The 108,049-nt window shown below is 42.5% G+C and overlaps 5 protein-coding genes across 12 annotated transcripts in view; 3 read left to right on the top strand and 2 right to left on the bottom strand.

Moving 5' to 3' along the window:
• The window catches only part of rxfp1 (relaxin family peptide receptor 1), a 45,460-nt gene extending 31,183 nt beyond the window's left edge, over window positions 1-14,277 (top strand). The window contains exons 5-18 of the mRNA XM_087799341.1: window positions 969-1,040; window positions 2,270-2,341; window positions 2,418-2,489; window positions 4,207-4,278; window positions 4,359-4,427; window positions 4,494-4,565; window positions 5,609-5,680; window positions 6,613-6,684; window positions 6,757-6,828; window positions 7,128-7,199; window positions 9,888-10,117; window positions 11,796-12,206; window positions 12,274-12,492; window positions 13,201-14,277. Of these exons, the coding sequence (XP_087655467.1) occupies window positions 969-1,040; window positions 2,270-2,341; window positions 2,418-2,489; window positions 4,207-4,278; window positions 4,359-4,427; window positions 4,494-4,565; window positions 5,609-5,680; window positions 6,613-6,684; window positions 6,757-6,828; window positions 7,128-7,199; window positions 9,888-10,117; window positions 11,796-12,206; window positions 12,274-12,492; window positions 13,201-13,574 (1,951 nt within the window). The 3' untranslated portion in view covers window positions 13,575-14,277. The remainder of the gene's footprint in view (window positions 1-968; window positions 1,041-2,269; window positions 2,342-2,417; window positions 2,490-4,206; window positions 4,279-4,358; window positions 4,428-4,493; window positions 4,566-5,608; window positions 5,681-6,612; window positions 6,685-6,756; window positions 6,829-7,127; window positions 7,200-9,887; window positions 10,118-11,795; window positions 12,207-12,273; window positions 12,493-13,200) is intronic.
• A 636-nt stretch (window positions 14,278-14,913) lies between these two features.
• etfdh (electron transfer flavoprotein dehydrogenase) lies at window positions 14,914-27,337 on the top strand. The gene is made up of 13 exons (XM_087798474.1): window positions 14,914-15,086; window positions 16,856-17,011; window positions 19,773-20,002; window positions 21,682-21,763; window positions 22,585-22,703; window positions 22,798-22,875; window positions 23,551-23,697; window positions 23,796-23,936; window positions 24,544-24,687; window positions 24,755-24,923; window positions 25,676-25,858; window positions 25,922-26,143; window positions 26,926-27,337. Exons 1-13 carry the CDS (start codon window positions 15,056-15,058, stop codon window positions 27,087-27,089), a joined length of 1,866 nt encoding a protein of 621 aa, XP_087654600.1. The 5' UTR covers window positions 14,914-15,055; the 3' UTR covers window positions 27,090-27,337.
• ppid (peptidylprolyl isomerase D) lies at window positions 27,272-31,591 on the bottom strand. The gene is made up of 10 exons (XM_087798475.1): window positions 31,426-31,591; window positions 30,748-30,888; window positions 30,579-30,685; window positions 30,319-30,507; window positions 30,130-30,252; window positions 29,948-30,054; window positions 29,312-29,453; window positions 29,134-29,220; window positions 29,008-29,050; window positions 27,272-27,910 (listed from the first exon to the last, which is right to left on the bottom strand). Exons 1-10 carry the CDS (start codon window positions 31,508-31,510, stop codon window positions 27,822-27,824), a joined length of 1,113 nt encoding a protein of 370 aa, XP_087654601.1. The 5' UTR covers window positions 31,511-31,591; the 3' UTR covers window positions 27,272-27,821.
• A 538-nt stretch (window positions 31,592-32,129) lies between these two features.
• Window positions 32,130-33,041, bottom strand: spmip2 (sperm microtubule inner protein 2). Its single transcript, XM_087798649.1, has 4 exons — window positions 33,005-33,041; window positions 32,611-32,840; window positions 32,321-32,379; window positions 32,130-32,220 (listed from the first exon to the last, which is right to left on the bottom strand). Exons 1-4 carry the CDS (start codon window positions 33,039-33,041, stop codon window positions 32,130-32,132), a joined length of 417 nt encoding a protein of 138 aa, XP_087654775.1.
• Window positions 33,042-34,901: 1,860 nt separating this feature from the next.
• rapgef2b (Rap guanine nucleotide exchange factor 2b) lies at window positions 34,902-107,054 on the top strand. Of its 8 annotated transcripts, none has more exons than XM_087799331.1 (29): window positions 34,903-35,463; window positions 63,093-63,163; window positions 64,935-64,991; window positions 67,582-67,665; window positions 72,925-73,000; window positions 74,432-74,599; window positions 87,945-88,076; window positions 90,431-90,608; window positions 92,382-92,518; window positions 93,154-93,312; window positions 94,333-94,485; window positions 94,560-94,724; window positions 95,267-95,374; window positions 95,442-95,645; window positions 95,716-95,824; window positions 95,905-96,181; window positions 96,708-96,865; window positions 97,163-97,403; window positions 97,495-97,878; window positions 98,572-98,783; window positions 98,846-98,969; window positions 99,149-99,172; window positions 100,249-100,478; window positions 100,558-100,725; window positions 101,463-101,600; window positions 101,712-101,904; window positions 101,966-102,456; window positions 103,272-103,631; window positions 105,563-107,054. In XM_087799331.1, the coding sequence occupies exons 1-28, from the start codon at window positions 35,395-35,397 to the stop codon at window positions 103,613-103,615; spliced, it is 4,854 nt and encodes a 1,617-aa protein (XP_087655457.1). In that variant the 5' UTR covers window positions 34,903-35,394; the 3' UTR covers window positions 103,616-103,631; window positions 105,563-107,054. The 8 variants fall into 8 exon arrangements, with proteins under 8 accessions (XP_087655460.1, XP_087655457.1, XP_087655461.1 ...); XM_087799335.1 differs by having other exon boundaries at window positions 103,272-103,556; XM_087799333.1 differs by having other exon boundaries at window positions 100,252-100,478.
• The last annotated feature ends 995 nt before the right edge of the window (window positions 107,055-108,049 follow it).

Genomic DNA, 108,049 nt, shown 5'->3' on the forward strand with positions numbered 1-108,049 from the left:
ACACAGACTCTTTCTCAATCTCACACATACAAACATACACACACACGCACTCACTCACAGATAACGCACAAACACACAAACTCTCTCTCACTCACACACACACACTCTCTCACTCACTCACACACACACACCTACACACACTCTCTCTCACTCACACATCACGCACAAACACATTGAATCTCTCTCAATCTCACACACACACACACACACACACACACCTACACACACACGCACTCACTCACAGATAACGCACAAACACACAAACTCTCTCTCACTCACACACACACACTCTCTCACTCACTCACACACACACACCTACACACACTCTCTCTCACTCACACATCACGCACAAACACATTGAATCTCTCTCAATCTCACACACACACACACACCTACACACACACGCACTCACAGATAACGCACAAACACACAAACTCTCTCTCACTCACACACACACGCTCTCTCACTCACTCACACACACACACCTACACACACTCTCTCTCACTCACACATCACGCACAAACACATTGAATCTCTCTCAATCTCACACACACACCTACACACACACTTTCTCACTTACAGATAACGCACAAACACACAAACTCTCTCTCTCTCACTCACACACACACACCCTCTCACTCACTCACACATCACGCACAAACACATTGAATCTCTCTCAATCTCACACACACACACACACCTACACACACTCTCTCTCACTCACACATCACGCACAAACACATTGAATCTCTCTCAATCTCACACACACACACACACCTACACACACACTCTCTCACTCACAGATAACGCAAAAACACACAAACTCTCTCTCACTCACAGATAACGCACAAACACACAAACTCTCTCTCACTCACACACGCACACCTACACACACACTCTCTCACTCACACACACACACACTCACTCTTGCTGTCTCCGGGGTCAGAGTGATGTGTGTTGTCCTGTAGGTCTCTGCAGAGGAACCTTCTGAGGCGGCTGAAGGCCAACATGTTCATCAGGTACCAGAGTCTGCAGAAGCTGTGAGTCCACCGAGAGTTCTTGTTTGTTGGAGCCGAGTCAACATGTCTCTGCAGCTCAGTTTATCAATATTGTTTTTGATCCTCACACACACTTCTGTGACACACAACTCATCATCCTTAAAGGTCAGAGGTTTGATCAGACCATGAGAACAACATCTTCAATGAGTCTCAACAAAGTTTTCTTTGACAGAATCAGTGAGATCAGTGGATCATGCTGTTGACAAGATGATGAAGATGATGATGAGGATGATGATGATGATGATGATGATGAAGATGGTGATAAAGAGGATGAAGATGATGATGATGATGATGATGATGTTGATGATAATGATGAAGATGGTGATAAAGAGGATGAAGATGATGATGATGATGATGATGTAGATGATAATGATGATGATGAAGATGGTGATAAAGAGGATGAAGATGATGATGATGATGGTGATGATGATCATGATGATCATGATGATGAAGATGATGATGATGATGGTGATGATGATAATGATCATGATGATGATGAGGATAAAGATGATAATGAGAAAGGTGATGGTGATGAAGATGATGATGGTGATGAAGATGGTGATGATAATGATAAAGATGATGAAGAGGGTAAAGAAGAAGAAAATAATGAGGAGTGATGATGATAATAAAGAAGAAGATTATGATGAAGATGATAATGATTATGATGATAATATTAAAGATGATGATGAAGATGATGATAATTATGAAGACGGTGATAAAGATGATGAAGAAGATGATGATGAAGACGATGATGATGATTATGATGAAGATGATGATGATGATGATGATAATGAAGATGTTGATAATGAAGAAGATGATGAAGATGAAGAAGATGATGATGAAGATCATGATAATGAAGATGAAGAAGATGATGATGATGATGATAATGAAGATGTTGATAATGAAGAAGATGATGAAGATGAAGAAGATGATGAAGACGATGATGAAGACGATGAAGATGATAATGAAGATGGTGAAGATAATGATGATGATGAAGATGATGAAGACGATGATGAAGACGATGAAGATGACGATGAAGATGAAGAAGACGATGAAGATGATGATCAGTGAGCACAGTAGAGGCAGCAGGACCTTCAAAAAGCTCTGCATGTATCAGCAGCTGCTCCGCTGGTTCTTGAGAGGCTGAAGTGGATCAAAGGAGCGACAGAGCAACATGAGGAGAGTCCGACTGTGATTCTGCTCCTCTGCAGGTACCTGCAGCACAACAGCATCACCGACGTCAGTCCGGACGCCTTCCGAGGACTCTACAACCTGACCCGGCTGTGAGTCCCGGCACGAGCTCACCTTTTGTGTTCAATCGATGCAGGGGTCAAAGGTCACCTTTGCTTGTCCTCTCAGGTATTTGAGCTACAACAAGATCTACGTGCTGAAGCCCCGGGTGTTCCAGGACCTGCACAAGCTGGAGTGGCTGTGAGTTGAAAGACCAACAACCCTAGAGTCGGTAACTGTGTCTGGTGTGTCCCCTCTAGTGGCCAGTCGTGGGCAGTTCAGGGAAAAGTCATGTAATGGATCTGTAGCAAGTGAGCTGAAGCAAAGGATTGTGGGAGCTCATATTTTGTGTTTGGCCCTACTAAAGCAACTTTTGTTTCCCTTGTCATTTTCTTTTTAATAACCTTTATTTCCTGTGATAAATTGTCACCTGAAATTGCTGTGTTGCCCTCTGGTGGCCGAAGGTCACATAAGCGCAACATTATTTTGATAAATAACCAGTTTCTTTTCCTATTATTATCGTTTAATTGTGTTTTGAAAAATGCATTAGCATTAGAGTTACGACCAATCATTGTGCGACATTTAATTAAAGCGATAGTTTCACCTAATATGTAAACTTCACTCATTTTCTACTCTCCCTCATGTCGACTGAGGGTCTGGATTATTTTCAGTGTAATGGGTTCCTTCTTAGAGTTATAGACGAAAATATTTATTCATGCTAATGTAGCGACTAACTTTTCTTCCTCCATTTTTAAAACAAACCAAAGACCTCCGGACTGCTTGTCTGTAACGTCCATCTTGTATTGAAGCCTCGACAAGAGAAATTGTTCCGTAAAAACATAAACAGGTCAATATTTTAAGCTTATTTGAAGCAGAAGCTAAAATGCTAACATGCTACACCGACAGGAAACACTCTTTGTTTGCCTATAATTATAAATAATCGCAACCTTTAGTTGACAAAAAAAAAAGGGAGAAGAAAATTAGTGATTTGAGTGAATTTTAGGTGAACTATTCCTTTAGCAGAAAGTATCCCGGTGTAGTTGAATTAAGTGTGTTTTAAATAGATGTTTGACTCTATTGTATCATCAGTATGTTTGTACAAAACTCTCTTTTCATTGAAATATTGACATCAGAAAATGTTCTTAAGCCCCGCCCACTTAAAACATGTTTTTCTGGTGATTAAATCTTGTTGACCATAACCACGCCCACTCTGCTGTGATCGGTCAATCACCGAGGTTTGTCCAAGGGACTCGTTGTATAAACAAAGCGGGCGTGATTACAACTGGCTGGAGGAGGAGTGAAGCCGTAATTGACTCAGCTCTCGTAACCTCTTGTTCGCACAGATTCCAGACGGGGGAGTAGATTATAAAGTAATACGTTTAAAACATTGTCATGATGAGGGACTTACTGTAGCTTAGAGAAGAAGTTGGAGTTTTATATTAGTTGCCCTTCAAATAAAAGAAACAAAACAAAAGTGTAGAAGATCAACAAGGACAGGGTAAAAAAAAAAAGAAGAGGGTGAAAAAAGGGATGGAAAATAACATTGAAAAGACATGTGGAGATCAAAGGCGCAGCAGCCGGTGTAACTCACCAAACGGGGGCAAGTACCAGGGGAGAGAAGAGACAATCCGGCGCCCGCTGGAAGGATTCCACCTCCTTCACAGTAGTTTTAAGAAAATGAATCAAGCATAAACAACTACACGTAAAAAAAAAACAACCTTCTACGAGGGACTCGTTTTGGGAAACATAAGCGAACACATCGATGAAAGGGTTTATAAATCTTTTCTTCCTTGAATTAATTCAGTGAAGTCAGTGTTTGTTCTGTGAGGAGATGGTTTGTTGGCAGGATGTTTCTCCGCTCGTGAGGAGGCAGCAGCTCATGAATCCTGATCAGAATGGATTTCTCTGAATTTTGCAGGATTCTTGAAAACAACAACCTGCACCACATCTCCTCGCTCACCTTCTCCGGCCTCGACTCGCTCGTGCTGCTGTGAGTGCGATCGTTTTTTTTATTTCACTCGGCGTCCCTTCACGCTTGGCGTGTTAATGAACCCCGTGTCAACCCCGCAGGGTTCTGCTCAACAACTCCCTCACCCGGCTGGACGACGTGTGCCGCGAGATGCCGATCCTGAACTGGCTGTGAGCGTCAAGAGGTGCCGGAACCCGGAGCCGACGTCTCTTCTAACGGCTGTGTTCTCCCGGCAGAGACCTGGAGGGGAACCTGGTGGAAAGCATCGGGAACGCCTCCTTCTGCTCCTGCACCATGTTGACCGTGCTGTAGGTGTCGGGTCGGCCGTAACATTATGACCACAGCGTCCATCAAAAACAACCCCTACTGATTACCAACCGTTGCTTTTGCTTTTAATGAATCTAGTTTTCTTGCAGCAACTTTTTTCCTTTTTTTTGTTTGAACCCCTGGCTCTATGTTGCTTTAACATTTCATCAGAATGCCAGCGTGTTGGTCCAGGTGTCAGCAATGCAGTCTCACAAAATATTAATTTAACCTTTGTGTGAGCGTGTTTGGTTGCTGGTCTGTATGTGTTAAGTATAAAAACGCCAATATTGAACAATTGAATGTAACATTTTAAACTTTCAATTTTTTAATAGCAAAGTTTTATATGTAAGTGTTGAATTTAAATAGTTTAATTGAACGATTCAATTTGTTTTTATTTAATAATTAAATTCAATAATGTGCAAATTGAATGGTTACATTTTATACATACTTTAATTATAAAAATCCAATATTAAAAAAAAATACACATAGGGTTTGATATTCTAATTCCAACAATAAAAAAAATTATGTTATAAATTAAATATTTTTTCATTTGTAGCCTTTTCAATTGAATATAAAACTTGATATATATAGTTCCACCAGACAATACCAAACGAGTACAGAGTTCCACGACTGAACTTTTAGCCAATCATGCGACGCCGGCGATGATGTGACGACGTAGAAGCAACTGTAAGATTTAATCTATTAGCAATTAATGGTAGTTTTATATGATGGTGTGATGCTATAACACCAACATTTTTAAATTTAATTTTAAAGGCTATGAATCAAAACATATTGAATGTAAAAAAAAATACACATGAATTATTAAAATTACAATATCAATCTCTGTGTAAAGAAAAAGTTAATTTTTATTTTAAAAACAAATTCAACCCTGGAATACAGAATTTTTAAATTTCAATTATTAATGATGACACTTCCATAAATGCATCTCCTCCCTCTACCCCCGTATAGCTGGGATAAATTCCAGTTCATGAGGACCCCCAATCAAAATTGAAGCATTTAAAAAAAAAACTTTGTTTCTCTATAGAGTTCTGCAGAGGAACCGGATCAGTCAAATCCACGAGCAGGCCTTCTCCGTCCTGCAGAAGCTCGGAGAACTGTGAGTACGATTCCCTCCCAGAATCATGATACAAAAAGTGGTTTATCATTATTTTAGAAGACATATAAAAAAAACAGACATCTGGAATTCTTAATCTTATCTGAACTAATTATTCTATTTTAATAGCTTCTATTCTAGGACTTGAACTGAAACTAAACTGATATTTTTTCAAGATGGTTTTGACTCAAACATGTGAAACAACTATGCTGTGTCTCAAATCGCATACTTGCAAATCAAAATCAAATCAAAGTTAGTATTTTGAGTGTGCAAGTGCGTCTAAATTCTTAGTATGTGAAATTGTGTGAAATCTAAATTGTCACTAAAACGCCCACAAAACTGAGGATGGATCGATGGACTCTATCTACCCTAAACGGCTCCATCTTAGTGATGTTTTAAACGGAAGTTACGTCATATATATATAAATATATATTCATATACTTACAGGTGCATTTTCCGCAGCAGTAGGAGGATAAACACGTCTTCGGTGCTGATACCAACTTAAATATCTTGTGAATATTTTGATTCTCATATTTTTTCTTTATTTCTTTTCCAAACTTGCAAAACGTGCTGCCAGCAGGTGGCGATAGTGTTCAAACAGCAGGTTGAAACATCGTTAAATAGTAGTAGAAGAAGAAGCTGTCGCGTAATTTCCTGTTAGGGCGTAGCAGCAGTGTTTGATTTGAGACATACTATCTGTTGAGAATTTGCGTACTAGTTAGTATGTACACTATCCTGATGCGTACTTACTTCTAGTATACTAAGAGAAGTATGCGATTTGAGACATAGCACTAGTCTTCTAAGTCAAATAAAATCACTTTCTACCTCAATAGACACCTAATTAAATAATAATAGGAGCTGTTTTACAGCGTCTCACTCCCTCCCAGTGAACTGTGTCCAAGCTTGTGCGTGTGTGATGGTCTTGTGTGTCACAGAGATCTATCCAGCAACAGGCTGATGAAGATTCCCCCCAATCTCTTCGTCCTCTTGGGAGATCTGCTGCAACTGTGAGTCTCTTCACACGATGTATGGATTATATGATGGATAGTGACCTTGTCGTGTCTCGCTTCTATACGCAGGAACATCTCCTACAACCCCATCGTGGAGCTCCAGGTCAATCACTTCGACAGCCTACACAAACTCAAGTCGCTGTGAGTAGAGACGTGTTCTATCCATCCCTCATCTCCTGACCTCTTCATCACATCCTTGTTAGCTTCATTGTGTTAGCATCGTGTCCTTGCTCCGTCCCTATAGGATCACAGGCGCACTTTCTTCTTCCTACGTAGAAAAAAAACGAAAAAATGACATGTTTCTTGGACAGACTACCATCATCTCCATGGCGACCGGGAGGCATTCATCTCGGTGCCTGATCCCTCCATCAACACTGAAGAGATGTTTTCCCTCTGAACGGCGTCATTAATCTTGGATTTGTTGTTGTGTCGATTGCCAGGAGCATCGAGGGGATCGAGATCGGAAACATCCAGCGGCGGATGTTTGAGCCTCTCAAGTATTTGACTCACATGTAAGTGGTCGCCGTCGTCCCTTCTTCACGTGGCTTCTGCCTCGCTCGCTCGCACAGCACACGACTGATGTCCTGAAGTCTCTCTGCAGCTGCCCGGGAGCGAGCAGAGTCGCTGAGACTCCCGACCGTTTGTGGTTGAAATAAAACGAAAGTGAAAGACTCTCAAAGAACATCTGGAGTAGATGTCATTGAACGCATCTCGGTGACCTTCAGAAGAGCTCGTCTATGTGTGAGCGAGTCATTTCCAGAGCCGCTGACATGTGCAGTTGACTCAGTTCTGTTCTGAACACGAGTCACGACTGAAGAACTCGGTTCAATTGAATAGAAGAATCAGAGTTAGTGGAGTCTAAATGAGTCTTTCGATATGAGTCAGTCAAGGAAGTGAACTTTCAGTCTGAGTCAATCGCAGGAGGAAACAGAAAGGACTCGTTCGGTTTAGCTGGGATTGACTCGTTCAGTTGAACTGAGAGTCAAAATCAAAATCAATCAATTGCTGGAGAATCTTAATGAGTCTTTGACTGGGAAAAAAACAGGAAATGACTCGAACAGTTTTACTGAGTCGAAAAATCAAGCGGACCGGTATTGAGTCCTTCAGCTGAAGACAAGTCCTGAGTCTATTTGAGTCTTTCATGTGAGTCAGTCAAGTAATTAAACCCCCAGTCTGAGTCAGTCGCAGGAGGAAACAGAAATGACTCATTCAGTTCATTTCACAGTCAAAGATTCGAGACAGTTGTTGAGTCCTTCAGCTGAAGACAGAAATGACTCGTTCAGTGTAACTGAGAGTGAAAGATTCATGCCATTGTTAGTGAGTCCTTCAGCTGATTTTGAGTCTTGGATTTCACATAAATCGCTGTAGAGCCTGAGTCGCAGGAGGAAACAGAAATGACTCATTCAGTTCCTTTACAGTCAAAGATTCGAGACAGTTGTTGAGTCTTTCATCTGATGTCGAGTCTGTGATGTTGAATCTTAATGAGTCTTTGTCAGGATAAAAACAGAAATGACTCGTTCAATGAGAGTAAAAAAGATTCATCAACCTGTAAGTGAGTCCTTCAGAAAAATCATCTTAATTTGTTGTTTGAGTCAGTTAAGGAACACAATTATCAGCCTGAGTCAGTCGCAGGAGGAAACGGAAATGACTCATTCAGTTCATTTGACAGTCAAAGATTCAACACAGTTAGCGAGTCCTTCAGATGTTCTCGAGTATATGATGTTATCTTGAATTTATGAATAGTCTTTATAAGTTTTTTAATTGACTCGGTCAAGAAACTCAACATCGAGTCTCAGTCAGTTGCAAAAAGGGAAACAGAAATGACTCATTAAGTTCACAAGAGAGTCAGAGATTTGTGACACTGTTGGTGATTCCTTTGGAAGAGTTTGCGACGTCATCTGAAATTGTTGTAGCCAAATCATTTGAGTGACTCAACTTCCAGTCCGAGTCAGTCGCAGGAGGAAACAGAAATGACTCATTCAGTTCACTTGAGAGTCAAATATTTATTACTGTTAATGTGTTTTTTTAGTTGAAGTCGAGTCTGACATGTCACGTTGAATTGTTCTGGAGTCTTAATGACTCTTTGATGTGAGTCAGTCAAGGAAGTGAACTTCCAGTCTGAGTCAGTCACAGGAGGAAACAGAAATGACTCATTCGGTTCACTTGAGAGTCAAATATTTATTACTGTTAATGTTGTTTTTTTCAGCTAATGTCTAGTCTGTTGTTTCAAGTTGAATTGTTCTGGAGTCTTAATGACTCTTTGATGTGAGTCAGTCAAAGAAGTGAACTTCCAGTCTGAGTCAGTCGCAGGAGGAAACAGAAATGACTCATTCAGTTCACTTGAAAGTCAAATATTTATAACTGTTAATGTGTTTTTTTAGTTGAAGTCGAGTCTGTCATGTCACGTTAAATTGTTCCGGAGTCTTAATGACTCTTTGATGTGAGTCAGTCAAGGAAGTGAACTTCCGCTCTGAGTCAGTTGCAGGAGGAAACAGAAAGGACTCGTTCAGTTCACTTGAGAGTCAAAGATTTATTACTGTTAATGTGTTTGTTTTTTTTAGTTGAAGTCGAGTCTGTCATGTCACACTGTATTGTTCTGGAGTCTTAATGACTCTTTGATGTGAGTCAGTCAAGGAAGTGAACTTCCAGTCTGAGTCAGTCGCAGGAGGAAACAGAAAGGACTCGTTCGGCTCACTTGAGAGTCAAAGATTTATTACTGTTAATGTGTTTGTTTTTTTTAGTTGAAGTCGAGTCTGAAATGTCACACTGTATTGTTCTGGAGTCTTAATGACTCTTTGATGTGAGTCAGTCAAAGAAGTGAAGTTCCAGTCTGAGTCAGTCGCAGGAGGAAACAGAAATGACTCATTCAGATCACTTGAAAGTCAAATATTTATTACTGTTAATGTTGTTTTTTTCAGCTAATGTCTAGTCTGTCGTTTCAAGTTGAATTGTTTTGGAGTCTTAATGACTCTTTGATGTGAGTCAGTCAAGGAAGTGAACTTCCAGTCTGAGTCAGTCGCAGGAGGAAACAGAAAGGACTCGTACGGCTCAGCTGCGGTTGATGAAGATTTGAGCAAATGATGTTCATTCACTTTGATTGACAGGCTGAAGATCCCGCCCCCAACCTCTAATGTCCGCCAACGACTCCGACTCTCAGAAGCGTAACTCTGTCGGTTCTGACCCGTGTTCTGTGTCCGCAGCTACTTCAAGAAGTTCCAGTACTGCGGCTACGCTCCGCACGTGCGCAGCTGCAAACCCAACACGGACGGCATCTCGTCCTTCGAGGACCTCCTGGCCAACATCGTGCTGCGGGTCTTCGTCTGGGTGGTCTCGGCCACCACCTGCTTCGGCAACGTCTTCGTCATCTGCATGCGCTCCTACATCCGCTCGGAGAACAAGCTGCACGCCATGTGCATCATCTCGCTCTGCTGTGAGTCCCGAACAATACGCCGTGAAATGACCTTCCTCGGGGATGATGGCCGCTCCCACGCGTGACCTCCGTCTCCACTGGACTCCTTTCACGCGTCGAGACCCCCGTTTATTTTGTCCGAAAAATATGTCATGATCAGAACTATTCCGTCCAAATGATCCGACACACTCGTCCCCCGGTGGAGCGTCATTACCTCTGAAAAATATTTCCCGCAAAGCTACCAGAACATGATGGTGATGACAGAAGAAGTTCCTGTTCTTACCGACTCATCCTGCGTGTGTTGAGCCGGCGAGTTCCGGAACAATACCTGGCCACCTGTTGACCCATTGAAAGTACTGCTATCAACCATATTCCAAAGTAATACACAAAACAAAACTAAATATACAGGTGAACTAATGAAGGACAATATGAATATTGAGTTCTAAAAATATATCATGGTTGGAGATGTGAGCTGCTTGGCGGAGGTCTGCGCTCTCACTGAGTGATTTTCTAGTTTTATTTTTCACCCACTTTTCTGCCGCTCATCGTCTTGTTAGTCAGAAGAGATCGATCATAAGAGGAGATGTCAGGTTTTCGGGACAAAGGGGGGCACGTGTCACACACAGACACACACTCACACACACACACACACACACACACACTCACACACAATGACACCTCTGGATTTAGTTGAGTAAACAATGTTGTGACTCTCCATTTATTGTGTGACTCCAGGCCCAGGATAGTCCCGCTTTATTTGCTGTGGGTCACTTTTAGTGGGAGCATTTTTTCATTCTGAGAGTATTATGGGATGTCCAAAATGATAAGTTATCTCAGTTGTCCTGTCCACGTTGTCCACATATATATAACATTTTTTATTATAGGTCTTTTATAACTTATCTATGAAAATAAAACCATTTTAAAAATATTGAATTGATATTAAAACCATTTTTAATTTACAATTTACATATATTTATTCAGGGCATAAGTTCATTTTTGTGTTGCAATAAAATCGCTGACACTAGATGGCAGTAGTAATTACGTCCTCCAATGCTAAATGCAACAATAAAATCCTGCAGGGTCTTGGCAATGACTGAGAACGAGAGGATACAGTCGACTCCTGCAGCTGATGTTTGTACATATTTTGGTTTTAAAACAAGTGAAAGCAGTTACGACTTCGTCAAGGGTCATGTGGTCTGAATATTAAAAAAATATATTTTTAACGATACTGTATAGATATTCAAAACTTGCACCGAAACAATTAATTTTTTTGGCTTTTTCCATTATCAATTATAATTGTTTTTATGGTTTATATTTAATGTAAGTGTGTGTTAAATAAAATAATTTGATTTAAATTATATTTAACATTAAAAAATATTCACTGCATTTATTCATTTTGGTGTTGCAATTAGACCTAAGGACACTAGATGCACAGCAGTACAATCCGATGAGGACTGAGGACGAGAGGATACAGTGGACTCCAGCAGCTTTTAAAGCTGATGTTTTGGACATATTTTGGTTTCAAAACAAATGTAATTACGACTTCATCAAGAGTCATGTGATCTGTAAATTCTGCAACACCAGAGTCAAGTACTGGACAATACTACACATATATCCTTGTTACTACAGTATCACAATATATTGTATCGTTGCCCCTTTATAATTTTAACCTGCAGTTCCGTCTCTCCTCCTCCGGCAGGCGCCGACGGGCTGATGGGCATCTACCTCTTCATGATCGGGGCGTACGACCTGAAGTTCCGAGGCGAGTACAACCGCCACGCTCAGGCCTGGATGGACAGCGGTCAGTGTCAGGTGATCGGCTCTCTGGCCATGCTGTCCACCGAGGTGTCGGTCCTGCTGCTCACCTACCTGACGCTGGAGAAGTACATCTGCATCGTCTACCCCTTCCAGTACCTGACGCCGGGCTGGAGGAGGACCGTCACCATCCTGCTGGGCATCTGGGTCTTTGGCTTCGTGGTGGCGTTCCTGCCGCTGGTCTTAAAGGGTCTGTTCAGGAACTTCTACGGGACCAACGGCGTTTGCTTCCCGCTGCACTCGGAGCAGCCGGAGACGCCGTGCGCTCACGTCTACTCCATCGTCATCTTCCTGGGTGAGTCATCTCGCGACTCATCTGGCCCCATGAGTCTTGGATCTGAAGATTCAATCATTCCCTGCAGGTCTGAACCTGGTGGCCTTCCTCATCATCGTGCTCTCCTACGCCAGCATGTTCTACAACATCCAGAGGACCGGGACACAGACCACTAAGTACAGCAACCACATCAAGAAGGAGGTCACCATCGCCAAGAGGTTCTTCTCTATTGTCATCACTGACTCGCTCTGCTGGATCCCCATCTTCATCCTGAAGATCCTGTCCCTGCTGCAGGTGGAGATACCAGGTACAGTGGACCAGCTCCTCCAACACACACACATAATAATGAGGATTATGAGAAGTTGATGATGGTGATGATGATGATGATCATGATGATGATAATGATGATGATGATGATGATTATTAGGAAGAGGATGATGATGGTGATGATGATAATGAAGATGATGATGATGATGATGATGATGGAGTGATGATGATGATGATGATGATGATGATGGAGTGATGATTAGGAAGAGGATGATGATGATGATGATGATGGAGTGATGATTAGGAAGAGGATGATAATGGTGATGCTGATGATGATGATGATGATGATGATGATGATGATGATTAGGAAAAGGATGATGATGGTGATGATGATGATGATGATGATGATAATGATGATGATGATTAGGAAAAGGATGATGATGGTGATGATGATGATGATGATGATGATGATGGAGTGATGATTAGGAAGAGGATGATAATGTGATGATGATGATGATGATGATGATGATGATGATGATGATGATGATGATGATGGAGTGATGATTAGGAAGAGGATGATAATGATGATGATGATGAAGTGATGATGGAGTGATGATGATGATGATGATGATGGAGTGATGATTAGGAAGAGGATGATGATGATGATGATGGAGTGATGATTAGGAAGAGGATGATGATGATGATGATGATGGTGGTGAAGATGATTATGATGATGATATGTCTGCAGGCACCATCAGCTCGTGGGTGGTCATCTTCATCCTGCCCATCAACAGCGCCCTCAACCCCATCCTGTACACACTGACCACGAGGCCCTTCAAGGAGACCATCCTGCAGGTCTGGGCCAACTACCGTCAGCGACGCCCGCTGCTGGCCAGGCCCCAGGGACCCCACCCTTCGCTCACCTGGCAGGAGATGTGGCCTCTGCAGGAGAGCGGGCCTGGACCTGTCCAACAGCCGGAGATCAAGACCCCGCCTCCCACGCTGACCCCGGTGGAGAACGCCTGCGATGGACTGGAGGCTCTCACCCCTCGACCCCAGCAGAGGAGACAACCCACCATCCTGTCAGTGTGTCCACAGAAGACTTCAGAGACACACACCTGACCCCTCAGGTCACCGCCCACCTCAAGTCCTTCGCTTCCAGACTTCCAATGAACATCATCATCATCCTCACACGAGAACAAGTGTGATGGTCTCGGATCGAGAGGAGGTTCTGACCCGATCAGTCATGAAGAACTTCTGAAAAAACTCTTACCCCACCGGCGTCCTGTTCGCGACAAAAAAATATGCAAAATCAGCAGCTTGTGGCATGTTCATGTCCCACTTTTCTGACAGCCTTTGAACACATCGTCCATCGTGATTGGCTGGCGTGTAGGAGTGATTGACAGCTAAACAGATCAGAGCTGCTCAGACGGCGAGATTGACGAGCGGTCGCGTAGAAGAGGGAGAGGAAGTAACTTCAGAGAGAGAAGAAACAGATTCAGTTTCTCTCTCACGAACGTCACACTTTTACAAGTTTACTAAGCAACTGATGGTTTACACTTTCATAAACATGTTTACGATCCACAGCATGAAATAAACACTTTATAGTGTCAAGATTTCATCCTTTTTCTAACACTAATGAGAGTAAAAAAAAAACACAGAATGTTGGAGAAACATAATTAAAAAAAAAAAAAGAATGTGGATACACATTTAAAAAAATATATAAATGTATTTCCGTTTACAATATGTTTTTATTTTAATTTCCTCATTTAATTCGTTTGTTTCTTATTTATTTCTGCATTATGGCACATTACACATCACACGTTTTATTTAAAATAAAATGTATTTATTTTCTCAAACCGGTTTTGAAATCAAATCTGTGTAAATACGACTAAAAAAAATATATATATAAAAAAAAGGCGCACTTCAGCCTGATGAATAAGAGTCAGTCAAAGGAAATAAGTTAAAAAATAAAATCATGTATGTTTCGTGAATGTCATCATGAAGGTTCATTAAAAGAGATTTTACTGACTTAAGTCTGTTCCCAGCTGGTCTGGGTCCTTGAACTCATCACGCTGGTGTTTGTGCTTTATAAACTGTATATAAAAAAAATAAAAAAGTTAAAGTTAAAGTTAAAAAAAAGAAGTTATTTGAGTTGTTTTTGCTCATGATGTCCTGCAGTCAGTGTTCCAGACAACTTTTTTGCTATTTAACGTGTTTCAATAAAAAATGAAGAGACACAAACTCGTTTGATTTATTTGCTCATTTGCAAGATAACAATTCAATTGAACATTTTAGATCTTCCCCTTAATCATGTCGTCTCAGTCCGACGTTGCCTTGTTATCTGTTAATGACTTGGAAATTCAAATTTATCGCTTCATTATTTGTATTTATTGACACATTACTCTGAGTCTGCGGACGACGCATGCGCAGTGACCTTATCATCGGTCAGCGTGTGTGTCTATGTGTGTGTGTTATGAGACGTGTTTTTTGGGAGTTACACAAGCTGCGGAGCGAGTCGGCTCTCACTGGACTCCCTTTTCACATCTTTTTTTAAGTAAATCTCTCGGTATTCCGCAGCAAAGTACGCGGAAAAACTCGCCATGTTTCCCGCCTGCAGGTACTCGGTGAAAGGTGAGTTTGGAGTTAGCATGTAAGCTAACTGGCTAGCTGTCTGAAGGGCGAGGGTGCAAACGGATACACACAACATCACAGCGGTGACAAGACACTTGTTTCGTGGTAGTTTAACTTTTTACTTCCACTAAACTATCCAAAAAGAGCATACTTTTCCACCTGCTAGCATCAAGCTAACATGTAGGGCAAAGTTCACTCGACATATAGGTCACTTGGACGACGTCCCGAAGCTCATGTGTCAATCAAACCCCACTTTTATTATAAGACACGAAACACAAACTATCATTTAAACTTAAAAAATATCATATTTTTGTTCTAAATAACCTGACTCTGCCTCTGGAGCTCAGCTAGCATGATGCACGTCTGAGAACGAGCCAGCTGCTGTGAGACAAATGTAACTTCTATTTTAAGATTTCACAGCTAAATACTAGTAAATAAATGTATATTAAAGTTAAGAAAAGACAACATGCGTGATGTTAGTTGATTTAAGTATTATTTTAACTGAGTAATTCTGTTTGCTTTCTTATAACACTTAAGTAACAGTTTTTAAAGTTGATTTTATAATGTGTATATATATAACAATAAACGTATTTATTTAGCAGTTTTTGGGGACACAAAAATACTCTTTTAGAATCTTATTTCTGATTTTACAAGACCTTTACGGATCATAGTTAAACTTAAGTCGAGTTGTGTCATAACTTTTTCTAGGTATGTGTGTGCAATTTTAAAGATTCATTGAATTATTTGACCAGTTTTTACCAGACAAGTCTTGTAAAGAATATTTCTGTAATATAAGTATATTTTTTTCTGTGATTAAATAAGTTATGGATCAATAAAACTGGTGAAAACGAACTAATTTCTTGTCATTCTTATGACTAAGTCAATGGAGTTCAATGTTTTAGGTGTGACTTATTTTGTTAAACACGAAAATGTCAAAACTTGCTTATTATTTACCTCTTATTAAAAAGGTTGGTGTCATTGGAAAGCTGAAGAATGTTTGATGTCATAATGATGTTAATAATTTCTTAACAAATATCATTGAATTAGAAAATTTGGCACTAAAATATGCATAGAAAAAACAAACCAATAGTCGAGATTCAACAAACAAGCCATAAGTTGTTTAAATATTCAGTAATGGAAACATACAGCACAGTTACCGTGTATTTTATATCGATTAAATTCATGGTAATCGCCGAAAAGGAAATTTCAGTAAAAAAAAAGACTTATCTTAAGACGTTTCTATTTGTTCAGGCTTTTCCTTGATTTTCTGGAACTCCTGTTGTGTTATCAGTATTATCTTGACCTTTAAAGTATATACTTTATTGAATATTGTTTTGATTGTTTAAGCGCTTTGTGACCCTGGTCTAGGGTCATAAAGCGCTATATAAATAAAAATTACTTACTTACTTACTTACATTTGACAGACTCACAAAAATATGTATATTATTATCGGGAATTCCGATGAATATTTCCCTTGCCTTCGATGTTTTGCGAGGGAGTTTTGTCGAGTAAAAACTTAAGTGTTGAGTAAAATATTGTCAGACATTTGTGGCGCGTGTACTCGATCAATCCAAGACAGTTGATAAACCGGGACGTGTGTCCTACTCCATCAGTATTGGTGTATAGTGGTGAAGAAAATTATACAAACGCAGTTGAACTGGAGGAAATACACCGTGGCAAAACGCATACATACATTTTTCTGAAATCCTTGTGATGTTTAAAGATGTTTTTGTCAACTTCGTGGTCCGACTTCTTGTTTCCCTCACCAGCACACAGGTGTATCCAGGCGTTGAGGTCGGTGGATCACGCCGGCCCGCAGCTCTACACGCTACACAGACGATCGTGTTCTTCTTCTTCTTCTTCGACGCCTCGCATCACCACCCACTACACCATCCACCCCCGGGACAAGGATCCACGATGGGAAGGTGAGAATCCTGCGTCATCTGGAGAAACTCTGGCTCCCGAGGCTATTAAAGTGGATAAAACTTTTCAAATGTTAGGCTAAGGGTCGTCAACGAGCCGACGTTTTAATAGTCGATGCCAAAAAGACGAATTTTATTTTGGGTAAACAACTTTATTAAATGATAAAACCTTCAATAAATTATTCAACATTCAAAGAGCGGTGATGGAAACATTTTCTTTATTTATTTTCCTTATTCGTTTATGAATAAACAAAATGAGCAGCTATGATTTTCAAGTCTAATTGAAAAACCGAAACAAATGTGCAAATAAATAACAACGATTAGGTTTCCAATATGCATTTAGAAAGTGGTGATGAGCAGAGAAATAAATGTGTACGAAATTTCAATTATATTTCATTCAAACGGTGCTGATGAGCAGCCTTGGAGTATAAAAAGTATAAAAAGAACAAATGTTTGTTTTGCCTTTCATGGATTTCTGTGACTCTTTGCCACAGTCTTTCTTGCAAAAACTTGTGTATTCTGTATTAACAGTACAGAAAAAAAGCTTGTATTGTTGAATTTTAGCGTGCTATTCTTCATTAAATGTAAATTATTAATGGCGTACATGTATTATTTAAAACGAAACGACAATAAATCAGGTAATTTGACTAGAAACAAAATTGATTTACGAACTGATTAAATGTTTGAATGAAATACAAACTGCAAAAACTTAAAATAATTAGGTATTTTCCTTGGTTTGCAGCTTGAATCTTAATAAAAAAGAACATGTTTCTGAATTTTTTTTTCTTCTTTTAATTACTTTTAAGGATAAATGTTAATGCTAAAGAATAAAATAAAAAGTTCCATTTGAACCAGAATCAACAGTTCTCACATCTATGTTGATCTTTTGTCATGTTTTTTTTTTTTTAAGTTAAGTTACTGAAGTAAATGTGAATTGTTAAAATGTGAAGAAAATGAATCCGCAGGAGTTATTTGAGTTCAGCCTGAAGAAGTGACCAACCTAAGAATATTGAATCAAAAATACATTTCTAATAAAAAATAGAAACTTTCCTTCTACACGTCGGTGCAAGTCTTTTATTTGTGTCCACTGCTGCAACATGCAGTAATCTTGTATACGTGTGAATCCTCTTCTCTGCTGACCCTCCTACTTGGCAACTTCCTGTTTCCAAATCCTCCTGAGATCCCAAAAGTAAACAACTCACAGTTGAAAAAGTTTGAACTTCTGTCAATCGGAAGATGCATTTCATTTCTCTTCAGTTCCAAACCACCCGAGCATTCTTCCAAGCATGTAATTGAAATTCGACTCATAGAGATGTGGGGGGTGGAAAAAAGCCCTTTGATTAAAGCTATGAATTTTCTCAGAAGGAATTGGAGCGTTTGGAAAGAAAGATGGTAAAAATAACAGACTCTGACTTGGAGGTTGAAGCGTATGGAAGTGTTTCAGTGCCATCAGAATATTGTATGATTGAAATTCAACTGTTGAAAGTTGTTTTTATTCATTGGGTTCTATTTTAAATTCACAAATCTGAAAGTTTCTGTATTCTAAAGTTATCCTTTTTTTTTTAAATTGGAATTTAAAATGATAAAAAAAAAAAAACTATAATGTTTGTATAAAGGTGCCAACATTAAGTTGTAAAGGCAAAGTTAAAAAAATAAAATATATATATATATCATTTGAGTTTTAAACTAATAAAAATAAATTAATAAATGGAAGTCCCATCAGAATATCACCTGATTTAATTTTAAATGTTTTTTTTTTATGCTGTTTTTTAAGCATTAAGCATTATTGAAAATTGATAGTTTCTATATTTAATATTTAATATTTTATAATTTAAAATGAAAAGAAGAACAACAACAACATATCAGACATTAATGTTGCCACATTTTATATTAGTTTGTTAAGGCTAAGGATTGATTTTTAAATACATATTATAGTTAAAAATAAATAAATGGATATAATAATATATCCATTATATATATAATAAAAAAATATATATATGGAAGTATTTCAGTTCATCAGAATATGGAATGATAAAAAAGTAAAACTTTTAAAATTAAAAATGCAGTTTTTTCAAGCGTTGTATTTTTTTAATTAAATGTTATAGTGTCTGTTTTCTATATGTATCATTATTTTGTTTACTATTGGAATATCAACTTAAAATGATTAAACATTTATATTGGCACATTTATACAAACATTTTATAGTAAGTTCTAAAGACTAAGCATTTTTATAAATATTTTTTTATAGTTATAAATCAATTATAAAAATAAATAAATACATGAAAGTACATAGAAGTATATCATTGCTATCAGAATACTAAATGGTTGGATTTTAAATGCTGTTTTTTAGGCGTTGAATTATTTATTTAATGCATTTGATAGTTTTACATATTTTTTGTTTGTTATTAGAATATAAAACAACATTTGCCTTTTTATATAAATATTTTTAATTTAAATCGTAAGGCTACAATTTTCTTAAACAATAGTTTTATAATTAAAAATCAATTAAAAAATGAACCAAAGTATTGTATTTGACTATTCAATAATGAGAAATGCAACCTTACAAAATAGAACGTAGTGTATTGAATTATTTAAATAAAATGTAATGCCTAAAAAAAAAAAAACATTTTTCTAAAGCAATTTCTCCCAAAAACATTTTGAAATATTAAATTCCACCCGCTCAATACTTCCAATGGCGTCTCAGGTCCTTCTTCAGTTGTCGTTTAATTATTAAGTGCGAGCAAAACTTGGGCCTGTCCTGCAGGTGTGGAGATGGAGCGATTCGCCGACGAGGCCGACGTGGTCATCGTGGGCGGGGGTCCGGCGGGTCTGTCGGCAGCCATCCGCCTGAAGCAGCTGGCCAACCAGCAGGAGAAGGAGCTGCGGGTGTGTGTGGTGGAGAAGGCCTCGCAGCTCGGAGCGCACACTCTCTCGGGAGCTTGTCTGGAGCCCAGCGCCCTTCAGGAGCTCTTCCCCGACTGGAAGGAGCGAGGGGTAAGACCCCCGTCAATCATCACGCGGTGGCGGCAAGATGGAGGGAGGGTCTCCGAGGTTGAGACGTCATGATTGCTAGTAGCGGCTCATAAAAAAAAAAAGATAAAATATGGTCAAATCAAACTTTTCACAATCATTTCCACTCAAGTGAAAGAGCTTGGGTAGATTTGCGGACGTCCTTGTCTCGTGCGAACACACTTGATCAGAGATTCATACTTGAAGAGCAAGAAGTTTTCCCTCCTCCCTGGATCCTTCGTTCAAGTCCCGGCTCATTATAAGAGGATGATTCATGTCTTTAAACGTGATTTGGGCTTTGAGAACTTAAGTGGCGCTTGATTTGATTGCAGTCCTTGGTCTGCTCAGCCTTGGGACCTTCACGGAGAATCTTCAGTTGGTCTTCTGCAGATACTCAAATCCACTCATGGCTGGCCATTTATTCAGCGTCGATGCGACATTGGAACACTTTTGTTTCTTCAGTTCTCCCACAAAATTAAATGATTTTAATTATAACTCCATTATTATAATTTTAGGCTTCAAAGCTTTTCCTTGATTCTCTGAGACTCCTGTGTTTGTCTCGGTGTTTTCTTGACCTTTTTTATGCATATATTTGATCGGGTATTGTTTTGATTGTTTAAGCGCTTTGTGGCCCTGGTCTGGAAAAGCTCTACAAATAAAACTAACTTACTTACATAGCTATAGAGCCAAGTTTCTTGTCTGATTCTCCATCAATTCCTGTGACTACATACAATATGTATCACGATACAGGGGCAACGTTGTATTGCGATCTCTTGTGATACTGCAGGAACAAGGATATATTTGTAGTATTGTCGAGTACTTGACTCTTGTGTTGCGGAATTTACAGACCACATGACTCTTGATGAAGTCGTAATTACATTTGTTTTGAAACCAAAATATGTCCAAAACATCAGCTTTAAAAGCTGCTGGAGTCGACTGTATCCTCTCGTCCTCAGTCCTCATCGGATTGAACTGCTGTCATCTAGTGTCCGTAGGTATCATTTCAACACCAAAATGAATAAACGCAGTGAATATTTTTTAATGTTTTTTTTAAAAACTTAAATTAAATACAAACCATAAAAAGAACTATAGTTGACGATGAGAAAATCCTTAAAATTAAAAATGGTTTCGGTGCAAGTTTTGAATATCTATACAGTACAAAAATATATATTTTTAATATTCAATTTTGCGAGATTCAATTATCAATATTTTCTTACTCCTCTGATTCTTACGGTTGTCATTGATACGATAAAACATTTCGCTTTGAAAGTTTTCTTGACATTTCCAAATCCACGACTCCTTTTAAGTTGTGTGGTCATGACTCACGGATCTCTGGAGTCCTTTAGGAGCCGCGAGCGTTTATCCAGTCTGGCTGATTCATGAGTCGCAGAGTTGTCTTCATTAGCGACTCTACACCAGACTTAATCCATTCTGAGTCTCTGGCTTTAGAAAAGTTAATTAGAAGGTTTCGACTGCAGCGCCGCCACAAAACACCTCAGTGAGAACCTGACCTGAATAAACGTGCAGTTAATTCACAACCAGCTGCTGGTCTCCGTATTCATGAGCTTCTCTCTCATCTGTGTTTGAATCTCTGCCTCCTTCCATTGTTCTCGGGTGGAGGTCTCGACCACCGGTGTTTTAAATCCTCCTCCTTCTCTCCTCAGGCTCCGCTCAACACGCCGGTGACCGAAGACGTTTTCAGCATCTTAACGGAGAAACGCAGGATTCCAGTTCCCATGTTGCCAGGTACCTGTTTTTAATTGCGCCCTTTAACTATCGACGGATCGTCCGAGCGCTGCTTATTTATTTTTGTGTAAATCTCCCGAGACCCGGAGTTCTTTATAAAAAGACTAATGCTGTGTCCCAAATCGCATACTACTCTTGGTATGCTAGAAGTTAGTATGCATCAGTTTAGTGTACATACTAACTAGTACGCTAATTCTCCACAGATAGTATGTCTCAAATCAAACACTGCTGCTACACACTAACCGGAAATCACATGACAGCTTCTTCTTCTACTTCTATTTAACGATGTTTCAATCAGCTGTTTGAACGCTATCGCCGACACCTGCTGGCAGCACGTTTTGCAAGTTTGGAAAAAGAAATAAAGAAAAAATATGAGAATCTAAATAATCGCGAGATATTTAAGCTGGTATCAGCAGCAAAGACGTGTTTATCCTTCTACTGCTGCGGAAAATACACCTGTAAGTATATGAATATATATGCATTTATATATGACGTAACCTCCGTTTAAAACGTCACTAAGATGGCGGCTGTTTAGTGTGGTTAGTGTCCATCGAACCATACTCGTGTTAGTACGCCAATTTAGTGTGCATGGTGCACTAAATTTCGCATACTAAGAATTGAGACGCACCAACGCACTAAAAATACTAACTTTTAGTACGCTAGTATGCGATTTGAGACACGGCATAAGAAACAAGCTGGCGTGACGAGGGGTAACAGGGCTCCACACCAGAGACATGAAGAGACTCTAGTCAACCGCGAGACGTTGGACCAGATCTGATCCTTCATCTTATCCTGTACTGATCCACCCGTGTTTCCGGCAGGTCTGCCCATGAATAACCACGGAAACTACATCGTGAGACTGGGGAACCTGGTGCGCTGGCTCGGGGAGCAGGCGGAGGAGCTCGGAGTGGAACTCTACCCCGGGTACGCCGCCTCAGAGGTAACCCCCCCGAATCACAAAGATACCCCCCCCCGGCCCCCCCCGCGGTGCTTTTTTCAAAAGGTTTCTGACCCGCTTTTCCTTCCATCAAAAGGTTCTTTTCCACGAGGACGGGAGCGTGAAGGGAATCGCCACCAACGACGTCGGCATCGCCAAGGACGGTTCACCGAAGGTGCGGCCAAACTTTTCGTGTTTCAGACTTAAAAAAGTCGAGCGTTGATATTTGATCGTTGAGTTTTCCTTTCAAATGTTGACACTTTGATGTTCTTTTCATTAATTAAAAGGTGTTTTTGTTTGTTTAAATTCATACGTTTGAAAAATATTTGAAGGCTTTTTATTTAATTACAACAATAACAAAAACAAATCGACTTTCAATAGTTTAATATTCTAATTCCAATGTTTAAAAATTAAATGTATTTAATCTTATAAGTTCAATTCATGGTATTTTAGATTCAGGTCAACAGAGATACTTGGTGATGAGCTTCTACTTCCTGAAGTGATCTTGCATCACATGATTGATCGAGTAGCTGTAATGGAATCTAAAAGGCAAGGAATTAAAAAATATATAAATAAAAATAAATAAATAAATTAAATTATTGGAATTAGAATCTAGAAATCTGTGTTCAAAGTAAAATTATAATAATTACTACAGAAAATTGTACTATTAAATAATAAAAATATATAACAATTTGCCAATATATAAATTATTGAATTAAATTCCCCCCAAAAAGATAAATAATTAAATGCTCGAATAAAACAAAAATGGCATTTTATAATTTTTATTAAAAGGTTAAAACTATTAAATGTTAAATTCAGTCACTTAATATTCTGTTACCTCCTCCTCCAGGACGTCTTCGAGCGAGGGATGGAGCTGCACGCCAAGGTCACCTTGTTCGGAGAAGGATGTCACGGACATCTGGCCAAACAGCTTTACAAGCAGTTCAACCTGCGCGAGAACTGCGAGCCTCAGACCTACGCCATCGGGCTGAAGGAGGTGAGATCCTGGCGACCCTGGAGATCCTGGAGATCGAAGCTAGAGAGTGAATGAAAGATCTCCGAGAGAGCGAGGAGTGACTCCAGTGTCTGTCTCAGGTGTGGACCATCGACGAGAAGAAGTGGCGTCCTGGTCGGGTGGAGCACTCGGTGGGTTGGCCGCTCAACAGGAACACGTACGGAGGCTCGTTCCTGTACCACCTGAACGAGGGGGAACCTCTGGTGGCTCTGGGCTTCGTGGTGAGTCCCCTGACCTTCCATCTGTCAAGGTGATGATGATCAGGTCTCGGTTGACTCTCTCGCCGAGACCTCCATTCACTCGTTTTTTTCTCCATGGGACAAAACTTTGTATATCGATCTGATTTGATTGAAAGTTGTACCCAAATGACCTTTCAATCAATCGTCTCTGGCTGAGAGTTGAAACCAGCCTGAGGAGGTTTATAATCCTGAGCTGAAAGGATCGTGTCGGACGTGACGCGGCGAGACTCAGGGTTGCAGACGTACCTGGTCTCGGACCCTCCAGGGGTCTCGCAGCTCATCTGTCGTTTCCCTCTCAAGTATTTCTCTCTCAGGAGATTTTTCTCTTTGAAACCCTGAAACCGGCACATCGTCCCGGTTCTGTCACATCATGGACTCGATAAAGCCGGTGCTGGTTCTCTTTGTCAGCGGGTTTTCAGAACCCACATGTAGGTCTTTTTCTCTAGAAGATGTCCTGACACTTCTGGGTCTGCGTTGAAAACGTTCAGCCTCTTCAATTAAAAACTAGTTTAAACGACTGAGATGGTTTCATCCCCGTCTGGTACTCTGCTGCTTTCGTCCCCCCTGATCGCCTGCTCTCCTCCCACAGGTGGGTCTGGACTACTCCAATCCTTACTTGAGTCCCTTCAGAGAGTTCCAGCGCTGGAAGCATCACCCCTTCATCTCCACCACCCTGGAGGGAGGAACCAGGATCGCCTACGGAGCCCGGGCGCTGAACGAGGGGGGGATGCAGGTGCGAGACCCTCCGCTTCGACCCCTGACGAGTATTTTTATTTTTACTCCTTTCCTTGTCCTTCCAGTCCATCCCCAAGCTGACCTTCCCCGGCGGCCTCCTGATCGGCTGCAGTCCCGGGTTCATGAACGTGCCTAAGATCAAAGGGACCCACACGGCCATGAAGAGCGGGATGCTGGCGGCCGAAGCCATCTTCCCCAGAGTCTCCGCCGAGAGCCCGGAGTCTGAGACGGCAGGTAAACATCTCGAGCCGCCAGCATGAGTCCGACTTGAAAATGAAACGCGTTCGAAAGATCTGACGCAGGACTTTGAGGCGTTGATTGGGTTTGAAGTGGATGATTTGTCGTCATGACGACGTGAGACATGTGGCACTTTAACTTCTGTTGATGGAGGTGTTAGAAAACATCAGAACGCTTCCTTTTCGCATTTTATTTTCATCACAATTCTTCTATAGTTTACGTATCAATATTGTAAAGAGTAATTCAAATCATTTTGATTTCTTTTTTTTACAATTAACATGGTATTTTTCATGGACATTTGTTCACTATTTGTGTTGCAATTAAACTTCCGGCCACTAGAGGGCAGCAGGCATTATAAGTAAGTAATTTGTATTTATATAGCGCTTTTCCAGACCAGGGTCACAAAGCGCTTAAACAATCAAAACAAATGTATACTTTAAAGGAGGACACAGGAGTTCCATTATGTCCTCTGCAGTGAAAGGAAAGATTAAATCCGACACGGTCTCGACCAGACTGAGGACGAGAGGATACAGTCGACTCAAGCAGCTTTTAAAGCTGACGTTTGGGACATATTTTGGTTTGAAAAAATGAATGAAAGCAGTTAAGACTTCGTCAAGAGTCATGTGGTCTGTAAATTAACACCAGAGTCAAGTACTCGACAATACTACAAATATATACTTGTTACTACAGTATCGTGATGCGTATCGTCCAACATGCGTAACTTTCTCGACGTGATCATGGTTCCTCAGGGCTCCACGTTCCAGAATATTCCGAGGCCTTGAAGTCGTCGTGGGTGTGGAAGGAGCTTCACGCCGTCAGGAACATCAGACCCTCCTTCCACAACTACTTTGGACTCTACGGCGGGATGGTCTACACCGGGGTGTTCTACTGGATCCTCCGAGGGATGGAACCCTGGACCCTCAAACACGCCGGTGAGTCTCGCCGACTCCGGATCAGCTCGGGGGGCCCAGTCGTTGACTCTTGGGTCGTCTCAGGTCTCGACGCGCACCAGCTGAAACCCGCCAAAGAGTGCACCCCCATCGAGTACCCCAAACCCGACGGGAAGATCAGCTTCGACCTGCTCTCCTCGGTGGCCCTGAGCGGCACCAACCACGAGGGCGACCAGCCGGCCCACCTCACCCTGAGGGACGACAGCGTCCCCGTGGACAAGAACCTGGCCATCTACGACGGCCCCGAGCAGCGCTTCTGTCCCGCAGGTGGGTCTCTGAGGTCCGGTCTCTGAGGTCTGGTCTCTGAGGTCCGGCCCTGACGTCAGCCGTGACGTCAGCCGTGACGTCAGCCGTGACGTCAGCCGTGACCTCGCAGCCAGCTTGACCTTTAAGAACCTTTACCGGTGAATGAACATTCCAGTGTGTGTCTCAGGACCAGATCTGAGATAACGATGTTTACCGTTCCTGAACGCACCGCGACGCCTTCGCTGACCTGCTTATCTGTCCATTCACTGTCTGCAAATCTGATGCTGCTCTTTAGCAAGGCACTGACCTTCTCCCAGCATCGTTAAGGACTGGGCAGCCGTAACATTATGACCTCTTCGGTCACTTCTCTCCGCAGCGCGAGTGTAGAGTTCCTGGTTGGCAGTGGTCAGTATTAGGCGTGCAACTAAAATAACTATTGCAATTTATCTTCACGATATCCATTAAAACATTTTAAACTATTAATACATAGATTTTTTTTTTGGCTTTCATATAATTTTAATTTAAGATTCATGTTTAGTAGTTTTAGACTAAAGTATAACTTTTTTTTTTAACGATTAACACGCAAATTATCAGGGCGTTTTGTTCATTTTTGTGTTGCAATTTAACTTCCAGCCGCTAGATGGCAGCAGTTTTTATGTCCTCCGCAGCTTAAGGAGAAATTTATGAGTCATGCGATTTGTAAACGCCAGAGAACTTGGGCAATCCTACAACTATATCGTTGCAATATATTGTATCGCCATATTCTTAACCTGTACTTGTATTAACGTGTATCTCTCTCTCAGGCGTGTACGAATACGTTCCCGTGGAGAACAGCGACGCCATGCGTCTTCAGATCAACGCTCAGAACTGCGTCCACTGCAAGACCTGCGACATCAAGGACCCGAGTCAGAACATCAACTGGGTGGTACCGGAGGGCGGAGGAGGCCCCGCCTACAACGGGATGTGAACTTTGACCCGACTGCTGGTCGAGATTCTGGGCGCCCAGAACTTTCTCATGTGCCTGAAACGAGAGCCCGGCGTCCGGCTCGATCATGAGTGCAGTGACGGGAGTTAATTTAAGATGATCTGATGTGTCGTGACACGTGAACACGGACCGTCGAAGGCTGCGACGTGAACATAATCTCAAGGTTTGTAATTAAATTAGTTTATTGCAGTTTTGTACAGTAGAACATCAATAAACACGCTGACAGACTCGGTGCTGCGTCGTAAACTAAACATGTCGTGGGAACAGTCGCGACCTTCACACACCAGCGAGGTCAGGCGTCGTAACATGGAGGTCGGCTCCGAACAAGACGCGACCAGAGTGAGTGAATGACATCGGAGATTTTTTACACTTTTTCCCTTTTAGAAAGAAATGAGCAAGGGGTCAAAGGTCGCTGCTGTAATCACTCACTGGTGTGTGAAGTCAAGCTAACGGGAGAGACTTTTCGAATTAAAAGCACAGTTTCACAACCTGAATTGAATCGTCTTAAGTTGAAGAATTTAATTTCGTTCTAGATTAATCGTGTTCGACCCGACGCGGTGAAAGACAAAACACAGCAGGACTTCCGAGCGACTCCGGCCGGTCGTCGTAGTTACGGCTGAATTTGCGACTCGAGCTCGTAGTTCTGCTTCTCGGCGCCGGCGTGGTCCGCCCTGGTCTTCTTTAGGACGGCGACCACGAACGTCTGGAGGCTTTTCAGGCGAACATTTTGGCGTAGATCTTCTTCTCTTTCTCCTTCTCCTCCTGGACCTTCAGCTGCACACGCTTCATCTCGTTGCTGATGGCTACGGAGAGAAGGATTCTGGATGTTATCACTCGCTCCGCCGACACACGACCGCCGGCGCTCTTATCTGTCGCCAAGCAGCTGCCGAGTTTAAACACCAGAACCTAAATTAAAACCGGGGCCACTTGGATGTGACCAGTGAGGATGCGGCGGCTTTGTCCGTCCAGCGGCTCTGATAAGAACGCTCGCCGACAAACACGGTCGCCATGGTGACCGGCTTTACAATTCTACTGTGGAAAACTCAGACCCTCTTGATTTGATGTGCTCGACAAACAAACGATTATTGTGACCCAACTTACAGTCACAGGAGGGGTTTGTGGTTTGATGTTTCTGCAGGTGGGAGCGAGTATTTGAAGTTAAACACTTTAATTGGCCGTCAATCACTCGATCAAAGGCAGGTGTCAGCGCAGTTACGTGTTCAAATCAGCTTACAAAAATGTTGGTAAACAACAAAGCTCTGTGTGGCTCCAAATTATTACTTCTTTAGACCCCGCAGTATAACTCCTCTAGGCTCCGTAGTATAACTCCTCTAGGCTCCGTAGTATTACTCCTCTAGGCTCCGTAGTATTACTCCTCTAGGCTTTGCAGTATTACTCCTCTAGGCTCCGTAGTATAACTCCTCTAGGCTCCGTAGTATAACTCCTCTAGGCTCCGTAGTATTACTCCTCTAGGCTCCGTAGTATTACTCCTCTAGGCTTTGCAGTATTACTCCTCTAGGCTCCGTAGTATAACTCTAAGCTTTGCAGTATAACTCCTCTAGGCTCCGTAGTATTATCCCTCTAGGCTCCGTAATATAACTTCTCTAAGCTCCGTAGTATAACTCCTCGGGGCTCCATAATATTGCTGTAATAAGCAGTTTCAGTTTTGCTTCCCGAGGATCAGTTGTATAACTCTGAGGCTGAATACGTAGCAGTAATAATAAGTACTCTACTTCAACATAGTACTATGGTATAAGGAACCCAAAATAGTTCCTGTTAAGCAACACAAATGCGTAAAAGATTTCAAACTCAATGCTATCAGTCACACAGTAAAATAAAATACACATTATAATCCAGTGCACTAAATGGTCAGAATAATAAGGTTCTGGTCCACACTCACCTTTGTCTTCAGGTGCGATTCCATGAGCAAGCTTCAGGTCCGTCTGCACAACAAAAGGAATTAGAGTCAATTGTCTTCCAACTACAACTGAGTTAAATACGTCCACCAGGAGGCGCTGTGGGTTACCATGGCGGTGGGGAACTCCTTCAATCCCTGCCAGGCCTGAGCTCTCCGGAAAAGAGCCTTTGTGTTCTTCTGGTCCAGTTCCAGTGCCTGGAAACAAACAAGTTCTCGTGTTTCGATGATACTAAAAACAATAAAATCAACAACTCGTTTCCATGTTCTGCATTTTCGGGCGCCTCACCTCGTTGCAGCTCTCTTGCGCCTCCTGCCACAGTTGCAGCTTCAGCCTGCAGGCGGCGGTGTTGAGGTGGCAGCTGAGGGCGGTGGGCTCCAGCGTCTTCTGCTTCGTCTCCTCCAGAACCTCCCGGCCCACCTCCAGGTACCTGGTGGCAGAACCAGACATGGGTCAGGAGACCTTACATTCCAATACATCGCGATACAGGGGCAACAATACAATATACTGTAATACTGTAGTAACGAGGCTATATTTGTAGTATTGTCGAATACTCAACTCTGGTGTTGCATAAATTACAGACCACATGACTCTTAACGAAGTCGTATCCGATTTTTAAACCAAAAATATGTCGACTGTATCCTCTCATCCTCAGTCATCTTGCGAGTTTTAAATCGTTCCTTTAGCTGGGCAGGACTTATTTGCTGCCATCCTGTGGACGTTAGTTTAATTGCAACCCAAAAATGAATAATGCAGTGAATTTTAAATGTAATTTATAGAAAATGAATCCATAAAATAACTATGATAAACAATAAAATGATTTGAAAGCCAAAAAAAAAATGGATACAGTGCGGTTTGATGCTGTATTGTGAAAAAAAACCTTAATATTCAAGCGCAGTCTTTTCCTAAACCCATGGTGGTTACCTCAGGGCTTTGCTGTACTTGCTGACGGCGCCGTTCCAGTCCTGGCCCTTGAAGAGTTTGTTCCCGATGTTCTTCAAGTCCTCAGCCACTGACAGAACCTTGTCGACCTGCCAGACCACAGAAGCACCAGGATTAAGTCACGGGACGTCCAGACCCCGGCAGGAAGGGGGCGAGTCCCTCACGTCTTTGAAGTCCACCACAGAGTCCTCCGGGAAGTCCGGGTAAGCGTCGCCGGACCCGTCGTCGGCCGCGGACCCCCAGCTGTCGCCGTCGTGATGCTCGCCACAGTCGCCGATGGCACACGGCTGCGCGGAGGAGAAAAAAATGATCACAAAAGAAGTTCGGATCAGACATTTTTTTTGGGGTCAGACCTTGACTGGAACGTCCTCGTTGGTGTCCACGGCCTCCAGCACCTTGACCACGCCCATCCCCTTCAGCACCTGCCCGAAGATCACGTGTTTCCCGTCTAAATGTGGCGTGGGGACGGTGGTGATGAAGAACTGCGAGCCGTTGGTGTCGGGCCCGGCGTTGGCCATGCTCAGGAGTCCGGTCCGGTCGTGCTGCGGAACCACACGGCGTCAGAAACGGACCACAAATGGACCATAAATTAAAAAAGCTGACTCCAGTTCACCTTGTAGTGGAAGTTCTCGTCCTCGAACTTCTCTCCGTAGATGCTCTCGCCTCCGGTGCCGTTGTGGTTGGAGAAGTCTCCGCCCTGGATCATGAACTTCTTGATGACTGACGACAGCGGGTCAGTCGGGAGTCGAAACGAGTCAAAACGAACGCTGGCGTTCACTTACTTCTGTGGAAGGGGCAGCCCTTGAAGTGCAGAGGCTTCCCGGTGGCGGCGCCGACGCCCTTCTCGCCCGTGCAGAGCGCCCGGAAGTTCTCCGCCGTCCTGGGAGCGACGTCGGCAAACAGCTCCATGACGATCCGGCCGGCTGCGGACAGAAAAAAGGTCACATGATCAAACCATTCATACGGTTATTTAAAAAAAAAAAAAATCATTAATTTTATTAAAACATGCAAACTCACTCACGCCCTTCGGTTGCTATAGCAACATAGAAGTGTGCTTTTATTTTGAAACAATGACTGTGCAGAAATGAGCGTTTAACAGTTAAAAAAACAACGTATTGTAATCGTTTCATATTAATCGACTCTCTTGCACTCGTCGACTGACACCGAGCGGCGACGATAAAAACCGATGAAATCCGAAGTTAATATCGATGCATAGAGAACACGTGGTTGAGCTGCAGAACAGAAATATTGCAGCTCGGGGGTCCAGACGTGAGTTCGGGGGTCGACACGGATGCGAAGACGATTGTTTTGTCAACAAACTTCATTCACGTGCAGCAGGTTTTTTTTTGTCCGGTCGCTCTCTTGACGATGACTCTTGAAAAAACGCCTTGAATGAAGCTAAGCGGCTAAAGCTAACTGGACGTTTGACGTACGAACGTTTAAAAGAGTTTTTTTCTGACCTTTCGCTCCGCCGACGTCCACGTCGAAGAACACCCGCGGGTTTTCGGGGTTTGACGGTTTGTCAGAAGGCGCCGAGTGAGACATGTTTGAAGGAGGGGGACGGAGGAGAAATGTAGAGAGACTAGTTTAATGCTAACTGAGGTAGCCGCCGGTAATTTAAGCTAGTGCCGCTCACCGGAAGTTGGAATGCGGAGGTTCCGGGTAGACGTTTCAGAATAAAGCAGTGACGCTGCAGGAGCGTAAATATTAACAAATACTATTTTATTAGTCGACATTACAGAGGCTTAGAATCGTGTGTTTTTTTATTATTATTATTAAAAATGAGATTATGATTAAAATGCGAGCGATGCAAAGGCATTAGTAAGTAAGTAAGTAATTTTTATTTATATAGCGCTTTTCCAGACCAGGGTCACAAAGCGCTTAAACAATCAAAACAATATTCAATAAAGTATATACTTTAAAGATCAAGATAAAACTGATAACACAACAGGAGTTCCAGAAAATCAAGGAAAAGCCTGAACAAATAAAAACGTCTTAAGATGTTTCTTAAAAGAGTCAGTAGATCCATCAAACGCAAACGCATTAGTCATGTTAGTAACTAAATCATTTTAATATTGAAATAGTCACGTGTTTTTATATCAACACACAAACACTCCAGATGATGTTTCTCTTGGCATTTTTAACCCAAAAATCAGTTTTTTATTTAAGAATCAAACTCTTCAGAATCTTCACTCTCAGCCACAGCGCCCCCTTCCGGCTTCCGCGCGTCCGCTTTCGCGAGCGACTTGACGCTCCTGGAGAGAAAAACACACAAAGACAAGTGAGAAAGTGTGTAGTTTTTTTTTAGTGTCGTGTTGTGTACATATTATTAACAAGTGAATGAGTGTCACTCACGGAAGGCTCTGGAACCTGTGCGTCACACTGTCCTCCACAGCGACGCGCACGTCCGTCTTCTGTCACGACAAAAAACACACAAACTCAAAATGTGTGTGTGTGTTGACAAAAACACAATTTTTATCTTTTTTAATTTTGTAAAAAAAAGTTGCAGCTTCAAACTTCCTGTTGAGAAAGTTTAGAACAGGGTTGGTAGTTCAAATCCAGACTCGCCAGTCTGTTGTTGACTCTGGTGTGTAGCTGTTGTGTAGCAGTTGTGTGTCATTTGTTCATGGCTCTCAGAACCGGACCTTGATCTGCATGTTGCTCCGGAGCGTCTGCCCGTTGAGTTGCCGGTTCAACTCCCAGCACCAGCCCACCTCGCCCGCGCAGCGGCCCCTGGGTGTCGGGGGAGGGGCCCCGGGAGCGGCCCTGGTCAGGTACGCCAGGTCCCCGGTGCTCTCGGGTGACGCGGATCCCTCTCCGATGTACCGCTGGAAGTAACCCGACCTGGGCCTGTAGTCTCCCACTCCGTCCGGACCTGCTCGGAACCAGAAATTCATCATCGAAGTATATATTTTAAAAATGTAAATAAACTTCAAGACAGTTCAAATAAATAATAACAAACATTTAAAGACGTGTTTTGAGGGAAAAAAGCATTAAAAACTCAACATATTATGTCAAGTTACAGAACATTTACTGCACCTGTGAAGAAAACTCTTCCTCCTCCTGTTCTCTTCATCATCCTCGCTCACGTCTGCTGGAGGACACACACTGGACACACACTGGAAACACACTGGACACACACTTGAAACACACTGGACACACACTGGACGACACACTGCGGGCGAACATGACTCGGGGTCAGGAGGTCGTCATGGTGACCAGGTATGTCCTGGTTAGACAAAAAACTCACTGTTCACACAAACAGCAGATGAGATTAACAAAGTAAAAACTCTGCTTTGGTCCCTTGTTTGTTTCCTTAGTGTCCAGCAGAGTTCGAAGAGTTTCCGTTTTTATGATTCAACTAAACTTTATCTTTTATATTTTTAAGTTGTTACAAAATATAATAAATATAAAAGTTGTCTTTTTATTTAAAAAAAATGTATAAAAGAAAAATTAGGTGCAATGAAAATACAGCACAGGCTTATTTTATACTCTTTTTTATTATTGAACTTAATTTTTAATGTTTTCCCATATTAAAGCAAATTGTATACCTCCCTTATTTATTTATTTTTAATTATTTGGGGTAATATTTTAAGTACGTGTTTTAACAGCATAGTTACAGCTAAGTTGTTTAAAATGAACTTATTAAACAATAAAATAACTTATGCTTATACATATATGAAATACAAGAAGGTTTCCCTTTTTTCTTTAAATGAAAACAAAAATATATATTATGTCAAATCAAAGTTCAGCTCAAGTTTTAAATGATTTAATTTCAAGTTTTCCAATCCTTTTCAAGCTCCTTGTTTATTTTCTTGAATGTCTTAATTAATGACTTAACTTGACTTTTATACATCCCTTATTTTTGGGGTTTTTCTCGAGGTAATATTTTACAATATAATAATTACATGCAAAGTGTTTTTACAACATATTTCTAAACAGAATGTATTTCAAATGAAATTAATACACAATTAAACATGTTTAGATTTTTTGTAACTACACTCAATGTTTCGAATTCGATTTATTGTTGTTGCAAAATATATCGAAATAGAAAGTTTCTCTTAAGAAACGTTAAATGAAATTGATGTGAAATGATATAACCTCAAATAAAAACTACGGCTTAATCTTATTGTACAATGACATTTTTTTTTTTACAATTTACAATGTTAAAATATGTATATAAATAAAATATTCACAATGTAAAAAAAAGCTTTATTAAATTATTATTATATTAAATACAGAGTAAGTTTTTTTTACAATTTTATTTCAAGTTTTCCCATCATATTAAAACTCTTTTTATATATTTTCTTTACTTTCTTAAAGTAAAAACATAATTGTAAGGCGACTGTCTCGTGACGTCACATCACCGGGTCCCGTTAACTGGATCCAGACGTCGGTTGCATGCAGTTCTCTCTTACGACGCTAGATGTCAGTCACACACCGCTCTGCCCCCCTCGGGCTCTTTTTTTTTTCTTCTGTTAAATGGACTCGCCCACGAGCTCGTGAGACTAGTCAAGCTGCATCACGACAGCAGCGACAACACCGGAAGCAGCAGCTGCGTCTTCAGGAGATCATCACGCGGACAAAAGATCGTTGATTTGAAGATGTAATATTTTAACGAGTTTTCCTCAAAAGAAGATAAACTTATAAATATAAGTCACTCGTTTATTAGTTTATTGTACTGTGATGACAACTTGTATTTAAATCAAAACAATATATATATTTTTTAATTAATTTTAAAAGTCTGAGCTTTTCACAATGTATCGACACACAACACACTCGCAATTGTAGTCACACAAAGAACACACACACACACACAATTTCATTCGGGCTCGAACCGTGTTCCTGCGTGACTTGGATCCGCTTTATTGTGAAACTCCCGAGCGGAAGTGGCGCGGTGACGCTGCACACTCGACAGCGGCGTCAGTCACCATGGTGGCGGACAACAGCGCTGAGCAGCGGAACATTCTGGACTGAACAGAACCAGACGCACAATGAGTCGTTTTCCGTCGAGTCGCCGTAAAGTTCGACAGACATGGACGGAGACTCTCGAGGCCTCGACGACTTGAGTTTCCGCCGCGGACGTTTCTTCTTCTTCTTCTTCTTCGCCTGCGGGTCGTGGACGCGCTAGCTCGGTTCTTGGCAGACGGTTCGGAAATAATTCCTGGAAAACACAACAGCAACAAAAAAAAAGGTTCCGAGTCCTTCGTCTTTTTTGGACCTTTACGCCCAAGGGAGCCGGTTCTCGTGGAGCCCAAGCCGGCCCCCGGACAGAGGGCTCGCTGACGGGGCTGTGGTCGTGGCCTGGCCCGGGCGGCACCTCCCATCGGTCCCGCTAGTCTGGACCCCCTGAAGCCCGCGGAGCCCTCGACGGAACATCCGTGTTTTGGATCTTAAAAACAACCCGAGAGGGATTATTGTGACGGAACATGGCGTCTTATGTGGACAACAGCTTCCGACAGGCGGTGATGAAGAACCCGGCGGAGAGGACGCAACAGGTTGGTAGTTCAAATCCCTGCTTTTTTATTTATTCTGTTTAATATAAACAGTGTGTTAGCTCGAGACAGAACCCGGGACAGAACCCATGCTGCTGAGAGCCTGACACGAAAGTGTGACGTCACAGAGCTGAGCTAGAAGGCAGGTCTCATGGCTGCGGTGAGTCATGTTGTTCAAATAAACATGAAGAAACACCTGGAGCTCCAGGAACACACACTATTTGTCACACAAGCGTCCGATAACCAATCGCTATTACTCGGGTTCAAAGGTCACCGGGTCTCTCATAAGTTCATGATTTAATATTAATCTACACATCTTAGCGACACATGTGGAGAAAATGCAATATTTGACTTCATTTTGAGAGATTTTGACCCACGCCACTCTGACGTGGGAACGTCTCGTGCGGCCTCGCTGTCTTGTCTGGAGGTTGGTGTGAGTCTGCAGAGGTTGGTGTGCGTCTGGAGGTTGGTGTGAGTCTGCAGAGGTTGGTGTGCGTCTGGAGGTTGGTGTGAGTCTGCAGAGGTTGGTGTGAGTCTGCAGAGGTTGGTGTGCGTCTGGAGGTTGGTGTGAGTCTGCAGAGGTTTGTGTGCGTCTGGAGGTTGGTGTGAGTCTGCAGAGGTTGGTGTGCGTCTGGAGGTTGGTGTGAGTCTGCAGAGTTTGGTGTGCGTCTGCAGAGTTTGATGTGCGTCTTGAGGTTGGTGTGAGTCTGCAGAGGTTGGTGTGAGTCTGCAGAGGTTGGTGTGAGTCTGCAGAGGTTGGTGTGAGTCTGCAGAGGTTGGTGTGAGTCTGTAGAGGTTGGTGTGCGTCTGCAGAGGTTGGTGTGCGTCTGCAGAGGTTGGTGTGCGTCTGCAGAGGTTGGTGTGCGTCTGCAGAGGTTGGTGTGCGTCTGCAGAGGTTGGTCTGCGTCTGCAGAGGTTGGTGTGCGTCTGCAGAGGTTGGTGTGCGTCTGCAGAGGTTGGTGTGCGTCTGCAGAGGTTGGTGTGCGTCTGCAGAGGTTGGTGTGCGTCTGCAGAGGTTGGTGTGCGTCTGCAGAGGTTGGTGTGCGTCTGGAGGTTGGTGTGAGTCTGCAGAGTTTGGTGTGCGTCTGCAGAGTTTGGTGTGCGTCTGCAGAGTTTGGTGTGCGTCTGCAGAGTTTGGTGTGCGTCTGGAGGTTGGTGTGCGTCTGGAGGTTGGTGTGTGTCTGGAGGTTGGTGTGCGTCTGCAGAGGTTGGTGTGCGTCTGCAGAGGTTGGTGTGCGTCTGCAGAGGTTGTGTGCGTCTGCAGAGTTTGGTGTGCGTCTGCAGAGGTTGGTGTGCGTCTGCAGAGGTTGTGTGCGTCTGCAGAGTTTGGTGTGCGTCTGCAGAGGTTGTGTGCGTCTGCAGAGTTTGGTGTGCGTCTGCAGAGGTTGGTGTGCGCCTGCAGAGGTTGGTGTGCGCCTGCAGAGGTTGGTGTGCGTCTGCAGAGGTTGGTGTGCGTCTGCAGAGGTTGGTGTGCGTCTGCAGAGGTTGGTGTGAGTCTGTAGAGGTTGGTGTGCGTCTGCAGAGGTTGGTGTGCGTCTGCAGAGTTTGGTGTGCGTCTGCAGAGTTTGGTGTGCGTCTGCAGAGTTTGGTGTGCGTCTGCAGAGTTTGGTGTGCGTCTGCAGAGTTTGGTGTGCGTCTGCAGAGTTTGGTGTGCGTCTGCAGAGTTTGGTGTGCGTCTGCAGAGTTTGGTGTGCGTCTGCAGAGTTTGGTGTGCGTCTGCAGAGTTTGGTGTGCGTCTGCAGAGGTTGGTGTGCGTCTGCAGAGGTTGGTGTGCGTCTGCAGAGGTTGGTGTGCGTCTGCAGGGGTTGGTGTGCGTCTGCAGAGGTTGGTGTGCGTCTGCAGAGGTTGGTGTGCGTCTGCAGAGGTTGGTGTGCGTCTGCAGAGGTTGGTGTGCGTCTGCAGAGGTTGGCGTGCGTCTGCAGAGGTTGGCGTGCGTCTGCAGAGGTTGGCGTGCGTCTGCAGAGGTTGGCGTGCGTCTGCAGAGGTTGGTGTGCGTCTGCAGAGGTTGGCGTGCGTCTGCAGAGGTTGGCGTGCGTCTGCAGAGGTTGGCGTGCGTCTGCAGAGGTTGGCGTGCGTCTGCAGAGGTTGGCGTGCGTCTGCAGAGGTTGGCGTGCGTCTGCAGAGGTTGGCGTGCGTCTGCAGAGGTTGGTGTGCGTCTGCAGAGGTTGGTGTGCGTCCGCAGAGGTTGGTGTGCGTCCGCAGAGGTTGGTGTGCGTCCGCAGAGGTTGGTGTGCGTCTGCAGAGGTTGGTGTGCGTCTGCAGAGGTTGGTGTGCGTCTGCAGAGGTTGGTGTGCGTCTGCAGAGGTTGGTGTGCGTCTGCTGAGGTTGGTGTGAGTCTGCGGGCGCCGAAGGTTGTCGCTTCGCCGCGGCGGTGAAAAGTGCAGCTCAGCGAAGAGGCGCAGACAAAAGACGATCGATGACACAAGTGAGCTGCTGTCTCTGGAGGTCACACTGGTGTGTGTGTGTGTGTGTGTGAGACTGTGTGTGTCGAGAAGTTGCACAAATTAACGCTCTACAGACATAAATTCTGACGCTTAAAATCGGCTAAATCTTTGTATTTGGTTTTATATAATCTGACGGTATAATATAAATATTGGCATTTTCCTTGTGTTCAAGTTTCAAGGCGACAACATAATTGGTCGTTGTATTGATCGTGATTTATTTTTAAATTTGGTGTCACTCATTGAGATTCATTATCGTTGACAAGAACATCTTTACTGGACACTCGAGATGTAAAAGAACAACTTTAAAGTTTGACAACACAAAGGTAACAATGGCTCAATACCAGCAACAAACTGATTCACAGACACCAGTAGAAACTACATAAAAATGCGTATCCATGGCGACGGTTTTTGCGTTCCACTTCCAAAAACACGATTGTCGTTTTCGTGAAGTCTGTGTTTCGGTTTCAGCTGCCGAGATTGTTACATCCTGAAGTGTAAAAAGGAAGTGAGACATAAAAAAAATAATAAAAAAAAGCGTAAATAAAAATGTTAATATTAACTTGACAACAGTGACTGAAGGAAAACATCAACAATCTGTTGCAGGTAAAAGTATATCAGGTTAAGAAGGACAGAGATTTGAGCAGGACAGTCAACAATGCAGTCAAATATACACAAGGCTCGTCCATAAACATTACACAAAACAAAATAAATCAAGTATTTTTTCCCCCTTTTTTATTGTCCGATCTTAATTATCAACACATTTTATTTGGTTTTGATTTGAAGCTGCCAGTCGTTCAGCAGCTTAAATAAAAGCAAATGGTTTACAATTCATTAAATACATTTGGAAAATAAATGAGTAATCTCGCTCAAAAAAGGTTCACGAAAAGATGCATAAATTAAGCGAAAAGAGTCCGAAATGTTGAAATGACTACATGTGGAAACTGGTTAGCTCCGCGGCTAATGCTACAAACAGAAAAGGTACAGAGACACAATCAGAGTAACAACCAGTTGAATTGATGGGAGAAATTCTATTAATTTTTAATTGACCTCATGTTTTCTTCTGATGTTCTGTAGACCAGTGGTTCTGAACCGGTGAGTCGGAACCAAAAAAGTGGGTTAAGGATCTGCTTTTAGTGTGTAGTCGGTTAAAAGTGACATTTAGTTATATTGTGTTTAATTTGTTCAATGTTTATTAAATATTTAAGTCGTAAGTTGAGTTGAAGTCTTGATTTAGGGGGCACAGTGTGTGTGGGACCCCCCGGGTCACGCTGGTGTAAAACCACGGCTCTAGATGACGCAACATGGTACAATAAAGCCGGTGGTCTCCAGGAGTCGAGGGTGAGACTTGTTAGATCTTCCAGGTTCTGTTCCCAGCGGACCTTATGCACCGACGCTCCTCGTCCTGATGGCAGCGGCTCCTCAGTCGGATTAACCCGACCGTTGGAGGATCTATCTTTATCACCCGGCCCTGACCGCGGTGGGATTTGCACCCCCCACCCTCCTCTAACCTGGTCACATGACCAGTTAAATAAGTCACCGCTCTGCACTCGCTCTGGTCCGAAGGTGTGTTGACGGTTCTGTGGAGCGACGGTTCTGATGTCGAGGAGGTTCACGTCACGGTTCTGACTTCATCCTCCAGCAGCTCTGCTAATGATGCATGAAATCTGAGTTCTTTCTGGACAAGTCCTGGTTCTGTTCTCTGGTTCCAAGGGTCTCAAAATAATGAATAATTGAATTTAAGATTTTAAATGAAAAATTTTAAATAAAAAGATTTAAAAAATATTTAAAACAAACATTTTTTTCTTTTTTTAAATAATTTAATTTAATCTTTTCTATTGGAACAGTTGCATATATACTTTTTTTTTTTACTAAATCAAATATTTGAAAAAATTAATTTACCTATTGTTATTTTTTTATTTTTTTACGCAATTAGATATATAATTCCAATAATTAAAAAAAATTGAATTTTCTAAATGTTTTATTTTACAATCTCAGCCGTTTCAATTCAATATATTGACGTTTTTTGTAATGGTGTCACCATACAGTATTGGATTTAAACTGCTCAAATTATGTGTAAATATTTGTATAGTTTTTGAAAATATTGAATTATTAAATATTTAATTCAATTATTAGAAGAAAAATCCACCTTTCAATATTTCAATATACACATTTTTTAATTGAATTAAAACAAATTCAATGTTCAAACCCCAACCACTTTTCAACTGTATATTGTATTAAGTATGGTATTTGAAATGGTAAATTCAACCATTCAATGTTCTGATAGTACTGATATACTTCCAAAGATTCACTACCTAAGTCAGGGAATTAACTGAAAACCTACTTAATAGAGAAGAGGACGACATTTGTGGTATTTTATTCGTCCTTAACGCTGAAGATATTTATATAATTTAGTCACATTTAAATGTTACGATCATCACAAAAAAAAATAAAGACACTTCTTTAAAAAGTTGACCAGATTAAACTCGAGTACAAAGTCAGAACTCTGGAGACACTTCAGTGTTTGTTTAGTCTAAACGTTGACAGCGAAGGACGACGGCGTTGGTTGCAGGTGGTGAAGCTGAAGGTCACGTGACCTGCGACTGGACGTCACGACTCTTGTCTTCTCTTTACATTGTTTCCACATATTCGCCACTGCAAATAAAACCCTGTCGGACTCTGAGCAGCCGGCGCTGACCCGCGGAGGACGTCTGAACCTGCTGTTGTCCATAAACACTCAAAATAACCACCGGTTAAAGAAAGTCTTGCTCAAGGGCAGAATGTTGTCTTTTTGAAATAAACATTTTTGAAGAAGCTTCAGCTCTTGACTACGTATGTGTATTGACAAGAATCTGTTGATACGATACTTATTATACACGGGCAACAATACTGCATATTTTGATACTGAAGTAACAAGTATATATTTGTAGTATTGTCGAGTACTTGACTCTTGTGTTGCAGAATTTACAGACCACATGACTCTTGACGAAGTCGTAGCTGATTTTATTTGTTTTGAAACCAAAAATACATCCAAACGTCAGCTTTAAAATCTGCTGGAGTCATTGTATCCTCTCGTCCTCAGTTATCCCCGTGATCTCGCAGGGTTCCATTGGGTCTTAAGCTGCGAATGATGTCATGGCTGCTGACATCTAGTGCCTAGAAGTTTAACTGCAACATGAAAATTAAAGAAAATATTTGTATGTTAATTGTAAATCAAAATAATTGTATTTTATACTCACTTTATTGAAATAGAAACTATAAAATAACTATGATCACATCAAAAGGTTATTAGTATTAATTAACAAATATATAAAGATATTTATTTAACATCGATATTGTACTGTTGAAAATCGATGGGAAAACCTACGATATTTTACTCTCAACTTCCAGAACAAATGTGTCTTTTTCAACTGATTAATAGTTGTTTAAAAGATGATAATTAGCTAACTTGCTAACCAGCTACCAATGAAAACATAACTTCAAATTGTTGTGGGAATATTTTGTGTATTTAATCATTTTTGTTGTCATTTAATCACGACGACCGATTGTGTTCCTGATGCTGTGTCGACCAAGTGTCAAGTCAGCAGCGATTCCTTCCAACTGAGCCGGAGAGCTTTCCAGCAGCTTCAGTTTCACGTAGCGGGAAAAAAGAGGATGTCGGTTCAACTCTCAACTCAGTTTCTATTTTCTGCCGCTTTTGTTCTGCCACTTCCTTCCTGCTGGGTCTGGATCTGTCGGCGTCTGTTCGGAGGAAACGTTTGGCATCAGAGGCGTTAGAAAGTGGCACAGATTCTACATCTGTTTCTGCCGCCGCGGTCGCAACTTTCCTCCTCGCCACAGTTTCCCTTTAGATTTCCTCATCATTTGTTCCTCGCTAGCTTACCCGCCGCGATGATCACACACCTGTGAGGGCGCTACACAACGGTGTGTCTCAACTGCACGACATAACAAGACAGGAAGTCGTCCTCTGACAGTTTCCTGGACGTTTTTTTTCGTCGTCCTGGAATCGTGGAGGCGTAATAGTTCTGGACGCTGACCTCTGAGGGTCGGTTTCATCCGTCCGTCCAGTGGGCGTAGTTCGACAGGATGAGCCGTCGAGCAGATCGTAAACTCCAGTCGGCGAAAAGAGACGTTGTCGTCGACTCCTGCCGCTCGAGGTCACGGGCGGAACAAAATGTTTATTTACACAAACTGTGTGTAACGGAGAGTACAGGTCTGATTGTGATGTTGACTTAATCTGTCGCTATTATCTCCGTGTTTGTCTTCCTTCGCCAAAAACATTCCCATCAAATTCCTTCAATTTCACGTTGACTCTCACGGGAAGTCTCTATTTAGTTGTTGACTAAGTGCACTGCTTCACAGTACACTGTGAGACTGACTTGTGCAGTGTGTCAAATTCCAACAGATAGTTCTGTCTCAAATCAAACACTGTTGCTACACACTTACTGGACAGCTTCTTCTTCTACTACTTTTTAACAATAATTGCAACCGGCCGTTGGAACACTATCGCCGACATTTGACGGCGCTTTTCACCAATTGAAACGAGTTATTAAGTTGTGTTTTATTGTGTTGTTGTTGTGTTGTTTTCTGGTAAAATGTATTTTTATCGAGACATTTACGTTCTTCGTCGCCATTTAAAAGTAGTGACGTTTCTTTCGTTTAGCGACGTAGCTCTAAGCCTATGCTTTGCCACAAACCGCGGACTTCTCCGAGTGCACTGCTTTATAGTACACATTAAGATAGTGCACACACTTGGCCAGTGCGTACATTTTTGACGGATAGTACTGTCTCAAATCAAACACTGTCGCTACACACTCGACAGCTTCTTCTTCTTCTACTTTTTAACGCTTTTCGCAACCGGAAGTTGGAACACTGTCACCGACACTGTTATTATTGTTGTTGTGTTGTTTTGTGGTAAAATAAGTGTTTTCTCGCGACATTTACTTCAGTATCTGCTCCGAAGTCGCGTCGTCAGTGACGTAGCTTCAGTTTTGCGTCATCTACGTCACTAAGATTTTGGTTTTGTACTTTTAATTTAAGTAGTAGAATTTACAGTCTCATTCACTTTTTTTTACTTTACTAATATAATCTCTTTAGTATTATAATCTGATGTTGGAAGTATTTCTTCCTAGGGCTGAGTATCGATTGAGCAAGTACCTTCACTTTGACACATGTTCCTGAACGATACGTTTTTTCAATCCTGATTTTATTAAGATAAATTCTAACCAAAAGAAAATGACACATATTACAAATCTTGAGTACATTTTTTTAAAGCTTCGGGCTTTTTTCTTTCAGACAAAAATGAAGGGAAAATCATTTCCTGTTGCTACTGAAACTTGGCACCAAATGAGGAAATATGTTCGATACTCGCATCAACTTGAGACTTTCAGTCTGTGCAACTAAAGAATCTAAGTTTGATCCTCAGCCCTGTTACTTCCTCACTCATCTGTGTTGTGTGGGATGTTTGAATTCCCCATGTTGCTGCTATTTTTGTGTTCTTTTTTGCGTTATTTATTCAGTTTTCTTACTTTTATTTTCAAACTGAAGATTGAAACTTGTGCTTCGATCTTATGTAACACTTAATTTCTTTCTTCTTTACCTGTTTTTCCCAAGTTTATCTTAAAATATAACATGTTCACTATCAAATTATTTGAAAACTAATTTACTCTTTAACTTATCTTGGTTTTTGATGTTGAATTTTCAATTGTCAAGATTTTTTAATGTCTCTTATTAGGGGAAAAATGATTTATAAGTTATACATTGTATATAATTTCCTTTTTATTATTCAAAATATTCATGTGACATCATCACTAGGACTTTTCATGCCAGTTGCATAAACAAGACTTTTTGTATGTTTTCCATGCACTCGACTGTCAGTCAAGAGTTCAGTAGTCGTGAGTCATGATCAGAGCCACAGAAGAGTTCAGGGTTTCATTCAGTCGATGATGTTTCACTCTCGTACATTCCTGAATGGCTTTTGTGTGTCTGTGTGTTTGGTGTGTGTGTATATGTGTGTGTGTCCGCTCCCACGGTGTATCTCTTGTGTTTATCTGAGGAAACGACAACACACTGCTCTCTGCTCCACTTTCTCACCGCAGAGAAAACTTTCACAAGAAATGTTTTTTTCTAAAATGTTTTTCCCGTTTTGCTGAGTCTTCACTTGTTTCTCAGCCACTTTCTCTTCGCTTCCTCTTGTATTATGAGAGTTTCAGCCTCGGTACACGAGCATCTTGAGGACGAGTCGAACCGCAGTCGTGCCGCTGCAGATATTTTTGTAAAACACTGTTGTGCATCTGGTTCACTTCTTGATGTCTGATTATTTTTCGGCCGAGTCAAAAGTTGCATTTTGTAATGATTGGAATTCCAAACACGGTTATATCCGACACATGTATCAAACTTAAAATCCAGCTCGCCAACTAATCTTATGTATAGTTTTAAATGTATTTAACTGGTGGAATGTAATTTATTCTTCATTTAAAGTCACCACAAAACTAAGTATTTAATGAATGTTGGTGTGGATGAAAATAAACCCCAAAAAAGCTCAGGAATTTGAGCTCCGTGGCTCGTCTCTAAAACGACACAATCTTATTATATTCCAGTATATGTTCTAGGGGTGTGTATTGGAAAGAATCGATACAATATGTATCATGACACAGGGTTGAACGATATCAATTGTGATACTGTAGTAACCAGTATATATTTGTAGTATAGTCGAGTACTTGACTCTGGTGTTGCAGAATTTACAGACCACACGACTCTTGACAAAGTTGTAACTGCTTTAATTAGTTTTGAAACAAAAATGTATGTTCAAACCTCACAGAAGACTGTTGGAGTCGACTGTATCCTCTCGTCCCCAGTCAATGGCTCTATGGTGATTTCAAAATATCCAGATGGTCTCTGGCGTTGGTAAAAGAGGGCGATGATAAATGCTTGTGTATGATTATAGATAAAATCAGCTAAACATATGTGATGAGTTCTTTGAGAGGGAGTGAGACAAAGGGTTCAGTAAAACAAGTGCGGAGTGAGTTGTAGTGAGTTTGTTGAATTAGAAGGCGAGTCTAAAAGTGATTTTATTTGAGTTGTAAGACTAGTTGTTCAGGGTTGTTTTAACTTGACTTGGTTTCAGTTCAGGAATGAAGCGAGTCCTGCCACGGCGGCGAAAACACCTGGACATGTCTCGTCAACAACAACAATAATAAAAGTCCAAGAGTGTCTGACTCCGAGTGAGAAACATGCTCTTGACATTCAAGCTTCAAGTGTTTTTTATCCACCAGTTGACGAAGTTGTAACTGATATTAGTTGATTTAAAACCAAACTATGTCCAGACATCAGCTTTAAAAGATGATGGGAGTCGACTACTGTATCCTCTCGTCCCCAGTCCTCGTCATGACTTCCAGGATTTAATTTTTTCTTTATCTGCGGAGGGCGTAATGACTGCTGCCTTCTGGCTGTTTAATTGTAACATTAAAGTGAACAAATGTTGTGAATATTGTCATGTTATTGCAGGTAAAATGTAAACGCATCTTAGCATTAACCACTAAAGAACTTTGTAAAAAATCAAATATGATTTGATAATAAAAATAATGTACAGTGCTGTTAAATATCAATACAGTATTGTCAAAAAAAACATTGTGATATCCAAGTGTATCAATGTTTACTTACACAACTCTATTCTAATAAAAACTGATGGTAGATGGTCACATAGTTCCAGTAGCTCACAGTTGCAAATACATGTTAGAGACTCCTGTTCTGATATGTCCTCATAACTTATCTAGGTCAAGGTTATCCAGAGAGTTCCAAAGCCCCCAAGAAAGATACCTGTTCAGACCAGTTATTTAGAGCTGAAGAAATGCTCGAATGTCTTTCCTAATCTCTACTCAGTCCAGTTACATTGCTTTGGAATTTTAAACAACATATATTTTCATTTTCTTCTAAACGCCAGCACTGGAAACACACAGGTGTGTTCATGGAACCTTCAGAGGACACTAAACTCTTCAGTCTCCTGATGGTTCACTCGAAGTGCAGCGAGTGCTTGGAGTGTGATGTCATTTAGTGAGATCTTGAGAACATGTTGTTGAATATTCACGAGTGGAAGATGTGATGGTGTCGAGAGAACGATCGTGTCCTGAGGTGACGTTTGTACAGTTGTGTCGTTCCTGAACCCATCAGGGGGACGTTTAACTCTCGTATCGTCAAGATAATCATCTTAATCTGGTTCCGCCGAGTGGGTCGCAATGTTTCCACGACCGCAGATAAAAACTCAACCCGAAAGTGTTTTAAATCTTCAACCTTCCGAGTCGGTTCTTCTTTCGGAATCTTGATCTGGAAACGCGCCGGAGATAAGAAAGTGGCTCCGACACGCTTCTGTTTCCTCTCCGTCACGAGTGTGTGATCAGGCGAACGCTTCCACTTCCTCCGCTCGCCGGAGCGCGACTGTATCTGCCGAGGTGCTATCTTTAACTGGCCCCCACAGGTTTGAGGGGTACCCCCGAGTCGGTCACGCCTGCCAGGCTTCAGAGTGCACCTTGTTGTTGGGAGTTTTTTTTTATATGAAATGATTTAAATTGTTGATGTTTCAGAGGAAGTTATTTTGCAGAAAATTGAAGTTCATTTATCTTTAGATAAACATTTCTGAAGGTTCTTATCGTCAGATCAGTTCCCGGCTGCTCTTGAATGTGACCCACATTTTTGACCAAATGTTTTCAACAGAAGTTCACCTCTGGTGTTCAGATGACGGTGCAAAACCTCAGACGCATTACAAACATCTCGGTATCTTGCATGTCGCTGTGTTGTCACAGGAAGTCACGACCATTTAAATATTTTGTCATATATTTAAACGCACATTTTTGGGAGCATGTGCAAACATTTATCTTTACTCTGTCAATAAAAGGTTTTTGACGAAGCATGTTTTTTAATGTAGCCTTTAGCACTACATTGGTTTTCAGTTTAATGTTGTTGTTAAAAGTCACAACTGGTTAAAAGATCATCTGCAGTGTTTTAAGGAAAGGTTGCAACAACAAGGACTATAATCTGTTTCACAATACAGGGAAAAATTATACAAAATATCGTGATACTGTAGTAACCGGTATATATTTGTAGTATTGTCGAGTACTTGACTCTGGTGTTGCAGAATTTACGGACCACACGACTCTTGACGAACTTTAACTGCTTTAATTAGTTTTGAAACAAAAATGTATGTTCAAAGAACACAAAAGACTGCTGGAGTCGACTGTATCCTCTCGTCCTCAGTCAACGGCTCTATGATCGGAGTGACTTTAAAATATCCAAATGGTCTCTGACATTGGTAAAAAAGAGGGCGATGATAAAATGCTTGTGTATGATTATAGATAAAATCAGCTGAACTGTGTGTTCACTCAAATGTGATGAGTTCTTTGAGAGGGAGTGAGACAAAGCTTGCTCTAAAACAAGTACAGAGCGAGTTGTCGTGAGTTTGTTGAATTAGAAGGCGAGTCTAAAAGTGATTTTATTTGAGTTGTAAGACTAGTTATTCAGTGTGGTTTTTACTTTACTTGGTTTCAGTTCAGGAATGTTGACGGCGGCGAAAACACCTGGACATAGTCTCGTCAACAACAACAATAAATAAAAGTTCAAGAGCGTCTGACTCCGAGTGAGAAACACACTCTTGACATTCAAGCTTTCAAGTGTTTTATCCGCCAGTGTTGACCTCCATCTCTCGGGTAACATACGTCCGCTGTCCTCACGAGCCGTCGGGCAGTTCCTCCTCCACCGCTAAACGCTTTAATGTGGTTTTACAGCTCGTCGTTATTTATGGACCGACGTTGGCTCAGATCTGGGCCGAGCTAATTGACATTTGCCTCCGTGTGACCTCGCGCTCCTCGTCGTCTGCCAGACACTTTCCCCCCCACCCCCCAGATGGCTGATCTTTTCCCCGCCGGGACCCTCTTGACTCGCCGCTCCCTGGTTAGTATGCAGATCTTGCAGCCGCCGCCGGGGCCAGGCATCAAAAACAGTGTTGCGTAATGCTGAGCTGGCACTTTTACAGAATGCAAAGCCGTTCAATCTTCTTTGGGAAGTGCAGAGCTCTGGTCGGTAATTGAATAATGTGCTTGTTTCCCTTGTTTGGCCCCGCAAACATCCGAAGGATGGAAAGTAAGCCGACGACAATGGGGGGAAGGAATTTGGGTTGTGACGTCGGTCGGGGTTGTGACGAAAACACAGATGCCGGCGCGAGCTCGTCGACCTCCGTCGAGGCCAAGGTCAGAACGTCGCCGAAACGCAAGCGAAGAGACGGAAAGTGTAGTAACGCGTCTGATGTTGGATGGTGTCGCACAAAAAAAGTGGGTCAGTGTGCGAAAGAACACTGGACACATTTATTCATCACAATCACTGTGTCATTCACAAGTTCACTGAGTTCTTGTGGGTTTTATATTCAATTATACCAGAATATTAAATGGTTTAATTTAACATTTGAAATACTTTTTTACATTCTTTCGAGAAATGTTTTTTTTAAAGCATCAGAATTATCCTTTGATTAATATAATTCAATATTATTGAATAAGGTTGAATTTGTTTTTTATTAAGTACTTAAATTCAATAGCTTGTCGTTTGAAAGATTTAATTGGTTTAAACAGTTGGTTTAAACAATTTTAAAATGAAAACAAGTTTAAAATGATGAAATCAAACGATTGCATTATTGGAATTGTATTATATAACTATGTGTTATTTTGGAAACATTCAAACATAATCATGTGTGGCATTTTAAACGGAATGTAAAAATGTTGCCAATATTAAATCAACTATTTACATTCAATTCAAAATATATGAATTTAAAATATTACATTCCTTTAAATGCATTTTTTAAATCATTAGCATTCAAAATCAATGTAAATATTATATTTTAATTATTTTATTATGGAAAATTATACAAAATATTATGATACTGTAGTAACCAGTATATATTTGTAGTATTGTCGAGTACTTGACTCTAGTGTTGCAGAATTTACAGACCACACGACTCTTGACGAAGTTGTAACTGCTATAATTCGTTTTGAAACAAAAATGTTTGTTCAAAGAACACAAAAGACTGCTGGAGTCGACTGTATCCTCTCGTCCTCAGTCAACGGCTCTATGATGGGAGTGATTTTAAAATATCCAAATGGTCTCTGACGTTGGCAAAAGAGGGCGTTGATAAATGCTTGTGTATGATTATAGATAAAATCAGCTGAATATGTGATGAGTTCTTTGAGAGGGAGTGACAGAAAGGGTCTCACATTTTACATTCAATTAAAAGATATTGATTTAAAATATTACATTCCTTTAAATGCATTTTTGAAATCAATAGTATTCAAACTCTATGTAAAAATTATATTATAATTATTTTATTCAATTGTTTTTTTGTTTTTTTTTAATCAACCTCTCACTATAGAATATAAATATTTAATGCTTAAATAAACCATTTTAATTCAACCTTTTCCTTTTTGTGATTCCACTGATACACTTCCATGGACAAACACCAGCTTCGCGGTTCAACACCTTCTACAGTATCGACCCCTCATTTGGATTCTGATGTTTATAGTTCAGTTCTTGTCTCAATGACGGAAAGTTTTGCCAGTGAAAGTCTCACTTTCACATCTTATCGGTTCCTAAAACTCATCTGTCACGGCGTTTGACCGACAGCTTCTGCCGAGAAATGTGGAAGTGAGTCTTTAATATCCAGCTGGAGAGCTTTTCACTGTCGGTCCGAGGGTGACCTGTTTTTTCACAGCTTCCTGAGCGTCACATTTCTGAGGACGAAAGTCTGGACACAGAGACACATTTTGACAACTAAGATGATGAATGTGCCCTTTTTTTTTCCTTTGTTTTCTCACGACGACAATATTTTCTGTCTTGATTGTTTAACTTTTTTTTTATTCACACTGCTGTGACCGACCACGAACTGCAGTCGTCCATCATTGTCCTGGAATTTGTGGCTCGGAAAGCCCAGTTTTTATTTAGCTGGACGGTCAGTCACGTGACCCCGTCATGTGACGTGTCATCGCTGAGCTAAACGCAGCTTCTGTCTGATTGTAATTGGAGGGAAGGCTCCGGTCGTTTTCACCCGGAGTTCTAAGGGTTCCAACGAGCCGACACAATGGCCGCCCGCAACAGCCGGCGTCCGCCTGTCAGAAGCACTCGACATCAAATGAAACCGTAGCCGTAGAAGACGTGTTTCCGGTCAGAAGAACTTCCACAGCAGAAGGTTAAATCAGGACTAGAACTTCTAGAATCCTGAAACTCATTCCCGGTTATCACCAAACTCCTCCATGTGATGTCACACTAATAAAACAACTGCTGTCAAGATAAAGATGTTAAGATTTGTCTAATAAACAGTCAGTGAATTGCACTTAAATCTGCATTTCAGTGAAGTCACCGTTTGTATTAATTATCGTTTAATTACAATATGATTATGATAAACATTGTATTTATTTTGGTGCTTTTTCGGAAACACAAAGATGCTTTACAACAAGGATTATAACGCACAAGAAAAAGGATTGAACAACTTTTTCTCTTTTCGTTTTGTTGATGCAAAATGTGAATAATAATGATTATGGAGGTATATCGGTGCCGTCAAAATATTTTATTAATGTTATATTTATTATTTCAACTATTTGGATTTTTCTTTTCTATTGAAATGTTTATTTTCTGAACCATTTATTCTTTTATAAATAATTTCATTCCATTATTATTGTATTGAAAGGTTGAATTTAGTTTACCTGAATTAAATTAAAAGATTAATTAATTTAAATTTATGATTTTTTACATGGACTCCGATATCCTAATTCCAATAAAGCAAAATACATTTTCTAAAATCTTTTCTTTTTTTTTTTATTAGTAAGTATTTTGAATTTCAATCTAAAAATGTTGGTGTAATGGATCCACCGTACGATTCTAATAGCGTCGCATGATTGGCTGAATAGTTTGGTAAAATATTGAATAAAACAAATTGAATTATTGTAATAACAATATCAAACTATGTGTAAAAAATGTCATTAACTTTGAAAATAAAAAAATGTTCCAATTGAATTATTAAATGATAAAAGTCAATGATTTAATCACATTTTACCAAAAAATAATTCAACGCTTAAAAAACGACCACATTTCAGTTTCAAATGAAACATTGGAAAACTCCGATGGCACCGATAAAACTTCCATAAGGACGACAATGAACCCGACTGTGTCGTCCTTCTCCACTTTGAAGTCCAACAATGGTGAAGAACCGTCGATGGGATCCGGAGACTCGGGGCATGACGTCTCAAAGTCCAACTCATCACAATAGTCCGGTTCCTTTCGGGCGAGACTTCCTCAGGATGTTCCTCTGGTCCTGGGCGAGAGACTTTCGCGTCTCTAAACAGGAAACTTCCCCGTGAGAGGCTGTTCGCGAGGAAATAACAAGGAAGTGGCGCTGCTGGGCGAGAACGACACACTGGCCCAGATTCAGCGAACGCGTCGACACTCGTGTTTTTTTCCCAAACATGAAATAATTACACAAGAATTACATGCTTAAGGATCGCGATGGGAGCAACAAAAACAAGGTTGTTTTTTTTTTTCTTGAAGGGTTTTTGGTCTTGAGTTTCACTCAGCCTTGTTGCCTAGCAACCGCCGCCACCTTCGAATTGTAATGATGGAATTAGTTGGTACTTGAGGACGAGGCATTGACTCGTCAGATTGATCGTCGCATGAATATTTCAAGTGTTGGACGAGACTTTTTGTGGGCGAGTCGCGACCCGAGTTTCTATTTTCCTTCCCGTCGTGTCGCTCGTCTCCGGCCTCCGGCGTCTGTTTTTGTCTGTCTAATTGGATGGAAGTAAGGGAGGCGAGGGGGGGGAGGATGCGCTGGGAGGGACGTTTTTGGATCACTGAGGCCACCAAGTGAGCCATTTCCCCCGCTAGATGAAAGCCCCTCCCCCCGTCGGGTCTTCGCCCGCCTCGGCTTTTGGCTTTGAACTCCCGATGAATTGATCTTTTTTTATGATGTTGTGTAACTTTGCGATGATTTTGCACGTCTTTGAGCCTTTTGTTCCAGCGAGCTGGAGCGAGTCTCATTCCGCCGGACAGTTGGCCTCGTTCCCGTGTAGCGCGGCAACGACCCAGGTTCCGAAGCACAGATCTGAGGGATCCCTTTGTGTCCTGTGGTGGTTCCCCCGCCGAACCCACAACCAGCCATTGTTGCGCTCTTGAATCCGCTTGTGTACAGTTGAAAAGTCGGCGTGAAACTAAACAAGATTGCGGTTTGAAAGACGAGCCCATCATCTTAGTTTTTTGATCATTGTCTAAAGACATTTTACAAGGAAAGATTAGGGAGTCTACAGTTATTTTTGTCTAGGTCAAATTTGAGTTTCTGGAGCGTTTTTTTGGCGTAGTGAAGTGCTAATAGTTTGATCTAATGCTAACGGCTAAACAAAGCTGCTCGCTAGCTTAATGTTCGTACATGCATTTGAAGAGTCCTCAAGCAAGTCGACGACAAATACAAGATGGCGTACGTCTCCGACAGTTCCTAATCTAAGTGGTGGTCCAATAGAAAAATAAACGTTAATCAATTTAATAATCTGTTAATCTCTCAGATTACATAGTTCAGACCTCGGCGCTGTTGCTTTTGAAAGGATTATCAACGACGGTATGTACTAAAATATTGATACAATTAAATGTCACCATATATTTATTCCCAATACCGTCAATATTCAATTGTTTTTATACAAGATTAACATGCAAATAGTCAAGGCTGCATTTTAAATGTATTTATACATTTTATAATCCATGAAAATCCTGCATATGCTTGTATTTCTTCTTCAAATATAGACCTTTTGTCGTCGTGGTTGACCTCTTGTGTGTTGACTATGCAATGAAAATGTTCCTTCTTTACCAAATATTCGATATATCGTTATTGCTACAGTATCACTATATTGCAATATATTGTACCCGTACTCCTGTATCGTGATACATCAGATTCTTGCCCTTACACAGCCCGATCTCCTCAAAGTGGTTTGTACGGAGCTCAGTTCCTGTGAGGTTATCAGCAGTGAGTACTGCTGCATCCAGAGATGCGTCAAATAAGCCGCAGTTATTGGATTGTCTCGCAGCTCAGGGTGACTTTGTGTCCAAGAAAATTGCTGTAATTGTTTGACTCAAGCGTCCTCGTCCACTTCTTGTAAATAAAACCCCTTCACTGGTGATGACTGCGACACCGACAGACCCGCGACAACTGTCGGCCAAGTGTCTAATTTGCCTCGGGAGACTCGCTGCAGGGTTTTTTATCTCCCCCCCACCCCCGGCTCAAGTGGCCGCGGATAAGCCGGTTCACATGCCTCTCTGATTCTGGTCCAGTGGGTCTCAGAGTCCACCAGCTGCCCGGCCCGCGCTGGGAAACAAACGCCACCGACAGGGTTCCCCTCGCGGACCTCTTCACTCGAATGAGGATATTCTGAGGGAACAAGTGGGCCGTTGTTCTGGACGTGAACAGGTGGAAGTGTAATGATTAGTCCGGCGTCAGAGCCCGAGCAGAAGAGCGAGAGCGACATGTTCCGCCTCTAGATTAGTCCCTAACACCCGCCGCTTAATGCTAATAAGATAGCTAATTAGCTTTGTGCACCCGGTGCCAACTTGATGCAGGTGGCGTGTTTTCAATGTGGCGGCAACACTTAAGCTGCTGTTGCTAACTATAAATACATAAATATAATGGCTCAGTGGGGGGCACTCCTTGTTAAAAATGAGGTTTTATAAAAAAAATTGAGTCAATTGTAGAAGAATTGGAGTCAAAGATTATAGAACATATAGCCACCTAGTGGCCATTGAATATGTGACACTGTATCTTCATGATTTTATGAATAGAGGTTTGTATTTGGCAAAAACTTGACGATGTGTATCACAATATGGGGTTAACGACTAGACATATGGTGATCTATTGTGATGCTTTAGGAACAAGGATATATTTGTAGTATTATCTTGTACTTGACTCTAGCGTCGCCGAATTTACAGACCACATGACTCTTGACTAAGTCGTTACTGATTACATTTTGTTTCCAAACCAAAATATGTCCAAACATCAGCTTTGAAAGCTGCTGGAGTCGACTGTATCCTCTCGTCCTCAGTCATCGCTGGGATCTCGGTTCCTTTAGCTGTGGGGAATTTAATGAAATATAAACCATAAAATAACTATTATCAAAAATAAAATGTGATTTCAAATGCATTTTAAAATATACATATTTTCGAATCCAGACGTTGCTGTTGAATATCGATACGTTATCGTGAAACCGAAATATGTAAAGTAAGTAAGTCATTTTTATTTGTATAGCGCTTTTCCAGACCAGGGTCACAAAGCACTTAAACAATCAAAACAATATTCAATAAAATCCTTAACATTGGAGTCGACTGTATCCTCACATCCTCAGTCATCGTCAGGATCTCGTGACATTTGGCTCCGAAATATGTTATGACTGCTGCCAGCTAGTGGCCGAAGGTTTAATTGCAACAGATAAATGAACAAACGCCGCAAATATGTGCATATTATTGATTTTCTGGAACTCCTCGATGTTATCTTGACCTTTTAAGTACATATTGTTTTGATTGTTTAAGAGCTTTGTAACCTTGGTCTGGAAAAGCGATATATAAATATAAATTACTTACTTGCTAATTAATTGTAAATATGGTTATCATTTTTCTTTGTTGCACACACTTAAATAAAATATAATGCCCTAAAAGAACTACGATAAGGTAAAAAAAAAAGAATTTAAAATAAGATTTAATTTGATCAATTTGAGTCAAATATCATAGTGCAGAGAGCGCCATCTAGTGGCCTTTAAACATGCAACCCTGTTTCACTACGTTTTATCGGCAAACATCGACATGGAAACAATCGGACGAGCACGGACATCGCAGGTCAATGAGGCGACATTAAGAATCTCCGTCGACAAAAGGGACGATTTGTCTTTGCTGAGTAACCGTTTGGCCCCCAGCGTCTCGCCCAGTAGCAGCGAGGGGGTGACCTTGCTGTCGCCCACAAAATCTCCACCTGCTCCGTCACGTTGGCTAATGGATAAAAATACACAGCAGATCCACCACACTCTGTCAATACAGCCAAGGACAGCTGCCATCTCACCGCCGACTCCAGGAATGTACAAACAAAGGCTGCGGAATGCACACACACACACTCACACACACACACACACACACACAATTGCAGACAGTAGCACCCGGCGGACCACCACATGGACCCCCGAGGCATTTGATGGTGAATAAACTGCCGTCGCTGCCGTTTCCTCGTCCCCACCTCCTGGCACGCCGACGTGCTGAGTGGACGGAATAAACCTCAATATTGCCGCGACCTCTCGACCTCCAGCGCCTGTGACCCCCCCACCCCCCGGCGGTTGTGTTTACCTCGTTACACAGCTACAGGCAGTTCATCTGGCCTCCCCCCGGCTCAGTACACGCAACACATGCTTGGTGTTCCGCCGTGTCATCTCTGACAGATGCTCTTATCTGACGGCCCGAGAGGAGTTTAGCCTCCGACACTGGCGGCGGCGTGGAGAAGCCATTACAGACCCGTGGAGGACGTGTCTGTGAAAGTAATTTAGCTGCTTCGCTGGAGATGGAGAACATTGTTCCGCTGACCACCGCAGTCCAGGGCGCGGACCGCAGAGTACTCGCTGTCGACTCAACATTTCACGGGGATCGTTGGGATGTTATTCAACCGTTTCTCTGACTACTTACATGCTTTGTCGTCGTGTACTTTCATGCCGGAGTCTCCTACAAATAGCCATGTATCTATTAGTAAGTAGTAGTAAAGTAAAGTAATGGTTTTTTGTAAAGCGCCTTTCTAGACCAGGGTCACAAAGAGTTTTAACAATCAAAATCAATATACAGTTAAAATACATGTTTTAAAAGACACATAAGACAGGCACTTGAGTCCCAGAAAATCAGGGAAAAGCACAAATAAGAATGTCTCAAGATGTTTCTTGAAGGAGTCAGTAGATCATCAAACACAGAGATCGTTCCAAAGCTTAGGAGCAACAGTCTGGAAGGATTTCAGAATCAGAATCCTTTTATTGTCCCGCGAGGGGAAATTCGGTTTAACAACAGCAATATACCAAAAAATAAAACACCCAGAAATAAAATATTAAAAAGAAAAGAAAAAATCTAAATAGAATAGAAAATAAATCTGCACTATATTATATACACAATCATATTTACAAAAATAACAAGAAAGGTGCAGTTAAATAATTATCTTGGTGTGAATATGTCTCCTCTGGTCCTCAACCATCAATAAATTGTGATCCATAAACCTCAGAGCCCGAGCTGGGGTGTAAGGCTGGATCAGATCACTGATGGAAGGTCTGACCATGAATAGATCTGAAAGTAAGAACCAGAATTTTAAAATTGATCCTGAAAGAAACTGGCAGCCAGTGAAGAGTTTTAAGGATCGGAGAAATGTGAGTTCTTCTACTAGAGCAGGTCAGAATTCTCGCTGAAGAGTTTTGTATCAACTGCAGGTGAGACAGATCCTTCTTGTTTAGACATGAAAACAAACTGTTACAATAGTTTAAACGAGAGACACAAACACATGGATTAAAAGCTCCAGATCGTGTTGTGACATGATTTTCATAAATTTAGAGATTTTTCTCAGTTGAAGGAAACAGTTTCTGGTCAGTTTTTATTAACGTGTTGTAACAAAAAATGTATATCTGTGTGTGAAAACTCTGTTTACGTTTGGATTAACCCAGGTTTGGATAGTTAAAATTACACCCAAAGTTATAATAAATTATAAATATCAAGCGTAATTATCTTGGGACGCAATAAAATGTACCCAAATATCCTCAAACTGAATATATTTGAAAGAATGACCTCAGTATTCACTCAAATTATTTTGAGTATAAATCCTAAAAATAGGAGAAAAGTCTTTAAAAAAAAAATACTATAGCAAATTATATTTAGAGTTTAACAAGCAGCATAAAAGTAAAAATGTCTACATGATCCTTTGGCTTCTGAACCTCAAACACACTTTTTTTGATTTTTAATTCAAACTTCATCTTGTCCTTTACTTAAGTTTGCAGTATATCTGTGATTTATTAACATTTGTACGCATCAAATTATACACATTTCCTTCTTTTTTTTGCATCAATCTTAAACACACAATTAGCAATTTTCGAATGATCGCACCAGATCGTTTACCTCAGTCGAGTTGAGAAAGTACCTGAGGACACGGTATAAGTCGGCTCACAAACTCGGTGGAAAACTATAGAAGATTATGATGTCAGAGTTGAGCCGCGGAATCTGTAACCAGGAAATGATTAATGTCTTCATGTGACTGATCCTGATCCTGAATAATTAACTAACCTGCCCTAGTCTATTGACTCAACAATTTGGACCAGAGAGCTAAATTGAAACTAGTTTCTATGTCAATGTAACGCAAAATAAAAAGGTGTATTGCTGTGATCCGTCTTTTTCGAGAACCCAGAAACGAGGCTCGTGCTTCCGTTATCGGGAGAATGAAAGTGAACAGGCAGATCGACCTCCTGCTGGGAGGCGTATGGTCTTCGGCAAGCGCCAGACGTTTCCTCTTAACGGGTTCACGGCGAGTCAAATCCCCCGTCAGTTGTGACTCGTTCCTTCTGTGCAGGTCTTGGCCGTCACTGCTGCTGTCGCTCGTGAAAATCCTTGGGCTCCCGATCGAAAAACAAACCAGCCCCGGATTAAAGGGAACGTCTACGTTCTCACCTTCTTAAGTTCGCTCGCTAAACCCGGCACATTCGGGAGGATTTATCGCGGCGCAAATAAGTCGAGGTGTCTGAACTACCGATCAGTCGTGGGCTGCGATTAAACAGGTTAATCGCTAACCTTGTGCATGTTTGATTAACTAGTTGTCGACTTTTATGTTTGGCGTCCTGAAGGAAAATAAAAGGAATTTGAAATGGTAGCTTAAGACGGTTAATCAATTGAAATGGAAGCAGACGACCTTGGCGTCATCGAGGGCTGTGTATTGACGATATATATCACACGATACAATGTATTGTAATTCTGTATGAACAAGTATATATTTGTGGTATTGTCCAGTACTTGACTGTACTGTGGCAGAATTTACAGACAACATGATTCTTGAACTATTTGTTTTCAAAACCAAAATATCTCCAAAAATCAGCTTTAAAAGCTGTATAAGTCCAATGCATCCTCTCGTCCTCAGTCAACACCAGGTCATGATTTTCTTGTGTCTCCAAGCTGGGACATATTAACTGAGGTTTAATTAAACCAGAAAAATGAACAAAGCCCGTAAATACATGCATGAAAGCCAAGATGCGATATTGTACGAAGAAATATAGCGATGTTTAGAGTTTCCGATATTTTCTTAGACCGCTAATGACGTCTAACCCGACTTTCACAAAATAATTGAGAGCCACCATCTTTGCAGGAACTCATTTGACATCAAACGTAAAGAAGGAACCCTCAATTTCTTTTCATAACTCACATGTATTCCGACCCCACCGAGGACCCCATCTCCCGCTGGTCCAGTATGGCGTCCTGACCCCCCTAGCCCCCCGATCCTCGTGTCAGTCTAAGGTATTTCCAGCTCTGGTTACCGTGGCAGCACTGGCTCCGGCTTGTGTGTCAGTCCGGGGTGAGGCTCGGATTCCTCAGCAGGCACGGGTCAGATTAAGTCCCAACCAGCGTGGCAGAACTTTGGGGGTCCCCTCACACGCCCCCTGCTGGCTGGCTGAAACTGACGAGTCAGAATGGATCGCCTTGAAGAATCACTTTGCAACCACTTGTCCCTGCACAGCCAACTTCTTTTTTAGAGATCTGTTGCTATGCTAGCAGTGGAGTCGACAATCTCGACATCTTGATCAGTCATGAAGCAGCCGAGCGTGCAAACCTGTCGCTAGTAGAAGTCACGGACACATGAAACCAGAAACTGGCGTCACACGTCTGGTTTTACAAGTTTACTGGACTCGTATGAACCAAACCAAACATCAACACCTTGTGAACACACGTCCGACTGTCACGAGCCTGATGGGTCTGAAGAAACTCCTTTTAGAAAAAGTTTCTGCTGTGTCACGTCCGTCACCCTGTGATGCAAGTACAGAAGTCAAAGAACTGATGATGTTCAGTTAGTTTGTGTTGTTGTGATGAAAAATGAGTGTTTGTGACATCCTGACATGATTCAGAATTTCTCCCTCGGCCAATCAAACCTGATGCTGGTTCCGGACCGTGTCTGGGTCAGCTGGTGTTTGTTGATCCTCATGGTGACACGCCCGCAGGAACTCTGGTGCTGGTATTACGTAGTTCTGGCCCGGTAAACCGGTCCAGTTCGATGACGGTTCAGCGGGGACCGTGCAAGCCCTGCATTGTTTTCTTTGGCTGCAGGTGTTGTTTTAATTTAGGGGGCGTGGCCTATAGTAACGCGTTCAGTATCTGACTGGGGACGCCGGCATCTATCGCACATGTTTGTCTTCACACACACTCACGGACACACACACACACACACCCTCTCCCTCTGGAGCCTTACGTAACGTGTGTGTCAATATGTGGGAATTCAAGAGTGTGTGTGTTTGAGGGTGTGTGTAAGACATATTTTATAAGCGAGTGCATTTTCAACCTCGGATGTGAAAACGACAAGACTTGTTGTAATCGGTTGTTGTTGTCTTTGGGACCCAAACACAATAACATCAGCGGCTCGTCAGGACTTCCGTTGGTTAAGTCGCTGGAATGTAAGAAAGTTGGGAGGAATTCCTGAGCTTCTATCAAAACAGCTCCTTGGAATGTTTCTCCGGGACGCTGCTGTTCCTGGCAGGATTAGTTCTGGGCGGACGGGGGGGTGGACGGGGGGGGGGGGGGTGTTGTTTTGCTGGTGGAGCCCCAGAATTTAATCTGACCCCTGAAACCCCTAGGTGGTCTTAAATAATGAGCCTATGTGTCAGTCCTTTGCTGCGAGTTGCGCCTGGTGACCTGCCGAGTTGATCCAGTGTCTTTTCGGTCGAGAAGCTCAGTTGACCATGAGAGACTCTGCGAAGATCTCTCTCAAAATGTGGATTTGACTGTAAATGTGTGGCCCTTATAAGATCAGTGTAGATGGAAAATGTTTGACGGCTACCTATTTTGTTTTTATTATTGTATTTACTCTCAATATATCTTTCTTGACCCTTGTGTTATTTGAGGGTCAATGTGACTCGAAGGCCTGAAAACAAATGTGTTTGTGGTATCCCTTTTGTTGTCTGTGGGTCAAGGTGAACGACCTTCATCACTGCATATGTATTTCTTGAAGCCAGGGAGATTTGATCCAGAGACAACACAAGGTTTACGACAAACATACTGGTTTTCGGGTCACCTTGACCCTGACACAACACAAGTGACGACACCGTTTTTTTCGTTGTCCTTTTTGTGAACTTTTTTTGCCACTCAAAATAAGAGTGAATATGGAGATCGTATTTAGATAAATAACGTTATTATATATAATTTCTAAATTAATAGTTTATATTTATTTGGCTTCAATTTATGTTTATCTTATTTATTCCTTTTTTCCATGTTGTTTAATTTTTTTTTTTCCTATTTTGGCTTGAAGGCCCCTCGAAAAATGTATTTCCCAGCCCCTGGTTTCGGTAGATCATAATTATATAGTAAATTCTACTAAATATCTTTATCCGCTGCCATTGAAAACGTACAGTACATCTGTGCATCATTGTTTTAGGTAGAAAAAGGTTCGTTTGGGGAACAAACCTGAGTAAATAGTCTTATTGGCGCCAACTCTGGGTCACCATGCGGTTTTTTTCCCCCAGCTACTCAGGATTGTGATGTCAGAGCTGCGGTTTGTGTTCCATCCACAGAAGAATCCGTCAGAAACTAGAACGTGTGTTCCATGTACGAGCAGCTCAGCAACTTCTCGCTTCATCGCCTCGACGTCACTGCAAACGCGCTGCAACACCTCCACCAAGCGGCGTGTACTCGGTACTGCAGCCACAAAACAAAGGAGCCGTTTTTTTTTGTCTCTTCTTTTGTCTTCGAGGAGCTTCCGGTGCTGCAGCCTCTCCCGGTTCTTCAAAACGTGTGATGATGGATACTATGTCCGGACCGGTCCGGATCAGAACAAGAATCGGAAAACTTTTATTTCCAGCCTTTTAAAAAGATCTCTGTTGTGGTGTCATTACAGAATATAAAAATGAATTGATAAGAATAAAATAAAAAGAGATTAATAAAATACAATACAGTGAATTAAAAAACAATAAGAGACATTATGTTGTGATGCATATGATGTTATGATGATTTATATTAAACGTGAACTCTAGAGCTGATGCATCTTTTTTAAAAACATGATCATTTTGTTTCTTTCGTCCAGAAATGTATCTTCTCAAGTCCTTTACTCGGTCATTGATTCCATCGGATACATTACTTTCACTGGAAGCGCGACTTGACTTAGAAGATTGTCAGCAAGTGCATCATGTAGTCATATACAGTACATGAGTGACGAACACTTGATCCTCGCCCGGTAGATTCCAGTATTAGTGTATTTCCTGGTGAATTTTTAGGGTTAAAACTGACACGGCAACACTTCCCCCGGGACAACAAAGACACACTGTCTTCCTGTGAATTCTTTCTCACCTGCTCAGGTGTCGCTTCCTCATAGTTCATCTGCAAACAGAGCGATGGATGTGTCATGAAGCTGTGCTGACTTACTGCTGTGATCTGAGTGTTGCAGTTGTTATATGAACATGCTGAAGTGGAAACACATTTTCTCACCTATGTTTTTAAAATTTTAATTGAATTTTTAAAGATATTTGTCCAAAGCTGGACTTGCCTTGTTACTGGGACAGTTTTATATTTTATATAAGTGCATTTGTATTATATTAATGCTATTATTTCACATTTTTTTTTTTTTATATTTAAACGTGTGTGTGTATATATATATATATATATATATAATGTAAGGTTACTTCCCTTGTCTCATCATCATTTTCTTAGTTTGTCTGTGACTTCCCAGTTGTCTCTGCATCAACTTTCCTTGCATACAGACCTGTGTATTGAAGCTACTCTTATATGATACCATCGTCCCAGTGAGCCGGGGTTGACTGCAGCGTTGTCTCGTCTGAGTTCAGAACTTCCGCTTGAGCTGTTACCAAAGTTCGCCAGCAGGAGGCAGTGTTGGCCCATTTATGTCCGTTTATTGTGGCTCGTGATTTGTGGACATTTATTCATTTATTATCTTCAATGTTTTTTTTATTTGTTTATAATATTTAATTCATCATTGGCAATTTTTCATTTTATGAAAAACGATACCTTTTCAGATCAAACTGTTTTAATTTTCTTTTTTTGTTTTAATGCATATATTGATTGATTATAGATTTATACAATTATGAATGGTAACAAAATACAACACAAATTACTTCCTCTTTTCTAACCCCACCTAATTACAGTAACTTACTTTACTTATGTCTGTGTGAATCTTAAATAAAAATAACAAATTACAAAAACAAAAACTTCTTCTCAACCTAACCTAACAGGTGTGTCTAATAAACTGAATGAAAAGTAATTTATTTTCATTCATTCTTCAACTTTAAAGGACCAGATTACTTGCGTATGTCGTCTCTTTTACCCATTACCCAGTTGAACTCTGGACATGTCTAAACTTCAATGTAATAACACGTTTGGCCTGCAATAACCAGAAAACAATACTTTTTTTCTTACCTTTATTGCAAGATTGAAAGAAAACCAGAGCAAAATACGTGAGGATGGACCTCCAAATAAATCTTTTTTATTTTCACTTTCATAGTTTCATTGTCTCTCACGTTTAATCAACTTTTGAATATCTTAAATCAACCTGATTTTTGCAGAACTTAAACCCTAAACATTGCTTGACTGTAGACTTTTGTGTAAAACTTCTCGTCAGCTGCAGTCATGAACTCCTCAGTGTCCTCCAACAGTCGTGTTAATGTTTATGTTGCGACTCACAGAAGCGTCTGTTGAGCCTCGTCTCGGCTCACTGGTCCTGTGTTGCTGCGACGGACAGTAGAGACTCTGTGTGGAGCCTCGGGTTCCTCGGCTGCTTTGTCTGCATGATCTCGTCTGAGGAAAAAAGTGGATTGTTGATTTTTTTTTTTTCAGTTTAGTTCTCGGAGCAGTCGTGCGACATCGTTCCAGCGTCTGAATCTGTATCTGAAAGATGTGGAACTGACCGTTCCTTTGTTCTTTCTTCAGGACCTGGAGATCGTTTACTCGTACCTGCACGGGATGGAGGCCTTGTCTAACCTCCGGGAGCACCAGCTCAGGTCAGTCCTCTGAAACGTCCTCTGATGACACTCAGACCTGCTACTTTTCTGTCATGGAGATGATACTTTGTTTGCTTTGTTGTTGTCCTTAAAAAAGACACGTTTGTGACAAAAAAACCCAACTTGGATCTGAACTACTTGGTTCTGCAATGACTCAAAATTCAACACGTAAGAAAGTTGTGTGATAAAAGTAGAGCTAAGTATTTAACTGATGAAAATATACTTTATAGGAGGTACGAGTTGTGGAATAGTTCAATTAATTATTATGACTTCAAATAAAACATATTTTGCACGGAAGTTAATATTGATTAGTTGAATTTAAAATTTAAAATGTTGAAACTTCAATTTTTCTTTTATGAAATGTTTTTTTATTTTTTTTATTTTTATATATAAAGTGTTTTAAAAATGTTTTTTTTATAATTTAATACTTTCAAAATTAATATTTTTTAGTAATTGTTGGATTATGCAACATGTATTTAACATGTAACCTTTTAAATACAATATAAAAATATTGGTATAATATTGCCACAGTTTTTACAATATTAATTTTACGATATTAATTTTAAATATTAAAACAAATATTAAACTTTTAGAGTTTTAGTTTTTGCCGAGTTTTATTCAATAGAAACAAATTCTACCTTTTCATTTAATTCAGTTATTAAAATAAATAATTAAATGCTTAAGAAAATGTCAATGAAGTAATTCAAAGTTTCAATATTTGAAATTATTTAATCATTCAATTTTCTGCAGTCACTGATATGAATATAATAAACTGAGCTGCAGTCTCTGCTCTGAACACAAGAGGGTGCAATTGTTCGAATACGATCGGGGGTCCGGATGACTGAAAAAGTTCTCCAGACATGGAGCGGTCATGGAAATGTAACCTTCTGATGATCATGTTATTGTCGCTCCGGTCAAAAGTCTCGGATGTCCAGTTCCCACACTCCGGGTCCCTCCTCCCTCCCGGGTTCTGGGCCCGCCCCCGGCTCTCCGGACAAACAGTCAGAAGTCTGTTCCCAGTGAGCCTCGTGTGCGTACATGTGGATTATTCCGGGCCGGGAACAATGTGGCGCTCCTCGACCCGCGAGCTGGAACATTCCAGCGTGTGACCCCCCCTCCACCACCCCTCCTCACCCGTGTGCCGCCTCCCGAGGAATGTCCCTGCGGTCTGAGCGAGACCCGAACCCTGCGACTTCCCAGTCGGCCAGACAAACCCCGCTCACGCCGGGATTATAGGGATGCTCTTTTTTCCCTGCAGGCGGCAGGAATGTTGTTTCCCTCTCGTTGTGGTGGTTGTGTAACAGGAGCCCGGGTGCTTGAGACCTCGCGTGGACCAGGACCAGGTCCGGTCCTGTCGTGATGATCATCATGGAGTGAAATATCAGACAGTGGTGGCACGAGTTTGAAAGATGAATCATCATCAGAGTTACTCACTCACACCGGAGTTTGACCAGTGACACATTTATGAATCTGTATTCAGGTGTTGGTCAACATTGGTCTTTATAAGTAACTGATAATCATCTTGCTCATGAGGATCTCATATGTTCCTCGGTCAGAATAGAGATCTACTATCTTCTCCAAACGATAACCTCCTTAGCTGATCCACATTTTTGTGGGGAAACAGAGGCTCTACCCTGAGTCTCAAGCTGCTGTAATTGAGTCAGATATTAAGGTTTTCTTCAAGAGCTTAGTTCTTGTCCACATGTGACGTGGAGACCTGCTTTTATTTTGAAGGTTTCTGACCAACTAACGCGACTCTTTTCTCTTGCAGGATGATGTGCGAGACGGTTCGTTACGAGCGACACGAAGCAAACGAAGTCCTCTACTAGTAAGTGTGTGTGTGTGTGTGTGAGTGATCTACATGATGAAGATGATGATGATGATGATGATGAAAAGGCTAAAGATCATGTTATGGTGAAGGTCATGAAGATAAAGAAGAATAAGAAGGTGGTGATGAAGATGATAATGAGGATGAAGAGGAGGAAGATAATGTTGTTTTTGATGGTAATGATAGTGAAGATAAAGAACAATAAGATGATGGTGATGAAGATGATGATGATACATTTGATGGTAAAGATGTAGACGATAAGGAACCATGTTGTGTTTGCAACACTGACAATAAAAGCTTCTGATTTTGACGACAAGATGTTGATGAAAAGATGTGATGATGATGACGATGAAGATGGAAGGAATAAGATGGTGGTGATGATGAAGATGATAATGATGATGAAGAGGGGGAAGATAATGCTGGATTTGATGGTAAAGATGACCATGATGAAGATAAAGAAAAATAAGATGGTGGTGATAATGATTAAGAAAATGGTAATGATAGATAAATGATGATGAAGAAAAAGATGGAATGAAAATGATAGTGAGGATGAAGAAGATAAATGACAATAAGATGGTGGTGATGATGAAGATGTAATGACCAAGATGAAGATAGAGAAGAATGAAATAATAATGATGAAGATATAATGACCAAGATGAAGATGAATGAAATAATGATGATGAAGATATAATGACCAAGATGAAGATGAAGAAGAATGAGATGAAGATGAAGAAGAATGAAATGATGACGAAGAGGAGGAAGATAATAATGAATTTGGTGGTGAAGATGAAGAAGACAAAGATGGAATGAAAATAACAGAAGAGGATGAGGAAAATGAAGAACAGTAAGATGGTGATGACCAAGATGAAGATAAAGAAGAATGAAGTGATGAAGAGGAGGAAGATAATGATGATTTGGTGGTGAAGATGAAGAAGACAACGATGGAATGAAAATAATAGAAGATAAAGAAGAAAAATATGGTGGTGGTTGATGATGATCATTAAGATAAAGAAGAGTAAGTTGATGGTTATGAAGATGATGGTGATGAAGATGGTTTTAATAAAGAGGATGTTAATGATGATTAAGAAGAAGATGATGATGATGATGATGAACTCACCTGACCACCTCTGACCATCTCTCTGAGGTTGATGTAAGGAGAAAAAATGTGAGGTGTTGCGTTTCCTCTCTTCCGCTCTCTCTCTCCCTCCCTTCCTCTCTCCCTCCTGCATGATTCAATCACTGGGGAGTAAAATTGACTCTTAAAAGCTTCTTCTTCAGTCGGGAGGGAAGCGTCGACACGTCCGGTAACGTTTACAAGAATCTGCTCTTTGTAGACCTTCGTCTGCCTCCAGCATCTCGACTGTAAACACACCAGAAAGAAAGACGGATACGAGAAGAAAATGTCAGGACAGAACAAATTTCAATTAAAAGAAATTGTGAAATCTTTTTAAAAATACATTTTTATTTGAGTAAAGTATAAAGAATCCAGAATTGAAAGAAAAACTGTCAAAATATTAAAAAAAACCTCTGATGTTGGGAACATAACGGAGCAGACAGTCACACGAAAAAGGTGATCGACTCCTTAACTGAGCCGCTCGTCTCACTCTCTTAAACACTCACTTAATGATCCACACGACTCATGAGTCACGACAAACGGATCCCACACTGGATAACAGACCTGGAACTACATTGATCCCTTGAGTCGGAAGTGAAGGTCAAACATTAGACGAGAACAACGCGACCGACCTCCGACATCACTTCCTCCGAACTTCCCTTGTTTAGAGGAGCAGCCGATTCCACCTGTGGCGGCACCTGGACCGGCAGATCCGGCTCGACCCGGATCAGTCCAATCTGTTCTTGAGTTAATCCTTAGAACCTACGAGACGTAAATAATTGAGGAGTGGAGACGAGGAACGACAAGACGGCATCGCAGAATCAAGAATAACAGAAATAAAAAACAAAAAGCAAAAAAAAAAGTTTCAGTGAGTTACTCACTTCTTTAATCTAATCTAATCTAATCTCTATTTATATAGCGCCTTTCTAGACCAGGAAGTTTATTACCGACACATTTTACTTGCAGTTAGCAAAAAATTTGTAAATGACACTGATGTCTCTTCCTGTGTACAATAAGTGATTATGGTGAGTCAGAACCTGGTCAACTGACTAACTAATGAGTCATGACCTGTTGAGTAATTGTTGTATTTCTTGACGATCAGCTGTTCTCTGTGTAAGAGAGCCCTCTAGTGGAAACCAGTGTCATAACATGTGTAAAATCTAGCAACACACCCAAGTGTTCAGTGAGTCCTGCAACTATAGGACTCGAACTCGGCATCACAGTTCATGAAACGTGGGTTGAAACTGCAATACTTCGAGTGTAAAGTTAAAGTGGAAATAAGTAGGGTTGAAAACATTGATTCTGGCGCCCCCCAGTGTCCAAACTAGGTCGTTCAGTTGACCCATTAAAACGTGCATATTTCTATTTTGACTGTTTCAGAAGCTCTTTGTTTCAATTAACATCATTTCTAGCTTCAACCACATTTCTTTTCCTCTCCGTGTTCATATGCGGTGACGGTTGCTTTTCTCTCCACAGTCCGGACGACGTCGGCAGCTGCTGGTACATCCTGCTGTCCGGTTCCGTCTTCATCAAGGAGTCCATGTTCCTGCCCAGAAGCAGGTGGGTCACGAGGTCAAAGACCGGAGAAGGGCATGTGGTCTGGTTGTCACAGAAGTGTCTCGATAAGATCTAGCTCGGATCTCACCTTGTGGAGCCGGTCCGGTTGTGGTTCATTGATAGTCACAGATGCAGCTTCCTCAAACGCAGAGGAAGTGGAGAAGCTTTAGAAGAAGCGATGCTCACGCGATGATCAGTCGAACAAAAAAAAACGTCCAGAGTGCACTCACTTCTGTCGGAGCCAGGGACCGATAACCATTTTAATCTCCAAATCATCGGCCCTTTTTAAAACGGCCCAGGTGCTTGAAGATCGGATCACGCAAACTAAGTCAAAGTTAGTAGGATTTTTCTTTTTCAAAATAAAAGCAATATTCATGACCAAGTACTTTGGATGTATTTCCATGGTAACAAATGTTATCAGCAGGGATAAAACTGTGTGTTTAAGGTAGGTCCGCTATGGAGAGAATCTTTGACTCTGATGTGACTATAATCTCATATATTTTTGGACTATAATACACACTTAAAATACTACTAAAATTTTATAATTGTGTGTGCTTTATTTGAATGTTTAATTATGGTTGTGCATACCGACCTTCAACCAATATTATCTGGTACAGGCTACTTAAAAATACACTGTCAAAAAATGTTTTCGTGCATCTTTTGTAGTTGCATCGTGAGGCGCCGTAGTATTGACCGACTACGGAGCCTTGCAGAGTAATACGAAGTAATGCATTATAAGTACTTCAACATAATATTAGGGTGTGTGTATAAGGATGGCACTTGTTTAGAGACGTGCCTTCGAACTGATTTCAAACTCGAGGCTATTAGTAAACAAGTAGAACAACACATGGACCTTTTGTATAAAACAAACACATCTGGTGCTTATTATAGTCCCACAAATATGGTGATACATGTTTCATGTGTTTGGTTCTGGTGTCGTGATGGTGTCATGATGTGACTTCCCGGTTCTGAGAACTGCGGTTACTAACTGTGATTTTTGGGGGTAGATGATTTAGAAGGTCTCTGTTGAGCGTCTTGCCAGTGGGTGGTGAGACGAGTTAGTTGAACACAGTTGGACTTGAGTCGTGAGCTAAAATGGCTGATGTCTTAGGTCTTCCCAGACCCCAGGTGGGGGGGGGGGTGATTGACAGGTGCAGGATTAGAGTCTCTAGCAGATGCCAGGGTTGACCAGCAAAGTCCAAAAGTGATGAATTTTGACAAAATGAGCCTCTGTGAGGACCTGCTGTGTCCCTGGGTCACACCTAGAAAATGTGAGTCTTTGTGGGTCAAAGTTGTTGTTGTTCTCTCTTACAATGCAGGAGTTGTCGTGTTTAAGTCGAGTCATCTGACGGGTCTTCACGTCTGTCCCCTCTGGTCATTTAAGTGTCTCCGAGTGTGACCCACATGTTATGTAGTAGCTACTGAGTCCAGGAGGTTAATGAGTGATCGGTTCCGGTCGCAATCTTAAAGTGTGTCAGTGACTCGGCTGCGGGGTCACATGACCCACCTCTGTCTTTTGAGGATGAAAGTTCGTGAAAGTGTAGAAGCGGTTGAGCTGCAGGAAGTGAGTCGTCCTCCCGAGTGAACTCACCACGTCGGCTCAGCAAGGGGGGAGTGCAAGGGGCGGGGCCAGAGCACAGAAGCTTGTCCACACAAACACACACTGTCAGAGTCGCTCCAGCAGCAGGACCGTGTCGCAGTCAAAAGTCCAGTCTCTACCGAGACTCTGATGAAGGACTGGACGGCCACAGGACCGCCAGGTAAAAGGCGTTAGATCTGTAGTGTGTGTGTGTGTCGGGTGAAACGTCCCGTGTGGACTTTGATTCTGGTGTCATGACAGGGTGTGTGTGTGTGTGTCTGGGGGGGTGTTGCCGCTTTTCATGTGTTTGAAGAAAATGTTCCCTGCTGCGGTCGAGAAGGAGTGAAAAAAGTTCTGTCAAAGTCAGAGCCGTGGTGTGTCACGAGCTGCAGTCGTAAATTCTATTTCTGAGTTTGTGCGGCGCTCCGGAGGAATTCTTGCCGCGGTGGGTTCGGGGGTTTTAGCGGGGGTGGGAATTCCTCCGACAGTGTTTTCATTGAGCGGTCAGTCACCCGCTGACCTGCCCTCTCTGATGAGTCCTCTTGCATAACTCGAATGTTTCTGCTCTGACGCTGCCTCGTCCCAGCTCTCCAGGGGCGAAGGGCTCGTGGGAGGAAGGGGAAGGTTAGGCAGCACGTTTAGAGGGTACTGGATTTTTAGGGTTTTTGCTTTTGGGATCTCTGTGTGTGTGTGTGTGTGTGTGTGTGGACCACATTCCACACTGTTGTGTAAGCAGGAAGAGTGACATAATGTTTGTCCTTGTTTGCACAACTCCTTGATAGTATTTCAAAAGATTATGACCACCTGCCAAAATATCCCAATATTATCTGGCACCTGCCTGGTCGGGGTGTGTATTGACTAGAATCTGTTGATACAATATTTATCAAAATACATGGAAACAATTATATTGCAATACTGTAGTAACACATATATATTTGTAGTATTGTCGAGTACTTGACTCTGGTGTTGCAGAATTTACAGACCACGTGACTTTTTGACAAAGTCGTAACTGCTTTCATTTGCTGTTGATATCGATAAATTGTCGTAAGGAAAAAAAGGGATATTTAAGGATATCAATCGTCTGTGTTACACTCCTTACACCTGCAATACTGTAAAAGCACAGATATATTTGTAGTGTTGTCCAGTACTTGACTCTGGTGTTGCAGAATTTACAGACCACGTGACTTTTTGACAAAGTCGTAACTGATTTCATTTGTTTTTAAAAACCAAAATATCACCAAACATCGGCTTTAAAAGCTGCTGGAGTCGACTGTATCCTCTCGTCCTCAGTCATCGCCGCTGGTTTGTATAAACTTAAGCTAAGGACAATTAGAAAAAATAAATACCATAAAAGAAGAATGATAAAAAAAAGATTATATGATAATTAAATGCATTTTAAATGTATATATATTTTTTTTATTAATACAGTGCTGTTGATATCGATAATTGATGTAAAGAAAAAAAGGGATATTTAAGGATATCAATCGTCTGTGTTACACTCCTTACACCTGCCTGGTTTGTTATCTGGAATAGATCAGACTCTGGTCCTTCCATTTTGGGGGAATTGGAATTTTAGGAATGTCATGGTCTTGAGCAGGAAGCTAGCGGAGCTTCAAAGGGGACGTCATGGAGAGACGTTCTCTGCTTTGATACTGACGCCAAAAAAAGGGACGAAAATCTAGAATCTAATGACGAGACAACAGAGCGTCCTTGTTATGATGAAGGTTTACATAGTTAAGTTAACTTGATGATGTACTTTGTCATGATCCAACAATATTTTGATTCCTTTAATAATGTTCGCGTCAGATTCCCATGAGTCCATTTCAGCACCATCTGAAGCGGGTCCATCTCCACGTTTGTGGTCAGAACCGGCGGCTGCTGAAGCGCCCTCTACAGACTCCGAGTGGAACTTAAGAGAACCTCTCACCGCCCCTGATCGCGCCCCCATCCCTCGCATCCAAACTTCCACTCTCGCGCGTCAGCTTCTTCCGTCCGAGTTAAACCTTCATCCCCGTTCCTCGTCGCTGGTTTGATCCCGAACTCGCCGGACGTTTAGAGTCGGCCCACTCGGTTTCATGTCGGCAGCTCTAATCTCCCAACAAGACACTTTTGTTGCACTCAGCCTCCACTTCCATAATCCCTCGCTCAATATCTCACTTCACCGGCTGCGGGCTCGGATTACCGCTGTCGGGAATGTAAATGGACTTGAAGTAACGTGTCGCCTGTGAGTTCTGACGCATGACTCATGACTGGACCAGGGAGCTTTCACAGAAGAAGAAAAAAAAAACCCCTGAGTCAGCACTTTCCAAACGCAAGAGAAAATCCAGTTGATGATGCAACATATTATTTTTCCTGATGGACATTAGGTTTGTGATTGTGGACATGAAGGACATGAAGGACAGTACCTTCTCTTAGGTCCTCTTCATGAAGGTTGAGCAAAGCTCCACACTAATGATGGACAATCTTCTTCACCTCAAGACGTGACCACAGATGTTTTGACAAGTAAAATAAAACTCTTTAATTTACGTAGGCGTTGAACCGACAGTCAGTCTGTGGATCTAGTGGAACCATCTGAACACAAAAACAACAGCAGCTTTTCGGAGAAACACAAAAGGCACCAGAGTCTAGTGTACTGTATGTACTGTATATACACAGTCTACTACTGTGAGTGCTATTAAATTACAGTGTTATTACTACAGTGTTATTACTTATGCAGTATTTCTGCTGTATTATTACATTAATTAATACTGTACTTTTATTGTTGTCCTGCCATTTATGTTTCACTACTTTACTATTACTCTGTTCTTACTAGTGTTTTGTTACTGTAGTATTACCCCATTGTTAACTACTGTATTATTAATGTACCATTTCGACTACAGTATTGCTGTATTTATTTATACTGTAGTATTACTTACTTCTGTACCATATTGTGTATAGTATTGTATAGTATTTGTAGTCCATTACTACTGTGTTATTACTTAACTATTTCTATAGAATTACTGTTTTAGCAATACTACACTACTAATCTATTACAGTATTGTTGCGAATGTAGTATTTATTTAGCAATACTACTGTAGACTTAAGCTGTCTTAAGTATTACTACTGTAGGATTACTTCTGCAATATTGCTAAAATGGTATTTATACTATGACCAACACGTCTGCTTCTACTATTAGTAGTTATTCTACTGTCAAGCAATACTTGGCAGGTGAATAAGTACAACTACTACCACAGCTACAACTACAATAAGTACTTCAACCGCTACAATAACAGTTTAGAGTAAAACAAAAGTATGAAATACTTGTAGGTGAATATTTCAGTGTTCAAAAGTCAAAGTTTCAAGTGAGACTTGGTTCCGGATCTTTCCAAATCCCTGCACGAATGTGGGTCACTGTCCTCAGCCGCACAAGTGTGAAGCACAACAAGGAGGTTGTTGTGTCGGCGCCGCACAAAGACATCTTTCTTACGCAAACCTTCGCGTCGGATCTCCTCGGGCCTCGAATGTCCACGTCGGACCATCTGAGACTTCTGCTTTTAATAAACCTTGAACGTCATGGACGTGTTCCTTACGTGGTTCCACCACATGGGTGGGCGGAGTCGGGGTTCCATAACTGACCTGAATAAACACAAACTGGCGAGTTCTGGTGTGACCCGACTCATAAACTCTTGTCTTTCCTCCTCCAGCTTCGGGAAGCGGTCAGCCGGGAGTCTGAGAAGAGGGTGCGAGTGCATCGTCCTGGAACCTTCCGAGATGATTGTGGTGAGTTACATGTACCAGAACCAAACCAAGTTCTGAAAGGTCCAATATGATATGACGTCTATCATGACTGCCATCGTTTTCATTTTTGCTGTTATAACTTTTCTTCATGTGAGTCGCTCACGCTGCTCCTCCTTTGACTCGTAACAAGTTCTAACTTGAGCTCATGGTTCTGAGCCTCCAGCGAACCAACAGAACAAGCTGATCCGGAACCAGTTCTCCTTCAGGAGATATGTAAATGTCGTGGCGTCATTGAGGACACTGGCATGTCTCTGTGACCGTTTAAACAGAACTTAACTGACCCAAGGCCTTCCTAGAACAGAACAGCTGTTCCAACATCTGACCCGGTTCTCATTGTGGAGACGGGACAGAACAGACGCTCTACAGTAGTTCTGTAATATCTTGCTGGTGCCGGTCCAGATGTCAACAGCTGCCTAAGAATTATGTCAGAACTGCCACATGAGTTTGAAAACTTCTGCTGGTTAGAAAAGGTTCTGGGCAGCAGGTGGAGTCAACCAAGGCTCTGGTCTGGTACCAAGAGGATCTGGGTTCGATTGCTTTGAGAGTTCAGAGGTCAAAGTTTGTTTGTAATCCCTGAGAAGACAGCGTGACTTTTTCAGACCTTTGTTACCTTCGTAACTGTATACTTCTTAAAAGTAGCCTTGAGATTAACCTCTTAAAGTACTTCTATGTCTTCTACTACTACTACTGCAGCCGGTACTACAACCGCTGATATTGGTGCTTTCACAGGGTTGATATACAGTATGTGTATATCATGTAATGGGTTAGGTTAGGTAGAACATTATTGACCTAACCTATTACATGATATACACATGTATCAATACTGTGAAAGCACTAATATCAGTACTTGGTACTACCATAATGTAAGTACTTCTTCTCACTAGTATTGGAACTTATGTTCAGCATATACTACTCTGCAGCTGCGTCATTTACAGTAATACTGTTACGACATGAGTAGCTTCTATTACTACTATTTCTACTCCTGCTTTTTCACTTTTAATTAAAAAATAAATCTTGCATAACATCCTACACCTGAAATAATCTTCAGATACACTCGTCTGCTCTCGGCAGTTCACGGCTCTCCACGGTTGCCATGGCAGCAGCTGGTGCGGCACAGAGAGACTTGTTGTCGTGTGGTTTAATCCCACCGGCGCTGTGAGATGGAGACGCGAGACTCCGACGAACACTTTCACATTCGAGGTGTTGCGACACACACTGCTGCTCGAGCGGAGGTGGGAGAGTATAATCCAGAGAGTCTTGTCAATCACCGTCTTTGCTGACCGGCATCCACACACACACTCACACACACACACACTCAGACACTTCTATTTAAGCAGGGGAAGGCGGGGCCAGCAGCGAGGAACCACGTGACTGGACCGCCACACTCACTCGTCTTCCTCTCCCTTCTCTCAGGTGGACTATATGGATGAAAATGAGGAGTACTTCCAGAGACAAGCCTCCCACCGACAGTCCCGCAGGCGCTTTCGGAAGATCAACCAGAAGGGCGAGCGGCAGACGATCATCGACACGGTGGACCCGTACCCAGCAGGGAAGCCGCCCGTCGCCCGGGGCTACCACACGGTGAGTTCTGCTCTCGGGAACCCGGACTGTCCGGACTCGCTGTGCTGCTGCTGCTGGGTTGATGCGGGACCAGCGTCGAGCTGCTGGTTCTGCTCTTTTCCTTCTTCCCGATGAACCTCAGCTGGTTCTGCTGTTGTTGACGTTTGCTGCGCTGTTTTTGTGTTCTTGAAGCTCGAAGTGGTCGAGCCAACAGAACATCCGTTGACGTGTTGTGAGCAGGAATATAAAGATTTTTCACTGTGTCAGCTGGAACACAGTCCTTCGGCTGAAGTGCTCATGTAGCCGAGGTGCAGAGCTGTGTCAGCAGTGAATTGTGGATCTGTGTTTGCTGTACTTACTTGGGAAGCTAAGATGCTAACCTGGCGTAGCTGTGTTGTTGAATTCTGAAGTTTGACGAATGCTGTGTTGGATTGGAAGAACAAACTGGTTTAGATGTGCAGAGGAAGCTTTGACATCTGTAAGAGACTCGCGGGAGAGCAGATAGAGATCACTCTGGCTCAGGAACACCCAGGTTTCTTCACAGGCAGATTAAGTCATTAAATGGTTAAGGTTGTTAGTAATTATTGATAAACTTAAATATCTTATTTATAAGATATATTTTTACTTCCCCCCCAAATTGATGTATTATATAATTATTTATTTATTTTTTGGCCTCCAAAGTTATTTTTTATTTTATTGTAGTTTTTTTGTTTACATTCCAGTAAGGTCGGTTTCAAATAGAATAATACATTTTTTTTAAATTGTATTTTATTTAAAGTTAACATGCAAATATAAGTGGTGTTTTTTTTTCATTTTGTGTTGCAATCAAAGTTCGATAGATGGCGCTGCTTGCAACGTCCGCAAAGGAATAATGAAATCCTGCAAAATCCTGGCGATGACTGAGGACAAGAGGATACAGTCGAACCCAGCAGATTTTCCCGCGACGCCAGAGTCGGAACTACTCTGTTGCTCCTACAGTATCAAAATATATTGCGATATATCTATTTGTTGCCGCTGAATATCGTGATACGTATCGTATCGACGTTCTTGCCAAACACCAGATGACGATCAGTCGCACTGATTTCATCATATTCCCAACATTCTTCGAGGTTACTGTCACACCAGGGAGCGAGTGGAGGAGAATAATGCGTCCCTCCTCCTCCTCCTTCTCCTCCTCCTCCTCCATCTCCTCCATCCAGCCGCACCCCACTTTCTAAATTTAGCCCTGCTGTGTCTTGGCTGGACTGCGCTGAACTTTCTCATGGTCGACTCTCGGAAACGACTCCTGTGGGAAGGATGGAGCAGTCGCCATGGCAACCGGCGCTCCCAGCTGGGCCGGCGCCGTGGAGCGGCACCACGACAGCGGCTGACACGACCAAGCTGCTGCCGCCGTGCAAAAGCTGACAAGCTGATCTGGGATATTCTCTACGAAACCGACACTTTTTTTTTTTTCTGTCGGCGTGGCGGATTCAGGAAGTGAGAAAAAAAAACTCTCCGGAGGAAAATCGTCGGGATTGAGCGAAGTAAATCTTTCCCTCGGCTTAAGTCACTCAAAGTCCAGTTACATAAACATCTGTGAGCGGCAGAAGCCAGGAGATGAATTTGAATTCGGATTCTCTCTCCGTTACGCAACGAGCAGCTGCTGCCGACATGTCGTGATGGAGTCGAAAAGTTTGTTCCGCAGGAAAGTTGTTGTCGGTCTTTGCTCATGTAGTCGAGGTGCGGCACTGGGTGACGTTGTTGCTCCTCAGAGAGATGGAGATCTGGTTGTCTGACAAAGCGATCTCACAGAATACGATGAATCGTTCCGTTGTTGTTGTTATTGTTCCCTGTGAGTTATGGCGAGTGAGAATTCTCACCTCCTCGTCTCACTTCAGCCTCGCAGTCGTCTGCTTTGTTCTCCTCAGGCTGCTCGTCACTGATAACGTTTCTCTTCTTCTCTGCTCTCAGGACTGCTGTAAACCTCAGGTACATGTGTGTAGCACCTGTGTAGTTATTGTGTGCTCCTCTAGTTCCTCCTCTCTAGCTCCTCCTGCTGCTGGAGAACCAGCTGACGCCAGATCATAGTGATCGTCTGACGCCCCCTCACTAGCAGCTGCTCCTAGTTCCTATTGTGTTGTGCTCGTCCTACTGAAGCTCTCCACGCTCCACAGAGAGTTCCTCACATGTGTAGACCTTCACGCTGTTTCTCACACTCATGACAGATCTTTTTTTCTGAGCAGTCGCATAGATCCACCCTCTGCCTTCTTAGTGACATCAAACTTGAGAACAAACACAAACAAATACAAAATACAAAAACACAAATGAGAAGTTTGAAGCGATGTGAGAGTGCTACGTTAAGTATCATGCGATGAAGAGTATTTAAGGTCAGGTGGAGGTATAATGGGAAGGTAGAGTAAGAAAAGTGAGGTTCAATAGTAGGGTAGTAGTAATAGTGATGTATAGAGTAAAAATAGTGAGGTAGAGTAGAGTAAGAATAGTGAGGTAGAGTAGAGTAAGAATAGTGAGGTAGAGTAAGAATAGTGAGGTAGAGTAAGAATAGTGAGGTAGAGTAAGAATAGTGAGGTAGAGTAAGAATAGTGAGGTAGAGTAAGAATAGTGATGTATAGAGTAAGAATAGTGAGGTAGAGTAGAGTAAGAATAGTGAGGTAGAGTAAGAATAGTGAGGTAGAGTAAGAATAGTGAGGTAGAGTAAGAATAGTGAGGTAGAGTAAGAATAGTGAGGTAGAGTAAGAATAGTGAGGTAGAGTAAGAATAGTGAGGTAGAGTAAGAATAGTGATGTATAGAGTAAGAATAGTGATGTATAGAGTAAGAATAGTGAGGTAGAGTAAGAATAGTGAGGTGAAATATGAAATTGTCATGGTTAGTAAGAGTGATGTATCGAGTAAAAATAGTGATGTAGAGTAAAAATAGTGAGGTGGAGTAGAATAGTGATGTATAGAGTAAGAATAGTGAGGTAGAGTAGAGTAAGAATAGTGAGGTAGAGTAAGAATAGTGAGGTAGAGTAAGAATAGTGAGGTAGAGTAAGAATAGTGAGGTAGAGTAAGAATAGTGATGTATAGAGTAAGAATAGTGAGGTAGAGTAAGAATAGTGAGGTGAAATATGAAATTGTCATGGTTAGTAAGAGTGATGTATCGAGTAAAAATAGTGATGTAGAGTAAAAATAGTGAGGTGGAGTAGAATAGTGAGGTAGAGTTAGAATAGTGAGAATGAAAAATGGTTATGAATATTAATAGTGATTAAGAGTAAAAATAGTGAGGTGGAGTAGAATAGTGAGGTAGAGTTAGAATAGTGAGAATGAAAAATGGTTATGAATATTAATAGTGATTAAGAGTAAAAATAGTGAGGTGGAGTAAGAATAGTGAGATGGAATATGAAATTTTGATGGATAGTAATAGTGATGTAGAGTAAGAATAGTGAGGTAGAGTATAAATAGTGAGATAGTAAAAAAAAATAGTGATGAATAGTAATAGTGAGGTACAGTATAAATAGTGAGGTAGAGTAAAAAATAGTGATGAATAGTAATGGTGAGGTAGAGTATAAATAGTGAGAGAGTAAAAAATAGTGATGAATAGTAATAGTGATGTAGAGTAAGAATAGTGATGTAGAGTAAGAATAGTGATGTAGAGTAAGAATAGTGAGGTAGAGTATAAATAGTGAGGTAGAGTATAAATGGTGAGGTAGAGTATAAATAGTGAGGTAGAGTATAAATAGTGAGGTAGAGTTGAATAGTAGTGTAAAGAAAAATGGTGAGGTAGAGTCAAATAGTGATGTAAATTATAAAATGGTGAGATGAGAGTGAGGTAAAGTTAAAAAAAGGCACAGTAAGGTACAGTAAGAACAGTGAGGAGGAGTAAAAGAGTCAGTGTCTGAAAGAGTGAAAGAGCAAGGGAACAAGGGAAGAGAAGAGTGAATCTCCAGCTGACTCGGATCCAAATATTGTGGTGACACCTCAGTGTCGGCCCGACCCCGGACCGGACCACCCCGTCCGCGGGGTCGTGGGGGGACAACGAGCGCCGGCGGAGCAACGGGCGCTGCCACACTCGTCTGCAGCAAACCTGAGCTGCTATTTTTAGATCCTTTGTGACAAACCTGCAGCGCTTCCACGACTGTATGATGAATTCTGCAGCTCCATCCTCACTCTGACACCACGCGTCGCTGCTCCGTTTGACATTTTTGACGCTCTTTCATGTCGCCGGTGACATTCAGCCGCCGCATGTTTCCTCGAACTCCTCGTCCGATGACATTTTTACTCCCAATAATGAGTCGTGTGAGCGCATTGTTGCCGATGAATCCGCTTTTCTTTTATTCTTTATATACGTGTTCATTAGAACCAAACACGGGATTAAACGTGACGAAACTACGATTAGGCTTCTCTGGGCCGGACCCTTCTGGACCCTCCTGATGTCCCACAAATCCTCCTGATGTCCCACAATTCCACCAATGTTTGATGGAGATTGTTTGTGTGATAGCAAGGGAAAGATAAGGTTTTTCATGGAGGTGAACACGTCACATGACCTCAGCTGTATCATCATTGGGTTAACGGCGTACACACACACACACACACACACACACACATACACACATACACACATACACACACACACACACAGAGAGAGTGCATTAGCGTCGCTACAATTGAGTTTGATCCGTTAGCATTACTCTACAGCCCCCCCTCATGGTTGGTGGAAAGTGATTAATTGGCTCGTTTCTCTTGGAGAGCATTAACCCCCGGTGGGGGGGGGTGGTGTTCCCCAGACAGGAGCCAGTCGCTGTGGTGATGCAATGATGCTAGTGATGACCCCCCCCCACTCCCCTCCACACACACACACACACACACACACTCTCCAGGGACGTTCTTGACTCAGTAATGATGGCGCTGCAGACGCACCTGAGCTTTTGTTATTGTTGTGTTGCATTACATCATGGGTTGGAGGGTACGAGCGATGATGTCATGCCTCACCCTGAACCCCCCCCCTCTCACACACACACCTCCCACTCACCTCCCCCGCTGGTTCTACTGGAGCTGCTCCACTGATGCTTTGTTAAGATGACATTTGAATATAAGTTTACACGTTAGCTTTTAAAACACTCGTAATCGTTCCATTTATTTAAATTTAAAATGACTCATTAATCGTCATGAATCATTTTTTTTATAAATATGTTTTTTGATTATGATCAGGCTGTGTTGTTCGACCCTGGTTTTAAAAGCGCTCTATAAATATAAATGACTTACTTATTTTATTTTTATTATTTTACTATATTTCTATCATCGGTTGGTTTATAAAAAGTCAAATTGTTTTTTTCCAATAGACAGAAATACAGCAATTTTTCATAACACATTAATCAAAATAAAATAAGAACAAGAACAAAGAGAAAGAACAAGATGATACAATCTAAGTCTAAAGATAAAGAACATAGATCAAAGAAAAATAACAAAGACAAAGAATACAAAGACTAACATAGAACAGAACATCCAGATACTTTCACTCCACTCCTGCCCCCGAACTCAGAATTGTACAATTTAATAGCCCGAGGAATGAATGAGTCCTTGAGTCTATTTGTTTTGCACCTGAGAAGGAGCATTCGTGCCGAATTAAATAAGATGACGTTGATAATTTTCTTGAATTAAAACGCGTATACATTTATCTTTTCATTTATAAATTGCGAATTTTCTTTCAAAAATTAACTTACAAATGCTTCTTTATAAAACTGTTTTAAAAACATTATTATTATTTTCAGCTCTGGTGTGTTATCTTCACACAATGTGGATCAGAACATCACATGCGAGTGTTTGTAGTCGACACAGGCGTGAGTGCAGACGTGGATCGAGCAGCAGACGTCGTCCGCGGCTTCATTGTCTCGCTCGCTCTTTCAACCTCTTTGTTTTTCATGTGCGGCTGCTCCGTCGCTTCACATGCTGTCATGTTAATATCACGCACACACTCCAGCTGAGCGAAGGTGAAGTGCTTCTCTCTGCTTATTTTAAGCGCCCCCCCCCTCCGCTCCGCCGTGTCTCGCTGTCTGGGTTGCCACGGCAACTGAACCCCCTGGAGCTTGCTGTGTGTAAAGAGAGGAGGGAGGGTGTGGGGGGGGAATGTGTCGTTGCCATGGTCACCAGCTGAGTGATAGAGTGACATCATGGTCTATTATCTCCCTCTTTGATGAACCTGTCTTCTACCTCATCGCTGAAGAAGAAGAAGAAACGCTTCTGTCTCCCCCCGTCGTCATGGCGACCGCCTCCAGCCTGCTCTGACCGTAACCTCAACCTTGATCAGCTGTGATTGACAGCTCGACGATTTTGACCTAATTCACGAAAACTTAGATGTTGGTGGTCTTGAAATATCTTGTCGTCAATCTGAAGGTTGTCCAAGTGTGTGATTGTAGAATCGACGACTGCATCCACACGACTGTGATGTTGAAGTGATTCTGATTTGTGTTTGACACCTGGAGGCTAGAGAACCGAAAGAAGGAATTAATAGATGAATAAATTAAATTAAAGCGAAAGTAAACAACATTTTAATGAGGAAAAAGGTCAAAAGCAGTACATAAAAATAATAACTTTTTAATCATCATTTAATATAATTGATACAAACGAATAATAGAAGTGACAGTTCTGCTTAATTGCTGAAAACATTAAGAGAAATGTTTTTTTATCACAAATTTTCTATTCATTTTCACTTCACTTAAAGCAAAGAAAAACGATTAAAAAAAAGTTAAGTGACGATGACATGTATTAATAATAAGCAGAGTTAGGTTTATATTGTATATTTATATTTTTGAAATGGGGAAATTGGAAGTTTCACATCAGTCTAACATGTATTTAGTATCGACATCCATGAACAAAATCATCGGCTCTTTCCGTCTCGAATCGAAACCGAACCGGACCGTGACGTCATCAAAAGCAAAATACGACTCCCGATCTCGCCCGTCCTCGTCTCTGCTGGGGGGCGATAAGGCTCGTCACTCCCCCCCCTCCTCCTCACCCGCAGCATCAGCATCAGCCTCCTCCCCCTCCTCCCCCTCCTCCCTCTCCTCCCTCCTGACACACATCCTCTCATCCTCCGCTCCAAACAAACCTCGGTCGCCGTCGCGGATCCGCGTCTAATGGTGCATGAAGGCGTTTTCACTCCGGCGGAGACGTCGTCAGCCATTTTTACTCTCCTGACTCCCGACATGTCCGAGGGCGGCTCGGTGGGGGGAACCGAACCCGGCAGCCGGGATCGTGTCTGCTCGTGAAGCTCTTGTTTTTTTTTTCTCTCTCTCTCGCGGATTTTTTTTTTGGGGGGGGGGTCTCTGAGAAGCCGGGAGGGGAGGAGAGAGAGAGGGGCCGGGGTCGAGGATGGGGGTCTTTTCTGCCGCGTAGATCCGGGATGCTAACCCGGCGGACCCTCCGTCATCATGAAGCCGTTAGCGTCCGCGTCAGACAGCAATGGAGTCCAGAACCAGCAGGATAAACCCCCGGTGAGTATCCACGTCCGAACCGGTTTTTTTTTTTGCGCGTCGGTCCAGATGTGTGTCAGTGTGTTAAACTGCCGCCATGTGCGCGTCTTCTGTCAACGTCAGGAATCGAACCCCCCCCACCCTCACCCCCCCTCCCACACCCAACGACACCCAATCGATCAGACGCCATCACGGTCAGTTTTAACGAGCTCGTTAAGCGGACAGTGAACGCAACACGGATCCGCGGTGTCGTCCATAAATAACGTCCAGATGTTCGGTAGTGACGCTGTCCGCGGTGCTGAACACGTCTGCGCTTTGAACCCCTCGACACACGCGTGCACGCGCGCACACATTAAAGCACGGCTAGGATCTTCGATAGTAAAAGAATCCACCCACGTGATCGGTCAACATTTTAAAAATATTTTAATACAAGTCTCGATTAATAGATGCAGAAGTGACACACCCAGAACCTTAAAATACATCTGCCTTTGATACAGCTGTGTGTGTCTGTGAGCGTGCGTGTGTGTGTGTGTGTGTGTGTCACACGTGTGTCAGGATAAACATAAAAAGACGTTATTTGTTCAGGCTTTTCCTTGATTTTCTGGAACTCCTGTGTTGTTCTCATTATTATATTGACCTTTAAAGTATATATTTTATTGTAAGTAAGTAAGTAATTTTTATTTATATAGCGCTTTTCCAGACCAGGGTCACAAAGCGCTTAAACAATCAAAACAATATTCAATAAAGTATATATTTTAAAGGTCAAGATAAAACTGATAACACAACAGGAGTTCCAGTATTGTAAAGCGCTATAAAAATACAAATTACTTATTAACAAGTCATGAAGCAAGTGATGCAACATCCTTTTTTAAAAAAAATGTATCTTTGACTTTTATCTTCGCCTTCGATCAGGTCACATGTTCGCTTTGAAACTTTGATGTTCTTTATTCTCTTGCCCTTAAATATATAGATGTGTGTGACACGTAAGACGATCACTTCTTCTCTAATGTCAATAGATCCAACAATTGTTGCTCATAGTTTGAAAGAGTTTTAGTTCATAGTCTTTAGCTAAAGTTAGTGGAGCCGCTAATGTAGCTGAAGTGTCCATCTGCCGGTCACTTCTGTAGCTTTTGCCAACGAAGCGGTGAACGCCGTCTTCCACGCTTGTGTCGTGAAGTCGTCGCTGTGGTCGATCTTCTGGCCCCCCTCAACCCCCCCAGCTCCTGGGATTAAGGTGGTGTAATTGAGTTTGGTTTGTTCAGCAATGATTCTGTTTGCTCTCACTTTATCTCCTCATCTTCGCCCTCGCTCTCTCGTTAGCATAGTAATGGCGTCGTGTGCAAATATTCGTCGTCCCAGCTGGAAAAAGTCTTCATGAGGGAAAGCAAACAGCCGTCCTTATTACAGTAACAGCGTCTCCATGGCAACCGCCGGGCGTCACCATCTCTTTCCCTTCCTCCGTCGCCGCGACTCTCGCTTTTGGAGACGAAACGTTGTCGACGCTCAATGTTGTTAACCGCTTGATTTTTTTTTTATCATGGATCTTTGCAGTTTAACCTTTTCAAGATTAGACGTCACGGTCAATATTTGAATGAAATCTGATCCTTACGAGGCGTTTAATTATTAATCTCTTGGTCATTAAATTAAGAAGCTGTGAGAGGAAATGTTTAAATCCAGATCACGTGGTTGAAGCTCAAACTAACTCAGACGTTAACTCATTTAACTTAAAAATGAAATGGGTGATTATATTGTGATACTGTAGTAACAAGGATATATTTGTAGTATTGTCGAGTACTTGACTCTCTTGTTGAAGAATTTACAGATCGCACGACTCTTGACGAAGTCGTAACTAAATTCCCTTGTTTTTAAACCAAAATATGTCCAAACATCAGCTTTAAAAGCTGCTGGAGTCGACTGTATCCTCTCGTCCTCAGTTGTCGCCAGGATCAATGGGGATTTCATTGTTCATTTAGCTGTGGGGGGATCTAATGACTATGGTGATAATCTAGAGGCCGGATGTTTAATTGCAATGCTCTTAATATTTGTATGTTAATCGTCAATAAAGAAATCAAATTAGTTTATTTTAAACACACTTTATGGAAATATAAACCATAAAATAACTATGATTATAATTGTGTTGTCGTTTCCGTCGACGTGTTTGTAAATATGTAAAACTAGGAAAGAACGTTGAACAGACAGATGCACACAAGTGTGATTTGAATGACTTGTTGGAATGAAAACAATAAAGGTCATAGGTCAGCTAATATAAGTTAAAGGGTTGAGAGTGATTTCACTTTTATTTGAGGTGTTACGTCGAAGGTCTTTGACGGTCAGAACTCATCATCTGATGTCATCTGTGGAGGGATGATCTTTGCCGGGCTTATTTAATCAGACGCCCCGCCGACAGATTTTAAATCTACAAATCGGATCTCTTGCCCTCGCCGCGGCCCGGCGCCCGTCGCCTTCGGGCACACTTCGCCCGCCGCCACTCGCCCGGTCACGTGACGCTTCATTAGATGCCGCATCGCGAGAGGAGTGAAAGCGAACCCCTCACATGCCTCCACACTCTCTTCCTCTGCGTCCCTCCAGCAGCAGAATTCCACATGAGGAGACGAAGCACCAGCAGGCGCTCGCGGCGCTTCTAATCTAGGTCATTAGGTCTGCAGTGTAATTTAAGGAGCGGCACATCTGCTCGCGTGGCTCCGGCTCTCCGGGGCGAAGCTTGGTCCGGCTCCGAGTCCGGCAGCAGGTACCACCTCCGGCACCGGGCGAGCTAATGCTACAAACACAGCAGATCGATGAGTCCATTAGAGTCACGGAGCTGATGTGACCCCGACAGGTCGCTGACCAACATTACTGACCTACATGAGGGGAGGGACGGATTAAGTGTTTATTATCCTCCCACCCTCCCCCCCAGCATCCCTTTATCTCACCCTCTCTGTGGGAGGAGCCACCGTGTGTGTCGGCTTAGCTTGTTTTAAGAGTCCTCTTGTTGGTGGTTTTGGGCGTGATTGAGGTTTGATCTGTTCTCGGTAGACTTAGAGTCACAGTATGAGTCATGACGACTTGCTATCACCGTGACGATCTGCTGTCACCATGAAAACCTACTACTTCAATGGCTACCTGCTGTCACTATGACAACAAAATGTCACCATTGAAACCTACAGTTGCCATGACAACCTGCTGTCACTATGACAACAAAATGTCACCATTGAAATCTACTGTTGCCATGAGAACCTGCTGTCACTATGACAACAAAATGTCACCATTGAAACCTACTGTTGCCATGATAACCTGCTGTCACCATGACTACCTGTGGTTACCATGATGTAGTACCGTCACCATGGCCAGCTACTGTTGCCATGACAACCTGCTATCATATCATGGCATATAGGTTGGCGTGACAACCTGTTGTCACCATGACAACCTACTGCTACTATGACAACCTGCTGTCATATCAAGGCATATAGGTTGGCGTGACAACCTGCTGTCACCATGGCAACCTACTATCACAATGACTACTTGTTTTCACCGTGACTACCTGCTGTCACTATGACAACCTAGTGTTTCTAGTACAACCATCTATCGCCATGACTGTACAAACAAAGCTAACTTACTTAGGATCTGCTGTCACCATGAAATCAAAGTGTGGCTATAACAACCTGTTTTCACCATGGCAACCCACTGTCACTATGGTGTCACCTTGCCTACCTGCTGTCACCGTGACTACATACTACTACAATGGCAACCTGCTCCTACCAAGACAAACTACCTTCTATGTTACTATGCCTAGGCTGTCACTATTAAGTTGTATGGGCACCTTGTCAACTTACTGTTGCCATGACAACTTTCTGTCACCATGTGAATCTACTATTTCAATGACTAGATGTTGTCATCAAGACAACCCTCATACTACAATGACTACCTGCTGATACGATGACAACCTAACTGTTTTAGCACAACCTGCTATCACAATGACATCCTGATGTTACCGTGACAATAAAGCATTACAATGACAACCAATTGTTACCGTGACAACTCTTCCGTCAATATGGTGACGCCTTTGCTACCTGCTATCACCATGACAACCAGTTGTCACTATGACAGCCTGCTGTTCCTTTAGCTACCTGCTGTCACCGTGATCACCTGTTGTCTCCATGACAACCTGCTGTCACCATCCACACAAGTGAGTCTACTCCGGAGTGATGATGTCATCACAGCCTGGAGAGAGTTTCCCTCTGGAACGTCAGATCAATCTGTAATTAAGATTGTTGCTGATCTAATTATCCTCCGACAATTATTAGTTACCTCATCGTCACAGAGTCGATTATCTGCTGCTGCTGGAGACACGCGTTCTTCTTTTCTTCTGAGCTTTATTTCATTGAATAGCAAACAAATACATTCAATGATAAGCAACAGTCAACTTATCTATTCTACTTTGTTGTATATTTATATTCTGAAATCTTCTTCTCTTCTGATTTCTGGTGAATTTTATCATAACTTAAATACTTTATTCTAAAGTCTCTCAAAGACTTTTTAATCGACAGATAAAACGTGCATCGTCGTCACTCCTGGTCGATCCAACATCACCAAAACTAGTTCTGCCTTTTTGTTCTCGTCTGTCTCGTCAATCTTTGCGTTCATTTGTTTTGATTCTTCCTCCGGCGTATGAAATATTGAGGCTCCAGATGTGCGTCCCTCCGGCGCCCCCTCCCTCCCGCCGCGTATCATAATAATAATAAATAAAACATTGTCTCATGAAATATGAAATCTCGACCCCGTGAACCAGATTCTTCTTTTTGTTATTTTTTTCTTATTTATATTCGTCCTGAGCTTATTATGTTTTAACTATAGCTGATAATATAACCTTAGACAGGTGTAGTGACCGCGACTGTCCTGTAGTAGTCCTCCGACATTAGTCTCCACCCTGCCCTCGCTCTCTTCTTCACCGCCCTCGTCTTCCTCACTGACTCATGCTCACCTTTATTTATTCAACTCACGACCGACTCCGAAGACGTCTCCACTCACCACTGATTTTAGGATTTTTTACTGCTGTGGAAACGTCGGCAGCTGTTGTCATGGCAACGGCGGGCGAAGCCCACGTTCTCTCTCTCTCTCTCTCTCTCTCTCTCAAGTTTGCGTACAAACGCGTGTGACCCCAAAAATGAAGCTGTGAGGGTGTTTCTGCTGCTGCCCCAGTTTCTGAGAGATTATTTAAACACACAAGTTGTAGGTTATTAGTTCCCGAGGGGATCCTTGAGAGGATCTGACACACACACACACACACACACACACACACACACACGCACACACACATCTGGGTTTCTAGTTTCCCCGGTTATTATTCAGAATATATGATCAGACTTTACTCATGTTAGTTTATGAGTCCAGAATTTTGATGAGGGAGTTTCCCAGAGTAGCTGCTCTCGAAGAAATTTGCTAAAGATCCTTCAGCTCGTCACTGCCGCCGTTAACACACTTTAAAAAGCATTTTCGTTACATTTCTGTAAAAAAAAACGACTATGTTTGACATAAACGGTTATATTTTCATGTCTAAATGGATTCAAAGATAATTGTGTTTCAATAATTATGTTCAATGTACACTTTATCTAATCATATACTATTTAATGAAATAAAATGTAATTTAATTATCTTAATTCTGATTATTTTAAATTATATTTTGCTCAGTAATATATTTATTCCATTACGGACATTAAAGTTGCTTTTTTTTAATACATTTTTTCCATTTCTCATTTTTTGTCATGAATCTGTATCGATAAAGTTGTCGTAGTAAATGTTAGTCGTGTCCAGTAGTCCGGCATGTGTGTCTATAGACCTGCCGTGTGTGAGCGACCTCAGGTGCGTGCGTGTGTGTGTGTCGGCTGATACTGACCAGGTGTGTGTCGTGTGTGTGTGCGCAGCTCCCCGCAGACTTCAGCAGAATTCACCTGGCCGACGGGCTGCACCCACAGGTGACCCACGTCTCGTCCAGCCACTCGGGATGTAGCATCACCAGCGACTCTGGAAGCAGCAGCCTGTCAGACATTTACCAGGTACGTTCTCACCCTCGTGATGATGTGGCCGCGGTCGGGCGAGACCCGGGTGTCATGTGACCGATGAAGACGACGCTCATGTGATTAGAGGGAGAAAAGTAAACGCTCCGAGTTCCTCCCACGTCAGCCTCAAACGGAGTGAGCGGAACCAGCAGAACTGGACTGAACCGAACTCACTCTCGCTTCAGTGATCCTCTTAATATCGTGATACATCTTCACCCGTCATCCCCTGTGTGTGTTTGTGTGTGTGTGTGTGCACACGAGTGTGTGCGAGCTTGTGTGTGTGAAAAGCAAGTAATTCTCCTTCCCAGGTTCAACTTCTCTTCTTTATTCTGTTCCTGCTTCCTTTTACCTCTGTGATTGTGTTTGTTTGTTGTTTCCTGCTTTAACCTGCAGTCACATGACCAGATATGAATCTACATCATGTTTTAATTTTGTATGAAAATGTTTAACTAAAGATCCATTACAGGAATTGACCACGAGTCCAACGGACGATTGAATTTTCTTCCAAATGAAAATTATATGAAAATAATAATTATCTTTTTGAATATTTATATTTTTAAAACGAATAATACGAAGTAGTAGATCATATATTTTATATATGTTTTTTAATTACATTTTATTGATTTAAATTGATTTTCTTATTCACAGAAACATGTTATTTAATTTTTTTTTTTTATTTACTACCATCCACTATTTAATGAATGTGGATGTTGAATGTTAAAAAACAACATTTGATTCAGCTTTAAAGTTTGCTATTTAATTCTTAAATGATAAAGATTATTCCCATTTTTGAATTACGTCATGATATTGTTTAACAGTCAAATAGATTATTTTATTTTTCAAATTTGTTTTATTTAATGGTGGAAAAGTCTTCCTGGATTCTCACCGGATCTATATCGATAAAGTTGTTTTAAAAATGTCAAGTAATATTTTTATAATAGTTTTTTTTCCATGTTTTTCAGTAGATTTGAGACTTTAAAAGCCTTAACTTTTTGAGAGTGTGTCGTCATTTTATTTGTTTTATTTGGTTGTGGACTTTTTTTCTATTGGGAAATTTATATATTTAATCAATTATGTATCTTCTCCTACAATTGCTTTTCTTACTTTTGTCTTTTCATCTGAAATATTATTAAAAACGAGGATTACTAACCATAATAACGACCTAAAAGCGCTGCAGAACAATCTTAAGGTGGCGGTGCCTGATGGCTCCGCCTCCCTCCAGGTCAGCCATGTTTTTTTTAGTGTGAATCAAGGACGTCTTCAGCTTCGATCCAGGAATAGTGGCGATGAAATATTAAAGTGGTTCCAGTCGACCGAGCATTTATAGACGTCTGATGTCACGCCAGCACGGCGAGGTCACATGGGTTCACCCTCCACTCTTCTTTGCTGGTCTGACTCCCTGCTGTCGGAGCTCCTGGTTTAACTCTTGAAGTCCTGTTGATGAAGTGAAGATGCAGGGAAGCTGCTGTGAAAGTGAATGTAGAGAAGTTCTCTGGAACTCTTTCTCGGGTGTCGGACTCTGTTCTGGACCTTCAAGACCAGCAGTCGTACGATCAGTGACCATCTGTGGGAGGCTCCGCCCCCTACTCGTCCCCCCCCCTCCCCACCGCCTCCTAAGACGGCGCCCTGAATCATTGATGAGACTGGAGCTGGTTGGAGAGATATGACGGTGAGGATTTGGGGAGTGTCCTTGACAAATGCGGGTCTGAACCCGCCGAGTCGGGTTCTGGACGCAGGTGAAAGATGCGACTGGCTCTGGAGCTCTGTGGTCATCTGGCCAAGACGCCGTTTTCCTCCGGCAGGAAGCTGGAGGCGGGACGCCGCGGCGAGGTGAGCGGGCTTTTTTTGCTTCAGAGAAGGACTAGACCCGGAGACCGTTGAGGCTGTGGTTCCGGACCAGGATTATAGGGAACTGGGTCCCGCGATTGTATAGATTACGTTGGTTTTTAAATGTGTTTTATTTCTGGATTGTCGCCGCATCTTTGTCGATAAAGTTGTCTTAGTTGGGTCAAGTGTCCAGTGGTCTTGTGGGAGTGACCACAGGTGTGTTCAGGTCAACCTTCTCAGAGCAGAAACGAACAAAAGTGTGTTTGTCGTCGATGTTTGATTCGTCAGAAGTGCTGACTCATTCAAGGACAGTTGAGTCGTGAAAGCGTTGAGTCATGAAATCTGATTTTTGACGACGACTTTGAGCTTCTCCTGGTTTAATTCTGATGGTTCTGATGAAGTGTTTTTTGTGGGGTTTTTCAGTCTCCAGGTGAGTCGTGGTCCCTCCGGTCGCACCCCCGCATATCGTCAAGACCCCCGTGAGTCTCCCGGTGAAGTGACCTCCTTGTTTCTCCCCCCCGCAGGCGACGGAGAACGAGCCGGGCGACATGGACCTGAGCGGTCTCCCCGAGACGGCGGTGGACTCGGAGGAGGACGACGACGAGGAGGACATAGAGCGAGCGTCCGACCCGCTCATGAGCCGGGACATCGTGCGGGACTGTCTGGAGAAGGACCCGATGGACCGGACCGACGACGACATCGGTGAGTGGTCCCATAGCGAGGACATGTGGGCGCAGCAGCATCTCTGCCCCTCCCCCACGTCTCCCCCCCCTCGCCGCCGTCCCTCCCTCCGCCAGCGGCTGTTTCTAGGTCACACTGCCCCCCCCCCCCCCCACACACACCCCTCAACGCTCTCCACACATTAAACTTTTAGTGATTCCGCAGCTTCACGCTGAGTGCCGACCCAGCACGACTTTATTTGACTTTAGGATTAAAACCTTTTATTTACGCTTCGACCTGATTGGTCCATAGCATGAGAGGGACCTGTCAGTCACGTGTAGCATGAGGAGCTAAAGTGAGAGCTAACAGTTAGCATAACAACAACAAAGCTACTTTCCATCACTTCATCCATCGTTGCTCTTTTCTCCGCTGACGTCATCTTGTCACTTTTGATCACTCAGCAGCTTCATCATCTTCACACTCCTAACACACCACATCTCTTCATCTTTTTCTTCATCACTTTCTTCATCTCTCTTTTGTAGTTTCCTTTTCTTCTTCCCCTCCTTTTAGCTTCTCTTCATCACTCCTTAGCAATATTCTTAACTTGCATCTCTTCATCACTTCCCATCTCTTGGTTTTTACTCCTCATCTCCATCTTTATCACTTCTTACCTCACCTTCATCACTCCTCATCTTCTCTTCATCATTCTTCAACTCCTTTTTATCACTCCTCTTCTTAACTTGCATCTCTTCATCACTTCCCATCTCCTCCTCATCACTCATTTTCTCCTCTTCATCACTCCTCATCAATTCATCACTTCTTTTCTCCTCTTCATCACTCTTCGTCTCCTCCTCATCACTCATTTTCTCCTCCTCATCACTCCTTTTCTACTCCTCATCACTCCTTTTCTACTCTTCATCACTCCTTTTCTACTCTTCATCACTCTTCATCTCCTCTTCATCACTCCCTACCTCCTCTTCATCACTCCTTATCTCCTCTTCATCACTCATCATCTCCTCCTCATCACTCCTCATCTCATTTTCATCGCTCACTACCTCCTCTTCATCACTCCTTATCTCCTCCTCATCACTCCTCCTTGTCACTCTTCATCTCCTCTTCGTCAATCCCCAAATCCTCTTTATCACTCCTCGTCTCATCTCCATCACTTCTCATTGCCTCCTTATCACTCCTCAGCTCCTCTTCATCAGTCCTCACCTTTATCACTCCTTATCTTAATGTTATCACTCCTCACCTCACCTTCATCGCTCCTTGTCTCCTCTTCAGCACTCCTCATCTCATCACTCCTCATCTCCTTTGTATTACTTTTATCTTCTCTTCATCTCTCCCCAGCTCATCTTTATCACTCCTCATCCTCCTCTTCCTGTCTCCACTTTAGTACCTTCTTCTCCTCTCTTCTATGCAACCCGGCGGGCCTCCTCCTCCTGTTTGTCTTTTCTCCTCCGTTCATCTGTAGTGGAGCTAAAAGAAAATCAGCGTGTCATCACTTCAGTAAATGAGTGAAATGGGTCGTGGAAGAGGGGGATGAAGAGGAGGAGAGACTCGTTAAACTTTACTGTGCATGAATATTTCATCTCCTTTGTTTTACACTCGAGCCTCACTTTCACTTTTAGGGACGAGTAGCTTCTTCTTCTCTGGTCATGTGACCACAATCTTTCATCTCCTCTGGACCAGTTTGACTACTTATGTTGGAACATTTTTACTTTGTGATGTTTTTGTCTCTTCCTTTTTTTTTCCCTCCTCCATCTGTTCATCCACCTCCTTCTGATCGACCTGCTCCTCCTCTCCTCCCAACAGAACAACTCCTGGAGTTCATGCATCAGCTCCCGGCGTTCGCCAACATGACCATGTCGGTGAGGCGAGAGCTCTGCGCCGTCATGGTGTTCGCCGTGGTGGAGCGAGCCGGCACCATCGTCCTGAACGACGGCGAGGAGGTGAGAGAAGTGTGTTCGGGGTCACCGGCCTCACCGGGGAATCTTTCTTCTCCCGCTCCACGTTTATTCTGCTCTATTAAACGTGAATGTTCGGAAGCTTAGCGATGCCCGCGGCGACTTCACTTTCTCTCAAAGGAGTCGCCATGACGATCCTCTCTCGTGCACCTCGGCGGCGAAACGGCGCTGACCCGCAGGTCGATTCCGAGAGCTCCGAGGTTCCGTTGACAGTTTCCAGGAATTCTGTCGGTTCACTCGGAATGACCCGGAGTTCCGAGATAAGAGTGTTTCTTAGAGACTCGATCCGACAGGTGATGAGTCCGAGTCACGGTTTAGTTCAACGAAGACAAAGAGAGTTTTATTTTTGGTCGGATGTTCCGTCCAAGCTGCTCCGGTGACTTTGATGTTTCTTTGTTCTTGACTTTGATGTTTCTTTGTTCTTTTAGTTGATGTCAATCCTCTTTGTGACCCGACACAAGGATTATAATCTGAACATTTCCCTCCTCTCAGTTTGCCTTTGTGATGTCATAAAGGACAAAGATTAAAGCAGCCTTTTTAAACTCTGTAAAGTTCTCCTTGGTTTTTGTGACGCTGATGTCATTCGATCCTGTGCCGAGCTGAAGTCTCTTCTTCTGCAGCTGGACTCGTGGTCTGTGATCCTCAACGGCTCGGTGGAGGTGACGTACCAGGACGCCCGGACCGAGATCCTCTGCATGGGGAACAGTTTCGGGGTCTCGCCCACCATGGAGAAGGAGTACATGAAGGGGGTGATGAAGACCAAAGTGGACGACTGCCAGGTGGGAACACAGTGATGGTCACATGATCACTGTTAAAACAGATCTGGATCTCGTTCCTTTCCATGCCTTCTGTTACTCTTTTCCTCCACCTTAGTTCTCTTCTTCTTCCATACCTCCTCCTCCTCTTCCTCCTCCACCTCTTCAGTTATTTTCATCCTCACTTCCTCCTGCTCTACTTCTCCTTCTCTTCCTTTTCTCCTCTCCTACTACCTTACCTCCTCATTTCTGCTCTTTTCACCCCCTCTTCCACCTCTTCAATTATTTCCCTACTCAATTATTTTCTCACCTGTCTCTTCTCATCCCCTACAATTGGTTCTCTTCTCAATTCCCATCTTCTTCTCCTCCTCCTCCACCTCCTTTTTAATTGTTTTCCTCTACAATTTACTTTTTTCTTTCCTCCTTCTCCTTCTCCTACTGAATTATATCACCCCATTTCTCATCTTCAATCCTTTCCTTCCTCAATTTTCCTCCTTTTCAATCGTTCCCCCCTCAATTCTTCATCTTCTTCTCCTCTCCTCCTCCACCACTTACATTCTTTCCATCCTCACTTTCTCCTCTCCTTTTCTTCTGCTCCTCTTCTACTCTCCTCCTCCACCCCTTTAATGTTCCACCTCTTCTTCTTTTACTCCCTCTAATCAATTCCTTGCCTTCTCAAATCCTCCTCCTATTCTCATCCTCCACCTCTTACTTTTTCTCACCTCCCCCCTCTTTCTCCTCTTCAATCTTTCTCCCTCAATTCCTCATCATCTTCTCCTTATCTTATCCTCTCCTTCCCTCCTTCCTCCTCTTCCACCACCTCTGTAATTATTTCCCTCCTCCTCCACCTCCTCAATTCCTTTCCTTCTCAAGGCCTTCTACTCTTATTCTCCTCCTCCACCTCCTACTGTTTCTCCCCTTCTTATCCTTCTCCTCCTGATTTAAAATCTCCACCTCCATACAAACTTTGTCTCTGGAGTGTTTGTGTGATGCGAGGACCACTGTGTGACGGTTTAGATGGTTGACGGTTCTGTTCTCTTCCAGTTCGTGTGCATCGCCCAGCAGGACTACTGCTGCATCCTCAACCAGGTGGAGAAGAACATGCAGAAGGTGGAGGAGGAGGGCGAGATCGTCATGGTGAAGGAGCACCGAGAGTTGGACCGCACCGGCACCAGGAAGGGACACATCGTCATCAAGGTGAGGAGTCGCCGCCTGGTGGTGCCGCCCCGAAAGCTTTGTCACATGACCTCTGACCGGTCGTCTCCCCTCAGGGCACGTCGGAGCGTCTGACCATGCACCTGGTGGAGGAGCACTCGGTGGTGGACCCCACCTACATCGAGGACTTCCTGCTCACCTACAGGACCTTCTTGTCCAGCCCCATGGTGGTGGGCAAGAAGCTGCTGGAGTGGTTTCATGACCCGAGCCTCAGGGACAAGGTGGGTGTGGATGGATTTTTTAGCTTAGGTTAAGGGTGTTACGATATGTTGCAATACTGCTTAATCAAGAATGTATTTATTTGTAGTATTGCTACTGTATCCTCTCGTCCTGAGTCTTTGCTACATATCTTACGGGATTTTATTGTTCCTTTAGCTGAGAAGGACATAATGGCTGCTGCCATCTAGTGGCCGGAGGTTTAATTGGAACACAAAAATAAACAAACACAGTGAATATTTGCCTGGGAATTGTAAATAAAATAATGTAATTATTTGTATTTTTTACACTTTGTGCTCAAATATAAACCATAAAACAAGTATCGTAAAAAATTAAAATGATTTGAATGCCAAAGAAAATAACAAAATACAGTATAAAAAGAAGATAAGTGAGTGATTATAAATTAATCTAAAAAGAAAATCAAAACTATGTTAAATATCAATACAGTATCATGAACATTTTATTTACTCAATATTTAAGTGTATCATCCATATTTTTTTACACCCCTACTTAACCGTATGACCTCATGTTGACCTTTGACCTGCAGGTTACACGGGTGGTCTTACTCTGGGTCAACAATCATTTCAATGACTTTGAGGGCGACCCCGCCATGACCAGCTTCCTGGAGGAGTTCGAGAACAACCTGGAGAAAGAGGTAAGTGTCAAGAAGCTTAAATACGTTTGTGAGAACCTCGCACTGACTGGTCGTGGTGCGTCTTCAGAAAATGTGCGGTCATCTGCGGCTGCTGAACATCGCCTGCGCCGCCAAAGCCAAGCCGCGCCTGGTGACGCTGACCAAACCGTCCAGAGACGCCCCGCTGGCCTTCAGCCTGCTGGGCGGTCAGGAGAAGGGCTTCCGGGTCTTCATCGACGCCGTGGAGCCTGCGAGCAAGGCAGCGGAGGCCGGACTCAAGCGTGGAGATCAGGTAGGACTCGTCTGTGCACGATTGACCGCGACCCGTGGACGGTTTAAGAACGTCCGTCTCTTGGTGGCAGATCCTGGAGGTCAACGGTCAGAACTTCGAGAACGTCCAGCTCATCAAAGCCAACGAGATCCTGCGGAACAACACGCACCTCTCCATCACTGTGAAGACCAACCTGCTCGGTGAGTGAGACCCCACTCGACTCATCGTCCTCGTCATGTGACCTCCACTCACACGACCTGTACCCCCCCCCCCCCTCCAGTGTTTAAGGAGCTGCTGATCCGGCCCGAGCAGGACCATGAGCTGGACGTCGAGGAAGAGCATGACCGGAAGAACGGGGCGCCTCACCTGCCCAAGATCGGGGACATCAAGAAGGGCAGCCGGTACTCCATCCCAGACCTGGCGGTGGACGTGGAGCAGGTGATGGGTTTGGAGAAGGTCAGCAAGAAGGCCAAGAGCAACAGTGTGGGGGGGCGCAACAAGCTGAAGAAGATCTTTGACAAGACGCTCACCAGCATCCTGCCGCCCAAACCCTACAAGTAAACCATCTTTATTTATATCAAGTATTTGTTGTTATTCTTTAATTTAGAAAACGTGTTAAAATACTTTTCTTTATTGTTTTCTTTCTGCAATTTATTTCACATTTTATTATATAAAAGACCGTTTTTATTAAATAATATACTGAAAAAAAACATTTTTTACTTGTTTTGTAAAAACAACACAAAAATTATTTTGGGTTACAACATAGAATGGAAAAAATGAAATGAATAGAAATAATAAGATCATAATAATAAGGTTTAACAAAATAAAATACAAATACAAAAGTGGCTCATACATTAGAAGTGGCCATGTCAACATTTAATAATTTAAATTATTATTGGACTTAAAATCTATTAAACATTAAGAATAATGTGATTAATTCGTCTCTTGGAATTATGGTGTATATATTTTTTCATTTTCACACGAGTCGAGTTTTATTTTTGCTTTACATCAAAGTTTAAAAAAGAAGCAGCAGCGCCATCTGTCGACCGTCACCTGAACTGCTCTCCGTCTCTGTTCCCATAGCGACGTCTGCGTGGGTCAGTCTCAGGACGACAGCATCGTGGGGATGAAGCAGTCCAAACAGATCCCGCCGGCGCTGCCCGTCAGCGGCAACCTGTCGTCGTCCAACCCGGACCTGCTGCAGTCGCACCATCGCATCCTGGACTTCAACAACCAGCCAGGTTGGTAGTTCAAATCCCTCGGTCGCCCCAGACGTTGAAGCGTCTCAGGTGTCTCAGGTGTCTCAGGTGTCTCAGGTGTCTCAGGCGTTTAAGGCGTTTAAGACGTCACTTTTAGTTTAAGTATCTCTTCATTTCAGACTCTGAAATCTACTTTTTGAAGTTTAAAAATATTTATTTATCCATGAAACTGAGCTCTAACAAGCTAACTGCTAATGCTAACTAGCTGGTTAAAGGGGTTTTTTGAGTTGTTAAGGTCTCAGGATGAAAAGTGACCACGACCTCCTCTCCTCTCCTCAGACATGTCGGACCAGGTCCTGCGGGTCTTCAAGGCCGACCAGCAGTCTCGCTACATCATGATCGGGAAGGACACGACGGCGAAGGAGGTCGTCGCTCAGGCCATCCGGGAGTTCGCCCTGACCGCCGCCCCCGAGGCGTACTCGCTCTGCGAGGTGTCCGTGACCCCGGAGGGCGTCATCAAGCAGCGCCGGCTCCCGGACCAGCTGTCCAAGCTCGCCGACCGCATCCAGCTCAGCGGCAGGTAGAGAAAGAGAATATTGATTAACCTTCTTCAACCTCTGATGTCCCGACATCCTTCCAGCCGTTTAACCTTTGACCTCTGACCCCCTCAGGTACTACCTGAAGAGCAACATGGAGACGGAGACGCTGTGCTCGGACGAGGACGCCCAGGACCTGCTGCGCGAGGCCCAGATCTCGCTGCTGCAGCTCAGCACGGTGGAGGTGGCCACGCAGCTGTCCATGAGGGCCTTCGAGCTCTTCTGCGCCATCGAGCCCACCGAGTACATCGACGACCTGTACAAGCGGCGCTCCAAGACGGGCTCCTTCAGCCTGAAGCGCTTCGAGGAGGCCATCAACAGCGAGACCTTCTGGGTGGCCAGCGAGGTGACGAGGGAGCCCAACCAGCTGAAGAGGATGAAGACGGTCAAGCACTTCATCAAGATCGCGCTGCACTGCAGAGAGTGCAAGAACTTCAACTCCATGTTCGCCATCATCAGGTCGGTTGTGGGAGTTTATCAGAATTTAATCTAACATTTTATACTTATACATTCTTTTTATAGAATTTTTTATTTTTCATTTTAAATGTATTTTTAGCATTACATAATTTGTATCTTATATTTTAATTTAATAATTTATCTGTTAAAAGGTTGAAATTGTTGAATTTGTTTTTACTGAATAATTTACTTTGGTTTTCTAGTTCAAATAATTCAAAAAGAAATATTCTTAAGTAAATGTTTTTTGTAGCCTTTTAAATTCAATGTTGACATAATGGCGCCACCAGGAAATACTGTAATGCTACGTATTGAAAGTATATATATATATATATATATATTGAAATTTTATTTTTGAATTTTTGGAAACATCCATCTCTATGTGGAGATAAAATGAATTCTTAAAATATATATATATATATTTTTACTGCAATTATTCAAATGAAAAAAAAACAGCATTTTAATATAAAAATGATTTATTTATTGGACAAAAATTTTAATTTCTTAATAGAATATGAAATAAAATAAAAAATTGAAATAAATATTCAGCGGTTTAATAAAGAACACGTTTCAATTAAAAAAAACCAAACATTTAAAATATTAAATCAAACCATTAACAAGTGGCTTAAGTCGACCACCTGTGATGGCGGTTCTGTGACCCGCCTGGACTCTGACCCCTGACACCCTCCTTCTCCGCAGTGGCCTGAACCTGGCTCCGGTCTCCAGACTCCGGGGCACGTGGGAGAAACTGCCCAGCAAGTACGAGAAGCTCTTCAGCGACCTGCAGGACCTCTTCGACCCGTCCAGGAACATGGCCAAGTACCGGAACGTCCTCAACAACCAGAACCTGCAGCCGCCCATCATCCCGCTCTTCCCCGTCATCAAGAAGGACCTGACCTTCCTGCACGAGGGTAGGGTGTCAAACACATGACCTCGCTCCCGAGGCGCTCGCTGACCCCCGCGTTGTCTGCAGGAAACGACTCGAAGGTGGACGGGCTGGTGAACTTCGAGAAGCTGCGGATGATCGCCAAAGAGATCCGCCACGTGGGTCGCATGGCGTCCGTCAACATGGACCCGGCGCTCATGTTCCGGACCAGGTAAGAGGCGACCGATGTTCCTCCGGGTCCCCCCACACCCCCCGAACCCCCTCCCTGCTGGTGTCATCTGCCCGGTGTCGTGACTCTCACGTGGTGAATCTGGTGATCGTGGTTCTGTCCTTCTAAGTTCTGGTCTCTCTCTCTCGTCCTCTTCTGCTTCTCTGTCGTCGGCGCCGCAGGAAGAAGAAGTGGAGGAGTTTAGGGTAAGTCTGCTGACCCTCTGACCTTTTACTTCCTCCGCTCCACCAATCACACGCTTCCGCCTTCCCTCCGGTTTTGTCTGACGGTCGGAGGTCACACAGCGGGTCACGCTCGGCTGCACCACCCAGTTAAACCTGGAGGGGGCGCCTTATCTTACATTACACATCCTGTGACCTCTGTGTGACCTCTACGTGACCTCATGCCTTACAAGCTGCTCTAAGGTTTTATCTTTGCGACGGTTTGTTCGTCATTGTCTCGCAACGTCGATAAACTTTCGACCTTCGCTCGTTCATCATAGTGTGAAGGAGTGAACGATCGTTCAATGATATCAAAACAATCTCATAACCATGGTAACCATTAATGGAAGTATATAAGCGCCATCAGAATATTGAATGGTTGAGTTTAATGTTTTTTGTTTTTTTTTGGAACTATGTATTTTTTATTGAAACATAAAGCATTTAATAAAGATCAATAATTTTAAATTAAATAATTATATATATTTAAAAATATTTACACGTAGAGTTTGATTTTACAATCTCAATAACTTAATTTCATAGATTTTAATAAAATGAAATTACAATGTAAATATTTGGTATAATAGTCCCACTGTTTTATATTTAATTGAAAAGAGTTAAGAAAATCTATTGTTTATTATCATTTTATTTTATTGTAGAATATCAAAGTTTATTTTAAAAAACTAAATAATTTTGTAACATTAGATTTTAAAAAATGATTTAATGTCTTATTTTTCCAAACAATATTTGTTAACATTTCAATGGATTTTTAAAAAACTTTCACCTTTAAAAATGTTAAACAAAACCGTCAAATATCCTGAAGACGCTCATGTACTTCTACAGTCATCTGCTGCTTTGGCGCCATCTAGAGGAAATCAATATATTTTTATCTGCATCGTTCAGTCAATAAAGTTTTTTTTTTTAAGTTTAAAGTTATTTTATCGACACTATCAGACGATCGAAGATCTCTGGGGTCGTTTCTACTGTCGCTTCATCTTCTCTGAGCAGGTCCAGCGCACGCCAGAATGTTCACGTGTGTGTGTGTGTGCGTGTGTGTGTGTAAGCAGGTCACTCAGTCAGGGCAGTGCTGCGAACGCGGCCGTGCTGGACGTGTCTCAGAGCGGGGGTCACAAGAAGAGGGTCCGCCGCAGCTCCTTCCTGAACGCCAAGAAGCTGTACGAGGACGCCCAGATGGCCCGCAAGGTCAAGCAGTACCTGTCCAACCTCAGCCTGGAGACCAACGAGGAGAGTCTGCAGACGCTGTCCCTGCAGTGTGAGCCCTCCATCAGCACCTGTGAGTCCCCCCTGGACCCTCAAACCCCTGCCCACCCTCTGATCCGTCACCTGGTCTCACCCGTCACATGTCTCTCCAGTACCCAAGAGCGCCGGCGGGAAGAGGCCCGACACCTCGCCTGTGGTGTCCCGGGCCGCCAGTCAGCAGAGGGGTCAGCTGAGCAAAGGAAAAGAGGCTCTGCAGGTCCCGGCTGTGGCCCTGTACCCCTCCAGGAAGAAGGTCCCTGTCAAAGACCTGCCCCCTTTTGGTAAGAGCTGGTACTACGTTACTGTTAGAAGTTTGTTTGTTTTGATTCTCACCTGGTCCTGAGGTCACTAGTGGAAGTTATGTGAGGAGACCTTTAGGGCTCACTGTGGCCTCACCTTCATAAATCTTCATCATCCTCATCTCCATCATCTTCACCTTCATTAATCTTCATCTTCATCATCTCCTTCATCTTCACCTTCATTATCTTCATCATCATCTTCTCCATCATCTCCACCTGCGCTTATCTTCATCTTCATCTTCATCTCCACCTTCACTAATCTTCATCTCCATCATCTCCATCATCTTCACCTTCATTATCTTCATCATCATCTTCTCCATCATCTTCACCTTCATTATCTTCATCATCATCTTCTCCATCATCTCCACCTGCATTATCTTCATCATCATCTACACCTACACTAATCTTCATTATCATCTCTTTCATCTTCACCTTCCTTTTCTTCATCATCATCTTCACCTTTATTATCTTCATCATCTTTATCATCTTCCCCTTTATTATCTTCTCCATCATCTTCACCTTTATTATCTTCATCATCTCCATCATCTTGACCTTCATTATCTTCATCTATACCTTTATTATCGTCATCTCCTCATATCATTATCATTATTATCTTGACCTTTATCATCATCTTCATCATCGTCATCATTACTTTTACCTCCATCATCATCTTTATGTTCATCATCCTCGTCTTCATCATCTTCCTCCTCTGGTTCCAGGCACAAGTTCACCGCAGTCCCTGAAGAAAATTCTGTCTCTGTCGGAGGAGGGAGGAGACAGACATCGTCGGCCACCGGAGGACTCCTCATCCCAGTTGTCCTCTCCCCCTACGTCCCCCCAGAGCTCCCCCAAGAAGGGTGAGACCAGAGTCATGATGAGACCAAAATGTTTTCTGTCTGAATGTCAAAAGAACCGGGTCTGGACCGTGAAACTGGTGATGGACTCTGGACTCTGTCTTTCGTCTGCAGGTTTCACTCGGACAGGCGACGCCTATTCGGACTCGGGTCACAGCGAGATCTCGTCCCGGTCCAGCCTGGTCAGCAACTTCTCCTTCGACTCGGCCCAGGAGGACCGGAGGAGTCGGCTCTCCGGGGACGTCCACATCGGGGTGTCCAGGCTGGAACGCAGAGCCACCACAGACCCGGACCAGTACAGTCTGGGGTAAGAGGAGCAGCTCAGGTTTTGGTCCCAGAGACTCCAAGCTAAAGCCTTTTTTCTCCAGATCGTACTCGTCCATGCAGGACTGTCGCGGGATCTACGCCGGCTGCCCAACGGTTCTGTCCTCGCCCAGCTCTGAGGAGCTGACCCAGGATCAGGGAGACCGAGTCTCTCTGGACGCCGCCGACAGCGGCCGCGGCTCCTGGACGTCCTGCTCGTCCGGTTCCCACGACAACATCCAGACGATGCAGCAGGGCCGCAGCTGGGAAACCCTGGCCTTCGGAGGAGGACTTCCTCCTGGAGGACCCGAGGCCTTGTTAGGGGGGGGACCCGCGGCACTGTGGGCCGCTCAAGCCCGGGGTAGCTGGGCCTCCGCCAGCTCCTCCTCGTCGGCCGCCTACTGGGGCGAGGACTCCGAGGGGGACACGGGCACCATCAAGAGGAGGGGGGGGAAGGACGTCAACGCCGACCCGGAGACCAGCAGCATCACGTCCACCGGCTCCGAGGAGGCCAAGCACCTCGGCAGACCCTCGCCCTCGCCCATCACCACCGGAGGTCAGTGTTGCACCAGTTCTGAGGAGACTCGTCAAGGACTTGATGACTCGGAGATTTTTCTTTTATGAGTCAATAATGACTTGGAGATGATCCTTTTCATGACTCGCTGATGACTCAAATCTTTTCTTTTTTATGACTCGATGATGACTCGTAGATGATTCGTTAAAAGACTCACTGGATCCTATCATGACTCGCTGATGACTCGTTAAAAGACTCGCTGATAACTTGAAGATGATCCTATCATGACTCGCTGATGACTCGTTAAAAGACTCGCTGATAACTTGAAGATGATCCTATCATGACTCGCTGATGACTCTGAGATGATTCGTTAAAAGACTCACTGATAACTTGAAGATGATCCTATCATGACTCGCTGATGACTCTGAGATGATTTGTTAAAAGACTCGCTGATGACTCATAGATGATAATTTTGATGACTCGCTGATAACTCTGAGATGATTCGTTAAAAGACTCACTGATAACTTGAAGATGATCCTTTTCATGACTCGCTGATGACTCGTTAAAAGACTCGCTGATAACTTGAGGATGATCCTATCATGACTCGCTGATGACTCTGAGATGATTCGTTAAAAGACTCGCTGATGACTCTGAGATGATTCGTTAAAAGACTCGCTGATGACTCGTAAAAGATAATTTTCATGACTCGCTGATGACTCTGAGATGATTCGGTGAAAACACTGGATACTCATGATGACTCGGCAAAACTAAATCGATGATTACTTTACAATGAATCTGTGTTGTGACTCAGAGGTGACTCGGTACTAAATCGTGACTCGTCCCCGTCTCCTCTGAAGGTCGTAAGGAAGGTCGCTACCGAGAGCCTCCTCCGACGCCGCCCGGCTACACCGCACTGACCATGTCCGACCTCGCCGAGGGGCAGCACGCCTCCTCCCCCCCGCCCGCTCCCGTCTCCGGCCACACGGGGCGCCGGCCGCCCGACTACACCACGGCCCTGCAGCGCTCGCGCATGGTGACCCAGTCGCCCGACTCGCACCAGAAGCAGCAGCGCGGCGGCGCCGCCGGACTCCACCGCACTCGCTCGCCGGCCGAGGACGGGGAGCCCGAGGAGGAAGAGGAGGGTGAGTCCCGTTCTTCATCACTAGTCGTGGCTCCGCGTGCAACCGAGACCCGACCCTGAGGTGGTCAGACTTCAGGTAAAACTTCTCATCGGACCCACATGACCCCGCATGGCACGCTGGACTTGACCCCCCTTACCCACCCCCCCAACACACACGTGATGATGTCATCATGCATGAGAAGCTTCACTCATTCACCCTCATCCTCCTGCACCAGCACGTCACGTGACTTCACTGATGGTCGTCGCCACGACAACCACTGATGACGTCACCAGCACCTCAGTCATGAGCACATGAGTCGTTAGTGTCTTGAAGCTATTAAGACAATTAAATTATTTTAAAATATAAACATTCTTTTTTCGTTAAAAAAGTTTAATTTAAAAAAATGTGTTTAGTTGCTGCTGAAACGAGATGTATTTATATTAACTTAAATAGCATTTAAGTTTATTTTAGCTAGTGTGGATAAAAGTTAGAGAATGTTTTTAAGTTAAGAGTGAAGTACAGAACTATGAATGAATTAATGTTTTGTCCAATTCTGGTTAATATTTGCTCAAAAAACATCAAAGTCGTTAAACTGCGGGTGGAGAGATTTTTCAACCTACTTTTTGAAACATTTATTGGTTAAAAAAAGGTAGTTTTGTATGTTTTTTTCCCCGAAAATATAAGTTATATTTGTATTTTTCTGTGAATCTTAAAAAGGTTTTGACACAAAAGTGTGTGATGTCATCGGGCGACGTTGTCCAAGCCATCAAATTACAAAAATAAGAGAAAATACAGATAAAAAGGGTGAACTTGAGAGATTTTTCTCTTGGTATGAGTTAAAGATGATGAAAGAACATGTGAACGTGAGATTTGCAGCTGAACTGAAAATCAACTCTATATAGATAAGAATCTTGATGAGAATCTGACTCTGAAACAGAAATGTTATTTTCTAAACTCTTTTAAATCATCATACATTGTTTTTATTGAACACCTTACACACACTCCGGAGGTGACGACACGTTTAGATCCGTTTTAATGACGACAAAGTAAGCTTCAGTTTTGTTTTTACGTGCTGCAAACATTTTTGATTATATGTTATTATACTCTGAGTCAGACTATTTTCATATGATTGACAGCTTAAGAACTATTAGCAGCAGTTTTATTATGAGTCAACACTGAATATAACAGCAAATAAACAAACAAAATAAACATCTCCATTAATACAAACGCCAAACTTGATATTATTAAAGCAGAGATTACAGCAGAGATGATAGCGGAAATAACAGCGTCTACCGAACCCACCAGCCATCATGGAAAACAACATTAAACAGTGTTACACTCGACTGAACACACACACACACACACAGTGACAGACACACAACTTTCAACACACAAAACTAGACAAAAGCACAGACTCACACATACACAACAGGGAGCACAAGCCGACACACAATCTTCGATACGCACACATCCAGTGATCTAGAGGGACTCACAGCGGGACTCACAAAACACACAAACATACACATATCTTACCGTCTTGACAGGGTTTTTCAAAATAAGAGCCTTCTCTCACCAGATCTGAACCAGAGATTACAGCAGAGATGATAGTGGAAATAACAGCTCCTACCGAACCCACCCGTCATCATGGAAAACAACATTAAACAGCTGATGAGATCTGAACATATGATGTATAGAAGGAATTTACTTGATTTGTTCGGACTTTAATATGACAGTTATTCAGCGCATCTTCCGCTGTAAGTCCAGATCGAGCTGGAGCCCAAGAGGCGGAGCTTAGAACAAGCAAAAAAGTCAGCGTCATATGAATTTTACAAAAAGATTGAAGATGATAACAATTAAAAAAAACACAACACCCTGGTGGAAATATTTAATTGAATTATTTTGTTAAAAGTTATATCGACCACTTCACCCGCACTTTAACTTTTGTACTGTTAACAAAATCTTTGGGTTGAAAACTTTTACGTCAGGTGTCGATTGTGAGTCACATGACTTCGCTCTTGTCCCCGCAGATGACGAGCAAGTGTCGGCGGTTTGACTGACGGCGACCCCCGAGTGCGTTTGATCGGGCGGGACCAACAAACCACAGGCCAGTGGAAAAAAATCGTCTCCACCCACCTGGACGCCCCCTGCTGGACCGCCTCGCTGCCTTAAAAGCGTCGGGCGGGTCGTGCGACCTGCATGTGAAATACTGTGAAGAGGAAGGAGGCGGTACTTTTGAAGGGGGCGCCATTTATTAGGTGCTGGGTGGGTCGACCTGAACCATGTGACCCCCCCTCCCACCTCCCCCCCAGTGACACGAACTTCATCTGCACTTTCTCATTTTCTACTTTCTACGGACACGTGGACGAGGATTTTGTAAGAACTCTGTTGCACTCTTGAGGGGCGGAGTCACGCCGCCGGGACCGAAGATCCAGTATTAACTCTCGACGAGCCGCCGATCAAAAAACATTTCACGATTAAAAAGCACTTTCAGCACAAAAAAAAAAAAAAAACGCCCCTTGTCGCCCACGGCGACCGCTCGCTCCTGTTACAGTCCGTGGTGTCGGCGAGTGGAGGTCGTGTGGGAAGACTTTTGATTGGACGACGTGAAGAAGCACAAGCGAGTCACGTGATTGTGTTTTCACCGACGGGTTCGCGACGTCTGTCAATCAAAAACACTTCCGCTAAAAGTTCTTCTCCCTTAATCTTCCTGACGGACACCAAAGACGCTTTGCAGTGTTACACTCGACTGAACACACACACACACACACACAGTGACAGACACACAACTTTCAACACATCAAACTAGACAAAAGCACAGACACAACGGGGAGCACAAGCTGACACACAATCATTCTTACACACAAACGCACACATCCAGTGATCTAGAGGGACTCACAGCGGGACTCACAAAACACACAAACATACACACACACACACATATCTTTCCGTCTTTTCAAAATAAGAGCCTTCTCTCACCAGATCTGAACCAGAATGTTGAAGCGCCTTAATTAACACACTCGACCACGGGTCGTCTCAAGACTTCAGGACGTGAACTGCCTTAAGGGACGTTATGACTCCGACCGGACGGCTCCGCCCCCTTCCTCCCTCCCTCCCTGCCTCCCCCCCTCCCTCCCCCGCTCCTCCCCCTCAAGAGGAGGTGCTGTCGACTCTGAACAGTGTTGGACTGATGAGGGTTCTCGTCCTGCACCGATCACATTGATCAGTCGTGAAAAAGTGACGATGATTTCTCAGCTTTGACTCTTGACGCAGCAGACGGACTGTGATGATGATGAAGATGAAGATGATGATGATGATGAAGAAGACTTCACAGCTGTGTAGGTAGTCGGTGTGTGTGTGTGTGTCGCTCTCTGACCTGTATGTCTTTTACAAAGACACGTGTTGATCCTTCTTTTGTATTTTTAATACAACAATTGTACATATGGTTCTATTTTTTTTGTTGAAATGTTCGTTAACGCCTCAACATCAGCTGCTGCTGAGTCAATAAAGTCCTTCAAAGCCTCCGAGTCTTGTTAGTGAAACTCAATCTACACTCGTATTTTAGGGAAGTACGTCAGTTACGAAGAATATTGAATCATTAAATGTAACACTTCAAATGTTGAAACTTTTATTAATTGAAGCGTTTATTTAAAAATGTAATGATTTTATATAGTTTATATATTGAAAGGTTGAATTTGTTTATTTAATTAAATATTGTGTATGTTCAAATGTTTTATTTTTATATTGGAATCAGAATATAAAACTTAATGTGTACATTTTTTGGGGAAAATATAAGGCTTTTACAATTCAGTAATAGTACGAATATTTCAACCTTTTAACATGAACATTATTTTTTAAATCCCTTTTAATCGTTCGATATATATACTTTATTTTCTGGAACTCCTGTTGTGTTATCAGTTTTATCTTCACCTTTAAAGTATATACTTTATATAGTATTGTTTTGATTGTTTAAGCGCTTTGTGACCCTGGTCTGGAAAAGCGCTATACAAATAAAAATTACTTACTTACTTACTTGCATATAGTTATTTTATTCAGTTTAAGAAAAACAATTCGATATTCTTTCAATATAAAAACATTCAATTATTCAAGAAAAAAAAAAAATCTAAATACTTTGGTACTTTTTAACTCTTTTCTCTAAACGTCACATCATTTAAATTTTTTTCCATGTCATTTTTGTTTCCCCAAATTCATTTTATGCGTTTTTTTGTTTTACTATCAACTCAACTTAGTGAAAAGAATAAAAACGGATTTTAGTTCAGGTTCGTTTTAAAGTTTACGTTCGTAATTTCCCTCGTGATTTAAAAGTATTTAAACCAGGACTAGTCAGTGAACTATTTCCCCACGAGGTGGCGCTGCTGCTCCACTAATCGCGCGTCTGGTCCAGTTGAAACGACGGGAACAAAATCAAATCAAATAAAAAAATCAAATAAAAAAAAAAAATCCTCCAGAGTTTAAATCCGAGCACGCGTGACGTCACTCACAAGCGTCAAGCAGCG

The sequence above is a fragment of the Callionymus lyra genome, chromosome 9, assembly GCF_982586985.1.
Source record: "Callionymus lyra chromosome 9, fCalLyr1.hap1.1, whole genome shotgun sequence".
NCBI classification, from domain to species: domain Eukaryota; kingdom Metazoa; phylum Chordata; class Actinopteri; order Syngnathiformes; family Callionymidae; genus Callionymus; species Callionymus lyra.

Bases quoted from the DNA above. Each gene is read 5' to 3' on its own strand.
- etfdh (XM_087798474.1), top strand. From the start codon at position 15,056: ATGTTTCCCGCCTGCAGGTACTCGGTGAAAG. The intron at 22,876-23,550 runs GTGCGGCCAAAC...CTCCTCCTCCAG, and splicing joins CCAAGGACGGTTCACCGAAG to GACGTCTTCGAGCGAGGGAT. The intron at 26,144-26,925 runs GTGGGTCTCTGA...TCTCTCTCTCAG, and splicing joins GCAGCGCTTCTGTCCCGCAG to GCGTGTACGAATACGTTCCC.
- ppid (XM_087798475.1), bottom strand. From the start codon at position 31,510: ATGTCTCACTCGGCGCCTTCTGACAAACCGTCAAACCCCGAAAACCCG. The intron at 30,686-30,747 runs GTAAGTGAACGC...CGCTGTCGTCAG, and splicing joins GGGCTGCCCCTTCCACAGAA to TCATCAAGAAGTTCATGATC. The intron at 29,051-29,133 runs GTAACCCACAGC...TTTGTTGTGCAG, and splicing joins AGGAGTTCCCCACCGCCATG to ACGGACCTGAAGCTTGCTCA.
- spmip2 (XM_087798649.1), bottom strand. From the start codon at position 33,041: ATGAAGAGAACAGGAGGAGGAAGAGTTTTCTTCACAG. The intron at 32,841-33,004 runs GTGCAGTAAATG...GGTTCCGAGCAG, and splicing joins AGGAAGAGTTTTCTTCACAG to GTCCGGACGGAGTGGGAGAC. The intron at 32,380-32,610 runs GTCCGGTTCTGA...TTGTCGTGACAG, and splicing joins GGAGCAACATGCAGATCAAG to AAGACGGACGTGCGCGTCGC.
- rapgef2b (XM_087799331.1), top strand. From the start codon at position 35,395: ATGGCGTCTTATGTGGACAACAGCTTCCGACAGGCGGTGATGAAGAAC. The intron at 63,164-64,934 runs GTCAGTCCTCTG...TTTCTCTTGCAG, and splicing joins CTCCGGGAGCACCAGCTCAG to GATGATGTGCGAGACGGTTC. The intron at 95,825-95,904 runs GTGAGTGAGACC...CCCCCCCTCCAG, and splicing joins TGTGAAGACCAACCTGCTCG to TGTTTAAGGAGCTGCTGATC.